Source organism: Mauremys reevesii, linkage group 24, assembly GCF_016161935.1.
Source record: "Mauremys reevesii isolate NIE-2019 linkage group 24, ASM1616193v1, whole genome shotgun sequence".
Lineage (NCBI taxonomy): Eukaryota > Metazoa > Chordata > Testudines > Geoemydidae > Mauremys > Mauremys reevesii.
This window is the reverse complement of record NC_052646.1, coordinates 2,709,921-2,842,528: the sequence shown is the minus strand read 5'-3', so window position 1 is coordinate 2,842,528 and position 132,608 is coordinate 2,709,921. Positions and strand designations below refer to the sequence as shown.

The window sequence follows — 132,608 nt, the reverse complement described above, 5'->3', positions numbered from 1 at the left end:
TTCTTCATAGTTCTCAATGAGGGGCAGTGCCAACTGATATCAATGGGGGGGATTCTCCATAGTACTCAATGGGGGCAATGGCCATTGTTCTCAATGGGGGGATTCTCCATTGTTCTCAATGTGGGGGATTTTTAGGTTCTCCCCTCCCCATTTTCATAGGAACTGCACACAGAAAGGTGTGGCTGATTGGTTTCTTTTTGGGGGGGGGGGCGGTAATGTAAACCTGAAAGCTGAACATTTTACTGTTCTCTAAAACAAACCAATTTCTTAACTGAAAACCTGAATCTTTGACCGATGGCATCTGGTGTGCCAGGCCCCCCCATCTTGGTGGCGGTCTCTTGGTGCCACTGTGCTACTTACCGCAATAATAAATCAATCAGTTATGCTACACCAGCTTACTCCCCACATCCTCCGTTGCGTAAGGGCACAGGAAAGCAGGAGGGATTACACTTGTTCTCTTTCTCACACCTTCCTCATGGCTGCTCTTGCACAGGCTGCACTGCCTGCAGCGAGTGCCAAGTGGGCACAAAACACCCCGGCGTTAGAGGGGCCGCCTTCCACAGCCACTTCGCACCAATATAAATGACTGTGCCAAAGCTCCAGCAGCGGAGGCCATTGATAACAGTTAGCGTGTATCATCGGTAGATCTCACAGCACTGTACAAAGCAGGGCCGTAGCGTTGTCTCCACTTTACAAGTGGGGAAACTGAGGCACTGGGGGAGGTGAAGTGACTTGCCCAAGGTCTCCAGTCAGCCAATGTCAATGCCAGGAAAGAAACCCAGCTCTCCTGGGCTGTGCCCTAACCACTAGGCCCCATCACTTCTTTATGCGTTTGTTGTTGTTGCTACCCAGGCTCCCGTGGTCAAGCCAAAAGGTGATGTGTGGGGTTGTTACATGCGGAAGATTCCCCCCCCCACACACACACACACTTCACGCATGTTCCATTATTTTTATAGAGACAAAAATTGTGCTTGGGCTGAGACCCCACTAACTCATACCACGTGGGCCGTCGGGTGACAAGCGACTGTGAGCCGTGCTAGGCTGAATGTAAAGCCCTTGCTAGAAGCTCCAAGTCCTGGTTACTTATCCCCTGAACCAGGCATACGCTCTCCTCCCTCCCCGCTCCCCGCGGGCCCCTGAACTGACAAATTGCAGCGAGTCCTAAGGAGATTAGCAGAAATGATGAAAGGTTGGAGAAATGAGTGCTCCAAGCAGGTGGCACGGGAGATCTAGAACGGGGGGAGGGGGCGGGAAGACACGTTTGCTGTCTATAAACTCATAACCAAATCTTAGGTGGTGGCTGTCCCTTGCAGTTATTTGCTTGAGAGGACAGCGGGGGGAATTAGGTTGCATCTCAAGGAAACTTTTATTTTAGAAAAAATCATGGCAAGAGTGCAAGGGAAGTTTGGAATAAATTCTCTGGGCTGAACCTAGGCACCAGCCTACCCCCACTGGGACGCAGGACATCAGTACATTGCTTGAGGGGAGCTGGTAATTACACCAGACCCAGACCCTACCTTCTCCCTGCAGGGGGCGCTGTAGTGTGCGGGATGTGAGCATTGGCTGTGGAGGGGAGCAACACCAGTCCTGGTCTCTTCCAGCAGGGGGCGCTGTGGGAGCAAGGCAGGCGCACAAGCTGTGTGTGGGGAGGGCTCCCAGACACTCTAGTTCCAGCCTCTCCCAGCAGGGGGTGCTATAGGGAGCAGGACAAGAACTTTGGATGGGGTGTGGGGGGGGATTCCCAGCTACCTGCTTCTCCCAGCAGGGGGTGCTGTGGGAAGCAGGGCAGTAGTGCGGGCTGTGGGGGGAACGCCCAGATACTCCAGTTCCAGCCTCTCCTGGCCGGGTGTTGAGCAAAGATGGAAAAGCTGAGGGCACCTGCTGCCGTTACGGGCCCTGCTAAATGCACGTTAGACATGGAGTTAATAGATGGAGGCCAGCATGGCAGGACTGAGACAGATAGATGTGTAGGTAACAGAGATGAACAGAGGGGTGTGTAAGTTAGAGAGATAGATAGATAGATAGATAGATAGATAGATAGATAGATAGATAGATAGATAGATAGATGGGGTGTGTGGGGACAGATAGATAGATGGGGTGTGTGGGGATAGATAGATAGATAGATAGATAGATAGATAGATAGAGGGGGTGTATGGGGATAGATAGATAGATAGATAGATAGATAGATAGATAGATAGATAGAGGGGGTGTATGGGGATAGATAGATAGATAGATAGATAGATAGATAGATAGATGGGGGGTGTGGGGACAGATAGATGATAGATAGATAGATAGATAGATAGATAGAGGGGGTGTATGGGGATGGATAGATAGATAGATAGATAGATAGATAGATAGATAGATAGATAGAGGAGGTGTATGGGGATAGATAGATAGATAGATAGATAGATAGATAGATAGATAATGCCAGCACCTGGATGGACAGAAGATACATGTGATATACGATGCACATGTCTATATGTCGATAGGCATAGGGAGAAAGCTGGAAATGACAGGCCCTAGCTAGGCAGCAGAGGGTCCTAGGGAAGGTGGGGGTATGGGTTAGCGGGGTAGATGGAGTGTTTACGTGACTGATAGGCCGACTGACGCAGCGGCGTGCCAGGCTCTGGATAGGTGGATACACACTGTGCCTGGGTGTCCTCACATGTACCCTACAGAGGTCCCCCTACTCCTCCCATCTCTCTCTCCCCAGCTGGGTATTAAAGGAGGTGGGGGTGGGGGAGATCGCAGGAATCAGCCGTGGGAAAAGCCCAGTCAATCATCCTGCTCTGGCCACGTGTCCCCGCCCCGTACCAGCCACCCCTCCAGCCCAGGCCATGGGGCCAGCTTCCCCGTCCCCAGCAGACCAGTTGCCCACCGGCACCAAGCCACACTCAGCCATTGTGTTCGTGGAGCCTCACCCCTCACATTTCACTTTGGTTACACAGACATTATAAATGTTTGGGGGGGGCCTGGGTACAATTGTCCCCCCCTTTCAGTCCTGCACACAGGGCCCGGAGGTGGCTGGCTGTTCGGAGCAGGGGACCAGCAGCACTGGGGCCCGGAGGTGGCTGGCTGTTCGGAGCAGGGGACCAGCAGCACTGGGGCCCGGGGAGGGGGCTGCCTAGAAAAGCCCCTTGGCCCCGCTTGGAGGATCAGTGGGGAGACCAGGCAGCACAAAGCCCCTGTCCAGCCCCTCACCCCATCCATCCGTCAGCCTCACTCACAAGCTACAACCTCCGCCTTCCGGCCACTTTTATTCAATGGGACAGGCCCGGGGGGGCGGAGCTCGTCTTCCCCCACCCCCACCGACCAATCCCCAAGCGAGCCTGGCTCGGCCCCACGCCATTGGTGGGATTTAAATGGATTGGTTTCTCTTAAAGGGGAGGAGGAGGAGATGTGGAGGGGAGGGATGGGGAAGAGGAAGGCGTGAGAGAGGGGGAGAAAAGATGGGGGGAGCTCAGGAAGGGTGGGGGCAGGGGAGAGCGAGGCAGACAGGTGGGGGGAGTGGGTGGAAAAGGCAGATTGTGTCAGCGTCCCAGCCCCCCTTATAAATGGAGCTGGGGGGGGGGGGGTTCTCAGCCTGGGCAGAGTCTGGGCCGATGGGGCTGGGCTCGCAGGGCAAATGAGGAGATGTCACAGGCTCCCCCACCCCACCCCAGCTGCGTCCTGTCCAACCCCGTCCATATCCGTTGCTCTGCGGCATTTGTATCAGACAGCCCTTGAGACAAAGAGCCCACAGTGTAACAGACGAGGCAGGGTCACTATCCCCAGCCAAGGGGAAACTGAGGCACCGAGAGACCGTGAGCGGGGAGCAGAGTCACAAGAAAGCTCAGTGCGCTGAGTGGGCATAGCGCCTTGGGGGATCGGGCCCTTGCTCCCCAACAGCCCTTTGGAGATTGTCTGGGGAGCCGGACGTGGCTTCCCACAATCCAGCTGCCCCGTCCCATCCACTCGCTCGGGAGGCCGAGGTGATTAATGGGCCTGTCAGGAGAACTCCCAGCCAGCTGGGATCCTCAGCAGCAGCTCTGCCATCTGGGGAGGGGCTCGTTGTTCCGCCCCGTGATTTTACACGGCTCCCCCCACCTCTCCCAGCGGCACGGCCCCCTCAGGGTCGGGGAGGGCTCCTGCAGGCAGCTGAGCCCAACTCCAGCCCCAGGGCATGAGCTCGCCCCTTCTCCTGAGCAGGGGTAAGGAGCAGGCAGCTGTGCAGGGACACGGGGAGGCCTCTAGGTCCTGTTCCTCCATCTCCCAGGGACAGAGCGCCAAGGACAAGCTCCTGCCTCTGCGTGTTCCTGGGCTCCTCAGCCTGGGCGCTGTCAGGGCCACCGCGCTCGTTTCCCCTCAAACTAGTGTTTTGACCCTGACATCTCCGGCTTTCCTCCTTCCCTTCCCCCTGCAGCTTCATCTCCTCGATACATCCAGGGAAACTGAGGCACGGAGCAGGGACGAGAGGTCACTCAGGGAACCTGCTGCAGAGCAGGGGAGAGAACCCAGGATCCTGCTCACGGTCCCCTGGCCTAACCCCTCCCTCTCACACCCAAGGTCGGAGCCCATGAATCCAGCTCTAAACCACTAGACCCCACAACTTCCCAGAGCTGGGCAGGAATCCCCCCACTCCCTGTTCCAGCCCCACGCCCCTCACAGAGCTGCAAATCTTTTCTCCGTTCACAGCTTCTCTCTCTTCTCCAATCAGTCATAAAAAACCAATGATCTTCAAAGCTGGTTTGGGGAGGAGGGAGGAAAAGGTGAAACTTACAAAGATCTCAGGGACAGATACTGAAAAACACTATGGAGAAATGACATCCAAAAATTGACAGTTTGGGGGGAGAAAATGTTTGATTTTGAGCAAAGGCCCTTTTAAAAAAAGATGTTGTACTGATAATGAGGCAGTAGAACCTCAGAGTTACGCGCAGCTTAGAACAGAGGTTGTTCCTAACTCTGAACAAAACGTTGTGGTGGTTTTTTTCAAAAGTTTACAGCCGAACATTGACTGAATAGAGCTTTGAAACTGTACTCGGCAGAAGAAAAATGCTGCTTTTAACCATCATAATTTAAATGAAACAAGCACAGAAACAGTTTCCTTCCCTTGTCAAGTCTTTTTTCTTTCCCTTTATTTTTCTAGTAGTTTAACACAGCGCCGTACAGTAGTTGCTGCTTCTCTTTTTGTCTCTGCTGCTGCCTGCTTGCGTCCTTCCGGTTCCAGACGAGGTGTGTGGCTCGGTCACTTCGTAACTCTGAGGTTCTACAGCTGCTTCCTTCAATCAGTTTCTAGCAGCTCCATCGAGTTGTCATCTTACATCGCCACCTCGGATTCAGCCCAGGTGGCTACACCCTGGCTCTTCGGTAGTTCTGTCCGTCCGTACAGCTCAGAGCGCTTTGCCGGGGAGAGTGAGTGTCTTTATCCCCGTTTTACAGATGGGGAAACTGAGGCACAAAGCAGTGACATGGCTTGTCCCGGGCGATTCAGCAGGCTGGGACTAGAACCTAGATCGCCTGAGCCCTTGGTCTATCCACTAGGCCACACGGCTTCCCAGAAACGATGTGGTGGCCTTTGCCACGTGAAACGGCTGGTGGCTCCCAGCCCGGCTCCTGCCTCTCAGCAGAGAAGGGGCAAGTCTTGACTGAGGCCTGGATCCTCCCCGGTATTTAGGCCCATGGAAATTAGGGGCCTGAGGAACTTTGAGGGTCTGAGTTACAAGGGGGGTGTCTCTCCAGGGCAAGGTGGGAGCACGGCCAGAGGCCTGTGCTGCCCTGGTTTTGCGGGTGGAGACCGGATTCCCGCTTCCAGCCTGGCCCATCCTCCCCCGGCACCATGGAAATATCCCACCGGCTCCCCAGCAGGGCAGCAGGGATCAGGGGGGGACAGCGGGGCAGGCCGGCCGTGCTGGGAATCCCTCTGGGAAGAGCGAGCTCAGGCCCATGGTCACAGCTCAGCTTAGAAACAGCAGCAAGGGCAGAGCCCTGCCCAGGTTACAAACCAGGCAGTGGAGGACCCATAGTGCTGGCGACCGGTTCCCTCTTGTGGCCGAGAAGGAGAATTGCTACTAGGGCAGGTATGGGAGCACCATGGTCAGGTTTATCCAGGCTGGCCAGAATCTGTCACTTCAGCCTGTCTAGGTGGGAGCGGCCCATTAGCATTGCTGCTCCGTTTCCCAGGAGGAAGGATGCAGGAGAAATGGAGTCAGTTCCTAGCTCTGCGACAGACTCCCCCTGGGAATCATTTAACGTCCCTTTGCTTCTCTTCCCAGCCCTGGGATCACGGTACCCCCTGTCTGTGTATCGAGAAAGCTTTCTGGGGCAGGGACTGTGTCTTATCATGCGTCTGTGCAGCACCCAGACAATAGGGCCCTGATCGGTACTGAGGGTCTGGGCACTGCCGTGCTATAAATAATCAGAATTTAAAATGATGGGTCAGGGCTCTGCCTGGAATCGGAACAGAGGGTCTGAGCCAGGAATTGAACTAGGAACCCCCCACCCCACCCCCCCGCAGCACTGAAATTCAATGGGATCAGGAACAGAATTTTTTGACAAACTGTTTTTTGGCTCCCCAGAATGTCGATTCAGCAACACCAAACTGTTTGCAAAACAGGGTCTGTTCTGATGAATCTCCTGCCTGGAAGTGTTTTTGGGGGAAATGTTTAGAAGGTGTTGAAAGGTCCCGGTTTGTCGTTCTGGGAACAAAAAGCTTTGTTTTTCTGAGCCAAACTGACTTTTTGTTTTGAAAGTTTAGTAAATTTAGACTTTAAAAAAAGGATGATCACTGAAACAAGATGTTTTGAAATGAGACGTTTCAATTGTCCAGACGGGAACAATTTTTGGTTTATCGGTTTGCGGAAATCTGAGATTTTGACTTTTTTTGTCCCAATTTGGGATGGGGAAAAATTCTGAAATCTCAAACCCTTTTCATGGGCTGGGAAACTGTTTTCTGCCCAGCCCAGGGAATCTGGCACCTCTAGCAGAGATGAGCTAAGTCCCATGTGCTTCGCTCTCCAAGCTATGGATCTAGTCTGACCCCGATGATTCCTGCCATGGAGGATTAATTCTTCCCTACTGTGTTTGTGACACTCTGGAGCCCAGGAGCTAGTGACTGAACTAATGTATTACTATTTAGACCAAGGGGTCTCCACTAGTGGTGGGGGGCAGGTTTCCGGGGGTCCTGATCACCCCGCGTAGCAGTGCTGAGTTTGTAAAGAAAGAAGGACTGGGGGGTTATTTTGCAGATCGTGCTCTCTGCCCCCATGACCTCACATGCATGGTGGACGCCATAACAGAAGAGGTGCCTTGAAAAGACATGCTGGGGCTAAGCTCCTGTGCTTAGATGGGACGGGGTCATGATAGCAACCCCCTGACCCTTTGGAAAGACATTTCGGCTCAATTTAGAGTCTCTATCGCGTCCCTTGGGGAGCTGATCCAATGGTTAATTACCCTCCCTGAAGCGGTACGTCTTGGGGTCCTTTTTTCCTTGTGCTCCCCATGTCGGCTGTAATCTTCTTGTAAGTTCCTTGAGGCAGAGCCAGTCTCTATATTTGTACAGCACCTGGCGCAGTGCTACAGAAGTCATCAGTGGGGCAAGGCCAGGGGGCTCAGGACTCCTGGGTTCTTTTCCTGGCTCTGTCGCCACCCTGGCCAAGTCTCTCTGCAGCTGTAAAAATGACGGTAGTCTGCCTGCCCCTGGGAAAATGCTTTGAGATCTACGACAGAGAGAGATGGTGAACAGTGTTGTTAAAAACAACGAGGAGTCCTTGTGGCACCTTAGAGACTAACACATTTATTAGGGCATAAGCTTTCGTGGGCTAAAACCCACTTCATCAGATGCATGGAGTGAAAAATACAGTCGAGAGCTATAAATACACAGCATATGGAAAGATGGGAGTTGCCTTATGCCCAAATAAATTGGTTAGTCTCTAAGGTGCCACAAGGACTCCTGGTTGTTTTTGCTGCTGCAGACTAACACGGCTCCCGCTCTGAAACCAGTGTTATTATAGTCACCAAAAGGCCTGGCACGGAACAGAGACCTAGAGAGAAGGTGTCTCGGCTGAGAGCCCAGCAGAGGGCACTGCAGACTCAGAGCAGAGAGTCGCCCACCCCAGGGAATACTAGCCACACCTGCTACCCAAGGACACTGGAGAGCCATAGCAGAGGGCTATAGGGATGCAGCCTAAGTGGCTGCTGAAACTCAAGCCAGGGATGTCAGACACAGGGGAGATGGGGAAACGTCTCTGGGCTAGACTGGAGGAGGGGTCCCCTTCCTCCCCCAAAAAGCAAGTAGACGAGATAAGGTCAGATCCTGCCAAAACTGACACCCCACTGGCCTCAATGGGGCGTGCAGGGGCGTGTGTCAGCACAGGCTCAGTGTGTGTGTGTAACTCCATGGAGATCAGACCTGGGTGTATGTGTCAGTTGCCATCTCCAGCTAATCCTCCCCCCCGGCCCCCAGTGGTGACGGAGGCAGGGAGATGTGCAGACAATGCCGCTTGCTTTTCACAGGGAATTCAACAAATAATGAAGGCATTTGGTTTTCACCCGAATTTCCCCATAAAATATATTTTCTTTAAAAAAGTATTTTTAAATTAAAAAAACCTGTTTTTAGTTAAAAAAAAAAGGCTTGTGGCAAAAACGTTCTGTTTCTGAAAATAAAAAAATAAGGTACGCAAATGTTCTCGTTTTCTCGTTTGTAGGAAAAAGAAAACCACCTCAAAACCCCTCTGCAAACTTGGGCAAATTGCATTTTTCTGCAGAACTTTTCTTTGGGGAGAAAAAGTCATTTTGCATAAAACTCACTTTCACTACAAAACTCTCAGCCGGCGCTAGACAGGAGGGGCCCGGCTCGGCTCGGCCCTCCCTCGTTACCCAGCTGCGTTCCTTGTCACAAGAGAGCCCGATCTCAGCTCAGCTCCTCCTGGGCCTGGGTGGGGTGTGGCAGCGGGAGAGGGGAATATACCAAGGAAGTCACTGATCGTGCTCCCCTCCCACCACCAAGATGGGAAGAGGCACTTTTGCTGCCCACTCTGGCTCTCCTGATTCAGCACAAAGACAAATCTGCTCCTTGCTGGCCCCAGATCCTGGACAGAGTCCCTGGTTGCAGGGAAACTGAGGCAGGGCTTTAGGGTGAAGAGCATGTCCTGGATGTTTAGTAAGACCCCCTCCCACTGTTGCCATGCAGCAGCCCACAGCCCATGCCAGGCGATAAGCGCTGGGGAGATCATATAACGGATGTTCTTGGAAGCAGCACACAAAATGTCAAACCTCCATCCTCAGGGCACAGCCCACTGCACCCAGAGCCCAGTGCGGGAGGATGGAGGAGACGGGGGTTCCTCTCTGAGCTCCCATCCCCTCTCCCCGGGCCTGTCTGTGCTGGGTGGGAGCCTGGTCAGCATGCACCTTTCATCCTTGGCTGGGGCATGGGGGGCCCAGATGCCGACGGCACTGGGACTCTGGCTGGGAGGATGAAGTATGCAAACAACCCTGTGAATGCACCGGCTTCTCCTGGGCAGGCTGCACATTGACACACTTGGGTGCTGAGCCCCCGCACGGGGGGCAAAGGCCTCTTATAGATGCAGCAGAGGGACACGGAGGGGGAGAAACCACAAGGCTGTCCCCTCGTCTCAGACTGAGACGTGCCAACCAGCAAGCCGGCACGCAGAGCAGATGCACCCGCTGTGGCAAACACACACGGATGCACAGTGGTGTATATGCAGCCCATCGTACAAGAGTGTACAAGTGCATGGATGCAAGATAGACCTGCAAGCACGAGCACACACACACACACACACACACACACACACACACACACACACACACACACACACTTCAGCATGCATATGGACTAGAGCTGAGCAGGAATTTTCCCCGCAAATTGCCAGCAAAGAACGCCGCTTTGCCAAACCTGAGACTGCTCCCAGAGAAGGGTCAGTTTGGTCTCTCGCTTCCTTAGGTCCAGGATGGAATTTCTGGTCAAAATGAGAATGAGAGAGCCCTTGCCCCTCCCCCACTGCTGCTCAGCGTAGGCTAGTCAAGAGGCTAGTGGTCAGGGCATGGTCCTGGGCTACCAGCAGGCTCAAGTCCCTGCTTTGGCTACCGGGACTCGCCTGTTGGAGGTCGTCCTACCGCCACCTACCTGGTCTGGCTGCAAACTAGCTGCTGTTGCCTCAGTTTCCCTTTCTTGGGCTTGCCAGTAACTTGGCCGTAGGCTTTCACTGGTTGTTGCAGCCCTGCTTGGACGCTGGGTTTATTAACCAAGCTCACGAGGAAACCCCAGAACTTCCCCCTAGCTGACAGCTGCACCCCCAGCCCTGCGCTTGGGGGAGTCTCTCTCGTGCACCCTCCCAGCTCCATTGAGCCTCTGCCCGCTCTGTGTCCAGCAGCAACTCCCAACACACCTTCCTCCGCTCTCCACAGGCCCCTGCGTTATCTTCACCCCAGAGGCCACGTGTCCGGCCTGCCCTGGGACTTTGCTCATTGTCTCCACCTGGGGAGGGGAGCTGAGTGGCTCACAGGTGGGGCCGGGCCCATCGCTCCCTAGAAGGCGAGTCCCCCTGTTCCCCTTCATGCAAACAATGAACTATTCAGGGGTCAGCGAACGAATGCCAGACTCCGTAGCCTGGCGATTCAGGCAGGCGGGGGGGAGACCCAGGTTTGAGCCTGGCTTGGAGCAGAGACTTGGGCCTGGGTTTCGACATCCCAGCCGACGGCACTACTCACAGCACTGCCAGCTACCCTGGGGTGCTCCTGTTTTCATGTTTTCCCCCAGAAAATGCCAAGAGGTCTCTGCTCTCTGCTCTGTTCTGCACCAACGTGAAAACAAACATCAAACTCGCAACGTTTGGCAGGAAGCGGAATTCTGGGTTTCCAGCCAGTCCTCAACTAGACACGGAAATATGCGTCCGTACACCCCCACCCCCAGACATCCACACGCCCAGAAGCACGTACATGCAAGTCCAGCCATGCTCTCACGGACCTACGGGCCACAGGACAAGAGTGTGTGGACTGCAGAGAAAATCCTGTGTGTGATCTCAAAAGGCGACAACATCTCCCCTCTCTAGCATCGTAGGATACAGCCTGGGGGACCCCTGTTAACTATTCTGCCCTGCGGTGTGCAAGCAGCGTGAGCTAATGGGTAGGGCAGGGGATTCGGCGTCAGTCCTGGGTTTTGCCAGTGACCTGCAGGGTGATTTTTGCATGTCATTTCCCCCTCCCAGCTCTGGTCCACCTTGTCTCTTTGGGGCAGGGGCTGTCTCTTGCTATGTGTACGTACAGCACCTAGCACGATGGGGACCTGAGCTCAGCGGAGGTCTTGGGGTGCTAATGTAATTTGGATAATAATAGCACAAGGCAATCCTGGTTTATGGACAGAATTACCAGCAGCTTTTCATCACATGTATGAACAGTGGAGCGCCCAGAACTGACCTGCCTTTTGGATGATGGAAAACCAAGAGGGGAGATGACTTTTGGAAGGAGTTGAATTTGTCCGGGGTGCTTTATATGCTATGAAATGAGCGGGCATCCGTCAGTTCTTAGGTACCACGGTGACGGGCCCTGGAGACAATCTATGATTACACACACACAGAAACTGTTGGTGGGAGGAGAGATACTACCCAGAGATAGTCAATCGATGGACCCTGCTTCTGAATGGCTGGATCCCCAAATCTTTTAATTTACTTATTAATTATTACTGTTGTTATTATTTTCTCTGGAGTCTGGGCACTGACTATACTTTGACCAAGAAATATGGACCTTGACAAAAAGTCATTGACTACCCCTGTGATAGACTGACATACTACAGAGGGGAAAGGGGAGAGAGCCTGTGGATGGACAGAGAGATAAAAACCAGATAGGTTATAACAGATAGATAATAACCTTACAGGTCAGATGGATACATACTTAGATAATCATTTTAAAGAGTAGATAGATGGACAGCCCCCTCATGATATTAGATAGATAGATAGATAGATAGATAGATAGATAGATAGATAGATAGACAGGGTGTATGGGGATAGATAGATAGATAGATAGATAGATAGATAGATAGATAGATAGATAGGGTGTATGGGGATGGATAGATAGATAGATAGATAGATAGATAGATAGATAGATAGATAGATAGATAGATAGATAGAAGGGGGTGGATGGGGAGAGAGATAATCCCCTTCTGATATTAGACAGACAGACAGACAATCCTCTTGTGGTGACAGATAGGTGGACAGATCCCCGTACGATAGTCGAGCAAGAGAAACTGATTTGAGGCCAGTGCAAAAGTTTCTAAGGAAAACACACTGAAAAGTGAACAAGCAGCAAAACAAAAGGACACTTAGGTGAGGGCCATTGCTCCAGTCTGTGGGAGGAGACATCACGGCCACAGCCAGTGTCTGAATTAGCATGAAGTGTTTCCATTGTGCGCTGCACAATACGGCCCATATGTCGGGGACTTGGCTGGCAGGGCGGGTAACAATGGGCACCGCAGCCGGCTGGGAAATAGCGACAGAATGTTCACACTTTGGTAACGTGATTAATCTGTTCTCACTTCGGGCTGCCCCTGGAAAGGACCCTGCTCTCTCTCGGGCTTGGGAACGAGACAGCATCCGCCACACTGCGCCCCAGTGAATTGAGGGCCCCTGGGACGGAGAGACAGAGTTTAAGTCCGGGGCAGCCGGCTCCCCGGGAAAGGCTGGAGGCAGATCGGAGAACCTACCTTGAGGCTGTGCCAGGCCGAGCACCAGGCACAGGGAGGCACCAGGTGAGGGAGGTCTGGAGTCAGAGCCAGCGCTGGAACACAGGCCCAGAAAGGGGAAGTGACGCACCCCAGGTCCCGTGGAGTCAGAGCTAGGAATAAAACTCTCATTAGACCCCACTCCCCTCCCAGACCTGATGACAGAGCCCAGGAGCCCTGACGCTAAGCCCCCTGCTCTAACCATTAGGCACCATCACCCCCAAACCAGGAAGGGAACCCAGGAGTCCTGACGCCAAGCTCCCTGCTCTAACTATTAGGCCCCACTCCCCCCCCAACCAGGAAGGGAACCCAGGAGTCCTGAATCCTGATGCGAAGCCCCCTGCTCTAACCATTAGGCACCACTCCTCCCCCAAACCAGGAATGAAACCCAGGAGTCTGACACCAAGCCCCCTGCTCTAACCATTAGGCCCCACTCCCCCCAACCAGGAAGGGAACCCGGGAGTCCTGATGCCAAGCCCCCTGCTCTAACCATTAGGCCCCACTCCCCCCCAACCAGGAAGGGAACCCGGGAGTCCTGACGCCAAGCCCCCTGCTCTAATCACAGACCCATGTGGGCTGGTGGTGACACGGATGAGGGATGTGGCAGTGCTACGCTGCAGCGGGCAGCGAGTCTCCGAGCCCGGGCGCACAGCCTGGTGGCAGCAGGGCTTGCGTGAGCGCACTAAGAAGAGCTCTGTGGACACTGCGGTACTGCCAGAGGCTTGGGCTTCTCGCTGAGTTCAAGCCCATCTTACCCCCTGCCTCCCTGTGCCGCCGCAGCCCCAGGGTTATTTTTAGCGTGCTGCCACAAGCCCCGCTAACCCAAGGCTGCCCCCCCCCCCGAGCTGGGCGTCAGCACAGAGCCCAGATCCGCTAGCTGCCTTTTTCTTTCCCTTCATTAATGGGTGGCCAAGCTTGGCCTGTGTCACATCTCTGCCCTTGGGGCCCTCGCTGTAACCCTTGGGCACTCGCAGGCTTATGGATGTCTAGGGGAGCTCTTGCAAGGGCAGAGCCGTCACCGTCTCTCCGTGTTTCCCTCCCCCCGCCATGCTTTTCATTTCCCCTTTAATGTGTCCCGCGGAGCCGAGGCCAATCGATTACGTAAAGAAATTTGGAGCAAGTCAACGAACAGCTGCAACTTGTCCCGCGGGGCCCCGTCCGTCAGAGGACAGGGACGAAGGGCGAGGAGCAGCACGCTCTCTTCCCTGCTTCGGCAAGAGGGGCCGGGAGGGACGGAGGTGGGCGTTTGCGAATCTGGAGCCCCTCGGTGCTAGCTGGCAGAGGCCATTGTAACGCCTCTCAGGCCTGACACGCTCATCACCCCCAATACACTGCTGCCATAACAGGTACCTACAAAGTGAATGTAAGGTGTCATATGTGACGTGCTGGTCCCGAAAACCATTGCATGATGTGTGTGCAGGTTGTGGACCAAGAGATAAAGCTGTCTGCTGGAAATGTGTTCTTAAGGGTGTATTTGAAGCAGTGCATAAACCCAGCCTGCCCTAGACAAAGGAACATGTATTTACCTGCCTGACCGGCTTGATTACAGGCAGAGGACAATGAAAGTACATTTATATATAAGGTAAACAAGCCATCAAGCTAACAAGTGAAGACAGTCACAACCGGGGGACGGAATCTGCACGGCAGGAAGATTTCCTGGCTCTTGAGGCAGAGACAATGGACTCTGGGTAATACAAGGGGATCAAAAAGGCATTTTCATGACAATCACTTGGGGGACAGAGGAGACAGCACCCTCGGAGCCGGGGAAAGTTGCATCCCCTAGTCTGGAGGGTTTCATGGGGCAGTTGCATGTGATTTGGGGGATCACTTTGGCTCAGATCCTCCCTCCCCCGTTGCTTCCATTCCTGCCGCTGTCACGGTGACCCAAACTGGGAGGGGAACTTTCATTGCTGCTGAGCAGGTCTGAGCCAGGAGTGGGGTGCGGAGGGGCTGATCCACAGGGCTCTCGGTCTCTTTGCTCTACATGCCTTTCCTCTTCTGCCTCCTGCTTCCCAAAGTAGCTGGTCCCTGCTCTGAGGGTGCAATGTGGAGCCTCCAAGGGGAAGCCCCGGGGCTGGGGGATATAAAGGGTCATGGGGGGGGGCCCACTTCATGCCTCCTCTCACTCCTCTGGAGGGGCGGGTTCCCCCTTCCCTCTCCCACTGGTTGGATCTTTCTCGTGTGCCTGTTTCAACAAGTTCGTTTAAAGGTTCGAGCTCACTGGGGTTGTCCGGGTTCAAAGGCCCCTGGGAGATTCTAGAGCGGCTGCAGTGCCAGACAGGGTGGGGGGCAGACGTGGAGGGAGACGGGGGTGCTGGGTTTTTGCGTGTCTGTCCCTGCCCTGCACTCCCCGCTCTGAGTTCAGAGTCTCCCTGATCCTGCTGAGCCGTCCCAGCCTTGCGAACCGAGGGCAAGGGAGAGCATGTGGGGCAGAGGGTGATAATGGGCTGGCCCCATGACCTGTCTACCTTGCCCCCACCAGTGCTTCAGGGCCTGGCGCTGACACGCCTCCCCTCTCCTTTGTCTCCCACTTTGAGGGAGGTGATTTTGCCATATAGGAACATAGGTTTGCTGCACCCGATCAGACCATCGGTCCAGCAGCTCACCCACCAATTGCAGAACTCAAGGCAGGAGAGAGGAAGGCAGGTCCCGTCCCGTGGTTAGGATGCTAGCCTTAGGCTTCGGAGACCTGGCGCCCGTTCCCAGCTCTGCTGCGCACTCCCTATGTGAGCTTGGGCCAATCACTTAGCTTCCTTCTCTGTGCCTCAGTTTCCCCATCTGTACAATGCCCAGGTGCTACAGTGATGGGAGACGGGCAGAGAAGTACCATAAACAGATGATGCTTCAGAGGGAGGCAAAAGCCCCACAATGACGGTAGAAATAGGCCTGCAACAGAACCCCAGAAACCCGCTGTGAGCCCTCCAGTTCAGATCCAGGTTCAAGGTGTGGGCCCATCTCGACTCATGATGCACCTGGGCCCTGTCTGAGCCGGCACCTTGCCACGTTGGATCAGCACCCTCCGCCGGTTGTGTGTGGCAGGAGGAAAATCCATGCCCCCTGCTGTGATCATTTCATGCGTCGGAGCATGAGATTCGATTACCCGCCAGTCTTAACAGGCGTAGCCGCAACCGGCCATTACCGCTCGAAAAATGACCCAGCTGCAACAAGAAAGAAAGAAAAAAGAAAGAAAGAAAAAAGAAAGAAAGAGGGAAGCGTCTTTTTTCCAAAGCCGAGACCTCTCTTTTTCTGTGGCAGTTTAATTCCGTTCCCCACCTCCCTGACTTTCTTATGCAATAATAAATAATAAATCCTCATACATTCTAAACAGCCACGATACACACACACACACACACAAGGGCATGTTATTTACAAGGGATAGTTTTTCCCTCCACAGTTGCTTTTCATTTCTTTTTAAAAAGTGCACAACCCCACAAATAAATAGCAACATTTATCAATAAATTAATTCAATAAATAGCCTTGTGGCACAGAGACGGGACTGATGAGTGAAGGAGGCGGCGGGTCGGCCCCACTCCCTCTGTCCATCGGCTTTCCTTACTGAACTGCGTGAGGGTGGGAAATCCATCCCTGTCTTCACTGTTCATAATGCCCTGCCATCCAGGGATCTCAAAGCACGTGGTGGACGTTTGCTGACGAGCTTGCATGAGGCCGAGGTAGGTAGCATTCTCCCTGTTTACACAGAGGGGGAAACTGAGGCAGAGAGGAGGGAAGTGGCGCACCCCAGTGAATCAGCGGCGGAGCTGGGAACAGAGCCCAAAAGGCCTGATGAGAACAGAGCGTTGGGAAAAAACCCTCTTTTCATCAGTTTTGTCCACTGAATTTCATCTGAACCCCCAAATGGAACTGGAAAGATTCAGCTGTGGTGGCTGCGGTGAAATGCCTAGAGAGACAGACAGACAGAAGATCATAGACAGATAGACACAGGGAGGGAGAGTGGATATGTAGCTAAAAGGATATGTATTGTGATAGATCGATATAGATGGGTGTGTATGGGGATAGATACACAGATATGTATGAGGACAGACAGACAGACAGATTAGATGGAGGAGTATGGGGCTAGATAGATAGAGGGGGTGTCTGGGGATGGATAGATAGATAGATAGATAGACAGATAGATAGATAGATGGATGGGGTGTGTGGGGATAGATAGATAGATAGATAGATGGATGGATGGGGTGTGTGGGGATAGATAGATAGATAGATAGATAGATAGATAGATAGATAGATAGATAGAGGGGGTGTGTGGGGATAGATAGATAGATAGATAGATAGATGGGGTGTCTGGGGATAGATAGATAGATAGATAGATGGATGGGGTGTCTGGGGATAGATAGATAGACAGATAGATAGATGGGGTGTCTGGGGATAGATAGATAGATAGATAGATGGATGGGGTGTGTGGGGATAGATAGATAGATAGATAGATAGATGGGGTGTGTGGGGATAGATAGATAGATGATGGGTATGTATGGGAATAGATAGATAGATAGATGGATGGGGTGTGTGGGGATAGATAGATAGATAGATAGATAGATAGATAGATGGATGGGGTGTGTGGGGATAGATAGATAGATAGATAGATAGATAGATAGATAGATAGATAGATAGATGGGGTGTCTGGGGATAGATGGATGGATAGATGGATGGATGGGGTGTGTGGGGATAGATAGATAGATAGATAGATAGATAGATAGATAGATAGATGGGGTGTCTGGGGATAGATGGATGGATGGATGGGGTGTGTGTGGATAGGTAGATAGATAGGTAGATAGATCGATAGATAGATAGATAGAGGGGGTGTGTGGGGATAGATAGATAGATAGATAGATAGATGGATGGGGTGTCTGGGGATAGATAGATAGATAGATAGATAGATAGATAGATAGATAGATGGATGGGGTGTCTGGGGATAGATAGATAGATAGATAGAGGGGGTGTGTGGGGATAGATAGATAGATAGATAGATAGATAGATAGATAGATAGATGGATGGGGTGTCTGGGGATAGATAGATAGATAGATAGATAGATGGGGTGTCTGGGGATAGATAGATAGACAGACAGATAGATGATGGGTGTGTATGAAGATGGAGAGATGTGTATGGGGATACATGATAAATAGATGTTCTGACCCTGTAGACCCTTAGCCACAGGAATGATCCCATTGAAGCCAATAGGTGGATTTATGCGGGCTCAGACCCATAAAGTTCATGCTTGTTTACTTATCTGCGCCAGCTCTTTTTCGATTGGCCGCAGGGCCTGTGTTTTGTTTACAGTTCGCTCATGCGGCGATCGGATTGGCCAAACACCGTTTATCTTTGGTTCTAATGTCTACCAATCAGATTCTCTTTCTCCGGCAATAAGCAGGGCTTGGCTTTGCCATTGGAAAGGGGGGACGGATTTGCTGAGCTGGGCAACGCCTGCCCCCCAGGGCTGGGGCCAGGACTCCCAGAAGGGGACTAGAGAGAGATCCTGCTCCTGCTCTGTGCAACAGATTCGCTGGGGGGTGGAATCCCGCACTGTCTGCGGATGCCTTCACTTGGGACTACAGCGCCTGCTTCTCTGCGCCTGATTTACGCCAGGGAGCATGAGAAGACACGCAGCCCCATAGGTCAACGGCCTGGGGGGGTTGCTCACCCAGTTCCCATTCATTTAGCCCCATGGCCGTCATTTGCACCAGTGCAAACTGGGTGCACAGATCCCTCTAAGGTGCAGCTGCCCCAGTGCAAACCCATCGCAGATCATAGTTTACAGCAGGGAGGCACCGGATAACCGGCACTGGTGAAAACTGTGCTCTGTTGGGGTAAATTGTGTCCCACTAAGGGGTTAAAACCAGTGACTGGAATCCCAGTGGAGGCAAGGCCTGACGCCTGCTTCGCATGGAGGTTAACGACAACACAAGGTGCATGGCAAAGGCGAGTCGAGGCCTGAAGCCCTAAGAAAGGTGTGAATTAACTACTCCCATTCATTGCAACAGGATGTTCACTCTGGAGGCTAATGATGGCAAGGTAGAGGTCAGCCTTACTTATTCACTGTGCACTGATCATTACAGCAGGCAAAGCCAGCCATCTGAGATTGTCGGTGTAGTTTGGGATTGTATCTGGAGCTTAAGTAGAAAGTCACCACATTTCCCCCAGTCTGACCCCTCTTACTAGGAGACATGAAACAGCCTTAGGGACCAGAGCCTGCTGCCATCAAACACACACTGGGCTTGACTGCCTGTTGTCCACCTTGTCCAGTCACTTATACCGGTGCAAAGCAGGTGCAAAACACTCCTGAGTCAGGACGGGCACCATTCACACACACTTTGCACCACTATAAACAAGAGCAGGACAATGGAGATTGGCGCCTATTAACTGCAACAGGAGCAAACTCTGACCTTTGGGATGCTGAACTGGGAACTGGTCGGGAGACCGAGATCCAGTCTTGGTGGCAGTTCTCACCCAGTGGGGCACTGAAATTCCCCCCAGGGACAGACTCAGAGCCAGTTTTCCCTAGCGCTTATTGGAAAAGGGATGGGGTCATGACAGAGGACAAGGTTTATACCTTCTGGAGTGGATCTGAGCAAGGAAACGCCCTCTTTCCCATCCATCTATGGGCACCTTCCACCTTTCATTAGGTTCTGGACCCTGCAGGAAAGCTGCTGCTTTCTCAGCTTCGTAGGGCCAGGGCTGGGGGCTGCCCCAGGTCTTCCATTTTTGCAGCATGTTTGGTATTTCTTTTCAGGGCAGGAAAAGCCGGGAGCCCTGCGGCTGTGCAAGGAATGCCGGAGCTCACAGGGGGTCAAGCTCCCTTCCTTGTCTGCCTAGATCTGGGGGTTGCCGGGGGCGTCAGGCTCAGATGGCCCCTCGAGACAGGGCCTTTTGGGAGCCCCGTGTATGGTGCTAGCAGGGAGAGATGCAGCCGACAGACAAAAGGCCTGAAATGTTCCTGCTGTTGGCACTTCAGCAATCCAGGCCATGGCTCAGGTAGAAGACAGAGCAGAGAGACACATGGGCTAGATCCCAGGACTGCTGGCGCGGCTGCGGCTCGGAGGTCCAGCTTGGGGTTCCGGTAAGAGATGGAGCAGACAGACGGATGGAGGGGTGGACAGACGTGGGCTCGGAGGCTCCAGATGTCCCGCATGTGGTTCAGGTAGCAGCTAGACAGACAGATGGATGTAGGCTTGGTGGCTCAGATGCCCAGTAGGAGATGTAGCAGAAACACAGACAGACGGACATAGGCTCGGTGGCTCAGACTCCAGGAAGTAGTCAGGTAGGATATATGGTAAACGCATGGACAGACAGACAGAGATGGGCTTGGTGGCTCAGACGTCCAGCACGTGGTTCAGGTAGGAAATGTAGCAGACAGACGGACAGACGGACAGGGGCTCGGAGGCACAGACGTCCAGCACGTGGTTCAGGTAGGAGATGCAGCAGACAGATGGGCTGACGTGGGCTCGGTGGCTCAGACGTCCAGCACGTGGTTCAGGTAGGAGATGTAGCAGACAGACGGACAGATGGACGTGGGCTCAGTGGCTCAGACGTCCAGCACGTGGTTCAGGTAGGAGATGTAGCAGACAGACAGACAGACGGACGTGGGCTCGGTGGCTCAGACGTCCAGCACGTGGTTCAGGTAGGAGATGTAGCAGACGGACAGACAGACGGACGTGGGCTCGGTGGCTCAGACGTCCAGCACGTGGTTCAGGTAGGAGATGTAGCAGACAGACGGACAGACGGACGTGGGCTCGGTGGCTCAGACGTCCAGCACGTGGTTCAGGTAGGAGATGTAGCAGACAGACGGACAGACGGACGTGGGCTCGGTGGCTCAGACGTCCAGCACGTGGTTCAGGTAGGAGATGTAGCAGATGGCCAACCTGAGGATCTCGATCTTGGAGAGCTTCTTGTCAGGGGGCAGGGTGGGCAGCAGTTTTCGCAGCTCGGCGAAGGCCATGTTGAAAGCCTCGACGCGGATGCGCTCCCGCGTGGCGTGGGCTGTCCGGTACTTAGCCGTGGCACGCCGCCGACGCCGACGCTCCTCTCGGCTCAAGTGCTGCAGGTCCTTTTTCAGAGCCTCACCCGGCTCAGCTAGCCGGGACTGGGCACACAAGCCGATGCTGCCGGCCTCCTCCACTCCGGCCCCACGGCCACCGCCCCCACCACAGTCGCTAAAAACTGACTCTGTCTCTGAGTGAGACGGGGGCATGTCGATTTCCGTCTGGTCTGAATTGAGCATCATCTTTTCAAAGGATGGATGGATAGATAGATAGATAGATAGATAGATAGATAGATAGATAGATAGATAGAGGGTGTGTAAGGGGATGGATGGATAGATAGATAGATAGATAGAGGGTGTGTAAGGGGATGGATAGATAGATAGATAGATAGATAGATAGATAGATAGATAGATAGATAGATAGAGGGTGTGTAAGGGAATGGATAAATAGATAGATAGATAGAGGGTGTGTAAGGGGATGGATAGATAGATAGATAGATAGATAGAATTAATTCCAAAATAAAATTGCTCTGCTTCTAATATTTTGTTCTCTGGTTCACATCATCATCATTAAAAAAAAAAAAATCCTTCCAAGGAAAATTCCTTTCTCCAGGGAATTAGTCACACATTCAACAATCTTCCAAATAAATAATTTAAATAAATTTCCAATAAATATATAAATTAAATAAATAAATCTCTCCTCTCTGTGCACATGTAGATTGCAGGGTCGGCCTTCGGCACGCTGTGCGGCGTGGTTTGCCTTCTTCAGATGTCAGTCTCTGCAATTGCCTCCAAAGTGCTCTAGAAAACAGAAACAAAGGAGTTCTCACTAACTTTCTGCTCCCACTTAACAAACAGAAAGAAAGAAAGAAAGAAAGAAAGAAAGAAAAAGTTTATTTCATCTGTCCCTTTAGGACAAGCAAACAGTTCCAGTTACAAGCCAGCAAAGCCCCCGGCCCCGTGCAGAGAACGGACGCAGCTCGACCCATGCCTGGCTGCCAGCAATGTGGGCAGCGGGCAGGGCCTTAGGGGTTGCAGCAGCCCGTGGCTGCAGGGAAAGGCCCAGAGGGGGGAGCCTGTGGGGAGGCTGGGGGACTAGATGGAAGTCATTTCTCCTGGCTCTCTGGAGAGATGACAGGTGGTGGATTGGAGCGAGGGGGGAAAAGACAGACTGCGGGGGTGGGGGGGCTTATTGTATATTAAATGAGCCCGTATGTCATGGATTCTGGCACCCCAGACATATGGAACCCAACACAGCTGCTTGGCTTGACGTCTCCAAATGGAAGTTGGCTCCCTGCTCCCCCCGGGACTCCGCATGCAGGCCAGGAACACTGGCTCTCCGCCTGCCCTCCCTCCGCTGCCTTCACAGCCCCGCTCTGCAGAGCCCAGCTCGCACACAGATGCTTCCAAAGCAGGGACTGTGGGTCTGGGGAAAGGACAGGCCGGGCCTGAGCCATCCCTCCCAACCAGGCTGGGACAGGACTGGGCAAGGGGCAGAGCCAGAGAGGAAAGGGAAACCAAGTTTGGAGTGAGTGGAATGAAGAGGGGTTAGAAAAAAAGATCTCAGCACTAGAGAGAGCTGTTACTGCTAGCGGAGACTGTAAACTGGGTAGCTAGACAGCTAGCTAGCTACAAGGGCTGGTTGGGGCTAGATAGATAGATCGGTAGATAGATAGATAGATAGATGTGTATAAAATATTATTCTTGTATAACATCTTTTGCACATGGCGAGATGCTGTTGAATTCTAACAAGCCATATGATTATAAGAAACAAGCAGAATGGCTGAATAAACAGAATGGATAAACAGAGGCAATGAAATGAAAGAAATATTCGGAGTCGGACTTTAAAAGACTGACGTGTACAGACACAGTCTCATGACTGTGTAGAAATGCACCCAGAGAAGGACGTGCAAACTCAGAGAGGGAAACTCACAGGCACATAGACTGAAATTTGTACACACAAAAATACACTCCAAAATTCACACACAGAGAAATTAACACACATAAAACCCACACACACATACACAGTAATTCACCCACATGCTCACATACACACAGAGTCACGCACATGAAAAACAGACACAGTATGCGAACAATACACACACAAATTCATACACACAAAACCACACACATATACACACACAGTAATTGACTCACACACGTGCACACACAGAGAAATAAATACACACAGCCAAACTCACACAAATGTACACACAGACGCACACAGAGACACGACCACTCACATTGCAATATGGGGAAACACCTGTCAAAAACATCCCCTAGAAATCTTGTACCAAATAAAATAAAAATCCAGAAAGCAAATTATTTCGCTCATATGGCACATTTTAATTAAAAACAAATTAAAAGTTTATTCTAGCGAAGGTCGAGGGTTCGGGGAGCAAAGATGGTGCCGTTTTCGGGTGGAACTGCTTTTCGGGCACTGCTTGTAGCTGGATCCAATGCCACCTTCTCCCTCAAAGATCTGAGCTTTGCACCCTGAAGTGGTGTCTGTGATGGGGGAGAAATTGGGGGGCCTTGGTCTGGGGGGAAGGGGAAATAGGGAGAACACAGAACCCCTGCAATGGTGGGGGATTGGGGAGAGTTGCTGGGACTCCCTAGAATAGAGGGGGACGGGAGGAGGACACCCAGAGAGCTTGTGGGGTTGGGTGGGAGGGAACCAGTGAGCCCCGGGGCTGTGCAATGAGCTACAAAGTGTGCGACCCATTAGTAACTCACCCTCCTTGTGGCAAGGTCCTGAGACACCAGTTCAGGTGTCGATCAAGAAGGCCCCGATCCAGCCGAGTGTTTAGGCATGTGTTTAAATTCTCTAAGTGCGTCCGTCCCCTGCCACCAGTGTGCGCTGTGTCTGTCTAATGGAACGTTTTCTCTTCCATTTCCCTCATCTCTCTCTCTCTCCGCTGCTCTCTCATTCCTGTTTTCTCAAGGATGTTCCCACCGAACTAGGATCCCCGATCTCCCACTTCTAAGCCTGAGAGGGGAGACCAGGCCCCCTCCCTCCCCGCTTGGCCTTGGGAGCAGCGTGCTGGGAGAGTGAACAATAGTGAGGGAAGGTCTGCCTGCAGCGGGGGCAGCCGGGAGCTGCTTTTCTTTCCCGAGTGCTTGGGCACACATGGAGCGAGACACGGTCCCTGCCCCAAAGAGTTCACAATCCTGGCTCCCAATTACTGTCCACGGAGAGCTGCTTCATGCTGCAGCATCACCAAGCCGTGGCAGCAGGTAGGGCTTACATCCCTGGACAGCGGTACCGTGCTGGCTCTTCACTCTTCTGCCTCAGCCAGGTTCCCTGCAGCCAGGTCTCTGCAGCCCTTGAGAGGGGCTGCCTGGCTTTGGTGGACTCACGCTAGATTTGCACCCATAACTCATGTCTGTCAAACCTACGGCTCTTTCTAATCATGCCCCACACTCCCCGGGACCGTGGACTTTGATGCCCGCCCCCGGGACTGCCCCACCGCTCGCTTAGGCCAGTTTGTCACCAGCATCACTGTGCTGAAGACAACGGGCGGGATTCTCTGTTGCCCTGTGCCTCGCACCATGTGCAAAGCCCAGCGCTCACTCAGTGCTGGTGCGAGTGACTGTGCAAGGTGAGGATGAAGTGACACCGGTGTCAAACTGGAGTGAGGCTGCAATCAAGCCTGGCTCTCTTGCTCCTACACTGGGGTGGATGGGTGAGGTCACAAATATGGACAAGAAGGTTCATTTGCTCTGGGGCAAGTGGGGCTTTTGCCCGCTCCCCAGACTTTCCATAGGTCTAGATGCTCCGCTGTCCCCCCCGCCCCCCGACTTTGCAGGATATAATATAACCACATACAACGTTCCATACGCTGACACAACTCCCTCCCCTTCCACAATTTTATTTTTGTGACGATGTCCCTGACGCAGGCACAATCGCTCTAAACACCCAGCCCCAACCCCCTGGGAGGTGATTAATGAAAAAGGAGTGGCCAATAGAATCTGGGGTGGGGGCAGGGTACGCCACCTCCCTGTCCCCACCCCAGAACAATCGCCAGTGACATTTGCAAGAGAACTGGCTGTGTCCTCACTTGCCAGCCGTTTGCATGGAACACGCTGGATGGCCGGGCCAGGTTCTGAGCGGGTGTAAATTGCCCTAGCGCAATCCAAGTCAGTGGAATTATGCCCAATTACACCAGCCAAAGGTCTGGCCCTTTGTTATTACAGGGCGATAACTAGCAAGACAGGCCTCTGGGTGTGAACGCCAGGCAGGGACGATGATTTATACCCGTGGGGCTCAACGCAGGAGCCTTAATCAAGTCCTGACTCACGGGACTCCCAGGCTCGCTCGCATGAGTACAGGTTGCAGAATTGGGTCTAAGCAGCTTCCTTTCCCAGCTGCCTGCTTGTCTGAGCTACTCCATCCTGCAAGTCCCTGATGACTGTCCCTCTTGGGAGATTTTCACTTCTCCCCCCTGCAATAAATGCAAACTGAGTGTTCCGTCAATTTGGCTGTGGCAGAAGCCTGGGTTGAGAGCCCCTCGCACTGCGAAGCTGGGCAGGATCCAGCAGTCACATTCAACGGCCACTAAAATCTAAAACAAAATTCTGAGCCAAAGGCCCTTTTTCCCCTTTCCAAAATCTCCCTCTGTGGCCGTTTCCCTGCCTCCAAGTGCGGTGTCACCAAATGCAGCACGTGACTGCTGGTGAGAGGCACCACGACCCTGGACAGCCAAAGCCGCGTATCTGGACTCAGGGCACTCCTCCACCCCCAGCCCAGGCGTATGGGGTGTTTGGATCTGAGGTTTCTTTTTCAGAGCCATCACAACACCCCAAAAAACCCTCTCAACTTGACTTCTCCAAAGTTAAGTGAGTGTGCATATCCCAAAAGTTATATCAAAAGGCTAACAGAGGGTGGGTGGGTGAAATTCTCTGTCTTGAATATTGATCTACTTCTAAATGTATATGGGTCTATCTATCGCCATACACCACATCTATCTATCTAGCTACATACACCACATCTAATCTAATCTATCTGTCTATCTATCCCCATACACCACATCTATCTATCTATCTATCTATCAATCACCGTAGTATGTCACCACATGGTACCGCAGCAATGGGTCTGATTGCAATCTATCAGTGCATCTATAATGCCCACCTCACCCCGTCCCAAGCAATTGCCTTACCCCTAACCGGACGACATCCTCAATTTCTGAAGTTCCTCTGGCTTTACTCTGCTTGCAGGACGAAGCCCGAATAATCCCAGCCCTGAGGATCCGGTTGGCTCGTTCGTTCATTGATGGGGAAGAAAGTTTCCCCCTGTGCGCTCAGACTCCTGCACTGATGGACGGGTCTGGGGAGGGGAGCGATCCTGTCATTGGGACCCAGACATGCGGAGGGGCAAACGGGCTGCTACACATTTATATGGACACACCTTGAAGCATGCGGCCCATACACTATATATACACGCACCCAAGCTAGCATGCTGCCTCCCACCCCAGGCTTCCTATTGGCCACTCCAGTGCTCCCCCTCATAAATATTAAAAGCAGCAGAGGGGATCCCATTGGCTGGGAGGGAAGTTAAAGCCCCCCTGGGAGGGGAGGGAAGGGGAGGTGGGGTTGGATGTGGTCCTGTAGGGGGGAAGGAGGTAGTGGGGTGGGAGGGAGAAGGAGACATCTGTTCACCATGCATATTTCATAAAAGAGAAATAGAGAGACTGGGGAGTGGGGGGAGGAGAAACAAACAGAGACCTCTCCTCTGCGTGGGGGTGGGACAGAGGGGACAGTGCTTGGAACAGAAACTGAATGGATAATGCTGTGTTCACAGAGACTGGCCACCCTGCAGAACCTGGGCTGAGGATTCACTCTGACCGCTGGTGCAAAGCACAGAGCAGGCCTTTGTGTGCATGTGTGTTTGTGCACATCCTTGTGTGTGTGTGCCTGAGTTTGTGTGTGCGCGCATGAGTTTGTACATGGTTGTGGTTTTTGTGCGTGGGTGTGCATGCTTGTGTGTGCGTGTGTGTGTGAGAGAGGCAGGCAAGCACAGGATGTTGCTGTGCCTCACACACAACTCAAGGGACCCAGGAAGGCTCCCATTAGCATCAGTGGAACCTTCCCTTCTACGGATTGATTTGAAAGTGCCTGTATAGATTTTAAAAGTTTGATGGGATAAGAAAGCAAGGCAGCCAGCCGGCCCTAACATCCAAATATCCATATGACGTGTCCACAAGCACTTTAACAACAAGCTAGAATATTTTTGGTGGTTAGATTAAGCTGGGTCCTCCCTGCCAGGCGGCCCATCCCCTCCTCTTTCAAATCCCTCCCTTAAAATCTCATTTTAAATCCTTCCTACTTTGCTCCCAATACCAATAATCTCTCCACAAACTCCCTTCCCTGGACTATCTACCTAGCTAGTCCCATATCATCCATCTAATCTAATATCTATTAATCTAATATCTATCTATCTATCCCCATACACACACATCATCTAATCTAATCTATCCCCATACACCTCCTCTATCTATCTATCTATCTACTCCCGGTTTGCTGACTGGGAACATCCCTCCTTTCCCCATCCCATTTCTTATTTCCCCTTCTCCCCGATTAGTGTCTGGGGTTTCCTTTCCCTTATCCCGTCCCCCTTTCCAGTCCCCACTCAGTGCACCCAGGAGCTGGTTTCTCCTTGCCGCAGCGGCAGGAGGTGCCCAGGTGATGGGCACACACACCTGGGCAAGCTCCAGCCTGGGGCCCCGTCTTAGCAGATGGTCTCGGAGTTTGCAGGGAGAGGAGGGGAGGGCGGGGGAGGGATCAGGTGGCGGCGAGGCGCTTGCATCACCATTGCTATGGCACTGATTAAAAAACAATATCTGCCTAATGAGCTCGTGGCAATAGCAGCATCCACCCTGAAATTAACCCACACATAGATACATGTGTGCACATCTCACACAACCCCCCCCATGCCCAGCGCTCTCTCTCACACACACATGCACTTACACAAACGCATCATCCCCCTGTAACCATCACACACACACACACACATCACACACATACACATCACAGACACACACAAACACCACAGATGCTCAACACCACCACACACTACACCCACAACACACCCAGTGCTTAAGCTGGGCCAGGGTTTGCCAGAGCTGAGCCCCTGCACCTCTAGGCTTGGCAGTTCAGAGCCCCGGCACCGCTGGGTTTGCTGCATCTGTTATGAATGTAAAAAAATTGCCTGAGCCCGGCACCTCTTTCATTACAAATTAAGCCCTGCCATCACCCCCGCAGGTCCATCACACCCACCCACACTCTCTGCCTGCTGCCGCCCGCAATCCCCTCTCCCCATGGGGTGACTGATGGGCCACATACATATTTATTTATTTCTCTCGCTGCACAATCCCTGCCCCTCCTGTTTGTGTCTCTCTTCCACTCCCAGGGGCCAGCGCCTCTCCCCCTGCCAGGATGCCAGCCGGGCCCTACCTATCTCTGCAGCTGATGGTGGGATGGTCTCTGGGCATCTTGCCCGGGCCCTGGGAGGAGAGGACGCAGGCAGCTAGCCCGGGATCTCATGCCTGCTCTGTTCTCGGCTTCCTGATAGCCCCAGCTCAGTGCCTGGGTCTCTCTGCTTTGTGTTCTCTTTGGTGACTGCTTCCTCCAGGCCTTAGACAAACGTCCTGTGTAGCCGAGACCCAGTGCCCGCCGAAATCTCACCCCCCAGAGCAAGGTCCCTGGGCTACCTAGCCACACTGCACTGCGCTGTCAGCCCTGCAGCCCTTTGCTTCTCTCCGAACTTCCACCCAGGGCTGGAAATCCCAGGGGAGGGTGTCAGATAATGGGGGTGGGGGGAGTGTCAGCTGATAATTATTTAATGACAGTGGCTGCTGAGATCTATAACTGTTAAAAGACAAATTATCAACATCACATCTCAAAAGATACAAAGGCAGCCGCCTCAGAGGAGACCCAGTGTTTTTCTTACTTTACCTCACTGTAAATCTCGACCATTATCGAGGGAAATATTTTCCCGTCGGTTCGGGCACGCAGCGAAATCGACGTTCACTGACGTTCTCCGATCAAAATCGGAGCCTTCCACGCCTGCTCATACACCACTCTGCCCCAGGGCAGGGCCAGATCTCCGCTCCCGGGGGCTGCCGGCTCATTCAGTGCCATGGTCCTGGTACCAGGGAGCTGGGTGAGTTTGGTGCTGGGGTTTGTCTCAGGGCAGCGGGCCCCTGTGAGTAGAACTGGGCCCATCCCATCTGGAGCAGAACCGGTGAATCCAATGCAGCCAGTTAAAGGGCTGCTAGTGGCCAGGGAGGGGGAACTGATTGGGACAGGCTGTTCCTGGGGGGTGTGGGGTGGGAAGCCCCAGTGGTGGGATCTCCTGGAGCAAGCGGCCAGGTGCCCAGGAGCATAGCCCAGAGAGCTGGTCAGAACTGGGAAGCGGCCAGAAGCCCTTCAGAGGTCTGGAGCTGAAAGCAAAAAGTTAGGACTGGGTTGAAAAACTGTGCTGCTGTTTGTTGACTTGCTTCTTTAAGAAAATAAAGCTCCTTGTATTTTGGAGCTGGACGGGGTTTAAGCCGTGGTCCGGGATGCCAGAGAGCTGTGTTCAGTCCTTAGCTCTGCCCCAGACTGACTCCCTGTGTGATGCTGAGCAAGCCACGTCCTCCTCCTGTGCCTCAGTTTCCCCATCGGAAGAACGGGGATAAGAACCCTTCCTATGTTTGCCTTGCCTATAGATTGTAAGCGCTTCAGACCGTTTCTCCAGCTGTGCCGCGCCTGGCGCAATGGGGGTAGGGCCGGTAAGCGCTACTATAATACAATGAGCAATCGTTTTCCAAGCTTAAGATACCCTCCTTGGTTCAAGAGGAACTCGGCTTAGAGTGTCAGGGCTGAGTGCTACAAACCCACCAGCCTGCGAGGCAGGGGCTTCCCCAGGGTCAGGCCCTAGCTGTGACGGGGGAATGAGACGGGGTCGCTAAGGGGGCACAGGGAAGGTGCCTGAAGGAGAAGGCTGGGGCTTGTTTCTAGGATGGGTAAGGACTGGAGTCAGCTCCAAGGGAGGCCGTGGGGTCCCCGGCACCGGAGGTTTTTAAGAACAGGCAGGACAGACTCTGGCCTCGGGCCTGCCTTAGGGGGATGACCTGCCTGACATTGCTGGGACAGTGCCCAGCTCACGAGGAACGGTTTAGGCTGCCCCATGCGCGGGTGCTCACGCCGGCTTCAAAACGAAGAACAACCGGGAAGGGAAAGAGAAGGCCCCCAACCCTCTATCGACACTCAGATGAGGCTGGGCGTGGGCCCCGGGCAGCTGAAGATCTACTGGGCCCCCTGCTCCTAACACTGACTTTGCTTCACTGGCAACGTTTCCAAGAGGGTGAAACCCTCCGGGACACTCGGAGATCTGCCCACCTCGACTGGCGGACGTGGGGGCCGGGGATCAGCTGCAAAGAAGGAGCTGCTGAGGTCGACTCTGGGACCACAAGCTGAGCGTGCTACCCTGGCCACCCCTGGGGCTGTGTGTGGGAGGGGGGCACAGGGAGGCAGGAAAGAGACTAGAGGAGGCAGCATTTGGCAGGAGATGAGGCGACATATTGTACAAACCCACTGGGGACCCAAACTGGCTCGTGCTTGTCAGGGAGAGCAGACGGCTTTAACCCTTCAGGTGCTGGAGTGGATGCAAGCCTGACTTTCGGAGCTTTTTACGCTGAGCCGCTGGAAACCTAAATCATTGCCTAGAGGCCTCAACAGAGATCAGGGCCCCCATTGGGCCGGGCGCCGCACAGAGACAGAGTAAGAGACAGTCCCTGCCACAAAGGGCTCACACACTATACAAGCAAGAAAGACAGACAGACGGTGGGGGATAGGCAGGATTATTATCCCCGTTTTACACAAGGGGAAACTGAGGCACAGAGCGATGCAGACACTTGCCCAAGGTTCCCCAGTGGCACAGCTCCCAAGTCCTGCTCTGGTGCTTTAAACGCTATCCCACCCTCCCTCTCTGGGGGCCTTTGCTTTTGTTTGCAGGTGTTTATGTGCCGGCCCATGTAGGGGTGAGGACCCCTTGTCTTGTAGCACCATGGGCACTGGATGACAAGGGGGCGATGGTACCTGGTTAGCCCAGAGAGGACCGCACGGCAGGAATGCAGTGCTTGGCTCTCACGTTTCCTTACGCCAGGCGAGGCCTCTCCTGCCTGGTGACTCTGACACACACCCCTTCTCAGGTGCCTTCCAGGCACCGGTGCATTGTGGTTTTCCTGGAGCACCTATCCCATAGTGCTTAGTGCAACTGGGACGGCTGCTATGGCTGGTGCAAGGGGCTGTACAGACCTTGCTAGCAATGCTGCGGTGACCTGCCTGCGCCTTGGACACGAGGGCTGCTAGGCCCAACCTTAGCTCCTAGGGGGAGAGAGAATCAGGCCCTGAAGCACACAACCACCCAAGCTACAGGCAACGGAAAAGCAACAGGCCTGCCTGTGAATTCACAGCCTTGGGGCTGGATTCACATCCATGACGCTGCTCTGAGATCCATGCAGTTACAGCAGGGGTGGGTTTGCTCTGCCCCTTCCCAGCTCCTCTCCCCCATCACCTTCTTCATCCTACCAGCCTGGTGTCGAATTGATGCTTTCTCCTTCTCCCTTTCACCTCAAAGCTAGTCTGCGGGGCGTGACTGGGTGGTAAAAGCCCAAGGGCCTAGGGTGAGAACCTCTTTCTCTTTGCCTGGCCCTAGATCCTGCAGAGCTGCGTGTGTGTTAACCTCGGTGCGTGCTTACGAGAGTCTGTGTGTGTGTGTGTGTGTCTCCAGGTGTGTCAGTCTCTGTGTGTTTGCAGATGCATGTGTTTGTGCACTGGTGGTTTTGGGAGTTGTGCAATTGCATGCGTGTGTGTGTACGTACATGTATGACACTAATATTTGTGGGGAGCAGTGTGTAGGGGTGTGTGCGTGCACACAGGTTTAGGGTGTGTATGTGCGCAGGTTCGGGGGTGTTTACCCGCGTGTGTGCCCAGCTCCTGACAGAAGGTCTCTGCTCTGCACGGCTCTCTCCATGCCCTGGGCACGCTCGGCTGGCTGGTGACAGAAGGTCTCGGCTCCTGTCACCCCTCTCCCCTCCTCGCCTTTGTCTCCCTGGCTTTTATGGAGTGCAGGTTTTGTGAGCGGCCGGTGACAGACGGCCCCGGTACTTGATAACCAGACAATCTGTCACTGCCGCCGCTGACAGCTTTCCCAAGAAGAAGTCTCCTTTCATCCGCCCCGGCTCCCCTTGTCCCCACTTGTCCCCTTCCCCATGTGCTCCCTGGCTTTGTTCCCCCCCCCGCTTCAAAAAGCCAAATAGCGACAGAAGCTCCTGATCATAATATCGCTCTAATCGAGTCTGTCATAATCGGATCCAATCTAATTACGTTCAGATCCCTCTCTTCTCCTGACTCTCGCTAGTGCCCGTCCATCTGTCCCTCTCTCCCATTCCAGTCTTTGTGTCCATGCATCTGTTATCTGCAGGCCTTTCTCCCTCCCCACCGTGTCCTCGCGCCCCAGCCCCCGGCGCAGCGTGGCTGCCCCGGCCCCTTCCTCCAGCGGGTCCCTCTCCAATCCATCTCTCTTAGAGGCCTCTCCATCAATCCATTTAGCAGCAGCTCCCTGCTTCGCTGTGCCCATCTGCTTCTCACTTTCTGCCGGCTCTGGATGTGGCACTGCTGTTTTGTTTGCAAGTCTATCTTGATTAGCCCCAGCAACCTTGCTGTTTAAAGCTGCGCTGGCAGGGATGGGGAGAGATCACCTGCATGGCACAGAGCCCTGTGCCATGAGCAGCATCCTTCCTCGGGGCTGCACAGCCTACGTCCCTCTGCTGCCCTGCACCTCACCTCCTCATTAACACCGGTGCGCAGTGGGCGTGAAATGCCACCGCTGGGATCGGGCAGTGTCTTGTACCCACTTTGTGCAGGTGTGAATGACGGCACGAGGCCGGGCTCAGTGGAAAATCGGGCTGCAGGGGGTACGCCCCTGGAGGTGGGGTGGGAGGGATCCAATTTGAAATGTCCAGAAGTATCAATGTCTCCCTTCTTCCTCAACCCAGATGGGGAAAATACTCCATTGTTTTAGAGCCCTGATACTATGTTTAGATAGATAGAAGGGTGAGCATCGGAATAGACAGAAAGGAGGGTCTGGGGATAAACAGACAGAAAGGGTTGTAGGGCGATAGATAAAAGGGGGTGTATGAGGACAGATAGCTGTGTATGGGGACAGAGAGAGTGCAAAGTGACACGCACCATCATGAGCTGGATTTTGTTGCATTTTCCACCCACTTTGCATAGCTGTGGCCGATGACACAAGGTGTGGGGGCGCTGGAAAACTGGGCCCTTCGTTTTCAGACACTCCAAGGTTCGGGGGGAAGGGAGGGGGAGAGGCAGGTCAGAGCTAGGGTTTGGTTTGGATGTTGGGACAATTTGTGGGGTTCTGACACCTTCCTGTGAAGCAGCTGGTGCTGGCCACTGTCAGAGACAGGCTGCTGGGCTAGACGGAGCAGAGACCTGATCCAGTCTGGCAGTGCCTAGGTTCCTATCTGTAATGTTCAGAGCCGGATTTCAAACACATGGTGGGAGTTAGATGCAGGCTGGGTGCCAGCCAATGTACTTTGAATCCTGCGATATTCACCCTTTAGCTCCACTGCGTCACCTCGCTCCGTTCAATCGCACTAGCTACTTGACGGAGAGCACAGAGGATCAGAGCATGGGAGTAGGGCCCAGATTTCTAAAGATATTTAGGTAACGCTGTGCTCAGCGTCGCAACGCCTAACTAATTTAGGAGCCTACATTTCATTTTCAAAAGGGATTTAGGCACTTCGTAGTTCAAATCCTATTGGCAGCTGATGGGATTAGACTCCTAAATGGCTAGATCAGTTTTGAAAATGAGCTCAGCTAGATGTTGTGACACTGAGCACAGCGACGGAAATACCTTTAAAATGTGGCCTGAGTGTGCCAGGAATGAATGGGGTCTAGTGGTTAGAACAGGGGACCTAGGAGTCAGGACTCCTGGGTTCTGTGTCCAGCTCTCCCAGGGACTCATTGCAGGATTTGGACTGGCCAGTTAGTCTCTCTGTGCCTCAGTTTCCCTCAGGTGTAAAAAGGGGATGATACCACTTACCTACCTCTCTCAGTATCTGAGCATCACAGGGGGGCTGGGGCAGGGCAGGTGGCTGTGAAATGCAGTCGGTCCGTCTGTGAAGCGCTTTGAGCGCCTCACTCGAAAGGCACACGGGATGTGCAAACTTCTGATCAATACAGTTAAAGTAAAGAGCAAACCGGGTCAGGTTTGTATTTTTTTCCAGCTGTTTCTTTTCTCTTGATTTCTGCGCATCTCCCTGTCCCAGGTTTATTTCCTGTATCTGAGCAGGTCTCTACCCGTCACTAACACTTATTTTCCAGAGCATGGCTGCACATACACAATAGGGGACAATCCCTGCCCCACAGACCTTACCATCTACAGAGACACAGGCAGGATGATTATCCCCTTGTACAGAGAGGGAATCAAGACTTAGGGAGACTAAAGGCCCAGATTCTCAAAGGTATTTAGGTGTTTAAGTGACTTGCCAGGGTCACACAGGAAGTCAGTAGCAGAGCTCAGAGTTGAACCCCAATCCCCAGGCCAGTGCTTTAGCCACCAGACCAGCCTTCCTCATCAGAAGGAAGCCTAGGGATGTGTGACAGTCCCAAGTCCATCTGTGGGGGATCAAACGCAGGCTACCTGCCAAATGGCAGACACTGGATTCCAGCATTAGAACTACGGGGCAGCAGTGTCCCTGCAGATCCATACGACAGGGAGGAAGCTTGGGCGCAATCCATGCTGTTGGCAGGGTGCATGTGGGACACTGAGCAGGAGAAATGGGAACACCTGGGAGGGGAACATTGCCAAATCCTGCCATGAGGCAATGGTCTAACATGCACCAGGCTCCAGCCCTGGCTTGACTAACACCCTGGTAGCTGGTAAAATGTGTCACCCATTTCTCATGCTAGCAAATTTCCCAGTCCTCTGTCAAGGGGGTGTGAGAATCATTAGTGGGACGGCCAGCCAGTGAAGTCATTTCATGCCTGTGAAGTGCTTGTAAATGCCTGATGTTCTTGTCATCACTTGCTAAGCTCATGGCCTGGGCTGGGGGAATCAAATAAGTTGCACTGACTCAAGTACACACAGGCAGCATGGGCTGTGTTCGGCCCTGCTGCTAGGGTACAATCGCGCCATAACAAAGCCATGGTGCTGAACAGCTGCAGCGTTCCACCCCAGAGGAGGCTGCGTTAACCAGGGAAGATGCTCTGAACAAAGCTGGGGACTTGGAAAGATTGCTGCTGTTTTTACAAAAATCCGAGGGGACAGATCCTCAGCTGGTTTCAATGAAGCTTACACCAACTGTGTGTCCCTCCCAAAGGTGGGAAAAGACCTAGAGGCCTTCAGAGATGGCAGTGGGTTAGTTCTTGTCTGGTCCAGGAAGGATGGGTTGGCGGTTAGAGCGCCTGCCTGGGAGCTGGGTTTAATTCCTTGCTCTCCCACAGACTTCCTGGGGGACTCTGGGCAAATCACACACACTCACCTCCTGAAAGGTGGGTAACTAGTTTCTGCGCCTCAGTTTCCCCACCTGTAAAGCAGGGCTGGTAGCAGTGCCCTGCCTTGCTGGGATGCTAACCCCATTAAAGCTTGGGGTGCTATGGGTAACAGGGGACAGAGCCGTTCCTTAGAGAGATGCAGGCAACAGCCTTGCACTGATACATCCTCGAGCCTTTCTCCTAACATCTGAGTAGCATTAAACCCCTGCCCCAGTCCCTGGCATTGCTCATCTCATTGCAAATCCAGCTCCAAATTCCACAGCTCGGCCTCGTCTTCATTTTAGCTGGTTTTAAAATTTAATAAGCTAATGACTTAGAGGCACCAATTTTGATTCCCCCCCCACCCCCCCAAATCTGCCTAAAGTGCTTCCTTATCCGAGCAGCCAAAACAGGCCTGGCTTTGTTCTGGGCATTCGTTAACTTCCCCGCCTCTTCATATTCCCGGAGCCACAAGTTCCAGGGCTGGGAGGCCCGGGCGGCTGGGAAGATGCACATTTCCTATTTGATTCCTCTCTCCTCTTGTCTCTCTCCTCCCCCGCCCCCTACACTCCGCCTCCGGGCACCAAGGCAGCTGCAAACCCTCCTCTCCGGGCTCAGCCTCCAGGGATGTAGCTGAGGTCAGAGGTCGAGACAGTCAGTGGCATCTTTTTGTGCGGAAGCCCCTCGCAGAGTCAGAAGGGAAAAGGAAATGAACACGTACGGGGGGGGGGGAGGGGGGGGGAGCCGGGCAGAACCAGGGGTTCCTCCTGGGGCGTCGCACACGGCTAGAGGCCGACAATGCTCCACGGTTGGGCCTGCAAACGCCAGCTGTCCCCTGAGCTGTCTTTCTCCCGGCCCCCCAGCCCAATGCTCACAAACCGGGCTGCCTGCCTGGCTTTGGTGGGGGGAGGAGTGGCCTCTGGAGCGCCACCCCCCCTTTGCAGCGGGGGTCGCCCAAGCAGAGGGCACCCTCGGAGGAGGGAGGGCAGGCAGGGGAGGGAGGTGAGGTGGGGCTCTGAGAGGTCCTAGGGCAGCCTTTGGGCAGGGTGGCGATGCAACCTGAACTCCCTCTGGCTCCTGTGGCGGAGGCGTGAGGAGAAGGCAGGGGCAGACGGGCACACTAGGAGTGGGGGGAACTTGCCCCGGGGCAGCAGGATGAGGCGTGAGCAAGCAGCTAAAGCACAGAGGGTGGGGATTGGGGACTCAGGACGCCTGGGTTCTACCCCCAGCATGGCCAGTGGTGAACTTGCCAAGGGAGGGAGATGGTGCTTTATAGCCGGTGAGAGGGATGTACGGTACCTGGAGGGGGCAGCCACTGAATTACTGCCCTCTCTGGGCACGAGGAGAGCTCGGTCCACAGTCTACGCTACGCTTGTCCCAGAGGGGATAGCGGTTCTCAAACCTTTGTACTGGTGACCCCTTTCCCACAGCAAGCCTCTGAGTGCGACCCCCATCATAAATCAAAAACACTTTTAAATGTATTTAACACCATTATACATGCAGGAGGCAAAGTGGGATTTGGGCGGGGGGAGGCTGATGCTCATGACCCTCCATGTAATAACCTTGCGACCCCGAGGGGTTCTGACCCCCAGTTTGAGAACCCCTGTCATTTGGGGTATCATCAAACAACCACAACCCATACTCAATGGGGAGCCCCATCCTGAAATCAGCCCCTCTTCTGGCCTTCAAGCCCCCCAACCTCACCAAGCTCATCATCAGAAGCAAACTCCCCACAGACCAGGACACACCAACCCAACGCAGCCCCAGCCCCAGCCCCTGCTAGAACAGATGCAAAACCTGCAGGCATATCTCCCCTGCTGCAATGATCCACACACCTTCCAAGATCCACGGTCCGACACATGCCTATCAGAACAGGTGGGGTACCTCAGCCAGTGCACTAAATGCCCCGATAGCCATATGGGGCTGACATCAGACAGACAATCACCCTGCTCTCCAATGAACTCACACAGGAAAATGATACAAGACAAACACACGCTTCACAAATGATCACTCTGAGTCTGACCTCTCAGTCCTCATCCTCGGAGGAAACCTGGACAAGCCAGGGAGCTTAAATTCATAACTCTGGTAGACACTAAAAATCATGGACTGAACAGACACACTGGATTTATGGCTTATTACAACAATCTGTAACCCACTAACCCCGCTTCTTGTCCAATGATTGCAGAGGTGGTAACCGGCCACACTACGCTGACAGTCCCTTACCATGTGTGCCAACTATTTATGCTAAACACCTTGCATTCAGCAGTGACGCTGGGAGTACCTTTGCCAGCCCTGTAGAAGAGTCATGCGTGGCTCAAAAGCTTGTCTGTCTCCCCACCACAAGTTGGTCCAATAAAAGATATGACTTCCCCCACGTCCTCTCTCTAGTATCCTGGGACTGACTCGTCTACACCTACCCTGTCGGGTCAGCCCTGAGACCCACCCACTCATCATAGGGCGGGGGTAATGGACACATGGGGGGCACGCATGGAAGGAACAATCGAGCTACTAGTAAAGGGCAGGGAGGGGAACGCACCTCGCACCCGACCCCTTCAACCAAGTTCTCAGCAGAGGCAATGCAGCTTGAACGGCCCTCCCTTTCCTCCGGGGCAGGGCAGAGGCTGGGAGCCTGCCCTCCCCCAGCCCTGCCTATCCCCTCTCCCAGGCCCTCAGGCCAGCATCTAAAGCACTGGGCATGAAGCAGCAGGGCCGCCCCAGAAGAGGCACATTGCTCAGCAAACAGCAGCCCTGTGCAGACACAACCTCCCACCCCTGGGAGCAGCTGCCCAAAGCCCTCAGGCGCCAGTAGCCTGTTTATTTTAAACAGCATCTCAGCAACACTTGCCGTAAGTTGCATCATTTCTATTGCCCCCGGCAAAGGGCAGTAAGGGTGGTTCGAAATCAAATCCAGAGCCTGGCATTCCTCTGCTCCCTTCGTTTTGCCACCTTTGCACATCATATAGGCATATTTGCACTGGAGCGTGATGTGAAATTCCAAAGGTTTTACAAAACCCACTTTGAAAGCTGTATGTTTTAAAATGATCAACAGAAATACTTTTGCATGCAGCGGAAAGTTAGCCTGTGTCACCTAGTGACAACACCAAGAGCTTAGGTAGACTTCAAAAGAGGATTGGACCTTAGTACTGATTGATTGCAAGAACACGCAGAGTTAAAGCAGACTTTGTTTTGCTAAGAGTTGTGGGAAGGAGAGAAACCCTCAAGCTTCTGGGCATGAACCAACTTCTAACTAATGGGCAGTAATGGGATCAGGACAGATCATTGCCTGGGAACAGGTTATCTCATCACTGCGGGGTTCTGGCACCTTCTTCTGAAGCAGCTGGCACTGGCCACTATCAGAAACAGGGTCCTGGACTAAGTGGACCCACTGGTCTGAACCAGTCTGGCACTTCCTCTGCTCCTGTTTTTGAGAGCAAGCATCAGCCAGTGGTTAGGGTGAAAGCTTGGGGTTCAGGAGACCTCACTTCAATTCCCTCTCTGCCACAGACTCTGTGCGACCTTGGGCAAGTCACTTGATCTCTCTGTGCCTCAATTTCCCCAGCTGTACAATGGGGATAAAAGCCCTGCCCTGCCTCCCAGGAGGTTGTGAGCATAAATACATTAAAGATTGTGAAATGCACAGACACTCCAGTGATGGGATCTGTGTAAGTACTAGATTGGGAGATGTTCTTAGGGACAGCTGAGCATTCCTGGCCCAAACCCCCATGCAGACAACATAGTCAAAGCTCCACTTTGTGCCTCACTCAGCTACACAGTCACAGCTGGGGAACTAAACTGTGACCAGACAGAACACTCAGCCGCTTCAGATGAGGCAAGGCATTGCCACGGAGCCCACTGCAGAGAAGTTATTTACTTTCCATGTGCTTTGCATAATTTCCCTTGCCACCTTTCCTAATTATCAAAGCAAACTGGCTTGGAACAAGGGAATTCTCCAGCACGCCTCATCTTCCTGCAGAGATGGCAAGGCTGAATCCGTGGTGCCAGCTAATGTGAACGCAGCCAGCTGTAGCATAAGATCAAGCAGAAATAGAAGCTGGACCAGGTCCTGAAAAGATCAACACAAAACAGGGGCAGGGAACAGTAGGAAGTGGTGTGGCCCCACAGTTAAAGCAAAGGCCTGGTATTCAGGACTCCTGGGTTCCAGGGCCAGCTCTGCCACTGGTGCACCTGGGCAAGTCTTTTCACTGCTCTGTGCCTCAGTTTACCCAAACTGGAAATTTGGCGGTGTGCTGCACCCACCTGATGCACTTGGATTGTAAACTCTCTGAGGGAGGGACTGCCTTTGTGTTGTGCACATACACCCACAACATCCGGCACATCAAGGACCGTGCTACCACACTACACATATTAAACAATCCATAGTCATTCATATTTCTAGCTACTCATATGGCCCTCATTATTGTAAACTCCAATAATCTCATTCATTAATGGACTTTATCCTGCCAACATCTTTCCCCGGGGTCAGACCCAGTCAGTAGCAGAACCATCTGAACCATCCTTTGCACCCCTGATGCTTATCTCCTTTGTAAAGAGCTTTGAAGTCTACTGCTGATAAGTAGGTATTATCATCTAGGCACTGGGACATCAGTAAATGAAAGACTCTGTAGAAGTGCATGAGAAACAGAAGTGCTGACTCGTTTTTCTTTGGGATTTCTGCATTATTTTCTCCAGCATGAGGCACAAGAAGATTTTTACCTCTTACTACAAATGAATCACCTCTAACGTCAATGCTTTTACGTTTACTGCAAAGGCTAAGAGGAAATCAAAGTCAATGGCAAAAAAAAATCAAATTATTTTCTACATCCATGTACAGAATAAGCATGGCGGTCAGGTACCGGGAAGGCATTTATTCACCACTGCTTATTAGCATTAGGAACGCTCTAATTAATGTGTATAATCGCCGGAATGATGGAGAAAGTGTATCAGGGGAGTTATAAACTTTTCCATCCCTGCAGCTGAGGACTGCTGCAGCTAAAGCAGGATGGGCAGTGGAAGCTGGCGACAGAAGCCAGAGCCCCAACCAAGCTGCAGGCCTGACAACAGAGCAGCTACTGTGATTGATAAAAGCAGCTAGCACATCAGCCAGGGGAACGAAGGGGGACTGAGCTGGGCAGTTTCAAAGTGAGGACTCGGCCTCCTCTGGAGACATCTGAAATCTAAATGAATGCAGGAAGGGGATGGCTTGGGAATAGGAGAATGAGCTTTTCCATTGCTAGGTCACGGCTATGAATCCACACTGAGCACATAACAGCTGAAAGCCATTGGGTAGCTGCATGATAGCAGTTCCGTCTGTTCCCAGTAAGATGAGTCTTTGTATCCCAAAATCCACAACTGGCATGGAGCCCTGGGTTTGCATGTCAGGGGTGAGGCCAAAGGTCTGGATAAGCCATGGAAACTTCACCCCCCTTTCCACACCATGACTGTGACTGGGGAGGGTTTGCTCTGTGTTGGTCATGGGTAAAAATAGGATTGCATCGGTCACAACTGGCAAGCCAGCACCTTTTACCAGTGCTAGCTACATTTTAATCACAAATACGTTGCCTTCTTTCGTACAGTTCCTGCCAGGATCTCAAAGCAGTTTATAAATGGAAATGAATCAAGCCTCACTATGCTCCTATGCAACAGGACAACATCCTTCCTGCTTGCAGATCAGGAAACTGAGGCACAGGGGAAGTGATTCACCCAGGGAACAGAAACCTGGGGCTGCTGCCTCATGTCCTATCACACATTAGATCTCACTCCCCTTCCAGAAGTCCTGACTCCTCAATCCTGTTTCTCTTAAAAAGAAGAGGCACAAGGGTGAACTGAGTGATTCGCTGACTACAGCAGGACAGGGAAACATTCAGAGGACTACTTCCTTGCTTTCACCCTTTTGATTAGGCGAGGCTGCTGGCAACCAGGGCTTTTGAGAGACTAAAAAATCCCAAACCCAGAGCAAATTTTGGGCTGTCAGTCAAGTGACTTTTGGTGTTTTCCAGCACTGGCAGCAGCGTGGAAAATTTGTCTTTGCTGCTCTGCTTTCCAGCCTGGCCCCTTGCTTCTCCTTTCCCTTTGTCAGCCCGTGATAGGAGGGTTGCTTATTGCACTGTCCACAGGGAGACTTATTGGCCGTCTATGGAGTGGCGTAGGCACAGACAACAGAGGCAGCTGTTTGTTAGCCTCGCCAGCGATCGGCTTCAGAACAAAAAGCTTGGAGTGGAGAACAGGGAGAAGGTTTATTTCTCTCTTCATAGAGGAATAAATACCGAGGGGGGAGGGAGAGGAAAAAAAAAAATCAGTCAAGCAGCCTTCTGAAAACAGCATGAGCATTAAATCTGCATGTAGAAGAAAAAACCCAACAATTTAAAAATATGGCTGAAGCCCTGATGATAGCAACATGATTTTTGATTGAATGTAACAATAATTCTATCCTGGCCTTAAGTAGAACCATTCATCCATAAACCTTACAGCATTTTATAGAGGAGAGCAAGCATCATATACTGAACAATGTAATCCCCTCTTTTAGGAAACTGTTTGTGAGCTCATATCTTTGAGTTCCCCTATCACCTAACAGCTTCATTTGCAGAAATACTCTATCGATGGCAATTCCAGGCAGATTGGTTTAGTTCTGACAGAGTTGGGGTGGGTTAGAAGTTAGGTAGGTGAAGGGTGTCAAAATCAGTTACCATGCAAGGGTAGTTTTTCAGCCTAAACTGAGACGTGAAGCTTTTCTCCATCATTACTAGGAGCAATGAGAAGAAAGTGAGCAAAGAAACAGTCCATCTTGGAGTCTCAGGAACGGTGTCCTGATAGCAAGACGTATTAGTGAGTGGAGCAGTTTCCTCAAGGGAAGCAGTGGAAATCCAAGACTCAACTGGAGAACAGATGGAATAACTAACCCTTCAGGAGGCTGAAGATGATGTTTGGGTTGGAACTGACCAGCTCCACTTTCTTTGATTTGTTCCTTTACACAAATCTGAGCTGTTCACTTGGGATATCAACATCCTTAAATCAAGGATACTGAAGGAGGGGAGGAATTTCTGATGCAAAAAGTTAATCCAGGGCCATTGGAGAGGCTGGTTCTCCTACCCAATCAGCCTTAATTGCTATCAATAAACGTTGCAATCAATCCTGCAAAGTGCTGAGGTCAGTGCTAGTTATTAATCATGTTTTATTTTGTGATAGTGCCTAGGGGCTAATCAAGATTGGGGCCCATTGTGTTAGGTGCCGTATAAACAGAGTAGCAGACAATCCCAGCCCCCGAAAGGCTGACATTCTAGAGAGACAAGGGTAACAACTCCCAGCCCAATCTCCGGACATAGCTCTCTCCTCCTTCGGCCTATTATAAAAGGAGAGAAAAGCTTTGTTGTGAGGAAAGTAAATATCTGACAAGTTCCATTTCTCCCAAGAGCAACAGACATGGCAACATCCAGTGGACTACATTCCCCAGAGTTCCTTGGTCCTATAAGAAGCAGCACCGGAGAAAGGCAGTGGGAGCAAAGGATTAGTTTTTAAGTAGTGATTTTTTTTTTTTTAATTAAGCCAAGCTATTTATATATGTACAACCCGGCTGCCTCCCAAATATTGCACTATTTAAAAAAGGAGGAGATCTAACATCTAATTATTTGTTCAACACACCTTCCCTTGTCCGCACTGTAATTTACATAGATTCACAGCAGCTGTCGGACAATTCTTCAGCTAATCCAGATACAAGTGGTACAACTAGGGAGAGCAAAGAAATCTGCCATCCATGTATGTCCCAGAGAGGCCTCTCCTTCATGTGCTTCACACCCACCCCCAGTCTGGAAACATATCCATGGTAGTTGGGTGCTGGTAGCATCCAGTACTGACCCTCTTCAGAGTTGTCCAAAAGGGAGGAGAAAGATTCGAGGCCCTTGGAAACTTTAAAGCAACATGATCTCTTTAGGACTTGGTCAACACAGTTTTTTGGGGGAGTTTCTTCTGTTTCTGGGTTCAGTTTCTTGGGCTCACCCTTGGAAATCATGGCGTGATCCACCTGTGTCCCTATCAAGGCAGAGACATTCCAGTGTCAACCAAGCAGTTTTAGTCAGAACAGTTGTAATCCAAGTGCTGGGTACTTGAACCCGCGGGAAGCACTCAATAAGCCACGGCCCCACCGTCCCCGGGGCTGCTGAAAAGCACATGCGCTTTGGCATTGATGAAGTAGGTTGCGAGGAGAGAGAGGATCAGAATGGCGATGCCCACGACCAGTGTGATTATCTACAGGAAAGGAAACATGTAATGGTGCGGTTACAAAGACAGGATGACGGACTCACTTTGTAAAGGCTCCTGGATGCTGAAGCATCTCAGCAGAGACTCAGTATTGTATTGTGGTGACACCTAGGGGCCTCAATCAAGGATCCGGACTCCACTGGGCTAGGTGGTAAAGACTGGGTCTCCACCCAAGGAGCTCAGTGTCTAAAACCAGAGAACCAAAGGAATTGCGAGACTGGACCAGATCCATGTTCCATCCAGCTTTTTCTACCCTGACACTGACAGTGGCCAGCATTATGCTTCAGCGAAAGGGAGAACAGACCTTGCATTAGGTAGATGGAGGATAAACTGCTCCCCACATTAACTATTAGGAATTAGAAGAAAAGCTAGAGATTGGTTTAAGCTCCAAGCATGAGGTTTTAATAGCTCTTCCAAAATGTGTATTTGCATTAACTATTTTATCCTCAGACACGTCCAATCCCCCTTTGAATCTTGGCCTCAACTACATCCAGTGGCAGAGAGTTCCACAGGTTAAGTGTTGTGTGGGGGGAAAAAAAATCATTTACTGATTCTGAATCTGATGTATTTTCATTGTATTGAATGTCCCTTTATTCTTGTACCATCAGACAGGAAAAGCAGAAGCTCCCTGTCCACCTTATCTTTACTATTTGTTATTTATACACTTTTATCATCTCCTTTCTTATTTGATGCCTTTTTAAGAAAGCAGAGAAATTAACTGCTCAGTTTATTAGTTCTTTATTTCAACGGCTAAATACACACAACTGAGCATGAATCCTTTGCCCTTGCAGAGCTCCTTATCCATTCCTAAGGTCCCATAATGGGCTGCTCTTCCTATACAAACACCTACCAGTGGCAAAGCCAGAGTCACTGCGCCTGATTCTCCTTTAAACGGAGGCACCTTTATACTGTCACAGGGTCATAAAAGAGCCTTCGTGTAACTGAGAACCCAGCTCGCTAGCGACGCACTAGCTCTGCATGGCTTGTGCTGGATATTTAAGGGCTGAGACAGGGCAGGCAGGGAGTTACACTTGCCTGGGGTGGAGTTAAGAGGCACAACACAGACCAAGTAACCACCCGCTGAGTGAGTAACAACCCAAGCAGCCCAGCAACTGCCCTGACATGCATGCCCAGCCCCTGGGTGACACACACGACAATGAGAGTCATGTACATTCACAGGGTTTAGAGACAGGGGTATGACATCACTAACAGCCAACCAGAGAGCTCCAAAGCAGGCCCACAGTTCAAAAGCCCCCTCAAAATTAACCCTTATTTGGCTGGTAGCTAAACATCAATGTAGCCATTGGAAGGGTGCTGAAAGAATTTTGTTGACCTTACTAAAAACCTGGATCAATCCTGTAAAAGAAACAGACAAGTTGTGCTTCTCTGCTTTTAAATGAACCATCTGATAATGTATTGATTTGTATTTGATCCCTGGATTTTCTTATAAAGGCACCTGAGCCATGGCTGGCTATCGTACTGCGCAAAATCAAAATATCGTCCATTTCAGAAATCCACCAAACACATTAAGGTTGCAAAATCAAGCAATCGAAAGACAGGCTGAATTCTGGCGCTTCCTTCTTTTTGCTCACGCATGATACAACCGTTAGTTATATGATCACATGTAATTAAGGTGGAGTTAATGGTGACATTTAAATTGTTACTATTAGGATTCAAAGTTAACATCCCACTAGGATGTCTCAGCTCCCCCCCGCCAGTCCCCCAAGGCTAGCTACAGATCCAAGCGAGGGCACTTCATTCACACTTGCTTCATATTTGGAAGGCTTTCCTTCACCATAAGGGCTAGAACGTTTGTTTCTAAAAGGAAGACATGCTCATGCAGCACAATTCCACAAGGGCAAAACCTCTGAGCAATCAGAGCCCTGATTATACACGTTTTGGCAAGACAATGGTTAATGTACAGAATATTCTTAAATTTATACAGGGCCCTGTCAGCCCAGAGGATCCCAAAGCATTTTACATGCATAATCCAACACACAGAATATAGGACACACCTTCAGTTTGAGTTGGGAGGGAGCTCAGAGCACTTTAAGAGCATGAAGCATCATTATGCAGCTGTTTAGGGGAGAAACTGAAGACTAACACAGTGCCTAGCTAAACTACAAAGGGGAACTTTGGGGAACTGAATGGAATTATCCTTGCTGGAATTTCGCCAGAAGACTACAGTTAAAGCCTTCAATCTTGCAAAGTGTCCCAAGTTCTTTAGTCACCAAAAATGGTCAAAACCCCTCTCACCATATTAGGCTATTGGTTCAGAAATGACTTGGGGGGGAAAGCATCTATTGCATCACTGATGCCACTTTCTGCAACACCCAGGATTTCTGTAGAGGGTCTCCTAAGAGTTCACCAAGCCCAATCCTGTTTAGCTGGTGAGATCTGATAGGATAGCACAAGGTGTCATAAAACCTGGTCACAGCATGTGTTTCAAAGCTTGCTGGGAGACATTAAAATCTGTTCTCAACATCTTCTTTGAGTGTTTAGAAATACACCCCAACTCACCTCTAGCTCCTTGCTGGCTACGAGAAATATGCGGGCGCGGATATCCTTCCAGCGGCTCTCTGTCCACGTGGAGTATTCTGTGGAGCCCCACTGCTTCAGCTCGAAAGCAGGAGAGGCAGCCTTGGTTAGATGGACAGTTGACTGGACGCAGAAGGGAACTCGCGATGTTGAGTTTGGGTCCCTGGAACCCTGTGCCCACGTATAAACGTACATCTGCAAAGAGAATGCTGGGGAGTGAGACCCAACAGGGCACTAGCAAAGAACCATCAGAACCTTTTTTCCTGGAACCTCACTGGCTCTCCAGGATCATAATAGGCTTTACTGATTGTACTGACTGTATGAGGTTCACTTCACCCATTGCTGAAAAGCATCTCTCTCTGGGGTGGAGCGTGTGTTCTGTTTAACTACACATAACAGTGTACAACAGCTGAGGACTGCGAGTGATAGTCCTGTGTCCAGCTGAAACTGCAGGGGAATTTATGTCGGCAGAACGTAATTCACAAGCTGGAGTTTATCCAGGATCTCAGGGCTAACACCCCATCTCTTGTCAAAGGCATCATGGGATCTTTGATACCCAGGAGTGGCCAAGGCTCATTTTTATGAGTCTCTGTAGAAGCTAGAGAGATTAACTGGCCAAAGAATGAAGGACCCCGACACCAGGACTGGGTAGAGGCCCATTGGTGGTGGATGCTTGCACTGCCAATGCCTGTGCTGTATGTGCTGCCGGTGTTGGGATCAAACTCAATTCCAGGGTATGTCAGAATGGCATCATTCACGGGCAGGACATTGGACACTCAAAGCGCTGATGCATCTGTGACCCAAGTTGCCATCCCAGCTGTACTCACTTTAAAAGAGCACTCCCTTCTGAAGCGTCTCCTGCCTCGGGCACTAGGATGCAGCTGGGATGCCTCTATGATGGAGGAGGACTTTCCTCATCTCTCCCATGTCTTGTTCAGGACAGAAGGAAATTTTTCCATCCAGCTTTCTTCTCAGAGGCGAAAGTGAGACCAATTCATCGCAGGGACTTCAGTGGAGTTCACTAGCCCAGCGTTTCTGTTCCTATCCCCCACCCTCATTCTACTCAGATGGCAACTTACTTCCTTCTCGGGGTTGGGTGTTTTTTCAGGGTTCAGGCACTCCTCCTTGGTGAAATTGACAACTGTGCCTGTGAGATTGGCCAGAACGTACTGCACTAGCTGGGTGGTATTCACCAGTGTGGTAACCGCAATGTAGTGCTGGGGAAGTTCATCGCCTGGGAGAGTCAGAGAAAACAGGATTGGCAGGGAGAAAGCCAGATGCCAAAGAGGCTACCACAGAACTTTAGAAAGTTCCCAGGTGACATATCAAGGTAGCTCTGAATTCTTCCCCAGACCATGCTTACCCAAGAGTCCTTTCAGGTCCTGCTTAATGATGGACTGGAACCAGGAGTTGTTAGTTTTAATCAGAAACCCGTAGAGCATTCTGGAGACCTGAAAGTGAGATGGAAATGGGTTCATCCACATTCAACTTTACAAGACGAACCAGGAAGTACATCTGCCTAAGGCTTCAGCTGGAGTACTGTCCCCCATTCTGGGCACCACACTTTGGAAAAGATGTGGACAAATTAGAGGAAGTCCAGAGGAAAACAACAAAAATGATAAAAGGTCTAGAAAACATCACCTATGAAGGAAGGCTGAAAACACGGTTTGTTTAGTTTGGAGAAGAGAAAACTGAGGGGGGGACTGAGGGGGATTGGTCCTGCTTGGAGCAGGGGGTGGGACTAGATGACTCCTGAGGTCCCTTCCAACCCTGATATTCTATGAAAACCGTGTTCGAGTACGTAAAAGGTTGTTATAAAAAGGAGAGCAATAAATTGTTCTCCTTAACCACTGAGGACAGGACAAGAAACAATGGGCTTAAATTGCAGCAAGGTAGATTCAGCTTCGACATTAAGAAAACTTCTTAACTGTCAAGGTAGTTAAGCACTGGAACAAATTACCTAGGGAGGCTGTGGAATCTCTGTCACTGGGTTTTTTTTTTTAAGAACAGGTTAGACGAACACTTGTCAGGGACAGTCTAGATAATACTCGGTTGTGGGAACGTGATCTAATGGCTGAAGCACAAGGCTGGGAGTCAGGATACTTGGGTTCCATTTGCAGTTCTGGGAGGGAGGATGATCTAGTACCTAAAGTGAAGGGCTGGGAGTTGAAAGTCCGGGGTTCCGTCCCCAGTTTTGCCACCTCCTGCTTGCATGACCCATCTGTGCATCAGTTCCCCCCATTCGACCCACCCCCAATGCTACAAAACAAGAATAAATATTGCTCTGTTTTGTTGGGGGCTTGTGTAGCTTAATATCTAAGACACTGGGATCTGATGGGAGGCACAAGAGAAGGGTAAAGTGTTAGTCATTCAGCTATGGTGGAGAAAGGGAGAGGGAGGCAGGCACCCAGGGAGACAGACAGGCCAGCATGCTGTGTAAACACACATAAACAGAGACAGAAGGGAAATACGTGAGAGCTCAGCATGGATGCCAGGGACTGGATCCCATCTGCTCGTACCGTTCTTGGATCCGCTTGAATAGCAGAGGTGTTGCCGGTTCCCCCTGCAAGCTGGTAGAGAGCACGGGCGACCACTGTGGCTACTTCTGCCAGGGACTGCAAGGAAAGAGGGCTCTGTGTTAATCAAGACAGGCAGGCCCAGTTCAACAGGGAAGGAGAGCCAGCCAGTCCCCACACATCCATCAAAGCATTTATAGCACGTTCATATCTAAGCGCCTAATGCCACCAGCCCAGTCGAAAGCACCCCGGTAATGGGAAGAGACCCCATCACCCAGCACTCAGATTCTCCCTGCCGCAAGCAATGGACAGAGACAATGTTTTGCAGAAACCTTAGCTGTGTCAGTGACATAGTCCAGGGTCTCCTCGGGGCTAAGCCCCTCAGGATATTTCATCAGGATGTTCTCTGCTGTGTCATACATGCTCTGGTAATATCTGAAAGAGGAAGAGAAACAGGATTGGGGAAAGGGGCGGAAAGAAATCACAGGGCATGGAATTCAATTCAGTCCATGCCTGAAGCAGACATTGGGAGTGGTCCCCAGGGAGTGAAGTCGCAGCTTTGCCAGAGCGCTGGCCTCCCACAACACTCCTTAAACCATTTAATGAGGCTTTATAATTATCTCTGGGCCTTGCACCACTTCTCCCATCTGAGGATCTCAACACAACTGACGAGCAGTGATTAAACCTTAGTTGGGTAGGCGTTACCCCAGCCGTTACGTGGATGGAGAAACTGAGGCACAGAGCAGGGAAATAATACACGAGGCCACAAGTCAGCGGTGAAGGTGGGAACAGAACCTAGAAGTGTCGATTCCTAGTTCCATTCTCCAACCGGCCCTATTGACTCTCCGGCACTAAAAGGTCCAAGAGATTCCAAGTTAACTTTGTGACAGTGTCGCATCAAGACATCTGCAGCAGCAGCGCACAGTTGAATCGAGGCCTGGGCGAAAAGCCCAGCACAATGGTCTGTGCTTCCAGGTTGGATGGGAACACTGAAAGCAATTTCCCAAGAGTGAAGAGGAGTTGGAAGGACGAGAAGCACTACCCTCCTCTCCAAAATTCTCCAGCGCTCCCAGAGCTGTGCTGCTGCGGCGTTTGGAAGGCGGCTGCTCTCCCTGGCTGTCTGCAGAGACGGCGTGACAGATCAGAGAAGGGGGTGGGTATGAGGGGAGAGAGGCAACCTGGAGTTACGGGATGGACAAGAGCCACAAGCAATTCCCTCCCCACTGCCATCCCTCCATTCTCCAATGCCCCTGGGAGAGGATGCTCATGGAACATGCCACGAGGGGGTCAGGTGGGGTAAATGGAAGAGCCTCTTCCACTGCCTGGGGCCCCTGCCACCGCAAATAGAAAGATATATTAAAAAAACAGCAGCTTCTGGAAGAGCAGATGAGGCTCAGGCATGCTCAGCTGCCATTTGCTCACCTCTGGCTTCCAGCCAGCTGCGGGGAACGTTTTCTGTACAAAACTGGATTTTTTTCGCTTGTCAGGATAATTATGTTGCGCCTGTTCAATTACATGGCACATGGCTGGCTGCTCCCCCCACTCCCCTCTGTCCTCCGTCCACCACACTGCTTGGATGATAGGCAGCGCACCCCCAAGGTGGGATGTTCTGGGAGGCTGAGCTGCCCTCTGCTGGCTACCACTGGAAATGGAGTTTATGTCCCCTTCCGAGCTGGGCACCTCCTGGAAACAGTTTTGCAGGCGTTTGCTAAGCTTTGATAGCGCCCACAACCCCACACACTGGAGACAGAGGCTCCAGCCACATGGGGGCAGATGCTGGCTGAGGTGAGAGTGCACACACCTGGGTTCTTTACCATGGACTGCAGAGGGTGTCAGGTGCTTGGGTTTCTATTAGAAAATGCAATGCATCCCGGGAATCCTTACATTACAAAGGAGTGTGCCAGGCTGCATCCACTGGACTGTGCTAGGAATCCTGGCTCTGCCATTCTGGGTAAGTCACTTTGGCTACCATCATAAGACCTGGTGCCCAAGGGTTCTGAAAGTCAAACCACGTTGTCTACAATTCTCTGGTTTCTAGTCACTGGAGAATTTCTGCCCTAATCTGTGTCTCAAACTGCCCCTCCTCTAGCTCACCATGTCAGGTTCAGCACTGTCTTGGGACCCAAAGTCCCAGCTGTTTGGGGCCACTTTGAACTGAGGGAAGGAGAGGAAGAGACCAAGTCCAGTTCCTAGCAAACAGGCGTCCTCATCACAGCGACCCCCTTCTGGTCAGTTTCAGCACAGAGGCTAAAGAGCAAACCGGCCTGAGGTTTCCCCTTGTACCTGGTCCAGGTTTTGGCACATGGGTGCTGTGATGTGGGGGTAGCTGCTGGGGCTAGCAGCCTGCCCGGCTGTTAAGCAACACAGAGGTTTTATTTTGCTACTAGAGTTTAAACACCAGACAGGAAGACAGTCACATTCCAGGTGAAACCACCTGCTCTCCACACCCCCCCACTTAGAGACAGTGGAGATCGCATTGCTCCCCATACCTGTTCTGGAAGGAAGTGCGATGGTCAGCCAGGACCACCCCAGGGATGCTCTTGGCCCTCAGAAAGCGCTGGAAGGAAGAAGGCGGGAGAGGCTGAGACTGATCGACCTCCTGTAGAGTCACATTCGCACCCATGCTGCTGTTGATCAGAGCTTCCACCAGGGTTTTAACCTGAAAAGGGAGAGAGAGGAGTTAGGAAGCTCTACTGCTTCCATCACGCTCAGTGTTTGGTCACACGAATGGCCTGGAGCTGAACCGCTTCGGGCTGGGATCATGTCAGATCTCATGCTAAGCAGGGTCAGGGCAGGGTAGTACTTGGAGGGGAGACCATCATGCACCCAAGTGCTGCAGAAGCAGCAGTACTTCAGCAGAGGGTTCTTCTTGCTGAGTCAGTGATGCTGGGGAGCACAGAGGTACACGAGGATGAGTCTAAGTAGAGAGATGGAGCGAGGTCCTGACCTCTTGGGATTGTTAAAGCTCTCATGGCACTTTCTGCTAGTCAAGGCAATGGCCCTATGATTTGACCACATTGTGAAATTTCATTGTTTCCTTAAATTCCCTCATGGTATCAGTTGGACACAGAATTTTTCACTATGCCATGAGCTACTGTGTAGCTTTGTTGTGCTGCTCATTCCACACCAGAGATGGTTGCATATCGGGGTCAGAAAAGTTAGCAAGGCCAAGTGGGTTCCTCTGGGATGAAAGCTGCTGTTAAACATCTAGGACATTAAAGAGGCTATGGAGAGTGACTCAGAACTAAGAGACCCCATCCCCCTCCACCCCCCCCCCACACCTCTGACACTAGCAACAGGTCATTAGGTGGTCAGCAAAATCAATGGGAGGAGTCAGACATGCCTATGCCAGTGCCATGCCCTCCTCAAACCACAGTGGGTCGAGGATCTGGCCCTTTGCCCAGCAATGGGGCCCCGCTGTCAGTGGAGAGATGCAACTGCAGAGAAGCCTCTCTGTGCTGATGGAGCTGTACTCTGGGATTTTCCCCTGCAGGGTGTAAGCGGCTTTCCCTTTCCCTTGCTTGTACACCACATCTAGGCATCTCCATGCAGCTGGAAACACAGAGCAGGCACAGGGACTCAGATTGTCCTCTGTGCAGAAGGGAGTTTCATTACCTGTGGTTGAATAGATTCATTCCTCCGAGAGACAGGGTCTGTGTGCACCCATAGAACAGAGGAGTTCCGTAAAGCCACCTGCAAGAGAACAAGCCACTTGTCAACACACGCTGCTGACCCATCTGGATTTTAAAACGCTTGGTGCAGAGGGAAATCGCCAAAAACTCCCTCCAGAGAGACAAGACTGACCGTGGGAGCTAGAGTGACCACCACATGGGTGGTCACAAAGTGATCAAAGGGGAGAAACAAGGGCTGGCTGGGGAAAGCCCAACTGTCACCAAAAGACAGGCACAAAACTTGTCCCGCACCTGACTCAGCTCCAGGAAGGAATGAATGTTGTCCAGCCGGATGGGAAACTTGTCCATTTTCATGTCATATACCATTCGCGAGCTGCCAATGTAATCAAAGGTCTCCTGTGATGGAACAAGTTCATGCATGAACCATAGGCATTTGGATAGTTAATGAGCTCAATCCTAAGCAGCGTTTGAGAGGGGGACGTGGAGAAGAAGAGAGAATCTGGAATTTACTCCTCCCCCATGTCTTTCTGAAAATTCTGCCATTTGGCGGCATTCTAAACCTCCCTCCTCCAAATAAAAAGGCTCTTTGCTGTCTCTTTATGAGTCAGGGATACAGGCCCTGATGGCGGGGATGGGCCTATAGCAATCTCCAGAGATCGGCTAATGAATTCCACCAAACCCGAGGAAATCTCCATCCCCATCCCTGTTTCTAGGTGAGGACTGCAGGACACTGTGATCCAGCAGCGGCAGAAAGCAGCACAAACTCCGCCTCTGTAATGTGTGAGAACAGGCTCTATGGGCCCAGAGTGACACGGGTATTTAGGCACCTCAAGATGCAGGCAGGTTTCTTGAGCCCACAGAGAGCCATGGGAGCTGGCTGCCGAACTGGCTTAGCCACTTACGCAAATTCCACCAGTCTCCTTTCTGCACCTTTTGGTGCCTAAAAGCCTTTGAAAAGGCTTCTCCACCCACGGAGTTACTGCTGATGGAGTAGCCCAGATTCACTCCCCGTGCGGGCGCTCTTACTCCAAAAGCAGGGCCCAACGTGCCTCATGCTCCATTACAGTTAATGGGAAAGACATGGACACAAAGCCCCGATGGCCTCTGCACATCACTGTAGTATCTGAATGCCACCTCCCACATGGAGCCGACAGGCCTGCAATGGCTAGGGACAAACCAATGAGTTAGAGGTCCTTATTTTCCACTGTTTTGCTCTTCTGAATCCCAGTGTTAACACTAGTTATTAACCCCAGTGACTAGATCGTACCATCTCCCGTGAGACTCTGAATACAAGAGCACGGGCAGAAATCAGGTTAGGGGATTCCAACTTCTTTCCACCCCTCTGGGATGGGGAGGGGGCTGTAACGGGAAAGCAGGGTATCCTGCCATCTAATAAGGGGAGTGTGCAAGACAGAGGTGAGCACCCACTGTCAGAGGCAGGAGGTGTCCTGGGGGTGTCTCCTACCATCTCCTCAGGGAATGGCAGGCAGAAGTCAGGCTGCCACTATTCGACCCTACCCCAAAGCTCCTGTACACTGGAACCTGACAACTCTCCCCACCTCCTCTACATGGTACACACAGACTGCCCAAGCCACCGCTCCAAACGCAACTCTTAGGGAAGGACTGACTACAGATCCCCAAGCTGGGAGTGTCACATGGCCACTCCACAGGACCGTGGGCGCTAGCTTTGCAGAGCTACACAAAGATGCCTGGAGGGGAACATCAGCTGCTAACCATCACTTTCCTTCCCTCCCCACAAGAGCTTACCCTGGCTTAACACAGCTGCCACTGCTGCACTCTAGGAAATTAGCTACGCTGCAGACAGCACATCGATTTTTAATCTTGTCTCACCTGGTTTCATTTGAAGATTTACACTGGCAAAGCTGTGACTTACCCTGATGGCAGGGTACAGGTCTAAAGAAGCCTGGAAGGTGCGGGTGAGACATTAGGGATGCAAGAGACCCGTTCATTCATTGGGTCCATCACCACGTCAGGATAGGCTACAAGTGCCTTGGGAAGAGGTTGCATCAGCTTAAGGGAATAGGAATACGAAGAACTCAGGCACCCAGGCTCTAGGTTTCCAAAGAAACTATTTTGCACCAGGATGAAGAGAGAGAGAGACTCTTTTGCTCCCTCAACTAATTGCAGCAGTTTAGAGGTGATGCCCCTAGAAAGTAAAAGCCCCCCTTGTTAGTGGCTTTTGTGCAGTTCCTTCAACAGGAACTCCATAGGCTCTGTGCTCTTTGTGGGACAGGGCTTGGTGTTGGAAGAGGGATCTCTTGGCTTGGCACAAGGCAGGTGCAGATGCACAGAGGTTTATCAGCATCTGTGGAAGATGCTGTCGAAAGGGCAGAGTGGATGGGGAGCTGATTGCTAGCCCAAGACAAGCTAGGAGGGGATGAAGATCTTACCCCTTGGAAGAAGGTGAACATGATGTTCCTTGGTAGCATCTGAACATCTGGCACTTTATGAAGGGCTTCAGCAGCCGCCAGGTGGGTCACGAAGGAGGCGACGGCGCTCTCTGCCCCTGGGGCTACGTTCCAGAAGAATGAATGGCTGTCAATCTGTGAGCACAAGAGGGAGGAGTGAACAACTTATGCACACATGGAGAGAAACTAATACAGGGTCACTGGTGAACTGTGGACTGAAGAACGGGCAAACCCGACTGGATAAAACACAGTCGGGACCTTCACCCCCAAACTGAATCCATCCTGGAAGCACAAAAGCAACTTGCTCTGCCAATGAATCTTAACATACTGCTCCCACAGCTATACCAGTCCTGGAGCCTCACGCGTAGCTGTGCCAATGCAGCTCAGTCCTAGCCTGCAGCACATACTTGTATTCCAGGCCTGGATCTCTTGTAAGCTGTACACACCAACTGTGATGTGCTATTAATGGTGCAACCGATGGTCACTATAGGCTAGACCAGTGGTCTCCAAACTTTTTTGATTGCGTGCCCAATCAGTAAAAAATTTTTGAGCATGCACCCCCTCCTCCCGGCTGAACTGTTAAAGCAAAAAAACTCAGACTCCCGGCTAAACTGCCAAGGGAGGGGGGAAAAAGCAAAAAAGCCACTCTGACTCCCCAGCCCAGAAAAATTAGGCATCACCACCTACTCGAGTAGCAACAATGATGACTTCATCCACAGGGTCTATTTTGCTGGAGGTATTGATGGGTTTCAGCGTGCTCCACACATTATAATCGGACAGAGCGTCGCAGACTTCTTCTAGGAAGCAGAAATAATATGGTTCAAGAGCAGGAACTCTGGCAGTAATAAAGAACAAGGAACTGAAGCTATTCTTTGGCCAGTTTGGGAGGTTCAGAGCTCACCAACTGATCCAACAGCACCAGGCCCCCTTCTAGTGATCAGGGGTGAAATCCTGACCCCACTGAAATCAATGACAAAATTCCCATGGATTTCATTTTGACCCCCATGTCACCCTGTGCATTCACTGCTCCTCTACCATTTTGTCTATTCACCCCATTATCCCCAAAATAAGTCAATCCAAATAATATACTTAGCAGCATTAGGTCCCTTCTCACCCCTTATCTCCCTTTCTCGGGATGGGATGTCCTGTGCTGTAGACTATTGACCTCTGGACCCCAGGGTGTCTTATTGCTTTAACTGTAAACTATTTACATTACAGTGAGGAAACTGGTATCACAAAAGTATCTGATTAAGGAAATTAACTGCACATTGTTCTTGTGTTTTGCATATTTAAGTCTCAGTAGTCTGGCAGGTTCTTGGGCTGTGCACTGGGATGGAGGCCGGTGCCATCACTCCAAACCCATAGCCAAGAAGGAATTTGAGAGACCTTAATTCAACAGAACCACTTTCCCCAACCAAGGGCCAAACGGGCTGTTTGCTAGGACCACATGTCCTGTAAATAAAGACAGACTGCAGCAACAGTCACCTTTAGCACAGAGGCGCAGTCTGTGGTGACTACAGGTCCCAGAAGGCTTTACTTTCGCTTGAACGCTGCCTTCATTACAGAACCTACTGTGACCACAGACCACTCCACCATGTTAAAGGTCAGAGTGGTGCCAGGCTGTATTGTATAAAGCTATGGGTTGTGTTTCCTCTTTCTAATGCACACACCATGTCCCACTTGAATTCCCACCACCAGTCCCCACCCCACCCTGCTAGGAGTGCACTCACCTGGGTTGAGGCTGAAGGCGGTCTGGAGGGAGCTCCGTCTCATGCAGGTAACCGTGTTGGTGACAGCATGCATGTGGGCGAAAAGCTGCATGGCACACAAAGGGTACTCTGGGACAGAGCCATTCTGCGGGAGGTTATGGTCTTGGTAGCACTGAGACAGAAATATGAATCAGTACCTTGCTCTGATACAGCAGAGTGGTCTAGCCGATAGGACACAGGACTGGGATTCAGGAGACCTGGGTTTTACTCCCAGTTCTGTAACTGACTAGCTGTGAGAGCTTGGGCAAGTCGTTTCACTTCCCCTCCCACCCTTTGTCTATCTTGTCTATTTAGAGTGTAAGCTCCTTGGGGCAGGGACTGCCTCGTACTGTATGTACAATGCCTAGCACAGTGGGGCGCTGGTCTCAGGTAGGGTGCACTGCCACAATATAAATAATACAAGCAGAGGAAGAAGTCTTTCCCCTTAGACAGCATCTTTTACTTGAAGATCTCAAAGCACTTTACACAGGTGGCTAAGTATCAGACCCCTACTCTCCCCTTTACAGATGGGCACACAAGCACAGAATAGATATTAAACCAAGACTCCCCTATCTGATGAAGACTCTTAACTGGTTCCAGATTTTAACATTACATACAAACGGCCTGTTTCCCCCAACCCACCTGCAAAAATTTACTGATTTAGGAAGTTGGCAACTCAGATGAGCAAAAGTTAGTGTGGAAGAAAGTATCTCCCTACCGAAGTGGCACAGCTAGACTTCCCTCTGTAGGTGTTAAGGCAGGGGTGGGCAAACTATGGCCCAGGGGGTCATATCTGGCCCTTCAGACGTTTTAATCCTGCCCTTGAGCTCCCGACGAGGAGCAGGGTCCAGGGCTTGCCCCACTCCGCGTGGCTCCCCGAAACAGCAGCGTGTTCCCCTTCTGGCTCCTACACAGTCCCTGCCCCAAGCACCGCCCCCACAGCCCAGCCAATGGGAGCTGTAGGAGCGGCGCCTGCGGACAGGACAGCGCATAGAGCTGTCTGGCCGCACAGGAGCTGGAGTGGGGACATGCCGTTGCTTTCAGGAGCTGCTTGAGGTAATTGCCACCTGGAGTCTGCACCCTTGATCCCCTCCCCTAGCCCCGATCCCCCTCCTGCCCTCGGTCCAGCCCAGAGTACCCTCCTGCACTCCCAACCCCTCATCCCCAGCCCCACCCAAGAGCCGTCACCCCCTCCCGCACCCCAATCACCAATTTGGTGAGCATTCATGGCCCCGCCATACAATTTCCAAACCCAGATGTGGCCCTCAGGCCAAAAAGTTTGCCCACCCCTGTGTTAAGGTACAGTACCTGCTTAATAACTTGAGTCTCGTTGGCATCTTCAAGTAGAAAGATGGGGAAATTGAAATCCTCGTAAGCAAGCCCATTCCCGAGAGGATTCCACACAGTCCAGTTGCAGTGAGCATACTGAGGGCCGTAATCATTGGAATAGACACCTGCGGGCATGGAGAAACGGGCAGGTCAAATCATTGAGGGAACAGCGCAGACCGTTGGAAAGGCAGGGCCTGCTGCGCAAATTGCAGCAGGAACAGAGAGACCACCACCACAGGCTAAGAAACCAGCCGTGAAACCAACAGAGATGGATTCAGTTGCCGCATGTGGGGAAAACAGGAGACAGAGCACTGCCATGTGAAGAGAATGAGAGATAGGCACATGCAAAGCCATCATGTGCCAAGAGGTTGGCAGCAGCACATAATGAGCATTTATCACATGCTGAGAGAGTGGAAGATGCATACAGAGAAACATTGTACTGTGAAAGAGAGAGACACACACCATTTTCTGAGATCCATCATGTGCTGGAAGCACCTCAAAGCATTTACAAAGTGCCAGTCACTGTAACACCTACGTGCTGTGTGAACAGCATGAAGGTGATGGGATGACAAATGCCAACATACCAAACTCACCTACAGCACCTTTCATTGCAAAGCATCCCAAAGCGCTGTACAATCTATACATAGTATAGCAATCACTTCACCCACCACCAACCTGCAGCCACCTCTGAGGTGGAACACAGCAGTGGGTTAGCAGCCCACAGCAGAGGGTTAGGGCAGACAGTGAATAACCATTGAAGTGAATACCCAAATGAGCCTGCAGGGGGAACATAGGGAGGTAGAATGGAATTCAGAGGGCTGGAATTTGGCCAGGACACTGGGATTAAAAGTGCAGTACTACAAAGAGAGCCATAAGACCTTTTAATGCCCATAGGTGGTCAGAATGAGTTTCATCCCTCATCTGAAAGAGGAACCGCAGAGAGACCAGGTCAGTCTGCGTGACATAAGGAAGAAACCCCTTAGTGAATCACTAGCATAACTTTCTAGAGCACCTCAGATGTTCCTTGGAAGGTCTCCTATTTGCATACTGACCTCAACCCAACCCTTGCGAAATCTGACAAGATTCCAGCACAAACTGGTTACACCTACAGAATGTTAACAAGCCTAAATTATAAAGCAATAATTCACACACAATCCCACAGCAAGTGTAAAGCCACAGGTTTTCAGTTTTTTGCAAAACACTTCCTCCTACTCTGATCACCCCCTCCTGAGCCAAACTAAGAATTTAACGTTTCCTTACCAAACCCATCATTTGGGCATTTTAAGCCAGGGGAGAATCCTTGTGCGGGGCTGGGTTTGGAGATGGCCACAGCCAGCCCAGAAATTCGGGAGGATCCCTTCAGCTGCAGCATCAGCTCCCTGGAACAAAGCGAGAATGTGGATGAAACAGCCCCCCAAATTCCCTGGCAATCTTACCACAAGGAAAGATTTAGGCCAGGGGTTCTCAAACTGTATTGCACTGTGACCCCCTTCTGACAAAAAAAATTACTACATGATCCCAGGACGGGGGACCGAAACCTGAGCCTGCCCAAGCCCCAGAACCCCAAGGGCTTCAGCCCCAGGTGAGGGGCCTGTAACCTGAGTCCCAGCACCCAGAGCTGACACCCTCAGACTTCAGCTTTGGCCCCAGGCAGTGGGGCTCGGGTTTTGGCTTCAACTCCAGGTCCCAGCAAGTCTAATGCCAACCCTGGTGACCCCATTAAAATGGCATCATGACCCACTTTGGGGTCCCAACCCACAGTTTGTGAACCACTGATTTAGGCCAAGCAGCAGTAAAAGTATCACAAGCCAAAAACCATTCCATAAGCTGTACCACACCCTTGTGAGATAAGTATTTGCATTTTACAGCTGGGGAAACAGAGTCATTAGCAGAGCCAGGAGAGAACCCAGGAATCCTGCTCCAACTACTGAGCCGTCTATTGAGACACTGGCCGGTACAGGTACCAGTGTACAGGAAGAACACTCCTTCTAGTTTTCCAATTTACTTTTCTAAAAGTAGGCACAAGGGTCTGGTTTTCAGTGGTGTTCAGCACGCACAGCCTATAAAGGGTGCTTCAGAGGCACAGCACTGCCAAAAACCAGGGCTTTGGGGACCAATTCCCAAGCACCCATCTCAAGTGAATTCAGAATTCCAGATCTGGCTGCTCAAACACACACAGGCGCTTGTCCCGAGGGCCCAAATGGCAAGTGTGGCGACTGGATTTAGGGCCCTTGTGTCTGCAATTTGGGCTCAGGCTGCTTTGGCAGAGAAGAGGCGATTAAGAATTGTTAAAATTCACCATAGCTCCTTACCTGGTGAAAAGCTCCCCCTCTAGCAGTACCATGTATGGGGGATGAGGTCCATCAGTAAGCACCCATTTCAGGTCCTGGTCCTTCTCCACCACATGGATTACTCCTGTGTCTCCATTCATGGAGGCTGCAGAGAGAAAGACAGAATGCTCCATGGTTCACCAAAATCCATTTCCCTCAAAGCTGTACACTTCCTGGGCACTTCAGTGAAAGGAAGATCAACATATGGGATTAGAGGGAAGAAGCGACTGACTTGCACAGTTCAGTTAAGAGATGACCAACAACAAAAAAAAACCACAGCGGGGTAGCCATGTTAGTCTGGATCTGTAAAAGCAGCAAGTGGGTATTCACCCACGAAACCTCATGCTCCAATATGTCTGTTAGCCTATAAGGTGCCACAAGGACTCTTTGCTGCTTTTACAAAAAAAACCCACAGCCATCCTTTAGATGAATCAGGCTGAAAGAGTTGTTTAAGAGATAATCATACTAATCATCTGCCCTTTTAAAGCAGATTTTATCTAAAGATTTTGAAGTACTTTAGGTACATCAATGAATTAAACATCACCTGCCTCTTGGGGGAAGAGGGAGGATGTTGAGTATGAACCTTACTTTATACAGGGGAAATGAGGCACAGAGATGGGAAGTGCAAAGAGGAAACAGGAGAAGTCAGCCACCAGCAAGTGGGGAATGTCCAGGAAAGAAGGGAACATATCAGCTGAGAGTACATCTGGGGAAGCATGTGCAGTGAGACAGGAGGTGTCCTAGCAGCAGAGAAGCCATGTACAGGACTCAAATCACAATCAAAAGAAAACAGGGTGCTTAACGTTTTCCAAAAGCACTTACTGCATCAGAGACAGCTAAAGATACACAGATGGGATCACGTTTCCCGGTCCATAATTGCTGTAGTTGTCATGGGAGTATTATGGGATTGGGAAAGGAGGTGCCCGTAAAACAATCTGTATGAAGAGGTGGCTCCCAGCACTATATGAGACAGCCGCAGCACCAGCTAGGGGAGAAGGCCATGTGCAGTTGGTTGTTCTGCCCCTTAACTGCTGCTAACATGGCCCATGTTGGAGAGTGGTTCACTCTGAGGACACATGATGAGACTCAAACACAAATTAACAGAATGCTGAGGCACAGGAAACCCTTTCTGCACAGCACCAGTAGCAGCGGAGGGACTCTGTCAGATCCGTGCTCCTTCTCTGTCATCCCAGCAACCCACAAACCTCAGCAGGACAACCAACCCACACAATTAAAAACAAACTAAAAACACAGCCCAGGGAGAGTTTTAAAATAATACTCTAGACAGAGGAAAGCACGTGAAGGGGAGGATGCCCCACTGATTACACACACCCTGGAATCAATTTGACAGGAACAAAAGACACGTGACTGACCAGCAGCATGTTAGGCATGTCGTCTTACCGAAGTAACTACACATGCTGCGGTTTAGCAGTAACTGTACAAAAGACAAGGAAACTGACACAAAACTACATTATAGAAAACAATACAAAGAAATTTCACAATGAGAGGCCTGTGTTATAGAGGGACAGGTCAGTGCACAGGGCTCCTGGGTTTTGGGAGGATATTAAGGAAACTTTTGAGCCCTGGTGAAATCTAACTATTTAAATAAGAGGAAATCTCCTACTATCATCTCATGGATATTAAGCTAATTACATATGAATGTGATAGGACTTGGCACCAAGAGAGTGTTGCCAACTCTCACCATTTTATTGTAAGCCTGGATTTCATGATTTTAAACCAATCTCAGGATTTCTGAAGTGCCTTGGGTTGGGAATACCGGGAAGCAGTGAAGCGACAGCACCTCTCATATGGCACTAGTGCGATCACACCTGGAGCATACAGCTTTCATTTTTTGGCACTACATTACCAGAAAGACATTGACAAACTAAAAGTAGTTCAGGAAGAAGCTACAAAAATGATGAGTGTTCTCTCAGTAAGTGAAAGAGAGGTGATTGCCTCCTTCCACTTAAAGTAAAATAACCATTCACAACACTTACACTGACAGCCTATTTGATGAGTAGCATTCAAAAGACGAACACACGGGGCAGTCTTGTTTAAGGGGATATAGATTTTCCTCTCTACAGAATTGCCCCAACAGAAACCTGAAGAGAAAGAAACAAAATTCAGGATAAATAAGAGGTCACACCCACTTGGTTCTGTAACAAGAACGAATTCAATTTCATTTAGGTCTTGTTGCCTTCTGGGTGAAAATTAAAGGCACCTGACTCAAGTAATTCCTATACTCTCTGCTAAACGCCAACTGAATAATTCACTTCCCCGTAAATTCCCTTGCAGTTTTAACTGAAGTATTCTTCACTTCCTATCACTCCCACTGCTGTATACTGTTGATATGTGCTGTTTAAAAGCTATCACATACCTAACCTGAAGAGGCTGCTTTTCAGCCATGGGTGGAGCTCTGTGAAGTCTGGATGAAAGATGCTATATGCAACATGAACCAATTTAGAAATGCAGCAGAATAAATATGTCAATTCTCAGTTCTGTTGTCTGACAATCATTACAAAGGCACACCAGAATACCCACATCCCCGAACCAACAGTTAAAATGACGGTGGATTGATTTTAGTGATCCATACACAGGATCTGGAGCCAGGAATGTGAGGGTTCTAATCCCAGCTCTGACACACACTCAATAAGAGACCCCGTGCAAGGCCACATCACTTCTGTGTGCCTCGGTCTCCCTATCTGAAAAACATGTGTAATAGTAACCTTTCTGACAGGGGTGCTGGGAGGATCAACGTTTGCATAATATTTTCGAAGATACTAAGTGCTAAGTAGGGACTGTGATTTTTATTAGAGCAACAACAATCCTTAGCTCTTATATAGCACTTTTCAAAGGTCAGTATCGTTATCTCCATTTTCCTGATAGGGAAACTGAGGTGAGAGGGGCTGAGTGACCTGCTCCAGGCCACCCATAGGCAAAGACAGACCTGGAAATAGAATCCGGTCTCCTGAGTCCCAGTCCAGTAAGGTCATAAAGCATTTCAACACATCTCTGTGGCTTTGCTAGTTACTCAATCTTTTACCTGGGTATTCCTAATTCTGGGTAAGTGACAGAACTGATGATCAGCATCTCTTTTAGTGGATACATAAATGGTGTATTGTCTTCGCAAATTGCACAAACATTATAGATTTTGTAATAATACCACACAAGTATAAGATACCCTATTTCATTATTTTCTATTTACTGCAGTATTTCAGAATGAAATTTAACATGTAACACGCTATAAAAAACAACAACGTAGCCCCCAATTAAACAATATGCAAATTAGGATTATTTACACAACACTGGAATCTAGCATCTCAAAATAAAAATCGATCGACTTTAACGTGCACACTAAGCGAATGCAGTGAGGCAGAAGGCAGCGTGTGGAACAAAGGATGATATCTGATGGAAGCTCCCACAGTTGCTGTTTGTTTTATCCAAATGAAAAGTCAGCCACAGAACACTAGTGTGGGTTCAGCATCATAGTCCCAGCAAATAGCTCAGTAATGCCCGTCACTGCACACTGGGTGCCTACCCCGCACCTTTTAGCACCATGCCTTGGGGAGCTCTCAGCAAGTGGGAAGAAATCCCAGCACAACTAAGCTGTGCAGCAACGAATTCCCAGCCTGCCAGGAGCCTAGGACAGGAGCATCACCAGCCTGCTGCTGACTTTACCTTCCCCCATCAAGAGAGAAACTTGTTTATCCGGAGTCCTTCTACAGACGCTGTCTGCAACTTCCCCCCCACAGGCCAAGCCCTGCCACCCCTAGACAGACCCAGCTCCAACAAAGGCTGTATCAACCCTCCACTCCTCTGCCCGCCCCCCCAACCCCCGGGGGAGGAGCCCCACCATCCGACTCGCCGCTGCCCCCCAAAGCCCAGGGGGCAGGGACCAGCTGCCCCCCACAGTCCCCTGGGTAAAGGGGGTCCCGCCCGTCCAACCTGCCGCTGCCGCCTCCCAAACCCCAGGGGGCAGGGACCAACCTGCCGCCCCCCCCGCAGCCCCAGGGGAGGGGCCCGCCTGCCACCGCCCCCCATAGTCCCGAGAGAAAGGGGGTTCCCCCCCACCCGACCTGCCGTCGCCCCCCAAACCCCAGGGGGCAGGGACCAGTCTGCCACCCGCTCACAGACACAGGGGGAGGGGCCCCCCGCAGCCCCGGGGGAGGGACCCGCCTGCCACCGCCCCCCATAGCCCCGGGGGGAGGGGCCCCCACCGCCGCCCCGCAGCCCCGGGAGGAGGGACCCGGCAGCCCCGGGGGGAGGGGCCCCCATAGCCCCGGGGAGAGGGACCCGCCTGCCACCGCCCCCCATAGCCCCGGGGGGAGGGGCCCCTCCGCCCCGCCTCCTGCCCTCACGGGGGAGCGAGTCTCACCGCAGCCCAGCACGCAGAAGAGGAGCGCACGGAACAGGGTCTCCGCTCCCCGGCTCCCCCGGCCCCCTCGCTCCCCGGCTCCCATTCTCCAGCCGGCCCCGGCCGCCATCTTCTCCGCGGCTTCCGCTTCCTCCCCGGGCCCCGGTCCCTCTGCGCGTGCGCGCGCGCAGCCGGAAGCGCCCCTCTGGCCTGAGGCCGCCTCCCGCTCTATGGTCCCGGGCGGAAGCGGAAGTGGGTGCGTGGCGGTTCCGGGGCCGACGTGGAGGCTCGGGGCTGAGGGGCGAGTCCGGGCGGCGGGTCGGAGCCGGGGTCAGGATGCTGACTAAGTTCGAGACCAAGTCGGCCCGGGTGAAAGGTACCGTGACCCCCCCCTCCCCCAGATCCGCCTTCACCGCCCCTCCCCCATCTGCCCCCCCCGTCCAGGCTTGAGCCCCCCCGCCGCCCCCAGATCCTCTTTCACCGCCCCTCCCCATCTGCCCCCGGTCCAGGCGTGACCCCCGCCTCCCCAGATCCGCTTTCACCGCCCCTCCCCATCTGCCCCCGTCCAGGCTTGAGCCCCCCCGCCGCCCCAGATCCGCCTTCACCGCCCCTCCCCATCTGCCCCCGTCAAGGCTTGAGCCCCCCCCCCGCCCCCAGATCCTCTTTCACCGCCCCTCCCCCATCTGCCCCCCCCGGTCCAGGCTTGACCCCCCCCCTCCCTCAGATCCGCTTTCACCGCCCCTCCCCATCTGCCCCCGTCCAGGCTTGAACCCCCCCTCCCCAGATCCGCCTTCACCGCCCCTCCCCATCTGCCCCCGGTCCAGGCTTGACCCACCTTCCCCCAGATCCGCCTTCACCGCCCCTCCCCATCTGCCCCCGGTCCAGGCGTGAGCCAGCCCCCAACCTCCATTCCTGCCCCAGGCCGCAGCCTTTGTCCCCCTAAACCCCTCAACTGCCCTCCCGCCCCATGCCCCAGGCACCTCCCGACCCAGTGTCTAAACCGGGGCTACGGGGCTGTAGACACTGGGCCCCCAAGTAAATAAATCCCCCCCCCGCGCCCGTTTTGCGCTGGGAAGAGCCCTCCTTTAAACGCCGGCCTAGTTATTCCTCGTGTTTGCTAGAGCTGCGCCTATTGCAGTCCCTGGGTTTGTGGCTGTTGCCATCAAGTGTTAGTTATATTCACCCACCCCCACCCCACCCTCGCAGCAGACAGTCAAATAAAAAAAGTTGTCATGCTGTTGTCAGTTTATTAACCCATGTTTAGACACTATCAAATATTTGTTTTTAAAGCCGTTAATTGTGTCTGAGTGTAAAGCAGCGTGCACTGCCCTTGGGGACTTTGGCTAAGGTTTTTGAAACTGGCTAGTAGTTTTGTGCCTTGCATGGTGCCAAGTGTCAGGGGGTCGCTGTGTTAGTCTGTATCCACAAAAACAACGAGGAGTCCGCTGGCACCTTAAAGACTTCAGATGCAACTGAAGAAGTGGGCTTTTTACCCGTGCAAGCTTGTGCCTAAATAAATCTGTTAGTCTTTAAGGTGCCACCGGACAACTCCTAGTAGTTTTGGGTATCCAACTTGTGGCACCTTAAAAAGGTGTTCTTTTTGGAAAATGCTGACCCCGTTCACTTCCTCCATGTAGTCAGAGATTGAATTTAACTGAAAACTTGACCACTTTGCTTCTCTGCGTCTCTGTCCTTAGGGCTCAGCTTTCACCCGAAGCGGCCCTGGATCCTAACGAGTTTGCACAATGGAGTGATCCAGCTGTGGGATTACCGGATGTGCACCCTTATTGACAAATTTGATGAGCATGATGGTAAGTAAGTTTGGAGTCTGAAAGAGTTGAATGCAGAGGGTTTGTTGCAGAAAATGGCATGTCCTTGAGAGGAGGAAGGGATGGACTTTTGGTTGAAGCACTGGATTGAGCCGCAGGAGGTCTGGCTTCAGGTCCTAACTGTGCCACAGACTCCATGTGTCATGATAAGCAAACTGCTTACTTCTTGAACATGCTTTTCTAGCTGTAAAATAGGGGAAAGGCTTCACAGCGCTATGACGATAACTTCATTATTGTGTAAGAGGTGTCAGATGTTACGGTGCCGTAGCTCTATAATCACACAGAAGAGAACTTCTTTTGCATTGGTCTGGGGGGGAATGTTGTCTCAGAAAGTTGTATTTGACCTTGGAGTGTCAGTTTGAGACAATTTAGCAGATTAAAATGGAGTATGACGTGATAGAATTGTTCTTCTGTAATGGAACGGCCTGCTCTGGCTGTCAGTTTGGCTTCATATACAGCTATTAGCTGTCTCCCTGTGTTTCACCTGCCTCTTCCCCCTGCAGGACCAGTCCGAGGTATTGATTTCCACAAACAGCAGCCACTCTTTGTCTCTGGAGGTGATGACTACAAAATAAAGGTAGATCAACTCTTCCTTCCACCGCCACCAAAAAGTGTTGGTGGGCAAAGGAAGATGGGGAATTTGACAAAGTTGTGTAAGGAATGTGTGTTAATTTTAGTTTTCTGTGGAGCGTAAAGAAACGGTGAGTGGATATAGATGAGAAAGAGAAGTGTAGAATTCAGGATTTTGCTCTTTCTGAGGGCGGTAGGAGTAATTAAATGCAGCCTGACAATTTCTGATGAGATCTGTTGCTGGCTTCACCCAGAACTGTAATGTAAAATGGGAGAGACCAGTTTGGGGATGAGTAAAAACCTCATGTGTTAAATGAGATGCCAGAAGAGAGCTGGGCAGAGTTTGGCAGGTCCCTCTCACTGGCCTTCTGTCTCATGCAGGTTTGGAATTACAAGCTGCGCCGCTGTCTTTTCACGCTGCTCGGGCACCTGGATTACATTCGCACCACCTTCTTCCACCATGTGAGTCTCCCCGCTGTGTAACTTCATTGACATGCACCTCACTGCATTACTTTATAGGAATCTCTGTGGCTTCCCTGAGTAGGGCTCTTTCCTGCAGACATACAGTGCACAAAATGGGCTGGGTGCTATACAAACATAGGAACGCCTGATTTCTGCCCCAAAGATCTTACAATATGAAATCATTCATGGGGACAGTTGGTACCTCCAACTGCAGAGCTCACTGGAAGCTTCTGTCCCTCCATTGGCATTTGGAGCACAGATGGGGATATGCACCTTGTTCTTTGTGTTGGCTAACTTCTCGCTCTTGCTGTCTGAAATCGTATAAATGATACTTACCCAGAACAATTACAATAAGTTTTTCAGTGGAAGAGCAGCAGCAGCCTGCACAAACACACATCAGTCCTCTGGTGAGGCAGATGCTAGTACGCATCTTGACACCCTCAAGAAAACAGGCTTTGAAGGCAGTTTAGTCCATCAGTTTTTTCCTCTGAGAGTGATGGGTTACAATCTTGTCCCTAGTAATCCTCTCTGTTGCCTAACTATGCTGAAGCTCTGTATGTGTGCAAAGCAAGGTGTGGCAGAGCCCTGCAGGACACTTGTAGAAGTAATCAGTGCTGTATTGAGTGCTCTATATAGGATCAATTATACCATCACTTTCTCTACTCTCCTTTTTCTTATGTGGGAAATGATTCTACAGTAGAGCTGTAATTCTTGCCTGGTACAGCTGACCCAATGAACTAGAAATCCTATGGTTATCTCAGCTGTGTGGCAAACCATTTGGAGGGAAACGTGCGGGTGGAGACTGTTTCAGATATTAATTATTAATTTTTTTTTTAGGAATATCCCTGGATCCTGAGTGCTTCTGATGATCAGACGATCCGGGTTTGGAACTGGCAGTCCAGAACCTGTGTTTGGTAAAACAACTAGTGCTATGGAAATAATAACTGGGGAGACACGAGTCTTCTTGAACCTTAGAAATGAACAGAGGGTCAAAATATTCTGAACTCTGTGTCTTTCAATAAAACATTTTGTTGAAATTTCAAAGAAAAAAATTTAAAATCTTTTTCCCAACAATTTTAGAAAAAAAATTATTCTTTTTTATTAAACTGGCTCTAGAAATGAGGTAGGAGTAACTTCTGAAGTCCCATCTAGTTCATTCTTCTTGCCAGTGCAGAGTTATGTCCTCCACTGTAGTTGTCAATTGTGAAATAACCCTAGCAATAGAGTTTTCCTCCATTCCTTCCTTAGAGAGATCTCTAGGTAATCTCTAGCAATTGGTGTTTAGAGTGCCTTTTAAAAAAAGCTTAGGTTTCTCTGTTCCCTCTTTATTTCCCTCATTTCGGGAGCTGGGGTATTTTTAAGGAGCATTCCCATGTAAACAAAAGTTAGTTTAGAGTTAAAAGTGCTAGATTGTGGAGCCACACATGCAAAATCTCAGATAAACCGTTAAGTCCTTCAGTATCCCATGAAAACTCCACTCAAGAGTTTCTCTTAAGAGACGCCTCCTTTTCACTACCCTCGTCTCGAACAACCAACAGGCACCTTTGTCCTTTGGTTGTGTTTACTGCTTATGTGTTCCAAGAATTAATGTAGGGTTGGGGTGGCTTTCATCAATTGCACTGTACCTGGTTTTGTGTCGGAGGTATGTGGGCTGTGTGTAGGGGAAGGGATGAGTTTGACAAGAAGAATTTGAGGAGGGTTTTGGAGGGTTTTTTAAATGGCTTCTTTGCTCATTTTCTTCCTTTTGTTGGTTCACTTTGGTGGGCTGTGCAATCTGGCAAACTAAACCATCTTCAAAAGATTTTTGTGTGGGAATTTCCCCGTTTTTTTAGTAACTGTGTATCTGTGTTGATAGTTATTCATGTGGATAGCTAGTCACGTCAATATATATTAGCCCTTGTATTCCCCCCTATGAAGTAATGTTTCTTATTTATTCCTCCCTCTCTGCCCTGCTGAGTTGTCTTCCTTCTCCATACTCCCCAGTATGCTCCTCTCATGGCTTTGCTCCCTACCAGCCTCCCCAACTTCCTTATTAGATTCAGCTTTGAAATGTTGGTACAGATTAGACTGTGCGTTGCTGCCTTGTTGATTTAAATGGTGTCTTCTGTCCTCTTTCTTGCAGCGTGCTGACAGGACACAACCACTATGTGATGTGCTCCCAGTTCCATCCCTCTGAGGACCTGGTGGTGTCGGCCAGCTTGGATCAGACTGTGCGCGTTTGGGATATTTCTGGTGAGCTGCCCAAGTCGAGGGGGTATCCAGCAACAAAGCCCAGTTCAAAACTGCAGTCGTTGAAAGCAAAGTGGGGAAAGAACTAGCCAGTTCAGATCCAGGGAGGAAAAAAGGCAGCTGTTGAGTCTGAACCACCCACAAAGAAAAGCCATCAGAGCATGACAGTTGTCTCCACTGATGGTGGTTTATATCCCTCAGTCTCCCTTGGATGTCCCAGTCGGAGTCTTTAGGCCGTGCAGGAGATGAGTTCCGCTACTGAGGAAGGGACACAGCACTGTCACTAGATCGACTTTGCCTTTGTCATCAGGAAAGAGAATCTGCAGGCTCAGTTACAGGGTTCCATGGGACACCTTCATCCCTTGGGAAACATTGTTCCCAGAGTCAGCAATGTCCCGGAGATAAAGTGATGAATCAGACGTCCCTGAAATGGCTTCTGTGCTGACTAAGGAGCAGAGCTGAATTTTTGATGCCCCTGCTGTTGTTAAACAGCAAATGGAAGAAGAGATCATTAAGGACAGTGGCTGCTAGTCCACCGATGTCCCTTTCACAAAGATGGAGTGTGGTCTAGAGGCAAGAGTAGGGAACTGGAAATCAAGACTCCTGGTTGCTATCCAGGGCTCTGCTGCTGACTCACCGTGGTCTGCACCTACAGTTCTACCTGTCCTGCAGGGGGTATTGAGAGGGTTAATTGATGACAGTTGGTAAAACACTTTAAGGTCCCCTAAGGGAAGGCTACACTCCATACAGAAGTTGAAGCGAATGCTAGAGATGCAGATAAGTGACGAAAGGAGGGAAGGGAGGGTCTGGTCCAGGAACAGCGCCAGCAGTGTTACTGCGTTGTAGGACGTTCGAGAACTCGAGTTGTGGCCCTTTACCCCACCTGCCACTTTCACCATTGCAGTTTTGACTGGGTGAGTTGCTCTGTTTGTAGTACACGCTCAGACATGACCAGCTGTGTCAACAATAGGAGCTGGGGACAGGCTCTTAGAATATTTAAAACCTGCCCCTCCTCTCTATTGCTAGCACGGGGAGCTTAACATCCATTCTGCCTGTAACCTCACTGCTGCATTCAACCCACACGCGCTCTCAGCAGAGTTCCTATAGCCAAATGGATTTGGAGAGGGTACAGTTTTTTCCAGCTGATCTGTGATGAGGGGGTTTTAGAGACTCTGCTATAGATGCTGAATTATTGATTCAGTTGCCACTACATTTAAACATCACTGGGCTAAAATGCTAGTGGGAGAACAAACTGAGGGTGGGTGGGATTTTTGCAAGATCGCCCCTAATCTGAGTTCTGTCCTTGGTAGCTTGGCTCTAGCACAAAAGGTCTATTGGGAACAGCCTTTGTTGCATTCAGGCTGCTGTGGAGATGCACATGCATCTTACAAATTAAGGGTCCAGCCTGGGTTGATGATGATTTAAAAACCAATCCTGAGTGGTGCTGAGTACCTGCAACCCCAGTTGACTTTGGGAGTTACGGATTCTCAGCACCTCTAGGGATTAGGGATGTTCGTTGTTTGATGATTTAAGTGAAATGAGTTGCCTTGGTCTTGTTTCCTGTCCTAGTGGCAAATTGTCCAGAGACCTAATCACCGCACAGTTTTCACCCTTCTTAGCAGTCTCAGGAAAGAGGCCATGGAGACTGCGGGGGAAGCATTGCTTCTTGTTGCCCGTGATGTATTTATTGTGTGGATAGAGGCCTTCTGTCTCCACGGCTGTCAATTTAGCATCTTTCTCCAACACAGATTCACAAGTTAAAAATTGAAGGCTCCTTGTTCTGCTGATCTCCTGAGAGCGAGTGTCAATGTAGCCAGCGTGAGCTGGCTTCTAGTTGCTGTATCAAAAAGCATGAAAAGCTGTGACATAACAACGCAATTGCCATGTGCTGTGGGGTGATGTCTCTTGCTTGTGACACTAATGTTGACCCCAGAGTTTACAAAATAACCTCCTGTCTGTTATGCCTCCTTGTTACCAGCCCTCCCTGTTACCATTAACCCTGATGGAAGATTCTTCTCATTAGCTTGCACTGGAGGATGCTTTTTTTTGTCCTGTAAAATAAAACAGCTTCCCTTTAACCTGCCTTTCCCATCTCAAGAGCTAATGTCTGTCACTTCCCTGGATTCTTCTTGTGCTTTCAGGGCTTTGTGGACTAGAGCTGGGTGATTTGTTTCCGAGCAGAAAAAGTCAGCCTGAGGGGTTTGGCTGGTAATCCAGCATCCTGCTATTGAGGAGATCTGGAATACAGGTTGTTAGGGGCTGGGAACATCAGAGGTGATGCTAAGAGTCCCAGAAGGGGGCGCTGTGGGGCAGACTACATTACTGCAAGGCCCCCTAGTGAGAGTGTAGCGACAGCTGACAGACACCGTCCCATCACCCCCAGTACTGCACTATCTCAACCACAGGGCTAATGCTGTGAGTGCTGATGGATTATAAGGGGAGGAAGGCTCATGAGACCAGAATGAAGAGGTTGGTCAAACCCCAGAACCCTTCCTTGGTTTCTCCCTTGGGTAGGTGGCAGCCCCTTGATGTGCAGCTTTGATTGGGAGAGTGGAGGAGATCGTCGCCTAGATGCCCCGGGCCCTTGCAGCTAACACGGTCCATAGTTTGAGCTTCCAACTGGCTACAGTGTCTGTGTGGCTCTGGCCATTGCGTTCTGGAAAGGGGATCCTAGAAACCTCCTGATGCTGCCGGAACTTTCTCTTCCATCCCCCTTCTCCCACAAGCTGTCAGGTTGTAGTCAGGATCTGGTCCTTTTTACTAGACCTCTTTCCTGAGCTGTCAGTGACCCCTCTTAACATCTGCTCTTTTATTTGAATGCTTTGGGGCATGCTGAGCACAGACTCCTTTCCCGCGCTCTGTCGTAACAGCTGTCCTCGGAATGTCTAATATCTGTCACGCTGCTCCCAGCCTCTCTTCTCTCCTTTTCCACCTCCCCGGAGCAGCACAGGAAGCTGGTACATTCTGCAAGTGTCCTGCCTTCCCTCTGGATTTGTGCAGTCAGCCCAGAAATTTTTCACCTGTCGTTTCAGTCCATTCCACTGGCCTGTCGAAGGCTCAAGTATCTGTTCTTCTAAGATTCCTCTGTTTCCACTTTCCACAGTTTCTCTGAATTCTGCATCTATCACCCCCTTTCTCTGGGTCTGGCTCCCCGTTGTCATTTGGACGATCTGAGATTCAATGTCTGTAACATTCATACCTGCTTGTGATTCACTGTTTAACATGTCACTCTTGTTAGACAAACCTTACAGATCTTGTCAAAGGGGCAATGGTAAGATCCCCTTACCTTAAATCTTCCCTGTGTTACTAACACCTGAGAAGATCAAAAGTGAGAATTTAAAAAAAAAAAAAGTGTCAAACCCAATGTTGTCTGATCCTCTCTTGCACTTCACCCACCTTGGCCAATGACGCTGCCAACTCGGTCAGTTTCACTTTGTTCCTAGTCAGTTTCAAGTCCCGTCTCCCACAGTCAAGTATTTTTTGTTTAAAAGTCTGTTATAAAGTTTTGTTTGTAACTCCTTTGTTTAAAAGTCTCAAGCCTTTTTTCTCCTAAGTTTAGGCTTTCATTTCGCAAAGCACATTCCAATTTCTCCCTAGGGCGGGTATTTCAATTTCTGGTGAAGGAGCAGCTAATGTGGTTCTGTTTTATTTGGCATACTGTATAAATGGAAAGTGGTAATGTCCCCTGTGATGGTGATGCCACTGCATAACACAAAGTACCGTGAGTTTTAGATATACAGGTGGTTGTTTCTAAGGCGCCAGTCCCTATAATTGTCACTGCAAAGATTTAGAAATACTGATTCCTTTAAGGAACTGGAGGAAAGTTATACACCCCATTCCCAACCCTCAGATTAAGGCCAATTACAAGAATCAGTCTAAACTCCACTCTGTTTCCTAGAGTGTACTGCTGGGGCCATGTCTGTTTGGTTCTTCGACAAAAACTTACCAGAAGAGTTCAGCTTTGAGTCATGCCCTTAAAGTGTCTGAGCCTGATCTCTGGCAGAAACAAATTCCGCAGTGTAGCCCCTTCCTGGACAGTGTCTACCTGCAACTCCCCCCTCCCCCCCCGCCCTCAAGTTGAAGGTTCTATCAGCCTGGGTTTAGCATGTCATGGTGGGTTATTTTAAAGCTATCTAGAATCTAGGGGATATTCCCTCATGTAACCATTTTAAGGTGGGGTTGATCGAATATTGGGACTGAATTTATTGGAGTATGTTTAGTAACAGCACTCGGAGAAAGCATTCTGGCCTGACATTTGGAAATACTGAACTTCCACTGAAGACTTGTTAGAGTTGTGGGTTGTCACCACTTCCTAAAAAAATTCAGCTATCCCTCTTTCCCTGTGTCCTCCAGACGAGCTGTATTTCTCCCCAATCCCTGGTGCCTTGGAGAATTTGCAGATCCCCATGTCACTTTAAAGACCACTCAGGAGGCCATAGTTTCCATATATCAGTTGAAACTGACTCAGGTGTCCACACAAATGGCCCAAGTCCACAATCAAAAGCTGACAGCGAGAGCACCTATCAAACTGGCATAGAGGAAAGCCCCTAAAGGTGCAAGCTCAAACTGGGAATTAAATCCTGTATTAAGAGAGAAAGGGATCAGTGTGACAGTGTCCCTCCAATGCAGCAGCTCTGCTTATCGGTCCCAGGGAGCTGAGAAATGGCTGCTTGTTGGGAGCATTTTATTGCCAAGTTTGATCTTTGTGCACCTGGTCTGAGTTTGTGCTTTTGGGGAAAGAGGAAGGGAATCCTTGATATTTCTCTCACTTTTCCTCTTTTTTCAAAATTCCTCCTTCTCTCCACCTGTGAACGGCACAGGAGGGCGCTGACTTACATGTCTCTGAGTTAGTACACTGTCTGGTAACCTCGTGTTTGCTTCCTCCACTCCTGCTGCTTCCCTCTCGAAGGCCTAAGGAAGAAGAATCTGTCTCCTGGAGCTGTGGAGTCGGATGTCAGGGGAATTACTGGGGTGGATTTGTTCGGGACGACAGATGCGGTGGTGAAACATGTTCTTGAGGTACTGTGTGTGTGTGTGTGTGCACGCGCACGCAGCATAGCTCATTCAGCCCTATTTAAGATAGCCCCTGTTGTACAAATGATCCTATAACAGGTTTGAGAAACAGAGGGAGAAGGAAGCCTAGAGACTAGATGCGGCTCTATGAATTCATGTGTTCCTTTGGGGATAAGGAATGCCGTATTCTAAAGAGCTTAAAATCTAACAGGTAGAGTCCTCCGTGACTGAGGACCCCTGACTCCTCTACGGTACAAAAGGCAATGATATTATCAGATTCAGTCCGGGTTTTTACCAAGGAGAGCAATTCTGAATGGAATAGGAAGCCAGTCGAGTTGCGTGAAGATGGGATAATGAGATTCCATTGTTGCTACTGGGCCACATCTGTCCTAGCAGATGTTGCCATAACTGATCACCTTTGCAGCCCCACTGAGGGACGTGATAGGAGGAGTGGTGGTGTGCTTGGAGCTTGTCTCTCTCTTCCTCTGTGTTATCTAACTACCCCTCAAGGATAGATTACACACTGGCGCTAGCTGCAGACCCTCACGAGTCATTCTGAAGTCTGCAGCTTGTATCCTATTTGCTGGAGCAGGTTTTCTGGCTGCTCCGTCTCTGTGTGCTGACCCTTGGAGCCCCGGGCTTGGTGTGAGACCCCTTTCTCCCATCCCACAGGGACACGATCGTGGGGTGAACTGGGCTGCCTTCCACCCCACCATGCCTCTCATCGTGTCTGGGGCTGATGATCGGCAGGTGAAGATCTGGAGGATGAATGGTAAGCAGCAGCCCCCAAAGGAACCTCTTTGGGAGAGGAGAGAGGGAACAGGCTGGGGAGAGTGGGGCAGGAGCTGGGTTTATTTATAAACGGGCCTGTGACGTGAACCTGAGTGTGAATGTGTGTGCTTGGAACGGGCTTGAAACAGGCAACATTAAGGTATAAATCCTCTGCTGCCCCCAGGCTTAAACTGAGCACTGGCCTCTGCACAGGAGGAACAACCTGGGGAAAGCCCAGCTCTCCAGCCAACCCTTCCAAGGCTCCCCTTGTAGCTCGGAGATGAGCCTAGCTTTGTGCTCTGAGGTCTGTCAAACTCAGGCTGAGAGACCAACAAAAGAATCTCATTCCATTGCCCAAGGTCCTTCTTCAAGAAGGAAGCACTCGCATGTCCACATCTAGGGAATGTCAGCAGCGTTGCCTCAGCTGATCTTTCCTATCTGAGAGGTTCAGATGTAACTAAAGTTTAGCAACTTTCGTGTGTTTTAATTTGTGTATCAGTCAGTTGTGCTGCTTCAGTTGCAGTGTGGGTCAGAAGCTGCGGTAGAGAGATTGGGCTGGAGAAAAGGCGCAAGTCAGAGAAGGATTTGGAACTCAGCAGCCTGGTGTCCATTTGATATCGCTGCTCATAGCTCAGTGACAGCAAGAGCTTTTAAATCTGACCCTGTCTCATTTTCTTCCACTCCTGGTTAGAATCAAAGGCCTGGGAGGTGGACACCTGCCGTGGACACTACAACAATGTCTCCTGTGCTGTCTTTCACCCACGGCAGGAGCTGATCCTCAGCAATTCAGAAGATAAGAGCATCCGTGTCTGGGATATGTCTAAACGGTGAGTGTTCTTCCACTGGCTAGGCTTCTGATGGGCCTGTTATTTCTGTTAAATGTCCTCATTTTATAGTAACCCCCCCCCCCCCCAAATCAAATGCAGTCTTCAAACATCAGTTGCTGGGTTTACGAAGAACTTTTCCCTGTGAGACCACTGTTAAATATAAGGAGGAAAACTAGGGTTGTAACTGTTTGGAAACAATTGTGAGAGGAGCCAGCTAGTTTAGCGACCTCTCTGACGGAAATGATTTGAATGTATGCAATATATTTATTGGTTTCATGTTTGGATGAGTGTCACTCTCTTGAGAGAGAGACTGAGTGGGCCAAAGCTGCGGTTTATATGTACAATGGGCACACTTAAAAAGTTAATTCTGGTTTTAGAGCTGTTACCAAGGAAGCGGTATTCCTTGGGTTTAAAATAAGGAATGCTTTTGGAAGCAGAAGTACCTCTAAAACCGGAGTGGACTTCTTGGGGTGCTCCAGCTGTGGTCAGTGCATCTTGATAATCACTTGGACAAAAGTCAGTCCTTGACTCGGCTCGTTTACCCTGAAACCTTGATGCTCTGACAGCCTAAAGGGGCTTTAGTGTAAATGAGAATCAGGCCCCATGTTTGCTGTGTCTCAGTGAGTCAGTGGTAGAGCTGAGAATGGAACCTGCGAGTCCTGGTTCTCCACTCCCTGGTATAATCCCTAGAATTCCTCCCTTCCTGAGCGAGGCGTAGAACTCAGAATTCACAACACTCAGTCCCCTGCTCTAACTACTGGACACTACTGCCTCCCTGTAACACTGCTGGGAACACCCAGAGCTGAGCGCCATTGTTCCCTCCTGCTGAGGCAGACAGGTAGCTTTGCTAGAGATTAGACTGCGTCAGGTCCCTGCCATACCAGTCTGTCTTCCTCACCAGCAAACTCAAGGCTCTCCCTGCCCAAACCTTGCCTAGCAGATAACAATCAGTGAATTCCAGCGTCCGAGCTCTTCAGAGATGTTTCTCTGCAATTCACGGCACCTATCACTGAATAATCCCAGAAGAGATTAAGTTTGCTGCTCTGTTAAAGAGTGAGTACATTACAGCTTAACTGAACTGGATGAAATACACCTTTTCCTTCAGACACTGCACTGAGTTGGCTTGTAGTGAAAGTAAAACAAGTTCATTAACAGAAGAACATGGATTAAGTGATGCCAAGTGAAAGGGATAAAGGCAGAGATGCTTACAACCAAGTAAAAGTGAAAACATTATTCTAAAAGACTAAAACTTTAATGTAGCAAGATACAGTCTTTGTATAAGATGGTTTCTCTCATCTCCAGTTGTTTTTTCAGCTTTTTACTGGCTGACTTGACCAGAACTCATCAGAGATCCAGTCGCTTGGTTTGTTTGTCTCTTAGGGTGAAGGATAAAGATGGAGGATTTTTTTCTGTTCCTTTACCCCCAAGGGATGTCTTTGCCTTGCAAGTCAGGAAGGCGTCCTGGGGATTGTCCCCTGTGTCTCTGGGATTCAGGAGCAATGTTAATTCTCTGTCTCTCAAGTTCAGGATCAGGGTAACCCCTGTTGGTTTAGCTCGATGGCTTTGTTTATTGCTAATATGTAAAGTGAGGTAAACCCACATTGCTTTATCTAGGACAGTCCTGTTTACCACTTTTCCCGAGGCTAGCCTCTCGGTCTTAAACATGTTCTAGTAACATCATCCAGAGTACTTCCCATGTACCGTTAACACATGCATTTTGCAATGATATTAATGACTAGCGTATTATTAAGTTTCAGATGCTACCTCCCAAGGCATTGTTTGTACAGATATTACTGCTGTAGTGTACAGGGTGTGAATACAGGGCTGCCTAGGGTCACGCTCCCCCAGGGAGTGCCACGTACATTCTGGACGTTTAGGCTCCAAGTCTTCATTTTACTCCAAGGCTTCTGCTTCATTTTGTTTCTCGTTTCCCCCACCCAGCACGGGTGTCCAGACCTTCCGCCGAGATCACGATCGCTTTTGGGTGTTGGCTGCTCACCCCAACCTCAACCTCTTTGCTGCAGGTAAAAGGAATCCTTCCAGGTTCTGGCAGGTGGTGATGAGGGGAAGGGGTTATGGGGTCCGTTGGCACGTCAGAGCCCTTTTCATGGGCTAGATGCTCTTTTCTATGGTCTGGTTTACCCTAGAGAGAACAGGAGGGGCTAAAATGCTTCTGATTGATATTCCCATAGTGCAGTGGTTCTCAGCCTGTGGCCCAATCAGCACACAGCTGCAGAGCATGTGACATCCTCAGGGCCATACAGGTAGTGTATCTATTGTGTGAATGCAGCTCACACAACACAGAGAGAGCTGCCTATGCATCCCACCGCGAGAACCACTGCCATAGTGTGTAGGTACCCCAGTCATGGAGCAAGACCCCAGGGTGCTAGGTGCTGTGCACAGAGCAAAGACAGGCCCTGCCCCAAAGAGCTTCCAGTGTAAGACAGGAGACGACAAGTGGGTGCAGACAGATGGGGGAGAACATGGGAATAGTATTGGTCGGCACGACAGACAGTGGTCTCAGAAACCAGCGGACTAACCACTGTTTTTAATAGGTGTCCGGTAAAGGAGAGTTTGAAGCGGGGGTTTGAAGGTGTGTAATGAGGGAGTTGTGCAGGTGTTCACAGTGAGCTCCTCTCAGGCGTGAGGGCGGACACGAGAGAGAGAGTACGAAGGTGCTTGTTTGAAAACTTAACAAGTGGGTGATGGAGGCTGGCAGCATGAGCTGATCATAGAATCTCAGGGCTGGAAGGGACCTCAGGAGGTATCTAGTCCAACCCCCTGATCGGCGGCCGGAGTCAGCATTTCAAGGAGAGATGGTCGGATTGGGGATAGGCCATGAAGGGCCTCCAGAGCAAAGACATGTAGCTTGTGTTCGCAGTAGAGAAGGGGGAGCCAGCAGAGGGCTGTGGAGAAAGGGGTGACGGGGTCAAAGCGAGGGGCTGAGGAAATGATCTGTGCAGCGACATTCTGAATGGATGTAAGCGGGGATACGATTCTAGTCAGAAGCCAAGTTCTGAGCTCCTCAGGGTGGAGCTTGTCTCTTGCTCTGAGTGTGGTTAGCCCTTAGAGGAATGGCGCCCTGATCCCTTCCTGAGCCCTCTAGGGACAACTGTAATACAAATAAAATCCACCAGTCTTACCACGCCCCGACCCTTATAGCCACAGGAGATGGAGTCACCTAAACCCCTCTGTTGGGATCCTGTGTTGGAGGCATGCTCTGTGCTGAATAGTCCACAGGGAGGAGGTTAGGGGCCTGGCTTGACTGGTTAATGGAAAGGAAGGAAGAGGGGGCTGACCCTCTCTTCAAATAGGGGAGCTGCTAATGGGGTAGGAAAAGGAATTCACCCTTTCAGCCAAGGTGAGTGACTGCTGAATGCTGTCTGTCAGCCAGTCGTGCAGTGTGTGCGTTCACCCCTCTGAATTCCCCGGGGGAATACTCTTCCCTATCCAGAGGATCCCCTCTGTTATGGAGACAGAAGGGAAAGGCAGCTTGCCCCTGCCCCATCTGGCGATGATTCCTGTCTTTCCTTTCCCAGGCCACGACGGCGGCATGATCGTGTTCAAGCTGGAGCGTGAGCGGCCTGCCTATGCGGTGCACGGGAACATGCTGTATTATGTGAAGGACCGTTTCCTGCGCCAGCTCGATTTCAACAGCTCCAAAGACGTTGCTGTCATGCAGCTGAGAAGGTGAGGGGCCCGTGTGCCGGGAGAGTCCTGGCACTCGATAAACGCCGCTGCCCTGAGCTCCCAGTTAATCCTCCTTCCCCTCAGGTTGATTTCAAACTGATTGTTCAGTCAAATGCAAACGTGACCTTTGATACAGAGCTTGGGGAGTAGATAATGGGCTATAGAGCCTCGGACTTCTAGGCTGTTCCAAAATGGTAGTGGCCGTTCGGTGACCTCTGTGACGAGAGTGATGGGTCTCGGTCCAGTTCCTTGTGGGGCGAGGTGTCCTTCACGTAAATCACTGTCACCATTAATGCTAATTGTCCCTGTTGTCTGCAGAGGCCAAGGACTGAGAACTGTGCCATGTTTGGGGGGCTGGGAAATGGGCAGGAAGTGACTTGTCTTGGGCCCTTCAGGCATCTGTGCTATCCCAGGAAGATGCATTCTGGGACATCAGCAGCAAACCAAGCACCATCCCCCAGGGGCATGAGCCGTTGTTCACTTTCTCTTCTCTTTGTGTCTCTTCTTCAGTGGTTCCAAGTTCCCAGTGTTCAACATGTCGTACAACCCAGCTGAGAATGCTGTCCTGCTCTGCACGGTAAGCCAGCCCCGAAAGGGAACCTGCCCCACGTTGCTCTGCGCTGTGTTAGAGAAGCATCTCTGGGCAAGCCGGGGCTGGGAATGACGTCTTCAGGGTTTGGTTCGAACTAACGCTGGTTAGCCTCCATCTTACAGAGCAGTCCCATCACTGGGAACACGGGCAGGGTGTGCTGCCAGACTGGAGACTGGTTTGTGTGGAGTTTTCCAGCCAAGGCTCTCCTCACCATCTCCCATAAACACAGAAGGGTGCCCATCACCTTGGTATCCAGGTGTCCTGTGCAGCATTCAAGGGAGATGACGTCTTCCCACTATTCTTTGCAACTAAATTCTCTCTGTAGAGGGAAGAGGGAACAGATGGCACGCCTGTGTGTATATGTGCATATATGTGTGTGTGTATTTTCCCCTCTATAGAGAGCTAGTAACCTGGAGAACAGCACCTATGACCTGTACGCTATCCCCAAGGACGCAGACTCCCAGAACCCCGATGGTAGGCATTTATTGTGTTGCATTTTTCTTTGTTAGCCTCCCTTTCTTCAGTCCTGCCCCCATCTCCTCTATCCCATTGTAAAAAAAAAAGCCTCTGTTCTCCAAGTCTTTGTTGCACTCTCTCCCTGCGTTTCCTGTAGCCCATGCAGTGTGCATCATTTGGCAGGCCTTCCTGCTTACTAGATCACGTGGTACATTGACTTGAAAAATTCATGTTCATCCCAAACTTTACAGCTGCAAATATATATTTTATAATTCAATTATTAGGATCTTTCCATTTTCCCTTTCGACACAGCAGGCAGCTTCCCTCCCTTGTCAGTGGAGATGGATTTCACCCAGATACGTTGTATTCAAAGTGGGTTTATACTCTGAAAAGCGGCTGTAAAAGTGACACTGCTGGGGCCCAATATTCATATTCTCTCTCTGCAAATTCCAGATCAGATTTGCTCAATTTACAAGTCAAAACATGATTCATTTTTTTTCTTCCTCTTGGGATCTGAAACTCCAGCTGGATTCTTCCTGCCTCTGTCGTCACGGCAGTAAAGATTCTAGGATGTGTACATAGCTGGCAGTGTTGGGGGTGATGTATGAGGCAGACTAGAATCCAGCTCACTCATTAGTAACTTTACTGGTTTATGCAGGTCTAATGGAGAGAACAGTCTCTGGCACGAAAGTCAGCTGGTATATCTCAGAGATGGGAAGCAAAGAGGGGCCTTTTTTAGTCCCTTAATATAGATTAACTATATTGAACAGTACAGATGGTACTTCACATATTTCGGTTGAAAGTGACTAGTGGGTTTGGGCATGTGACGTTGAGACCTCTTTAAAGAGCTTGATTTTTCAGAGGGCAAATGCTCAGTGCTTTCTGAAAACAAAGCCCTTTTAAAGGTGTCTCCAGTTGGGCACCCAAAATCTCCCTCGTCGCTTTTGAAAAGCTTGGCCTTTGACTTTAAAAAAACCCAAAGCACTTATACACAATGTAACATTCCATCCTGGGGTAAATATCCTTCATACCATACTGCTTTTGTCTCCTGGAACCCCTGCCCAGCGATACCGCCGCACGGCACCGTCAGTATTGATCTTAGCACCCTCAGCTTGCTCCCCTGGGAAATCCCCGGAGAAAGGCCAAGTCAATAAATCTGGGCTTTTGGGCCAAGGAAAAAAAAAGAATAGTCACAGAGCAGATCATTATATAACCTTCTGTTGTAAAGAAAATATGTAGGGTAATAGGAATGTTTCAAGCACCTTCTATCTGAGCATCTATATACGATGAACATTAATGAGGAAAGTTCCTCGGGTGTGAGCCAATCAGAGAGGCCAGTAATAATCTGGCTTTAAAGATGCGTAAACTCAGAGAAAGCCATATGGCCATCGTTTACACAGGAAAGACCCTGTCTGAGCCGGATATAGAATCCAGGTCTCCAGCCTTGTGTGCTTAACTACAAGAACTTACAGTGTGGAGTACATGAGACTTGATTCCCTTTTCCCCTCATTGGGGCACTGACGTGTCCCAAGCATGATCAGTAAGGTCTCATTGACACCGGTGACTGTCTGGATCTCCGATATCCTTAGCGCATCTCCCTTAACACACAACTGTCATGAGTAGTGGTGGTGGTAACGAGGAAAGAGTCTGGGGGCTAAAGAGTGGGACAATCACTTCATTTTACTGTAACTGCAGCAGGGTCTCTCCCGGGCTTATCTATTCCCCCACCCCTTAGCACACATCACCTGTATTACTGATGCCGAAGCCTTTGCCACATCTGCGACGGGTCCTGCGGTACAGTTCTCTCCATCCCTGTGTGACACGCAGCACTGTGTTCATATTAGCATTTTAAAACCGAGGGAGCAGCTGCACGCTAGGGAAAGTGCATTCGTTCTCCTCCAGCTGGTTACGCTGGGTAGCCCCGGCAGGGGGGCTTGCATTGAAGCCGGGACCCTTGCTGCTCTCAGTTCGTTTGGCCAGTGAGGCTCTGCTCGTTAGTTTGATCGAATGCGCTGTCACCCAGGATGGCCTGCTTCTCCGCCAGACTGTGGCGTTGGCTGTGCCGGCAGCCACGTGTCTTGCGCCTTGGCTAGAGAGAAGGGCTGGCGCTGGTCATGCTGAGATCTGAAAGGGTGGTGGGGGAGGAAATGAATCGCGTGAATAGCCTCAGGTTAAATTTGAGTTAGTAGGAAGCAGCTGATCCAACGCAGGCAAGATGGAATCAAACAAGACTGACTAATGTGTTGCCATATGAGCCTGCCAGAGGTTTTATTCGCTGCCTGTGTTTTGCTCTTCCCAGCCCCGGAAGGGAAGCGTTCCTCTGGGCTGACAGCTGTGTGGGTAGCTCGCAACCGCTTTGCAGTCCTGGATCGCATGCATTCGGTAAGGGCCACACTCATCAGGGTCGTCTCTTTAACTGTGTTTTGTCATTTGAAAGTCTGTACGCACGGAGGGGGAGAGACAGAAACGGCTAATCAGATTGTTGTCGGTTCAAGTGTATTGGTGGGGTGCTGTCGGGAAGATCTGGCTCTGAAGTTAGATAAAAAGGAAGCTTAATGTAAAAATGAAATTTAAACTAATGAAAACAGTTTTTGTCCTTTCTTTTTTCTAATGTTCACCAACACCAACTAGCCACGGTGAAAAATACTATGCTGCCATGCACACCTCTTGCGGTTTAAATAAAATAGTTGTATACTATTTAGTTGTATCATCGTCAGGCTATTTTTGGTGAGCAGACATTGAAAGCTTGCTACATCTTAGTTTTGTTCTTCCTTCCTTCCTAGCTTCGTTCTCTGATTTCTTTCCTTGGATTGGCCTCTTCAGTGTCTACTGCTTCCTCTCTTCCTCCAACCCTTTATTTCTGTTTGTTTCCCTACACCGAGCTCTCTGCTTTTTCTCCACTGTATCTTCTCCACCCATACACCTGCTCACGCACAGTGCTTGGAAATCTTACCAGAAGGTTGAACTTCATTAGCCAAAGAGATATGGAGGTTGTGATGTTTTCTCCCTCCTTTCAGTCAGAACAGAAAAAACAGCTCCTCTCCACCCCGTCAGAGCGGAGGCTGGGTAGGATCCCTACCAGCATATGGACCATTAATCATGCTTTGTGGGCTCCATTTTTCATTGGGCCTCTAGCTACTAAGTGTTGATGCATTTGAACACCTCCTTTCCCCATTCAACAAACAAACCCCTTTGCTGTTGTAAGGAAGAAGGATCTCCCTTTTTCCCCCTGCTCCCACTCCAGACCCTCCTGGCTTCTACTAGGGGAAGAGAAATCTCCCCCGGCCCTCTTCCAGACTTCTGCTGTAAGTGCTTGACAGCTCTTCCCCAAGTATTCTCTTTTAACACAGTGAAGAGGGCAATTTGGTGTTTAGACTTGATTTTCATTGTGGAAGGGAAATCTTTTGGTTCTTCCTATCTAACTCTCTTGATTTCCCCCTCCCCGCACGACAGATCCTAATCAAGAACCTGAAGAATGAGATTACCAAGAAAGTGCAGGTCCCGAACTGTGATGAGATTTTCTACGCTGGCACTGGGAACCTTTTACTCAGGGATGCAGACTCGATCACCCTCTTTGATGTGCAACAGAAGCGGTAAGGTCCCACCTGCTGGGAGAGATTTCATGTTGTAATCCTGCCAACGTGTGCCTTTTGGAGACAGGCCATGGCTATTCATACGCTCCAAAACCTAGCGTCAGCTGCGAGCTGTGTCAAATGGATCCAAATCCCAGCTACTAGCTGTTACGAGGAGCGAAGTGTAAACGTTCTGCAGGCATTGTCACCTTTCGCAGGGGAAAATGGGCGCGGTCCCCCATGTCCATCACGACAACTACAGAACCCTAGAGACTGGCAAAGGAAAAGACTCATTGGTGTAGGTCAGGGACCCGACTCTCTGTTGCCTTGTGCCTTGTGACATCATTTACACAAGTTCAACGTGAGTGTGAAATGCTGCCACCTCAGAATGTGATAGCGCTTTGCACTGATCATGCATCTGGCCAAACCCCTAATCCAGTGCAGGATTGAGCACTATAGTATGTATGTCAGTGCTGCTGCGTCTAGTTCAGCTTTTAAAGGGCCCTGCTGACATGCAAACTATGCCTTTTAAACAGCCTTGTATGCTACCGGGGACTTTAGAATCCCAGATTAATAACACTGAAGCATTTACAAATAGATTTACTTTGCATTTCACTCAGTGTTGTGCCTTGAAACTAGCCTGGTTTGTTTCACTTCCCGGTTCTCGTGCACTGTCCCAAGACCGGTGCCCTTGGATTTCTAGCACCGCGAGAAGGCTTGCATCAAGTTGTATTGAAACAAAAGTTGCATGGGAAACTCTTTCCTGTGTTCTGTAAAATCTGTCTCTGAAAATAAAACCTGAATTTTGGGCTTAACGTAAGTTGTCACTTTACATATCTCAGCCTGTGTTGCTTTTGGGGGACTTCTCCTGGCTGGGATAGACTCCAGAGGAGCCAATTCCCCGATATGCTGTGGCCCCTTCACACTAGTGTGGCCGTGTACATTTCATTGAGCTCACTTTAATGCCACTTTACAGTGCCAGAATGGTGTAAGGGGGCCTTAGGGGAACTGAGAATCAAGCCCCGGAGTTCTTGGGGGTGGGAGTCCCTAGAGATAACAAAACTCTTGTAGTTGGTGAGGAATATTGTGACAGTCTCCCTGAAAGAGGCCCTCATGGTAATCCTGTCTCCCCCTGCAGAACCCAGGCTTCTGTGAAGATCTCCAAGGTGAAGTATGTCATCTGGTCAGCTGACATGTCCCATGTGGCTCTGCTGGCTAAGCACGGTAAGGACCTTTTAGGGGTTTCAGCAGCTCTGCCTGCTCTCAGCTGGGTGCTGTTTAGAACACCAAGCCGCACTTCGGGGACCTCGTGTGCTGTAGCAGTGCCCATGCGGGAGGTTATGGCGTGGCCAGCTGGTGCGCTGTAGATTCACACCCTGCTTTGCCGCGCAGTAATTTGCTGTGTAGACAAGCCCTCTGTAAGCCTTACGGTTTTCTGGACTTTCTCCTCCTCCTCTCCAGCCATCATGATCTGCAACAGGAAGCTGGAGTCCCTGTGTAACATCCATGAGAATATCCGCGTCAAGAGCGGCGCCTGGGATGAGAGCGGTGTCTTCATCTACACCACCAGCAACCACATCAAATACGCCGTCACCACAGGGTGAGTCTGCCGCTTGCAGGGCTCAGGAGTCAAGGGGGTGTCTCTCTGAAGGACCTGTCCTCCCCTCGCCAAATGTGGCTGGGCTTGGTTGGATATTGGGCTGCGCCTCAGCTGCTGGGTTTGGGTATGTGAGCCTTCTCCTCTGCACCTCCTGCTGTCAGGAACAACGCCCTAGGGACCCTCCCTCTGTAGCAACAGCCTCCTCTCTGTTCTTCCAGGGTGGGTGCATCTCCCTCTCTCAAAACCACGGCTAAAAGCCTCTCCTCACTCCTCCCCTCTTGTGTTTTCATGGGGGTGGAGTTTATTGAAGCCACTGTGTAAAATTAAGTTGCCTTGATCATATCAGCTCACATCCTAGCAGGTGGAACTATCAAATAAAGGCTAGCTCACTGCTAGCTTAGGGGAGCCGAAATAGCTTGTCAGGCGGAACAGGAATTTGCTCTGTATTTTCTCTTCCCAACACTGGATTCAAAGTCAGTTCTGTGATCCGTAGAGTGAGGCAGTCCTGCAGCCTAGCCTTTGGGTGCAGCTGTACCTTTTCATTTCTTTCTTGTTGACACCGGCCTTGTGGCGGCCTGTTCCCTAGACTGGGGTTGCTGTTATAACCCATGCTAGTGGTGAGGCCATATACAGGGGTATGTGGGTCTGTAGCTTCTCCCAAGCTAATGGACCTGGCCGGAGAGGCGCATGACGTTAGAATGGGTCACGCTATGTAACATACAACATACATATGTTGTCTCCTGGTTTAGGGATCACGGAATCATCCGTACTCTGGACCTGCCTATTTATGTCACCCGCGTGAAGGGGAACAACGTGTACTGTCTAGACAGGGAATGCCGACCCAGAGTCCTCACCATCGACCCCACGGAGTTCAAGTTCAAGCTGGCGCTGATCAACAGGAAGTATGATGAGGTGAGAGGCCAGGGCATGGCATCTTTCCACGACCTGGTGCCATAGGATAATGCCTGCCTTGTGGCATTCTCAATTCCTCTGCCTGGCTGCCTCCCTCCTAGGTGTTGCACATGGTGAGGAACGCCAAGCTGGTGGGCCAGTCCATCATCGCCTACCTGCAGAAGAAGGGCTACCCCGAGGTGGCGCTGCATTTCGTAAAGGACGAGAAGACCCGGTTCAGCCTGGCACTGGAGTGCGGCAATATCGAGGTGAGAGGCCAGTCTGCGCTGGGGCAGGGAAGGGGCTATCTGCACGGGTACTACTCTCTGAATTGCTGCCTGTGCAGGTGGCAGACTGTATGGTGTGGTCTCGGGGAAAGGCTCGTCTGCATTCTGGATAACGTGTGCTGGTCCAGGCACAGCCTCTGAAATTCTGCAGTGAGGCCTCTGCTGGCCCTCATCATTAAGACTTGGATTTCACCCCCAGGGACTACAGCTCCCTGCGAGCAATGGCCCATCTCAATCTGAACAGAAGCTTGCTTGGAGCAGTGCATGATGGGGCCTGTCGTTTCCCCAGGCTGCACCTCTGTACTAAACAGGAATGTTAAAAATCCATTTAATGTGAACTAACTGGAGGTCTTGGGCACAAGGTTTGGTGGGCCTGTGGATCCACAGTGAACTTAGCTAGACCAGGGTGTGATTGGAGGCACAGACCATATGGCGATCCCGAAGAGGGACCAAAATCAGACTGCAGCTTGTTTGGAGCTGCGGTTGAAAGTGATGGTAAAGTCCACGTGTGGGGAGTGGGCCAGGGCAGAGATGTGTCTGCTTTATTTCCTTATTATGCAGCTGGATCAGAGCTGTAGAGAGCAACTGTCTGTCACAGGTATCTGAGAGTCTCACAGAGCCTATCTTTAATGTATCCTCATAACACCCTTGTGAGGCTGTTATCCCCATTGTGCAGATGGGAACTGAGGCACAGAGAGACTTGCCCAAGGTTACACGGAACATCTTAGGTGGAGCAGAGAGCTGAGCCCAGGTCTCCAGAGTCCCAGGCCAGCTCACATCCTAGCTGGACCATCCTTCCATCCCTGCTCTCACATCTGTGCCCATGTCTGCCGCATTCTGTTAGATCGCCCTGGAGGCAGCCAAGGCTCTGGACGACAAGAATTGCTGGGAGAAGCTGGGGGAGGTGGCCTTGCTGCAGGGAAACCATCAGATCGTGGAGATGTGCTACCAGCGCACCAAGAACTTCGACAGGCTCTCCTTCCTGTACCTCATCACAGGCAACCTGGAGAAGCTCCGCAAGATGATGAAGATAGGTGAGTCCCGGGGCGGGGGTTAGAACGTCAGCCCTCGAGCCAGTGGCAGTCTCTTTGTGTTCGTACAGCACTTAGCACAGTGGGATCCTGTCTGTGACTGGGGGGTTCCTAGATGTTGTTGCAATACAAATAAAAAATAATAACAACAATTAATAATGGAGCCAAGCAGGGCCGGCTCCAGACCCCAGCGCGCCAAGCGTGCGCATGGGGTGGCATTTTGCCGGCAGGGCGGCAGGCGGCTCCGGCAGACCTTCCGCAGTCATGCCTGCGGGAGGTCCACCGGAGCCCCGCGACCAGCGGACCTCCCGCAGGCATGTCTGCAAGAGGTCCCCCGGAGCCGCGGGACCGGCGACTGGCAGCGTGCCCCCTGCAGTGTGCCGCCCTGCTTGGGGCGGCCAAAATCCTAGAGCCGCCCCTGGAGCCAAGTGACACCCTGAGAGGGGGAAGAAGGAACAGCTCATAGAGGAGGCTGAGAACTGCAGAGGGATGGTGACTGTTTCTATCTCGTCCTCTGGTTTAGCTGAGATCCGTAAAGACATGAGTGGCCACTATCAGAACGCCCTGTACCTCGGGGATGTGGCAGAGAGGGTGAGGATCCTGAAGAACTGCGGGCAGAGTGAGTATCGCAGCGCCAGCTGCCCTGTGGGTTGGGGGACAGTGGGAAAGATCCAGTAAACGTCAATTCCTGCATCTCCCGCTTAAGTGTCCAGAACCGCAGCTAAAGGGGGGCCAGGAAGAGCTTTAGCTGCTGCATTGCGGCTGGGTGTGACCCCACTGTATGGCTGTTCGTTTGGGAGCCGTGGATCCCAACACTTTCCCCATCTGCTTCTCAGCCAAGTGTCTCGAAGCGTTTCCCAAATGTTAACCCTCGCAGTGCCCCCTGGAGGCAGCTCAGCATTATCGCTCTCACTTTTCAGACACAAACTGAGTGAGGCACAGAGACAGGATGTGCATTGTCTAAAGTCACAACAATTAGTGACAGAACTGCCAATAGTCCTGGGACTCCTGATCACCTGCTTTGACCACTAGAAAACAGTCCATCTTTCTTCTGTGACCCACAACCCCCTCCTGTGATGCCTGTGGGAGCTGATGGGCCCCTGTATATGCTGCCAATCTTACTTTCATCTCAGCAAGGCCTAGAGACCTGGTATAGGAAATCCCCTGTCCTTCCAAAAGTTCATGTGTATGGTATATGGGGAGTCGACACATTGTAGGTATCTTGTGTGACTCATGATTCATATGCCCCCAAACCGTCATCTTTTAAAGATGTTTTACTTGAAATTGACTAAACTTGCTTGTAAAATTCATTCTGTGCAAACTCCCTGAAATTCAATACTTTACATTTACGCTGTCATGACATTTCTTTTAAAAAAAATAAATAAATGATGATTTACGCAGGGCCCTACATCTGCCATATGTGTTATGTGCCTTTTCAGAGTCCTTGGCCTATCTCACAGCTGCAACCCATGGCTTGGATGAAGAAGCCGAGAGTCTGAAGGAGACGTTTGATCCAGAAAAGGAAACGGTTAGTGGATCAGCTGTTGCTTCCTGCCTGGTGCCAGGCTCCACCCGGAAGAGGAGAGGATAGCAGTGGGAGTTAGCACTGGGGCCGATGAGGTCGAGGTTTTAGTTGACACCTCCCTGAAGGAAGGAGCCCCCTCTCCAGCCAGGGCTGAGACCGGCACCTGGCATTACCTGGAGGGGAGGCTAAGCCGAGGGTTTTCTTTCCATGCTCTGTAGTTCTGGATCTCTCTCTTTTCAGATTCCAGACATTGACCCCAATGCAAAGCTGCTCCAGCCCCCTGCTGCCATCATGCCTCTGGACACTAACTGGCCATTGCTCACTGTCTCCAAGGGATTCTTTGAAGGAACAATTGCTAGCAAAGGTAGCATTGCGGACTTGGGAACTGTTGTATTAATATAGATGGAATGGGCCCAAATAGTCACAGGCGTGAACAGGACACACTGTCCAATATTAAATGGGGTTAAACAAGGTCTGGGGTTTGTTATATGGACGTCAGCCTGCTTAGTGCTATGGCAGACACGTTATTAAAAATTCTTGCAACTTCGTATTAAAGATTCGGAAAAGCGTTAAAGCCTTGGAAACGAACAGAATTAAGTGAGGCTTTCGTTTGAACATTCCTTGTTCCCTTTCCCCTTAGCTGGAGAGAGGTTTTAGAAAGAAACCCCATTTGACAGTCTCTGAGATGGTGTTAAAGGTGGTAATAACTGTCCTTTTGGGGAAGAGAGAAGTTAGTTGAGATGGGCTGGAGTTGTCGTTATTGCGGCTGTTGAAGTCCGATCCTGGTTCCTAAAAGACGAGACAAAAATGCACGAGGGGAGAGACGAGAACAGCAAAGCTAGAAAATGCAGCATTTGTCTCTAGTATTGACTTGGACTTGCAACCTCACTGCTGGAAAAACACAGGAACAGCACATGGTCTTGTGTCACTCTGAGATCTAGCAAACTTGTGTCAGCATGGGGCTGGTTAGGCATTGCTTTTAGCTGCCTCTCTTTTTCACAAGCTTACAGCAGTGCTGCAAAATATGCAGTCTTGGCCAGCTAAGCCAGATTCTTATCGGAGAGAGATGGGAAAGAGAAGAAATAAGGTGGGGAAGGGTAGGGAAAGGATGTATTTGTGGAGGGGAAGAGAGAGCTTCCCATCCCAGGTGGTCTTTGGGCTTTAGAGGGTGGCAGTGTCATCGGGCTCTCTCTCTCTGGCCTGGTCTGGTCAGGGCGTCTCAGGATTAGCACAGAGAAGGTCTGAGTCCCTCCTTCCCCTTCTCTCACCTTTCAGCCAGCCAGCACTGTGGTAGCAGCTCTCCTCCCAGAGTCTTCTTTTGTCAGGCCCCCAAAAGGGAGCAGGAGTGGAATAGCCCATCCCTTCATATTTTGTCCACCCTTTAGGCCTCGTTTCCGATGCACCAGTTTGGTTCATTGATTACCGGTCTCTCGCTGTTCTTGTTTACCAGGCAGGATCTTCACACAGTCCAGGAATTATATCGGGGGCCTTTTTAGTTTGGCCTGCTTCAGTCTGTCTGTCTGTCTGTTCCACCGTTTTCCATCAACATTTGCTGTGATAGGTTATTGTGACGTCTTACGAATTCTCACTCACTTTCATCATCGGGGTAAACTTGCAGGCCCAGTTAATCGCAGCAGAACCGACTCTAATTGCGCTGGGCTAGGCAAGCTTTAATTCCCTCTCGTGACTCCAGCAGCCCAGCTGGTAAACCTCCGGCTTCTCCCGGGCCTCTGGTGCAGGCTGGTAGCCCATTGAAGATGACATTTAAACCATTCCCAGGAAATCCCCTGGATGCAATTCACCTAGGCTTCAAATGTCTTTGGCCTCTAATGCAGCACAGCTCTGTGACAATAGGAGCTGGGCTGTGGTGGGCCAGCCTAATATCTGAGCCTGTTGGAGGGGGGTGAATGAGTGATGCTGTCCCTTTCCCCAGGCAAAGGAGGGGCATTGGCTGCTGATATCGACATCGACACGGTTGGCACGGAAGGCTGGGGAGAGGATGCTGAGTTGCAGCTGGATGAAGGTGAGAACACATGCGCCGGGGAGTGTGTGTGTGTGGGGGGGGGGGGGGTCTCTCCTCTCCAGCCCCGGTCTGACTCTGGCTCTGTTGCACGCGCAGATGGCTTTGTGGACGCCGGGGAAGGCTTTGGAGACGAAGCCCTTGGGAAGGGACAGGAGGAAGGAGGCGGATGGGAAGTTGAAGAGGATTTGGACCTCCCCCCTGAACTGGTAGGGAGCTGGGGGGCGGGGGGGGTGCTCTTGGGAGGAACCGGGAGCCGTAAGGAGCCGAGCTGCAGTGGGATGGGCGCTGGGAAAGCCAGGAGAAGAATTGGAGGCCACACAAACCCGATCTGGGTGGGATGTTTCTGCTGAAGTGATCAGCAGTGAAAGGGTTAATGTCAAGGGTTAAGTTGTTGTCATTGGCTCCGGAACCCAATGCCCCATTGTGATGTAGGGGGCAGTTCACACTCTTGAGCTGCTGCATCAGGCTGCCTGTAGGGTCACCACATGGCTTCACACTTTGTTCACACTGACGTCCCCTAGAAATCCATCTGTTCGAGGTGAAAGCCGAGATTTGGTGGCACTGGGCTCTGGTGATTGCGTCCTGATGGCTGTTTGGCCTATGAAATGTGTGGAGGGGTGTCAGACTAGCCCGTGCCCCAGCTGTCCCCTTGGCAATTTCAGCCGAGGCCAAAGATTGAATGGGCCCCTCTCTAACCTCCCCTCTCCCCGTTTAGAAGTGATTCTTGAGGGTACGGCTGAAGCACATTAGCAGGGCAGCCCAGGGGTGAGCTTTCACTGTGCGGTGCCAGGCTGCAGAGCTGTCAGTCACTAACATGGCATTGACTAGCTAATCAGTGCCCCGTTTGCTCCCCTAGGATGTCCCTGCTGGCCCGGCAGGAGGAGCCGAGGATGGATTCTTTGTGCCACCCACCAAAGGCACCAGCCCAGCTCAGGTAACAGGACAAACCCGCCGTGCCTCGCTCTGAAACCTTCTCCCTCGGGCACCTGCCTTTCCTGGTCTGGTCCCTCCTGCTCACCTTCCTGCGCTGGTTAATTATCAGCATCAGGAACTGGTGGTGCCTTGTTGGGAGAAGTGGCTGGAGCCCTGCTGCTGGTGTTCAATGGGATGTGAGTGTGTTGGGTAGCATTGGGCAGGCGTGAACCCCCCCGCCCCCAAACAGCCCCTCTTGTAATGCATTTCTTCCTCTCCCTTAGGTCTGGTGTAACAATTCCCAGCTGCCTGTTGATCACATCCTGGGTGGTTCCTTCGAGACAGCCATGCGGGTAAGTTATGCCAGAGAGTCCCAGAGATCCCCTCTCCCCTTCCTGTTTGTGACCCCTTCCGGCAAGGGGTAGTCGGGCAGAGGGGTGTCAGCTGATATGGGGTGCTCAGGGCAGATTATGCAGTAGTTTCATGCCCCATGCTGTTCAGTTTGAAGAACGGTTAGAGGTCCCTTCTCGGGGTGAGATGTTAATGGGGAGATGTGGCCAAATCCCTCCCCAGCGCTCTGGGAGCTCCACCCCGCTGCCTTCCTGTGACTGCCTGGCAATACCGGATTAACCTCCCTAAGGAAGAGGAGAGTTTCTCGGCTAAAGCTCAGGACGCCTGGGTTCTCTTTCAGTCTCTGGCGCAGACTCACTGTGTCTGCTCGGATAAGTCACTTCTCCCCCCTGTGCTTCAGGCTCCCCAGGTACAAAGGAGAAGTTCTAATAGGCTGGGGGGCTAATGTCTGCACAGGATGAGATCCCCGTCTAGGCTGTGGGTGGGGTTGGAGCTGCTCCTACGCAGTGACCAGCCAATAAGTGTGGTGCTTCCCCTCTTTCTCTCCAGCTCCTCCACGACCAGGTGGGAGTGACTAATTTTGGCCCCTACAAGCAGCTGTTCCTGCAGACCTATGCCCGGGGCCGCACCACCTACCAAGCACTTCCCTGCCTGCCCGCCATGTATGGATATCCACACCGCAACTGGTGAGCAGCGAGGCGGAATCCAGCCTCTCCTTCAGGCCTCTCTGCCATTTCCTCTGACTCTTCCCTGGCTGCTGCTGGCGGTTATAGTTACCTGCCGGTTAGCTCCCAGTGTGCCAGTCATGTTCAAACACAAAACAGGCCCCACCCACTCCCTGCCTGGTGTCACCTTCCCTTTCCCCTGACGTAAACAAGCACATTTTGAATAGTTTTTTAAACGGCTCAGTGTTCATCAATGGATCTGGGACCGGCCCCTCTGTTGATAGCACAAGTTCTAGGGGGAATTCCATCCCGGGGCCATTTTCTGATGACGGGAAGGACTTTGTCACCCGGCTCCCCTTGTTAGAGCTTAAACAAGGTGAGGCAGGTGGGGTTAGCGCTCCCTTGCCACCTGCTGCTAGTTTCTTTTGGCCGAGCTAGCCTGGAACTTTGGGTATCTGCAGGGGTAGCTGAGGCAGTATGGGATAGCGACCCAGATTTTCCCAGCATGCACCAGTCAGGCAGCAGGGGAGGCTTGGAGACCCCCTCCGTGGTTGCCACACAGCTGTGATGGACCTAGTTCAGCCAGGCCAATGTGTCACTGACTGGTTGTAGTGCAGAATGCCTCCCCCGCCCCCCCCCGCAATCCCCTCCGGGGGTCCAGCTGGCCTCCCGGTTCACAGTTTCTCACTGAAGCTCCCGCACCTCCAGGAAGGACGCCGGGTTGAAGAATGCCCTCCCGGTCGTCGGCCTGAAGCTCAACGACCTGATCCAGCGCCTGCAAGTCTGCTACCAGCTCACCACGGCTGGCAAGTTCGAGGAGGCGGTGGAGAAGTTCCGCGCCATCCTGCTGAGCGTGCCGCTGCTGGTGGTGGATAACAAGCAGGAGATCGCTGAGGTGAGGGGCACATCTCTCCCGGCTCCCATTCCACTCCCTCTCAGGAGCCGCGGGCGAATGGTGCCTGACTCTCTCTCTCTCCTTGTCACAGGCCCAGCAGCTGATCGCCATCTGCCGAGAGTACATCGTGGGGCTGTCAATGGAGATCGAGAGGAAGAAGCTCCCCAAAGAGACCCTGGAGCAGCAGAAACGCACCTGCGAGGTACGGACGCTGCACTGCACTCCAGTTATCATGGCCAGGACTCCTAGGCTCTGTTCTTGGCTCTAGGAGGGAATGGGCTAGTGGTGATAGGAGACTGGGAATCCTGAATTCAATGCCCAGTTCCTCTTGCGGATTCCCCAGGTGGCCTGGGGCAAGTCACCGGGCCTCAGTTTCCCTATCTGTGAAGCAGGCCTTATACTAACCCGCCTCCCATACCATCAGCAGCACTGATTGTCGGCCTGAGGCTGCCTTGTCCCTCTGCAGCTCCACCCCACTGGGTTTGTCCTGCTCCCTCTAGCAGCCAGACTGCATTGTGCTAGGGTGGGGTCGCCTCCCAAGATGCAACTCTCTCTTTGCTCCAAGAGGTAGTTGGCAAACGCTGTCCCCTAGTGATGGTGTTTTCCCCCAACGCAGATGGCTGCCTACTTCACCCACTCCAACCTGCAGCCCGTCCACATGATCCTGGTGCTGCGCACTGCCCTCAATCTCTTCTTTAAGCTCAAAAACTTCAAGACAGCTGCCACCTTCGCTCGCCGGCTCCTGGAGCTGGGCCCCAAGCCCGAAGTGTCGCAGCAGGTAAGTGTGCAGGGCACAGTGAGGGGGGACTGGGTCCTGGTGTGCTCGGGTCCCTTCACTCCTCATGGGACCAGGCTGAGCAGGGCAAAGGCGGGCGGAGGCCATGCAGTAGGAAGCAATGAGCCTGGACTTGGGGCAGGTGTCTCAGCTGGGGCGGTGGGGATGTATGTCTCAGGCTGTGCTGGGAGGGAAGGATGTTTCCCGGCCCTAATTTCCTGGTGTGTAAAGCAGAGAGATGTGGTCAGGTTGGAGCCGTTCCGTGTTCCCTGCGTACTCCGCTGCTGGCTCTCCATTCTCCACTAATGCTTCCCCTTCCCTCCCTAGACACGCAAGATCCTGTCCGCCTGCGAGAAGAACCCCACCGACACCTACCAGCTCAACTACGACATGCACAACCCCTTCGACATCTGCGCCGCCTCCTACCGGCCCATCTACCGCGGCAAGCCGGTGGAGAAGTGCCCGCTCAGCGGCGCCTGCTACTGCCCCGAGTTCCGGGGACAGATCTGCCGAGTCACCACGGTAAGGGCACCGCTTGTGGTGGCAGCTCCTCCTCCCCCACCTCTGGTCCTTGGCTCCTCCTGACGAATTCTCCCTGCCTAATGCTCTCTGTAAATGTTTCCCTTGAGTCTCGGCAGGAGGGAACATCAGTGGTTCAGGCCTCGGGGTTGAAATATCAAGAATCCCTGGAACCCCAGGTTCTTATCCTAGCAGGTTCAACTCAGCCCTTCATCCTTCCCAGGGCGGGTGGATCTGAGCTGAGTCGGGGCTTGGTGAGACCTTCATCATCCAGCTCCCATTTGCTCTGCGAGGGTTGTAATGACTGTCTGGCACTTGAAGAGCCGGTGTCTGTCCCAAACACTCCGTCCCCCTTGTTCTCCATGCCGCCGGCCCCCTCCCCGTTGGAGTGGTGCAGTGTGTATAAAGTTGGGGAAGTGCTGACAGCTCCTTGGGGATGAGGACTGTGCAGGGTGGCCGGTGCTGCAGTGAAATCCCCTTGCTAACAGGCCGCCTGGGTTACCCTGAGCTGAGTGGGTGTGTCCCTTGATTAGGAGGCAAAGCCCTGCAGTGTGTCCCTGCCGCTCACAGTCTGCGGCTCCTTCAGATCAGGGACAGACACCGGATGGGCTGGGCTTGGTCTAGGGGCACCATCGGAGCGTGTGAACACAAGTGCCTGGAGCTGCTGGAGGGAGAGTGCCCGTTTGTCTCCGGGCAGTGACTTGAGCAGCCCAGGGTGTGCTTGCGCCTGCCTCAGCTACCAGCTGGGCAGTTCATCTTTCTTTTCATTGAGAGACCTTTCAGAATAGCAGCGGCGGCAGCATGTCCTACAAATCAAAGCACAACTGGGTCTGGCCTTCCTCGAGCCCTGCGGGTCGCTCTGGACTGAGCCTCCTGCTCAGTACTTCATTTAAAACGCTGGTGGTTCTTCTGTCACAGCCATGGTCCGGGGCAGGCCAGGAGAACTGCGCTTGTAATGCACCCAGGGCTGGATCCTGGTCCCGTTGATGCCATTTGGACTAGGATTCTGGGCTATAGGAGGAGGCTGGGTGGCACAAAGCTGCATGTGGTTGAGATGAGGTTCTCAAGCTGTCTCCGTCCACCCCAGCACAGTCAGTCCCTGCAGCGTGGACTGGTAGACGCCATCTGTCCGGGAACCCCAAGCTTGTGTTGCTGTTAACCATTAACTGCCTCCCTTTTGTTTTCCAGGTGACAGAGATCGGCAAAGACGTCATTGGGCTGCGAATCAGCCCACTCCAGTTCCGCTAAGGCCCTGCCCCAGGCTGGGGAGATGGGAACTTCCGGCTTCCCTCTGGCTAGACCCTCAGTCCTGCGACCCTGAAACCTGCATCTTGCTTCTGGTTCTCCCTTCCCTCGTTCCAGCTCCTAATCGAACCACTGCCCCTGGATCCTTCGCACCATTGCTGTGAAGTGCGCAGTCGGTGAGAGCTGCTCCTCCCTCCCACGCCACAGTTGGCAAGCCCTGGTGAAACCCCCTCCCCTGAGCCCAACAAGTAATAACATGGGATCCTGTCACAAGGTGCAGTTCATGTGACGTTCACCCCGTTAACTGGAACGTTCCCTCTGCCCAAGAGCCTTTGTTGTGACCAGAGCCAGACGCGCCATATGGAAACGCGCACACGCACCCCCCCCCTTCTCCAGTCACAGATTCCATCCCTCCTGGACAGGGATGCAGAACCGGGGCTCTGGGAACCCAGCTTGGCTTGGGGAGCAGGAGAAGCAGCCTGGTTCGAGTTCAGCGTGGCCCTGGGTAGAACCGAGAGTTTGTCCTATGGGCAGTCGAGTCCTGATCCAAGGAGGCTCACGGGCTTCGTGTCCCTTCCCTGACAGGAGCAGGAAAGTGGCTTGGAATCCCAGCACTTGGGTTGATTTGTGTCCTTAGCAGCTTTTCCCAACGTTGGCTCCTTTTCATGTTAATAAAGTGAATTAACCGACCGGCCTCCCCCTTTCACTGGTTCAGCCCTTCTGACAGAGCCTACAATGGGCTGGTTGTTCCAGCTTACTGTGTGGAGTGATGTAAGCAGGTGGAGCTGCACTTCTCTTTACTCCTGTGGGCTTTAAAGGGGCAGTCACGCTCATAAAGGCTTTGCTTCGAGAGAGCAAAACTCCTGATTCACTGGGAAATACGGAAGATTTCCCCATAAGAAATGGCCCCTTCCCCAGGCCTAGTTGCTTCTGGTGTTTGCCCTGAACAGGGTCTAATGACCTGGAGGGACAGGGTAGGGAATACGGCTCAGTGACGGCCTTGCAGCTTGAAGGTCAAGAGGGGAAAGCAGGGCCGAGCTGGGTTTATTTAATGTGTGGGGAATGAGGCATGGAAAACTTGAGAGCTTCTAGGTCAGACAGAAGCTCTGGGCTTGACCCACTGGGTGAAGTTCTCTGTGCTGTGCAGGAGCTCCCATGGTCAGAATGGTGCCTTTCCCATTTTGTTTTTAATATCGATTTTAGGTGTGAAAATTAATCCAGACTAAAGGAGGGTGAATTCAAAGCAATTATTCCTGATGAACTCCAGGTGTGGGTGCTCTTGTTCCAGAACGTATCAGGATTAGCTATTTTGGAATAACTCCCTTTAAGGCCAGAAAGGGAGTGTTATGATAATCTAATGTGACCTCTTCCCAACCTGCCCTGAGAGGCTGCTAACCATACTTACATCTCTTCAGAGACAGCAGCTGCTCCCTACCCCAGCCACTGGTGCCCTTGAGAGAGGACGGGCAAAGCCCTGCATGGCATATCCTCCCTCACCTGCTCTAAATCTGTGTGTGCTAGTTACAGACTCAAGGAGCTCAATCGACTTAGAGTAACAAAGAGAAGGTGAAGGAGTGACATGATCACAATCTAGAAATACCCTCGGGCAGCAAATATTTAATAAACGGGCTCTTCAGTCTAGAGAGAAAGGTCTAACATGAGCCAATGGCTGGAAGGGGAAGCTAGACAAAATCAGACTGGAAATAAGGCGTAAATTATGAAGTGTGAGTAATTAACCAGTGGAACATTACCTAGGGTGATGGCGGAGTCACTATTACTGACCATTTTAAAATCAGGGTTGGATGGTTTTCTAAAAGATCTGCCCTAGGAATTATTTTGGGGGAAGTTCTCTGGCCTGTGGTCACACTTAGGCCATCACAGTGGTCGCCTCCGGCCTCAATATCTGATGTCAGCGTGGCCTTGTTCCCAAAACCAAGCTGCGAAATGGGCCAGCCCACGCATGTGGAGCGGGTTGAGTTTCCAGATTCTGAGCTGTTGTAACCTCTATTCAGGACCGGTTGAATTGCTAATGTCGCTCAAGAGTCAAGCCTGGAACACTTCTACCAGTGAGGGGAGAGTTTCACCCAGGACAATCCCACCTGATGCCCTAGCACATTTCCATGAGCTCGAGGACACCCGACCCCGAGTTTGTGACTTCCAGCTAGCAGCTGAATGGGGAGATCTCCATGCTGTGGTGGGACTTTCTCTACTCACAGGCATTTCCCTCGCCTGAGAAGGCCCCGCATTGTTCAGACCCTCACCCTCACTTTTCAGCTTCTCCTTTTAGGGTCCCTGCTCTGTTCACCGCCCTGTTCTCCCATCTGGAGCCAGCCCAGGTCTCAGTGTTGCTGATCTGATTTACAGCACCACCAGGGGAGCTTCACTGATCCAATCTCAAGAGTTTAGCAACTATCCCTTATGAGAGGCGAGTTATGTCCCCAACTCCTTTGCAACCCTCAATGTTAGTTTCCTGACCCCGTAGCTCCTGCGTTTTGCACCGATCTATCTTACCCTTTAACATTACACATTTGCCCTCCCCATTCCTTTGTTTAAAGAAGTCTGACGCAATGATCATAAAATCCCTAAAAAGTCTCAGAATTTGGATTTTTATGGTGCTCGTTCATCTATAGAGCTCGCAGCACTGGGCAAAAGGTGGATAATTAGCATCATCCCCCTGCTTTACAGGTGGGGAAACTGAGGCAGAGAGGGGCGACATCACATCCCAAAGAGCAGGGATGAGACCCAGGAGTCCTGGCTCCCAGTTTGGTGCTCAAACTACTGGAGCTATGCTGGTCCCTTGCCGCCTTTCCCCACATCCCTCCAACTTTTTGAGATAAAAGAAAACTACTGAGTAGGAATTTTTATACCATTCTTTTACTCATACAAAAGCAATGGGAGCCCCCCCATCCACACGCACACGCTGGGGGCAGGTCTGCAGCTGACCGTTGGTCTTGCACAGGGTGCATTGGGAATGTTTGCTGGGCTGTAGGGCTGGGTTGGGAGGGGTCACAGTTTCTTGGTCTGGGGGTGACCGTGGGGGGCCTGAGTGCACAGTGCAACGTGGCAAGCCTGCGCGATGCCCCCAATGAGGTTCAGGAACTCCTGGAAGTCCAGCTGCCCGTCGCAATTCAAGTCGAGCTTCTTCATCATCCGGTCCAGGACTCCTGGGTCCTTCTGGTTCTGCGGAAGGCCAAGGAAGGTTTTTACCAGTATCCCTGCTTGCAGTTACAAGGAGACCCATATTGTCATATCTGGGCACCGTTCGTGGAATTGTGGATTGAGAGCCTACAACAAAATAGAGGGGGTGGACTCCCCAGCCCCCTACAGCCAGTGATGCTGGTCCCCTGCACAGGTCAGTACCAGGGAGGTTAATTGCCAGAGGGAGTCCGAGCCTAGACAGAGATGCATTTTGTATCTTGATCCGGTGGCAGTGAGTTCCAAAGGCCATGGCTCTTTCCTCCGCTCCCGGCTGTGCATGGGCGAGTGACAGCTGGAGACGTGCTGTAATGGGGAAAGGAAGCTGCACTTGGGGAAGGCACCAAAGGACAGCTGGTTTCCAAGCCACGTCCGCAGGCAAGAACCCCTTTTCCCGCCCACCTGTGTCCTCGCCAGCGACTCAGCAGAGCTGCTGGGTTGTAACTGGCCGTAGCTGGAAACCCTCCCCCCAGGCTGGGTGTCCCACCAGAGGGGGCAGCTCACCTTTGTGAAGGAAGCCAGCTCAGCGTTCATGAAACTGAGGAACTCTCTCTTGGAGAGCATGCAGTTGTTGCCTTCGCGCCCGGCGTAGCGCTGGAAGACGGCCAGCAGTGACTCAATGCAGCGCTCCGTTTCTGTCGGGGACACGGGGATCTTCGACTGCAGCGACGAAAACGCATCACTGATGAGACCCCCCCACACACACACACACTCCCGGCGGCAAATGCCTGGTGCTACCGGCGAGTCACCCTACCCTGCATAACCCCTCCTGGCTCTGGCGCTTGCTTTGAATGCAGCCTTTAAAGGGAGCATGGAAATGGGACGGGAGTCCAGCTAAGGTTAGTCAAGGACAGAGCCAGGATGCCCGAGTTCTCATCCCACTTCTGGCTTCTTTCCCGCGCTCTGGGCAGGGACTATGGTCTAGGAGTTAGAACAGGGGAGTGGCCATCTGGACTCCTGGCTTTTATTCCCTGGGCCCCGAGGGATTGCGGGGTCTGAGGTTAGCACTGAGGCTCTACTGGCTGCAGCGTTGTTATTTCCCCAGGCAATCTGGTGCAATCCCTTCCACGCCAGTCAGTTCCTAGGCACTTCCAGCTCCCTCGGACACAGATGGTGCAAGAGAGACCACAGAGGAGATGCAGCTGCCAGCCCAGTCCGGCGACTAACTGCCCATTGGACACGAGCGAACTGCTGCAAGTGTCTCCCTGCCGGGGGCTGGACCCTCCCGGCAGTGGCAGAAAGAGCCCAGTGCAGGGAAGGGGGTGAATCGTGGGTAGGGTGACCAGATGTCCCAATTTTATAGGGACAGTCCCGATTTTGGGGTCTTTTTCTTATACAGGCTCCTATTACCCCCCACCCCCTGTCCTGTGTTTTCACATTTGCTGTCTGGTCACCCTAATTGTGGGTGGGTTCTGGGTACAGGCCCAGCGAGTCAGCCCCCTGCAAGCTACAGTACGGCTGCCACCTGGGAGCTGCTGTGTTGCCTTGCAGAGCTGGGTGTGTCTGCGCTGAGGTTGTGCAAGAGAGATTCTTTGGAATAGACAGTGTCTGGTTTTTTCACTGCCCTCGTTAATACTAACTGGCTTTGGCTACCAATCACAGGGGAAGGTAAGGGAGACAAAAATGCATTCCCCTCCCCCCCAACCCTTGTTTGTCGTGGGAGAAATTCTGAGGGAAGAGAGAAACGGAGCTAGGGCAGGATCCTGCAGTGATCTCCTCCTTGCTCTGCACAATGCGGCCAGGGGATACCTGTGAGACAGGACCGTGAGAGCGTGAAAGGCAGGACTGGCTGGCTGGAGGGGGAAAGGGGGTGAGTGGGTGATGGGGCCTCTCCCCTCAAGGGGGCTCTGCTTCCTACCTCGTCCCGGGGCAGCGGGCAGGACGGCTGGGGCAGGGGATCCGCGAAAGGCACCTGCAGCCCTTCCTCCGTAAGAGATGCTGCTCCAGCCCGGCCCCAGAGCAGGGCCTGGGCTAGGGAATGGGATATGGGGGTTCATCTCTGGGGGCCTCACTTCCACCCCAGCCCCAGGGCAGGGGGCCAGGCTGGCTCATGTGCATCAGAGAACACCAGCTGGGGCCTCTTTCCACTACGGTACCAGTTCCAGGCGGACGGTGGTGGGACACGGGACCGGGGCTCCGAGGAGAGGATGCTCCTGCCTCTAGGGAATGACCGGGCCATGAGCCTGGCTGGGGGCCGTCCAGAGCAGGGCCGGCCCCCCTCGAAGGAGGCTGCATCCGCGGGAAGGGGCAGCGCTGCACCAGCACCGATCCTGTACTGGGGCAAAGGGGGGGAGCTGCGCTGCCTGCCCCCTTCCGGCCTCGCCCACTGCCAGCCCCTCTCTGCTGGTGAGCAGGAGCCCCCGGCAAGCCGCCACCAGGGAGCTAAGGCGAGGGAGGGAAGAGGAAAAGGCAGCTGGGTGACTCAGGGACAGGAAAGCGCTGAGCAGGGCCTGAGCTATGTGGGAGGATCCAAGGGGAGGGGGGTGTCTCCCCCCCCCGCCCCACAGTTTCCCCTGGGGAAATCACTCGCCCTATCCTCCCTGCTGCTGAATTTAGCCTTTTTTGGTGGTGTGGGATAGGAAACAAGTCCCGCCCCTGCTTCCTTAACCCCAAACCCGGCTGCGCAATATCCTCCAGTGTGGAGCCAGCTCTGCCCAGAGGCCCCGGGGAGCTGGGTCCGGAGGGCAGGGGCTGGCCCCCGTGCTGCGGGGACGGGAGCAGCTGAAACACCCTGTGCGTGGACTGGAGAGCGGAGGAGGGGAGGAGAAAGAGCTGGGTAGAGGGGTGCGTCTGGGGAGCGAGAGAGGCAGGCAGGAGGGGAAGAGAGTGAGATCATAGCCACGGATCTGCTCCTCCTCCCAACGGGGCCGCCCAGAGCAGGCTGGAGCCCTGATCCATCATGTTAGCTGGGGCCCCACCCAGAGGTGCTGGACGAGGGGTGCTGCACCCTCCGGCTTGACGTGGTTTCCATCACATACAGGCTTTACCGTTTGGTTCCATGGCTCCCAGCACCCCCCCACACACACACATTGTCCCTGCCCCCTGCCCCCCCTTTCACCCCTTCCAGGCCTTTGGGGGGGGTCTGAGCTCAGCACCCCTCCCCTCTCCACTTTCACCCCTTCCAGGACTTTTGGGGGGGAGCTCAGCCCCCCTCCCCTCTCCACTTTCACCCCTTCCAGGCCTTGGGGGGTCTGAGCTCAGCACCCCACCCCCTCTCCACTTTCACCCCTTCCAGGACTTTTTGGGGGGGAGCTCAGCCCCCCTGTCCCCCTCCCCTTTCACCCTTTTCAGGCCTTTGGGGGGGTCTCAGCTCAGCACCCTGTCCCCCTCTCCCCCCTTCCAGGCCTTGGGGGATCTGAGCTCAGCACTCTGCCCCCCTCTCCCCCCTTCCAGGCCTTTGCGGGGGGCTGACCTCAGCCCCCCCATTGCCAGGCCTGTGTGCATCTGACATGCTAAAAACTCCAGGGGCGCTTCTGCCCCGGGCTCCCCCGGGGCCGGGCCCGGGCCCGGCGCCCCCCAGCTCTTCCCAGGGAGAGTTTATAACTCGGCCGGGGGCTGCTCGCTCCCCCCGCCTGGGCGGAAAACTCCGCCGTTGTTTTCCCCACCAAGTCCCCGTGCTGGGGGGGGGGGTCCGAGCCGAGCCCCCCACCCCGGGGGGCGCCCCCCACTCACCATGGCTGCAGCAGAGGCGCGGACCGCGGAGCGCTGCGAGGATCAGACTCTGGGGCGCGCTCTGAGCCTGGCCCGGCCCCGGCCACCGCCCTTGGCAGCCCGGCCCGGCCCCTCCCGCCGGGGTGGGCGAAGGCTCCGCCCGGCGAACGGCGGATCCGGACTTGCCAGGTTTGCTTGGTGCGGCAGAGCCAACACCCCGCCTCGGCCTGCGGGCGGGGGGGCGCCCAGGAACGTGCCTCGGGCTGAACCTTTCCTCTGCCCCCCCCCTTTAGTCCTTTTCCCTCCGAGTTTTCCCTTCTCCGCTGCAGAGACGCGGGGGGGGGGGGACCCCTTTGCTAAGCTGCTGAACGGGTGGGAGCCTCTGTTTTTCCCACACGCCTGTGGCAACTGTAAACAAGCCCTTAGCCCCTGGGGCCCAGAGCCTCAAAGGTGTTTAGGCTCCTAACTCCCATGAATTTCAATCCACAAAGATATTTAGGCTCCTAACTCCCATGAATTGCAGTGGGAGTTGGGAGCCTAAATACCGCTGTGGATCTGGGCCTTAGTCTCCATGCTGCACGGCCAGGGCACTTGGACATTCAGGGCATCAGCCAGGCTAGAATCCAGACCCTCCAGCTCCAAAAGCCCAGGCCTTTGCAATGTTAGCTGCGGGGGACTCCCCCCTCAGCTGTCGGCAGTGTAAGGCTTCTGACACACAGACGAGCAATAGTGCTGCTGAGCAGCAGAAGGCAGTGACTGCACGTGCCCCAGTTCATTACACTACTTACCTGAGTCTCAGAAGAGATAATGACTCAGTGCAATATAATCTTTGCTGAAGCCGACCTGGGCTTCTGCAAGGGGAACGGGAAGGAAGTTCTCTAGTGCAGCCGGAGCTGTTCCCTGTAGTAGAGCTGGATCTGACTGAAGACACCCTGGGACCGCGGCAGAAACAAATGCATCGCCTGTAACTTCAGTGGGGGGTGGCCTGGGTGTAACTGCTGTCAGGACATGGTCTGACCTGTAGGATTTAGTATAACTGTAGCACCCACAAGCCACGGCTGAAAACAGACCCCCGTTGGGCTGGGCACTGCACAGACAGCCCAGGCCACAAAGAGCTTCCAGCCTAAAGAGACCTAGGGTGGGAGGGGAAACTGAGGCACACAGCTGGAAGCGACTTGGCCCCAGGTCACACAGCAGGTCAGTGGCAGAATGGGGATTACAGCCCAGCTCTCCTGAATTCTAATCCACTACCTGAGCTGCTCCACCATGGTACGAGCCCTGCTGACCCCATTTCTAGCCAGGGTGGGGTGCAGAGCTGAACATAAGAGCATGAGAACCATACTGGGTCAGACCAATGGTCTATATAGCCCTGATTCAGGTAGTGACAGTGGCCAATGCCAGGTGATTCAAAGGGAATGAACAGAACAGGCAATTATCAAGTGATCCATCCCCTGGCAGTCAGAGGCTTAGGGACACTCAGAGCATGGGGTTGCATCCCTGACCCTCTTGGCTAATAGCCATTGATGGATCTATCCACCAGGAACTTATCTAGTTCTTTTTTTTTGAACCCAGTTATACTTTTAGCCTTCACAACATCCTCCTGCAATGAGTTCCACAGGTCGACTGCGTGTTGTGTGAAGAAGCATTTCCTGTTGTTTATTTTAAATCTGCGTGGGCAGAGTTGTCACCAGTGCTGGTGCTGTGGTGCTCAGTCTTCTCTCTCGCTGGATTCCAGAAATGGCCTCGCTGCCCTGACTTGGATTATGGGATTTATACCTGCTCCGCAAGCAGCCTGTGCCCGTGCCAGCTCTCCAGCCGCTCCCTGTCCTTGGCACGGAGCTGCTGGCTCATCTCGCTGACTCCACGTGGCAGCGTCTCACCTGCCAACTTCTCTTTCCCCTGTTTATCTCACTCAGGGGAAAATTAATTCACCCCTGTGCAGGGGACCCAGCACGAGGCCCATACACCATTTATCGCCCTCACAGCAGGGCGTAGGAGAGATCTGGTCTCTCTGCACAAGGGTGAATTGCTGCCTGAACGAGATCCACTTCTCCCAGCCCTGCAGAAGCTTTAAACAGGTTTTCTGTATCACTTGCTCAAGGGTTCTTGCAAGAATGTACCCTGGCCGTGCCACCGCTTTTCAGGGATTGCCCAAACTACTGCCACCTGCGGTGGAGTCTGTCTCTGTAGCTTCCTAGCAATCAGACAATCTGCCCCACCGGATGTTTCTCAGCTGGTATCAAACCAAGCTGAGAGCAGGCAGATCAGGGAATTTCTGCTCGTGATACACACAGTGGGCCTGATTCTCCACTCTTTTATCCCAGCGTCAATCAGCTGTAATTCCCCTGAAGTCAGTGGGGCCACACACTTCTCTGCTGCTGTAAATTGGCTCAATGGAACCATGCCGGGTTACATCAGCAGCGGATCTGTCCCAGTGGAGTTTCCATTCGTGTAAATGAGAGGAGAATCTGGCCCATTGACTTGGCTGCAGTGAAAACTACCCCAGCCTGTGTGAGTTTAGTTTTTTGGTTCACTGAGCAAACCACAAGAGAAACTCAGATCACTGCGGACAGCTAAGCAATTCTAGCCCGAGCGGAAGTCTGTCCGAAAATGGTAAGCGCTGTTATCCAAGTCACTGGTTAAAATGCCGCGATGCTAAATCTGATTTCCCGGCCTGTGATCGGTAAATGTCAGAGCAAGAATCTTTATAAGAAACACATTTTATTTGCATCCAGGTAGCTTCTGCACAGTGCGGCAGCTTGTACGTCTGCATTCCTCCACCACAGAAATCAACGTGGAGGTTTTGATTTCTTTAAACACAGCGTCTAGATAATCAGAGCCAGGTTTTCCAGATTTCTCAGCTCCCAGTTAGGCAGCAGAACAAAGGAGCCAGCTTTTGAAAAGTATTTGGCACTCACTGAGAACAAGGTGGGTGTGTGGGTGGAAGGGAGGGTCAGCCGTTGTTTGCAATGAGAGCTGTTAGCTGCATATTTCTCTGAAAAATCTGGCCCTAAAACTAGGCCCAAAGCAGAGCTGGATGAAAATTTTGCATGAATTTTTTTTGTGATGCAAAATAGCTTTTTAACTAAATGGAAATTTCCATGGGCAGGGAGTAGGGTGACCAGACAGCAAGTGTGAAAAATCGAGCTGGGGGTGGGAGGTAATAGGAGCCCATATGAAAAAAAGCCCCAAATATCGGGACTGTCCCTATAAAATCGGGACATTTGGTCACCCTAGCGGGGAGAAGGGAATTTGTTTTAATCAAATATTGGGGAATTTTTCCCTTTCCCAAAGTATCTGGGGGGAAATTTCTCTCCCAGAATCTCTTTTTTCCCATCAAATTTTGCCAAAAAAATGGAACCTGAAAAATGTCAGCGTATATGAAAACTGAGTGGAAAGCCATGTTCTCTGGGGGAGGTTTTCAAAACCACTCGCCCTTGGGCTCCCAACTCACTTAGACAGTTTTGAAAATTCCAGTTTTTGTGTCCCACCTAAAGGCAAAACCAAAGCTAGCTGGGTTTGGACATTTCTTTTTTGTTTGCTACAAGACCAAATCCCAAGGCAGGAGAGATTTAGGTCAAGTCTTATCTGAAATACCAGATATTTAAGGGGATGCTTTACAAATGGTTCTGTGTTTGGTCAGTGTACTGTGTATGAGGCCGTTTCCGGACAGGCCATCTGTGTGGACATATGTTTATCATCAAGATACACAACCGTCATATCATATGTAACAACATCATCACTTCGTGCATCCCACAGCATGTCAGTATCAGGCAAGAACCTGATAACCCAAGGTTTGTCCCGCTGCATCAGAACACTGCTCCACCCACATCCCGTACCTGCCTCTGGCAGGACCAGTACCTGCTACTTTAGAGGAATCAGAGAATCATAGAACTGGAAGGGACCTCGAGAGGTGTCTAGTCCAGTCCCCTGTGCTCAAGGCAGGACTAAGTATTATCTAGACCATCCCTGACAGGGGTTTGTCTAACCTGCTCTTAAAAATCCCCAATGCTGGAGATTCCACAACCTCCCTGGGCAATTTAGTCCGGTGTTTAACCACCCTGGCAGTTAGGGAGTTTTTCCTAAAGTCCAACCTAAACCTCCCTTGCTGCAATTTAAGCCCATTGCTTCTTGTCCTGTCCTCACAGGTTAAGAAGAACAATTTTTCTCCCTCTTCTTTGTAACAACCTTTTATGTACTTGAAAACTGTTATCATGGCCCCTCTCAGTCTTCTCTTCTCCACACTAAACAAACCCAATTTTTTCAATCTTTCCTCATAGCTCATGTTTTCTAGACCTTTCATCATTTTTATTGCTCTTTTCTGGACTTGCTCCAATTTGTCCACATCTTTCCTGAAATGTGGTGCCCAGAACTGGACACAATACTCCAGTTGAGGCCAATTCAATGCAGAGTAGAGGGGAAGAATCACTTCTCGTGTCTTGCTTACAACACTCCTGCTAATACAGCCCAGAATGATGTTTGCTTTTTTTGCAATAGCATCGACTCATATTTAGCTTGTGATCCACTATGACCCCCAGATCCCTTTTCGCAGTGCTCCTTCCTAGGCAGTCATTGCCCAGGTTGTATGTGTGCAACTGATTGTTCCTTCCTAAGTGGAGCACTTTGCACTTGTCCCTATTGAATTTCATCCTATTTACTTCAGACCATTTCTCCAGTTTGTCCAGATCATTTTGAATTTTAATCCTATCCTCCAAAGCACTTGCACCCCCTCTCACCCTTGATGGGTGGGTGCCCGTACGATACATGGATGGGCGAGCTAGGAGTCCTGCATGCCAGGTGTGGTAGCCAAGTCACACCCTGAAGTGTGAGATTTGATCATTCCAGATCCATTGTTCCTACTGTGATTTTTCCTGAATGCATGGGGGTGGGGCGGGAGGCGGAAAGCAGGTTCTGACTTGAAAACCGAGATCAAGTTTCAGACAAACTCACAAAGGCAAGATATGGTGATCCGTCCTTGCCTCCTCTGTCACAGCCCCATCTGCTGGCTGAACGGATCATTTCCATCGAAAGTTCACACACACACACACACACACACACACACACACACACACACACACACACACACACACACTATTGTGGTGGCACCTAGGGACTGCACCCTTGGTTGGGTGGGGAGGTTTGTGTGTTCCAATGACCCTGAGACCTATACCGGTGGGAGCTTTAACTCCTCATAGGACCACCCAAGGTGGACAGGTCAAAGGGCAGGGACCAAAGGACAAGCAGTCCAGTGGCTCTCCAGGTTGGGGATTGAGTGACAGGCCAGTAACCTATCCTCATACAAAAGTTAAGCTATAGATACACAAGGTAGCTGGCGTCTCTCCGGGGAGCAGTACTTAGAGAGGGAAAACTTACGGGACTTAACAACTGAGAGACACACCAAGAGCAGCCCAGGATAGACAACGCCTGGTTTGTGCCCTAAATGATGTTAGCCAGAGGGATTTGGATTCCAGCCAACGCTGGGGGCTGCACAGTCCTAGCCATTTCTATAGCAATCGTCCGAGACTGTAGTTCTAGTCCCGTAGCTCTAAGTGCGAGGTGGCCCCCTGCTCTTCGTTTATAACCCGAAGGTGTTAACACCAGGCGATGTGTGGGCTCAAGGAGGTGTCAGGGTGGGAAGAGAAGGGGCTCAAGGAGGGGCAGGATGGGGAAGGGGGTCACCCCCTTGATGCCCTGAACTGCTCAACCCTTCTTCTCCTTGATCCTTTGTCCTCCCAGCCAGTCCTTCCTTGAGCCCTGCCCCCCAGACGGCCCCTCATCTTGTTTCCCCTTGAGTCAGCCTGTCTCCCCCTCCCCTTGAACTCCCATCACCCCAACCCTTTCCCTCCTGGAGCTTCCTTTCTCCCTTGAGCCCCTGTTCTCAGGGGCGAAGGGGCTCCAGGGGGACTCACAGGTCGGTCCCACTCTCCATTTGGCTCAGCTTTGTTCTCTGGAGTCGGCTTCCCCGTCTGACTGCAAGGTGCGGCTGATATAACCATACACCATTTCACACTCGAATGTATCTTGAACAGCTGATCCCTATGAATGTCAGCTCAAGCACAGGGGAGGAGGGGCAGGGCTGGGGGCATGATGGTAAAGGGCTTGAGAACCCCGCCATGGGGTACCTGGCTGGCCCATCACTCTGCTGCTTTGTTCTCCCACTCTCAAAAACCTGCGGGGGGAGGAGCTGCCTGCTTCCCCCTACAGGCCCCCTCCCCATGCACTAATTGCAATGCCCTCTTTCTGCTCTTGCTGCAGTGTCATTGTGCTGACAAACGTGGCCCAGTTTCTCTCATTGGTCGTAGGTTCCTAAGTCACTTAGGGGCAGGTTTTCAAAGGAACGTAGTTGCCTGAAGAGACAGATGGGCACCAAGTGGGATTTTCAAAAGCATCTGGGTGCCTAACTCCCATTGGTTTCAACGGGAGTTAGGAGCTTTTGAAACTTACCCTAGGCACCTGTCTGTATCTTTCATCTTCCGGTACCTGCACATCTTAGAAAATCTAGCCCTTAGGTGCCTTTGAAAATTGTAACCCAAGTCTCAGTAAAAGAGTAGACTTCATTGGGAGGTATGCGTGTGTGTGTGTGTGTGTGGGTGTCCACTGGCTTATATTATTGGCTGTTCTTTGGGAGAGCTCATTTAAAATTAAAGGGGGGCTGGTCTTAAATGATACGTGTGAGCTTCGATGTGGTGACAAAACCTTCTGCCGTGCATTGTCCTTTGGGGCAACAAGAAACAAGATCCAAAGACAAAACCAGTGAACGGAGTTGTCATTTATTGTGACTTTTCATGCAATACAACCACGTGAAAAAGAGACCCCTCTAGATACCCCAGTGCTACTCATCTGCCTCAAGGCTTGCGGGAGAGTGAAGCTGAGGTCTCGCTCGGCCAGTGGTTGGGCAGGGCTGTCACTAAATGCTCCCAGAATGGTGGTCTTCCAAGACCTGCATTTCAACTTGCATTTTCCCAACTGAAATGGTCTCCAATCTCCTACAGGACCCAGCAAGTTAGATGGAAAGATACATACAGGTTTTTGGCAGCAGTTAACAAACAGGCTAGTCAAACACAGGACCACAGCGATGAGTGCAGCATAAGCACACTGACAGATAGACACAAAGACCCAATAGATCCAATAAATACTTAGACCACAGAGGGAGGTAGACACAATTGACGAATGTATGGATAGATAGACAGATGGTGGGAGTGTTTGTAGAGAGAGATACATATGGTGGACACCTAGTTAGGTAGATATGCTAGAGTAGATACAGTAGAAAGGTGGCTAGATACAATAGTAAGACAGAACCTGGACTACTCTTTATTCTAGCCATTGAGGCGTCAAGCTCACTCACTTTTGTTCCTCAGCCTGTGAAGCCCAAAACCTATGCGAAACCAAGCGGGGATTTTACCCAAGGGCAAAGCACCCGCTACACCCATGTGTTGGACACATCTGTGCCAGTACTTGCTAACATGCTCACATGCACCTGAGTCTAGAAGGAATCCTGAAAAGACTAGAAGAAAGATGTAGGGACGAGGTGTTGGAAGGAAAGGAAAGGCTGGATGGACAGAAGCCTTTCACAGGAAAGGCTGATGGACAGAAGCCCACACGTTCCACCGGAGAAAGTGGGCACTGCCTCATTTTCCACTCTATGGCTGTTCCTGGTGCGGTGGTGCTAGGTAAAGCTGCTTCTCCACCGTCTGCTCCAGCAGATAGACATAGAGTGGATAGCAAGGCAGCGAGGCTTTGACTTCATCCGGATCTGTCTCACCCGGCTCCTCCTCTGCGTTTGCAGGCTCAGGATGGCTCTGGCTCCATTCACCTTCTTCGGGTTCCTCTCCCAGCCACGGCAGAGGCTCCCTGGCCTGATGGCTGCTCCTCTTACGCTCTTCTTGAGGCTCCCTTGGCCGATGGTGGCTCCCGTCACCCTGTTGAGGTTCAATGCCTGATTGGAGGTGGCTCGCTTCTCCCCCTTGTGGCAGCTCATGGTGGCTCCCTTCCATTCGTGGTTCCGTGCCCCGTGGCTGTTCTGGTGTCTGCCTGAGGACCCCATCGCCCTCCTTGTGTTCTGGTTCACAGAGCTGAGGCTGGCTACCATCATCCTCCCTAGGTTCAGGATCACCTGTCTTCTGGGGGTTGCCCTCATCCCCTGGTGCTGCACTCTCCCTGGGCTGAAGCTGGCTTCCCTCATCTCCGGTGGGTGGAGGCTCCTGTGTTGCAGGGCATCTCCTGTAATCATCTGTTGATTCAGGATCATGCGGCTCACACAGGGTCCCCACATTCTCCCATCCTTCAGGCTCACTAGACGGAGGCAAATTCCCCTCCTCATGTGGTGGCTCAGGTGTCTGTGGCTGGATGTTGCACCTCTCACCTTCTCTAGGTTCAGGTCCATGTGGCTGACGGTGGCTCCTCTCTTCCTCTCTAGGTTCAGGCTCATGTGACTGATGGTGACTCTCCTCACCCTCTCTTGGTTCAGGTCCATGTGGCTGATGGCGGCTCCTCTCTTCCTCTCTAGGTTCAGGCTCACGTGGCTGACAGCTGTGCCTCTCTTCCTCTCTTCTTTCAGGCTCACGTGGCTGACGGCAGCTTCTCTGCTCCTCTCTTGGTTCAGGGTCACATGGCCCACAGTGGCTCCTCTCTTCTTCGCTAGATTCAGTCTCACGTGGCTGTCGGCGATTCCACCCATCCTCTCTTAGTTCAGGCTCATGTGGCTGGCGGTGGCTCCCCTCATCCTCTCTTGGTTCAGGCTCCCGTGGCTGTCGGCAGCTCCCCCCATCCTCTCTAGCTTCAGGCTCACGTGGCTCACGGCGGCTCCTCTCTTCTTCTCCAGGTTCAGTCTCACGTGGCTGTCGGCGACTCCACCCATCCTCTCTTTGTCCACGCTCATGTGGCTGACGGCAGCTTCTCTCTTCCTCTCGTGGTTCAGGCTCATGTGGCTGATGGTGGCTCCTCTCATCCTCTCTAGGTTCAGGCTCACGTGACTGATGGTGGCTTCTCTGCTCCTCTCTTGTTTCAGGGTCACATGGCTCACGGTGGCTCCCCTCATCCTCTCTAGGTTCAGGCTCATGTTGCTGATGGCGGATCCTCTCACCTTCTCTTGGTTCAGGCTCACGTGGCTGTTGGTGGCTCCTCTCATCCTCTCTAGGTTCAGGCTCACCTGGTTGACGGTGGCTTCTCTGCTCCTCTCTTGTTTCAGGGTCACATGGCTCACGGCGGCTCCTCTCCTCTTCTCCATATTCAGTCCCATGTGGCTGTCGGCAACTCCACCCATCCTCTCTTGGTTCAGGCTCACGTGGCTGTTGGCGGCTCCTCTCATCCTCTTGAGGTTCAGGCTCCCGTGGCTGTTGGCGGCTCCTCTCATCCTTTCTTGGTTCAGGTTCACGTGGCTGATGGCGGCTCCCCTCATACTCTCTAGGTTCAGGCTCATGTGGCTGATGACGGATCCTCTCACCCTCTCTTGGTTCAGACTCCCGTGGCTGACGGTGGCTTCTCTCATCCTCTCTTGGTTCAGGCTCACGTGGCTGACGGTGACTTCTCTGCTCCTCTCTTGGTTCAGGCTCATGTGGCTGTCGGCGGCTCCTCTCTTCTTCTCTGGGTTTAGTTTCTCGTGACTGATGGCGACTCCACCCATCCTCTCTAGGTTCAGGCTCATGTGGCTGATGGCGGCTCCCCTCATCCTCTCGTAGTTCAGGCTCATGTGGCTGTCGGCGGCTCCTCTCATCCTCTCTTGGTTCAGACTCAAGTGGCTGACGGCAGCTTCCCTCATACCCTCTAAGTTCAGGCTCATGTGGCTGATGGCGGATCCTCTCACCCTCTCTTGGTTCAGACTCCCGTGGCTGACAGTGGCTTATCTGCTCCTCTATTGCTTCAGGCTCACGTGGCTGTCGGCGACTCCACCCATCCTCTCTTAGTTCAGGCTCACGTGGCTGACGGCGGCTCCTCTCATCCTCTCTAGGTTCAGGCTCACATGGCTGATGGCGACTCCTCTCTTCCTCTTTTCTTTCAGGCTCACATGGCTGACGGCAGCTTCTCTGCTCCTCTCTTGGTTCAGGGTCACATGGCCCACAGTGGCTCCTCTCTTCTTCTCTAGATTCAGTCTCACGTGGCTGTCGGCGATTCCACCCATCCTCTCTAGGTTCGGACTCATGTGGCTGACGGTGGCTCCTCTCTTCTTTTCTTCTGTCAGGCTCATGTGGCTGTTGGCGGCTCCCCTCATCCTGTCTAGGTTCAGACTTACGTGGCTGATGGCGACTCCTCTCATCTTCTCTTGGTGCAGGCTCTTGTGGCTGTTGGTGGCTCCTCTCATCCTGTCTAGGTTCAGGCTGACGTGGCTGATGGCGACTCCTCTCATCCTCTCTTGGTTCAGTCTTATGTGGCTGTTGGCGACTCCACCCATCTTCTCTTAGTTCAGGCTCACGTGACTGATGGCGACTCCTCTCTTCCTCCCTAGGTTCAGGCTTACGTGGTGGATGACGGCTCCTCTCATCCTCTCTTGGTTCAGTCTTATGTGGCTGTTGGCGACTCCACCCATCTTCTCTTAGTTCAGGCTCACGTGACTGACGTTGACTCCTCTCATCCTCTCTTGGTTCAGGCTCTTGTGGCTGTTGGTGGCTCCTCTCATCCTGTCTAGGTTCAGGCTCACGTGACTGATGGCGACTTCTCTCATCCTCTCGAGGTTCAGGCTCACGTGGCTGTCGGCGGCTCTTCTCATCCTCTCTAGGTTCAGGCTCCAGTGGCTGTCGGCGGCTCCTCTCATCCTCTCTAGGTTCAGGCTTCCGTCGCTGTCGGCGGCTCCTCTCATCCTCTCTAGGTTCAGGCTCCAGTGGCTGTCGGCGGCTCCTCTCATCCTTTCTAGGTTCAGGTTCCCGTAGCTGTCGGCGGCTCCTCTCATCCTCTCTAGGTTCAGGCTCCAGTGGCTGTCGGCGGCTCCTCTCATCCTCTCTGGGTTCAGGCTCCCGTGGCTGTCGGCGGCTCCTCTCATCCTCTCTAGGTTCAGGCTTCCGTGGCTGTTGGCGGCTCCTCTCATCCTCTCTTTGTTCACGCTCACGTGGCTGACGGTGGCTCCTCTCTTCTTCTCTTGGTGCAGGCTCTTGTGGCTGTTGGTGGCTCCTCTCTTCTTTTCTTCTGTTCAGGCTGATGTGGCTGATGGCGGCTCCTCATCCTCTCTAGGTTCAGTCTTACATGGCTGATGGCGACTCCTCTCATCTTCTCTTGGTGCAGGCTCTTGTGGCTGTTGGTGGCTCCTCTCATCCTGTCTAGGTTCAGGCTCACGTGACTGATGGCGACTTCTCTCATCCTCTCGAGGTTCAGGCTCACGTGGCTGTCGGCGGCTCTTCTCATCCTCTCTAGGTTCAGGCTCCAGTGGCTGTCGGCGGCTCCCCTCATCCTGTCTAGGTTCAGACTTACATGGCTGATGGCGACTCCTCTCATCTTCTCTTGGTGCAGGCTCTTGTGGCTGTTGGTGGCTCCTCTCATCCTGTCTAGGTTCAGGCTGACGTGGCTGATGGCGACTCCTCTCATCCTCTCTTGGTTCAGTCTTACGTGGCTGTTGGCGACTCCACCCATCTTCTCTTAGTTCAGGCTCAGGTGACTGACGGCGACTCCTCTCTTCCTCTCTAGGTTCAGGCTTACGTGGTGGAGGACGGCTCCTCTCATCCTCTCTTGGTCCACGCTCACGTGGCTGACGTCGACTCCTCTCATCCTCTCTTGGTTCAGGTTCTTGTGGCTGTTGGTGGCTCCTCTCATCCTGTCTAGGTTCAGGCTCACGTGGCTGACGGCGGCTTCTCTGCTCCTTTCTTGGTTCAGGGTCACATGGCTGTCGGCGGCTCCTCTCATCCTTTCTAGGTTCAGGCTCCAGTGGCTGTCGGCGGCTCCTCTCATCCTCTCTAGGTTCAGGCTCCCGTGGCTGTCGGCGGCTCCTCTCATCCTCTCTAGGTTCAGGCTCCAGTGGCTGTCGGCGGCTCCTCTCATCCTCTCTAGGTTCAGGCTCCAGTGGCTGTCGGCGGCTCCTCTCATCCTCTCTAGGTTCAGGCTCCAATGGCTGTCGGCGGCTCCTCTCATCCTCTCTAGGTTCAGGCTCCAGTGGCTGTCGACGGCTCTTCTCATCCTCTCTGGGTTCAGGCTCCCGTGGCTGATGGTGGCGTCTCTGCTCCTCTCTTGGTTCAGATTCACATGGCTCACGGCGGCTCCTCTCTTCTTCTCCAGGTTCAGTCTCACATGGCTGTTGGCGACTCCACCCAGCCTCTCTTTGTCCACGCTCACGTGGCTGATGGCGACTCCTCTCTTCCTCTCGAGGTTCAGGCTCACATGGCTGATGGCGGCTCCTCTCTTCTTTTCTTCTGTCAGGCTCACGTGGCTGTCGGTGGCTCCTCTCATCCTCTCTAGGTTCAGGCTCTAGTGGCTGTTGGAGGCTCCTCTCATCCACTCTAGGTTCAGACTCCCGTGGCTGTCGGCGGCTCCTCTCATCCTCTCTAGGTTCAGGCTCCCGTGGCTGTTGGCGGCTCCTCTCTTCTTCTCTAGGTTCAGTCTCACGTGGCTGATGGCGGCTCCTCTCTTCTTTTCTTCTGTCAGGCTCACGTGGCTGTCGGTGGCTCCTCTCATCCTCTCTAGGTTCAGGCTCCAGTGGCTGTTGGAGGCTCCTCTCATCCTCTCTAGGTTCAGACTCCCGTGGCTGTCGGCGGCTCCTCTCATCCTCTCTAGGTTCAGGCTCCCGTGGCTGTCGGCAGCTCCTGTCATCCTCTCTAGGTTCAGGCTCCCATGGCTGTCGGCGGCTCCTCTCTTCTTCTCTAGGTTCAGTCTCACGTGGCTGTCGGCGACTCCACCCATCCTGTCTTTGTCCATGCTCACGTGGCTGATGGCGGCTCCTCTCTTCCTTTCTTCTGTCAGGCTCACATGGCTGTCGGTGGCTCCTCTCATCCTCTCTTGGTCCACGCTCACGTGGCTGATGTTGACTCCTCTCTTCCTCTCTTCTTTCAGGCTCATGTGACTGATGGTAGCTGCTATCATCCTCTCTTAGTTCAGGCTTACGTGGCTGACGGCGGCTCCTCTCACCCTCTCTAGGTTCAGGCTCACGTGGCTGATGGCGGCTCCTCTCACCCTCTCTTGGTGCAGGCTCTTGTGGCTGTTGGTGGCTCCTCTCATCCTGTCTAGGTTCAGGCTGACGTGGCTGATGGCGACTCCTCTCATCCTCTCTTGGTTCAGTCTTACGTGGCTGTTGGCGACTCCACCCATCTTCTCTTAGTTCAGGCTCAGGTGACTGACGGCGACTCCTCTCTTCCTCTCTAGGTTCAGGCTTACGTGGTGGATGACGGCTCCTCTCATCCTCTCTTGGTCCACGCTCACGTGGCTGACGTCGACTCCTCTCATCCTCTCTTGGTTCAGGTTCTTGTGGCTGTTGGTGGCTCCTCTCATCCTGTCTAGGTTCAGGCTCACGTGGCTGACGGCGGCTTCTCTGCTCCTCTCTTGGTTCAGGGTCACATGGCTGACGGTAGCTCCTCTCTTCTTCTCCAGGTTCAGGCTCACGTGACTGATGGCGACTTCTCTCATCCTCTCGAGGTTCAGGCTCACGTGGCTGTCGGCGGCTCTTCTCATCCTCTCTAGGTTCAGGCTCCAGTGGCTGTCGGCGGCTCCTCTCATCCTCTCTAGGTTCAGGCTCCAATGGCTGTCGGCGGCTCCTCTCATCCTCTCTAGGTTCAGGCTCCAGTGGCTGTCGGCGGCTCTTCTCATCCTCTCTGGGTTCAGGCTCCCGTGGCTGATGGTGGCGTCTCTGCTCCTCTCTTGGTTCAGATTCACATGGCTCACGGCGGCTCCTCTCTTCTTCTCCAGGTTCAGTCTCACGTGGCTGATGGCGGCTCCTCTCTTCTTTTCTTCTGTCAGGCTCACGTGGCTGTCGGTGGCTCCTCTCATCCTCTCTAGGTTCAGGCTCCCGTGGCTGTCGGCGGCTCCTCTCTTCTTCTCTAGGTTCAGTCTCACGTGGCTGTCGGCGACTCCACCCATCCTGTCTTTGTCCATGCTCACGTGGCTGATGGCGGCTCCTCTCTTCCTTTCTTCTGTCAGGCTCACATGGCTGTCGGTGGCTCCTCTCATCCTCTCTTGGTCCACGCTCACGTGGCTGATGTTGACTCCTCTCTTCCTCTCTTCTTTCAGGCTCATGTGACTGATGGTGGCTGCTATCATCCTCTCTTAGTTCAGGCTTACGTGGCTGACGGCGGCTCCTCTCACCCTCTCTAGGTTCAGGCTCACGTGGCTGATGGCGGCTCCTCTCACCCTCTCTTGGTTCAGGCTCATGTGGCTTTCGGCGGCTCCTCTCTTCCTCTCTGGGTTCATGCTCAGGTTGCTGACCGCTGCTCCTCTCTTCCTCTCTTCTTTCAGGCTCACGTGACTGATGGTGGCTCCTATAATCCTCTCTTGGTTTAGTCCCATGTGGCTGACGGCAGCTCCCGTTATATCCTCGTGGTTCAGGCTCACATGGCTGATGGTGGCTCCCCTCATCCTCTCTTTTTTCAGGCTCACGTGGCTGATGGCGGCTCCTTTCAGCCTCTCTAGGTTCAGTCTCATGTGACTGATGGCGACTCCACCCATCCTCTCTAGGTTCAAGCTCATGTGGCTGATGACGGCTTCTCTTTTCCTCTCTACGTTGAGGCTCACGTGGCTGATGGTGGCTCCTTGCATTCTCTCGAGGTTCAGACTGACGTGACTGATGGCGACTCCACCCATCCTCTTGTAGTTCAGGTTCACGTGGCTGCTGGTGGTTCCTCTCTTCGTCCTCGTGTTCAGGCTCATGTGAGTGATGTCGGCTCCTCTCTTCCTCGCTTGAATCAGGGTCATGTATTTCATAGTGGCTCCTCTCATCCCCTTTGGTCTGAGATTCATGTGGGAGATAGCGGCTCCTCTCATCCCTTCGTGGTTCAGGCTCATGTGACTGACGACGGCTCCTCTCTTCCTCCCTGGCTTCTGGCTCACATGTTTCATAGCGACTCCTCTCAGATTTTCTGGGCCAATAGCGACTTTTCTCATCCTGTAGTGTTTCATGGTCAAGGCATCTCCTCTCATGACTTTGTGGCTCAGGGTCATATGGCTGATGGGAACTCCTCTCATCCTCTCGTCGTTCAGGCTCATGCGGGTGACGTTGGCTCCTGTCTACCTCCCTTGTCTCAAGGTCACGTCTCTCATAGCGGTTCCTCTCATCCCCTTGTGGTTCAGGTTCATGTAACCAATGGCAGCTTCTCTCATTCTCTCTACGTTCAGATCTTTGTGTTCCGTAGCAACTCCTCTCATCCCGTCGTGGTTCAGGCCCACGTGGCTGACGGCGTCGTCTCTCTTCCTCTCTTTTTTCAGGCTCATATGTTTCATAGTGGGCCCTCTCATCCCCTCGTGGCTCAGGTTCCCGTGACTGCTCAAATGGCTCAGGTCCATATTCAAATGGCTCACGGTGACTCCTCTCATTCTCTCGTGGTTCAGGCTCACGTGGCTGAGGGTGGCGTCTCTCTTCCTCCCGAGGTTCAGGCTCACGTGTTTCATAGCGCCTGCTTTCATCCTCTCGTGGTTCAGGTTCGCCTAGTTGATGGCGGCGTCTGTCACTCTCTCTAGGTTTAGGCTCACGTATTTCGTAGCGACCCCCCTGATCCCCACGTGGTTCAGGCTCACGTGGCTGACGGCGACTTCGTTCAGTCTCTCTAGTTTCAGGCTCCCGTGTTTCGTAATATCCTTTCTCCGTCCCTGAGGGTTTAGGCTGATCGCGACTCCCCTCAGCCCTTCCTGCTTCAGGCTCCTGGCGCCGCTCCCCACTCAGTCCCGTCTCTGTTCTTTGCGGAAGACATCGTTTTGGCTGCAGGTGCCAGTAACAAACCTTCACCACTCTAAATATCAGAAGCAGGAATTCATTGAAATCTATAAACCCATCGCCATCATGATCCAGAAGTTGCAGTACTGCCTCTATGGTGTGCGCGTCGTAGGGGTTCTGTAGGAAAACCAAACCCAGGGGAAACTGTATTAATCTTACTGGCCCTTCCCAGTTACACATGCAAAGGCAGACGTGGTTCAGTCTCCCCTGTGTCCACCTCCCTGTGGCTTTTCCCTTCTGTTCAGCAGCTCCCTTATGCCAGTCCTCTGTGCTCCATCCTGCTGGTCGTTCTCTGGAGGGCAGCTCATCAGCTGGCTGGTTCCCTTCCCTTTGAGAGGCACCACATCCTCTCCTGGAGCTTATTGTCCTCCACGTGTCCCTGGTGAAGAATCTCACCTCAACCCCCACTTCTTTCCTCTGCTTGTGTCCTTCACTCCTTCCCATCCCTGGAACATTCCTTCCCATAGTCCATCCCCCAGCCATAGACACTGACTCTGTGGGTGCTCCGGGGCTGGAGCACCCACAGGGAAAAAATGATGGGTGCTGAGCACCCACCGGCAGCCTCCCATCAGAACCTCTCTCCCTGCAGTGACTCCCACCTGCCGCAGTCAGCTGTTTCGTGGTGTGCAGGAGGCTTGTGCAGGGAGGGAGAGGAGTGAGGATGCGGCGTGCTCGGGGGAGGGAGCAGAATGGGGCAGGAAGAGGCAGGCAGGACTGGCTTTAGGGCGATTCCCCCGATTCCCAGGAATCGGACCCCACACCTAAGAGGGCCCCGCAGCGTCCAGAAGAGGGACCCCGCACCCTCCGCTGAAGTGCCGCCGGAAACAGCGGCAACTGATTGAGCTGCCGCCGAATTGCCGCCGCTATCTTCGGAGGCAGCTCAATCGCTACTGCTGTCTTCGGCAGCATTTCGGCGGCAGCTCTTTCGAATGGGGCCCCGCACGTGCTGCAATCAAACCTCCAACTGCAGTGTAGACATATCCAAGTGTAGTCCCCTAGGTGGAGTGGGGGTAGGAAGAGGCAGGGCAGGGTGGAGGCACTTTGGAGAGTTGGCACCTGTGCCTCCGACCTCCTTCAGTATTTGTGTTCAGTATTCATCCAGCCCTGGATAGCCCCTATGAATCTGCAGCATGTGGATTCATTTCTCCCTTCCAGGCTGAATCTCTCATGGACTAAGAATTGCAGGATACATTTTTCACTGGGTGGGGGCTTGAGCCAGCTTTGTGTTGTATTGTTGAAAAGGAACCCCTAGATTCTGAACCTGGCTCTTGTAGCTGCCAACTCCGACTGGCAGAAGGGTCACAGACATCTATGCCGTTTGAGATTGAAATTGATAATCCAATTGCTATGACTACCTGTCTTACAAAGCTGCGTGGGGAAGGTCTGCATGGTCTATGTTCAAGGCCAGTCATGCCACTTAGCTTAGCAGTAAAGCTGGTGGGTAAATTTTCAACAATTTTTTGGGGGGTTGGAAAAATGCATATATGTCAAAACCGAAACAGTTCACAGAAACGCACCAGTTTTGGTGACATTTTTACTGGAGGGTTTCTTGGGCCCAGGGTGGAATTTCTGTTCAAAACCTGAAAGAGTGACCCACCCTGGAATAGCCAACGAGTCCAACATTAGAGCTCATTCCTGGGACCACGAAGACCCAAGTCCCTGATCTGAGTCTGGCAGAATAGGGATTTGAACCTGAGTGTCCTATGGCTGTTATGGCAGATGGTTTCTCTCACTTATTCTTTCACCTTTTTTTTGGACAGGTCTTCATTTTGTGCCGCGCGGGAATGGAAACAGATGTTGAAACATCAGCATTTTTCAAGAAACAGAAATTTTGTTTTCCGGTCACACAAGGATCAAAGTGTGACGCAGGCGGGAAGTGAAAAAGGTCAATCTTCAAAACAGCTTTTGTGGGTTCAACTTGCACCTGCCGAATGGTCTCTCGGTGCTTGTTCCCCCTTTGCCCCTTGTTTGTACCTGCCTTTATGTAATTACGGGTGCAAGTTGCTAGATTTGCCCCCTCAAATCAGTTGCAGGAGCAAACAAATGCAGATGCATATTTTTACATGTACATTTTTCCTTGCAAAAGGGAGCTGCCCCCCTTTGAAAAGATGACCCAGAGAATTTAATTGTACTCGGCATTGCTGAGCCTCCATCATAACCCCCGTACTACCCCCCGGACAAGAGCCGTCCCGTTCTGCTGCCATGCCGCTTGCCACGATCGGTACCGAAGCAGAAAGAACCATCTGCAGCTGCCGACCCCTGTTTCTGAAGCAACAAGTTCTATACTCAACCCACATCCAGGCTCCCCTTTCTGGCCTTACTCACCACTGTGATGTCAGCAAACTCTCTCTGGATGAACCTTTTCACCTCTCTCTTGCTGATGGTGGAGCAGTCCTCGTCTTTCTTCCCATGTTTGTAGAAGACGCTGATGATGGTGGAGATGCTGTCCAGGAGCTGAGGCATCTTCCTGTAGATTCAAGCAAGCCTGAAAGGAAAGATCAGTGCAGTTAAGGGGCACTGTTCTCCCAGCGTAACCTGTGGGATATGACCAGATCCCCTTGACTTCAGTGGCACCTGGTTTGTAATACAAAACGCAGGCATTTAAACACCAACAGTTGCTAGCAGGGACAGGAGGAGACATCTGAAAGCGTCAGTCTCTTCTGATCGCTGACATATTGGTCACAATTTAACCCAGCAAGGGTGCATTTGTGGAGAGTTTACAGAGCATTAATAAATGATTAAGTATTACAAGACTTGAGCAGTAGACGTTACAGGGTGTTAGAGATGCTTATAAGCCATGGTTGTAGTCAATCTACTAACCTGTTGGAGTTTATAATAGTCTACAGCAATCAATTGACCATTTATGGAAACATCTAGTCATCCTGTAGTCACCGATTCGTAGATTTTAAGGCCAGAAGGAACCATTAGCTCATCTGGTCTGATTTTCATCCAGTTGCGCCTGCATTGAACCCAATCACTTGTGTTTCATCCCTTTGTAAACTCTGTCTGTACATGGACCCTTCCCGTAATGTGTGACGAGCATGTTTCTAGTGCAGATGAACCTATCGGGGGGTTGGTTCCCGTGAAATGGGACAGGATCCTGAGGGTACGTCGTCACTGCAATTAAACACCTGCAGCTGCCTGGCTGTGGGGCGGAAGCCCCGTAGCATTCAGGCTTGGGTTGGGGCCGAGCCCCGGGACCTCATGAGGGGGAAGAGTCCCAGAGCTGGGGCTCAAGCCCAAACCTGAAAGTCTGCAATTTTTCAGTCCCGCAAGCTCCAGTCAGCGGACCCAGGCCAGCTGCAGGTGTTCCGTTGCAGTGTAGACATGCCTGTAGTTACTGAACGGGAACAGCAAGGAGCGTGAGAACTGTGCTTTGCTAGCACCCTTCCTCCGAGGATCCCAACACGCTGCACTTCGCCAGGAGGAAGCAAAGTTTTATCAGGGTGGTGGGAGACTCAGCGCTTTCCATTTGCAGGGCTGCTGGGGGCAGAAGACTTCTCCACCCTGGTGGGGTTTCTGCTGCTGCTGCTGCAGCTCGGAGCCATCCAGAAAACGCCACCCAAAATGACTGTGCCGGGTTAGTTTTCCCCCAAATTTGGCTCGGGCTTGGATTTGTAAGAAAACCTGGCTCCTAACCATTCACTGCTAAAGCCGAACACAGCTCTGAAGAGTATCCCCATTGTCAGGATGGGGAAACTGAGGGACCGAGCAGGGAAGACTTGCCCAAGGACTCACACCAAGTCAATAGCACAGCTGGGAATAGAACCAAAGAGCCCTGGCATACAGCTCCTGGATATAACTGCCTGCTTGGACTTCCTCGCGGCAAAGCCTAGCTTTCTGGTAAGCGTGTGCATAGTCTGCCTCGGTATCTAATTGAAATCTTCATCTCTTTTGCTTGGAGCTCTTTGCATGGAATTGACTGGCTGCTCTGTTTATTTTAAATTTTCTGACGTGGAGAGAGAGACAGAGAACGCTGGAGGAGGGGTGGGAGGAGGGCATGGGAAAGGGACGTCTGGAGAGGAGAATGCCAAGGTTGCTATTGAACTAGCAAGACTGTAGAATATTTTTTGTTGATTCTTTGGGCCTGATCCAAAGCCCATTGAAATCAACAGACTTCCTCTGACTTCAGTGGGTGTTGGGTCAGGCCCTGGGAATGCTACTTTTAAAATAAAAAGAGAAACATACGTCCTGGCACCGCAGCTAAAGGGCACCCTGACTGCATAGGTGAGAGCCACGGTGATGGGGTGGGGAACAGAGTGAAGACAGAAGTAGCTTCAGCTAGGGCAAGAAATCCAGCTCTTCCCAGGAAGAGCCGACACACCATGTCTCTGGGCAAACTCATTTTGATACGTGTTGAGGCAGAGAGATTTGGTTACTCTGCCAGACTGGGTCTGGATGGTTCTATGGGGCAGAAAGGTCTTTTCCCACCGCACCGTTCAGACCTTACTGCACAGTAACAACAATAAGAACAGGAGTCCTTGTGGCACCTTAGAGACTAACACATTTATTGTAGCATAAGCTTTCGTGGGCAGCTCACTTCATTGGCTGTAGCCCACGAAAGCTTATGCTACAATAAATTTGTTAGTCTCTAAGGTGCCACAAGGACTCCTGTTCTTTTTGCGGATACAGACTAACAGGGCTACCACTCTGAAACCAGTAACAACAATGATATTCTGTGCTTAGACAGCCCTTTGCATCAGAGAACCTGCAAGCATGTTACAGAGGTGGAGCAATACAATTATCCCTGTTTTACAGACGGGAAAGGGAAGGCACAGAGAAGGGAAGTGACTTTCTCCCGGAGTGTGAGCCCATAGCAGAGCTGGGGCTAGAATGCAGGAGTCCCAAGTCCAACCACTGGTTCATACTCTGCTCCGTGCTGATCACTAGAAATGTCACCTTAGAGACACACTCTCTCTCTCTCTCTCTCTCTCTCTCTCTCCCATCCAAATTCTGCTCTATGTGACACCTGCATAAATCTGGAGTCACTTAGTTGTGAATGAGAGCAGAAGCTGCCCCGAAAAGATGCACAAAAATCTGCACACCTCCCTCAGAGGATAGTATCTTCGAAATGCTGCTGTTATCGCAGCTTGCACGTTGATTAGCAATCACAGAAATGTAAGATCAGAAAGGACTTCAAGAGATCAACTAGTCCAGCTCCTTGCACCGAGGCAGGGCCAAATAAACCTAGACCGTCCCTGACAGGAGTTTGTCTAACTTGTTCTTAAAAACTTCCACAACCTCCCAAGGAACTTGTTCCAGTGCTTAATTATCCTTATAGTTCAAAAGCTTTCCCCTAACATCTCACATAGATCTCTCTTGCAGATTAAGCCCATTACTTCTTGCCCTGTCTTCAGTGGACATGGAGAACAAATGATCCCCGTCCTCTTTGGAACTAACATTTTACGTATTTGAAAACTCTTATCAGGTCTCCCCCTCAGTCTTCTCTTCTCTGGATTAAACATGCCCAGTTCTTTCAACCTCTCCTTGCAGGTCATGTTTTCTTAACTTCTTACCATCATTGCTGCTCTCCTCTGGTGTCTCTCCAATCTGTCCACATTTTTCTTAAAGAGTGGTGCCCATAATGGACACAAGACTCCAGCTGAGACCTCAACCAGTGCCGAGTAGAGAGGGACAATGGTCTCCTGTGTCTTACCTACAACACTCCTGCTAACACATCCCGGAATTGATGGATGGTCTAGATAATTCTTAGACCTGAGTGCACAAGGCTGGACTAGATGACCTCTTGAGGTCCCTTCCAGTCCTATGATTCTATGAGTCTGTGACATTCACCTCTTTTGCAACAGCATTGTGTTGTTGACTCATGTTCAATTTGTGATCTGTTAGAACCCCCAGGGCCTTTTCTGCAGTGCCCGAAAAATCTGCAAATCTCTGCCAAACAAATCAGCCAGCCTTTCACTAGAGCTTAGTGCTAAAGGCTCCCAGACAACATGCTGCAAATTATCCCGCAAGACCGACAGTATCCCCCAGACATAATCCCACCCCCATAACATTCGCTGTCTGTGCAAGTAATGAGAAGGTTGTAAATCCCAACTTACCCAACTCGCTAACGGGAACACTTGAGGTTCAGTGAAGCCGTTGGGAGAACACTGAGGAGCTGAGTTCTTTTATAGGGTTCCTAATTGTGCTAGAGAAAGGAGGTGCCTTCTCTGTAGAGAGCACTGATTCATCTTTAGCCAAGCCCTGCTACACCTGTATGTCCTCAGATAGGTTGTTTGACTCATTATCCCCTTCACCTATCATTTTAGCCCAGAAATAGCAGCTGCTGTGTGACAATTCTAGTGCTGGTGGGTCCCACCTAATCTGAATTGCAAGGTCATTGTACAAGAGGGCTGTATTTTACATTTTTTAATAATGAAGAATGCATTTCAAGCAGCCAGACTTGGTAGGCGAGGATCGGTGGAACAAAGGGATTTTCTGTATAATGTTACCGAGGCAGAAAAGGCAGCCGTTCCTAACACAGGATGAAATTCTGCAAGGGTGGGGGGGGTTGAAATAAGGATTGACGTTGATGGAGTTAATTGAGATCAGAACTGGGACTGTAATAGAATTGTTTGTCTACGGCGTGGGCCCGATATTGCAAAAATGGCAGAGATTGGTGCTTACTCACATGGGGCTGGCGCCACTGCAGTCAGAGGTGTGACGGCCCCACGCTAGCTTTCATCTAGCTAGTGCGGTAGCAGGGAAGCACCGTCGCTTGGGTTTCAGTGTGGGCTCAGGACCCGGGGGACTTACTCTGGCAGCTCACCCGTGCTGACGCTCGTGCTGGCATGGCTTGAGTGCTGTTGGTGCCCTCGCTTGCATGTCAGTCTGCACGTGCTGCAATCAAACCTCCAACTGCAGTGTAGACATATCCAGGTGTAGTCCCCTAGCACGAGGTGCTGGAGTCAATGGACGTTGGATTTGGCCTTCCGATACTAAGCGATGAGCACACAAAACAGCAAGTACCATTCTTGGTAGTAAGCGTTTGCAGAATGAGGTCCTAATTCATTAGCCATTCCGGGCTAAATTCTCTGCCGGTATAAACTGACACGGCTCAATGGATCTGTGCGAGTTTACGCCGCTAGAGATGTTGGCCCAAGTACTTGAACTCAGAAGGTCATTTCCTGCCCTAGCTCTCACCTGAACAGTCCCATTGAAACCCAAAGGGTGTAACTGAGAAATTTCAGCCCTGAGTTTATTTTTTAGAAGTGTCGAACCCATGTAATGTAATGAGGCTTCTCTCCCTTACCCTAGTGCAAACTAGGAACAACTCTACCAAAGTCACCGATGTTTCAGCAGGCTGAATCCAGGAGACATGAGATCAGAAACAGGGCCAGTTCAGACTGGGTGAATAGCAGATTTCTCAGTTCACTGGCCATTCTGGAAAAAAAAAAATTTGGGGTTGAACCAAAAACAGGGTTTTTTTTTTGAAAATGTTTAGTGAACCGAAAAGTAAAAAAAAAAAACAGCCCATAGTTCTGGGTCACACAAAACAGTTCAAAATGAAATGTTTAAATGTTTGAATGAAATGAAATGTTTAAATAACAAAAGCCTGAAAGAAATTTGGAAAGGAAAAGTTGTTTTGAATAAAATCCCTGAAAAATCCCTGAAACATTCAGATTTGTTCTGCTGTTTTTTTTCCTACCAGAACACTATGTTGAAAGTGCCAAGAATTTGCAAAATATTTCAGTGTTGCCAATTCTACATTTTTTGCCAAAAAAAGTTTTGGACAAAATTTTTTGCCTGGCTTTAGGGCCTGTGTGTCATCCTTCTTTATTCTTGTTTCTAGTCAAGCACCATATTTTCTCAATTGTTTACTAGTGGCAGCACCCTCTTCTTAGAAGTTGTCTGGCTGCAATCGATTTAAGATGATCATCTTTTGCTTTTGCTTCTGAGTCTGTAACATAGTACAAGGCATTTGGGTGTATGGGGATCATTGAAGTATTTAGAAAACCAGTAATGATCCTAAAACTCTGGCTGACGTTTACAACAATGGGATCAGATGTATGATTGCGTTAATTTCTTTGGGCCCAGAGTTTGAAGACTGGTGCTTTAGAAATCGTAACAAACAATTTTGATCCTAATGTCTCTTCCTCTATCTGCAATATCTAGCTATATATAGCAGCCCATCACCTTGGTATATAACCACCTTCTGTGGAGTAGGATGTGGCAGCAAAGGGTACTGAAGGTTTAGCAATGTTGCCAATTTGCATGATACATGGTGTTTTTTCTTAAATCTCCAGTTTCTGGAGTCATGTGATTATGTGAGAATCTCAGCTTTCACTGAAAAATAAAAGGTAATTTCTAGCCCCGATGGTTGCAGAGAAAAAGCTTGAAAGCATGAGTTCTTAAGGCTCCAGTGCCAGAAGACAGAAAAAGACCCAAAATACAATTTTTTTTAAATTAAAAAAACAACAACCTTGTGATATTTTTTAAACCAATGTCATGATTTTGGGGGGGGGCAGTCTCATAATTGGTAAATGCTTGGGGTTGTAATTTAACATGTGCAAAGTACTTTTAAAGGTATCAAACCCTTAGTTGGGGATTGGTCCTGCTTTGAGCAGGGGGTTGGACTAGATACCTCCTGAGGTCCCTTCCAACCCTGATCTTCTATGATTCTATATACAGTACTAGTGATCAAAGGGCATGAGCTCTGTGTAGCTCAAAAGCTTGTCTCTTTCACCAGCAGAAGTTGGTCCTATAAAAGATATTACCTCACCTACCTTGTCTGTCTTATGTAAGAAGTGACAGATTTAAAAATGGGAAGAAATAAAATCAATCAGTTCCACATATCAATTAACAGGTACCATTACCTGTGTTAGATTTTCATTAGTAGAGAGGGAAAAAGTAGAATTAAATTAATAGCATCAGAAAATACCTTTCTAATATTGGGGAACGGATGATTGAATCTAGGGCTAAGATGAACTTCAAAATCCATGAGAAGAGTTTTAAAAACTTATTATGGAAGCAATAAAATAGAGGGAAATCTTCACTAAAGATTCCACCTCCCGCAACCTACCATTTGTATTAAGTAACCACTTTAATGTGTCCTTATTAAAGCTAGTATTTTGGGCAAAAAGTTCAAAGGAAATGAAAGTATTGGTATTTTTCATACAACTTTTCAGGCTTTTGTTGAAAAAAGAAAAAAATCCCAAACAAGAACCACAAAAACAAAATTGTTTTGGTTGTTGAAAACCAATTCCCCTCCCCCACCCATCTGACAAAAATAAAATTTTGTAAGAAAATGTCCATTTAGTCCATTTTTTCCAATTTAACTTTCATCCATATGCTACTTTCAGTTTAATTTTGTTTGATCTTTAATTTAACAAAAAGTACACCTCAGCAAGGTGAGTGATTTCTGCTTGATCCTCAGCTGCTAGTTTAAGGCAGATTTTTCTGTGATTTTTTTTGGAGTCTTTTGAATTTTTTACATTAGAACAACAAGACTAGACCAGACTAGAATAGGGCCCAAATCTGTGTCTTTGCTCACCCCTGAACTCCTTTGGAAGTCAGTGAGAATTTGGCATTCGCTAGCCATGCTGTCTTCAATATTGTCATCACGAGGATCTCTGCTTTGAGAGGAAGTGTAGGGTCTAGGAGCCAGGACTCCATAGTTCCATTTCTAGCTCTGTCACTAATTTGATTTGTGACCTGGGCGAGTCCTGGAGTTGGCTCCCGTCTGAGATAATACGGAGTTAACTGGGTGTTCTGAGGCTTAAGAAATTAGTGTTTGTAAAGCCCTTGGAAGGGTTATTACTTATGATTCTTCATTTTTAACCTGTCTTTTAAGATAAAATTATACAGGTGCAAATTATACCCCGCCCGTGGGGTAATGATACCCCTGAAGAACAGTAATTTTATGGTAGATTGGTGGTGTTATTAAAATGAGAATATGATAGAGGAGTCAGAGCAGGTAGATTCAGTCTTGCATAACAAAGTTTGAAATCCCACCTATGGGAGGGCTCAAGAATACAGACAACCAAGTCCTGTTAGGGTGACCTGTCCCCCCTTGCATTGCAACCCACTGAAAGATGTGATTTGTTTAATGCACAGTGAAATAATCTTCCTTTCTTACAGATTTCAGGGCAGTCACCATGGTTTACGCTGTGTAGTTACAGTGTACAGAACGTTACCTTTTCAAGACTGTGCTATATAATTTAGCTAATTAGCCCTCACAAACGCCTTTTGAACAGCAGCATCGTTATCCATCATTTGCAGATGGGGAATTAAGGGACGGAGCGGTTCGGGTGGACGTTTTCAGAAGCGGCCACCGATTTTGGCTGGCCTCAGTTTTGGAGTGCTCGACTCGAGATGCAAGAGACTAGATTTTCAGGAGAGCACACTACCATGGGTGAAAATCTGACTCAAGCTGGGCACCCAACATCCAAAATTAGAGGCGACATTTGGAAGTCTGGTTGCAAGTGTCTTGCCTCTGAGAGTCAGTGTTTAGTTTAGTCGAGGTTAGAGTTCAGAACCTCCTGGATAAATAGGCTACATTGCTTCTCTGTTACAGCACAGCGGCCTGTTGCTGTCAACTCTGATGAGCTCTGGAAGAACTCACTGGATTAGCAAATAGTCAACAGATTTAAAAGATGTACCCTTCTGTGCTCTTCACGCTCAGCAGGTCGCTCACAGCATGATCTCTCAGGAGCTGAAAGCACCTTGGGTGAAATTTTTAAAAGCAGCAAAATGACTAAGGAGCCTGCATCCCATTTTCAAAAGTGACTTAGGGACAGATTTTCAAAGCTATTTGGGTGCCTGAAGATGCAGATAGGCACTGAAGAGTATTTTCAGAAGTGCCTAAGCAGGTTAGGCACCTAATCCCCACTGAAATCACACACCTTTGAAAATACCTCTCGGGACCTAAAGCCCAGATTCTCAAAGGTATTTTGGTGCTTCAGAATACTTCTAAGTCATGTCAGTGCCTTTGGAAATGTTACCCCTTGCTGTGCTGGAATGGCCACCTGCCTTTATCTAAAGATGCTTCTGCCTCTTTTGAGGGATCTGGTATTGGGGATCTGACAGGGGCTACAGAAAAGAAGAGGGAGAATTTTCATCAGATGGACGTTTGATATTTAAGGGTGAGATTGTTTCTGGTTTTATCCTGGTGCAAAGGACCAAAGAATCCCTCAGGTAGGTTGCAGAGCTGCCAAAGGCCAGATATGATCTTGACTCTTTTGCTTCTAGTCTGCAAGGAGCAGGGCTATCTAGCTCTGACAACAGCTCTGGATATCCCAGACTGGATAGCAGCACCCTCCACCCCCCACCCCCGAATTCTGCACAGGTCAGTGAACCAGGGCCAGTTGGGTGAATACACACTACTGCACTTCAAAGGGTATCACATCTGCCTCTCTGCCGTGCAGCCCATCATGGCTGCTGGTGCCTCTACAGCTGAGTCAGTCAGCATTCCTCCGGTGACTGCTTCTGGGGAGGAGCACTCCGTGTGGCTCCAGTTGTACAAGCTGCCGTGGAACACTTACATTTGTTTTGCAAGGATTTATGACACTGTCGAAACAGCTGGATGGGATCAGGGACACCAGAGATGAAGGATCATTTGTCATTCATTATAGGGCACAATAAAAAGGCAGGTTATTTCACAGTGTGCTAAATCAGGGGAAATCCAGGCCCTTCACTGGGTGTTTCTCTTTCCGCTATGTCCAGGCTCACATGATTTTATGTAAGCTGTATCACTGCAGCGGTGTCATGCAGGTTGCACTATAATGTTCTCATTTTAAAAATATGACCCACATGTAACACTTCGGATGGCTAAGACGTCATTATTAGGAGTAAGGGCTGTCATTAGTAAAGATGAGGGAAGAGGCTAATTCAGCTGTATACAGGGCATTCTTACTCCACTGACTTCTACTTAAATTCTTTGCTCACAGCATAGAAAACCCAGAATATTTTTCTGTCCGACTCAGGGTTTATTTACAACTTTTCTGCATTTTCACATGCAACAACCCTGGCAAAGAATGATGGGTGTCTGAACCGCAGGCTAATTTTGTTTTTATTTTGTTCTGATGGCATGATGTGCAATATAAGTTCATGTTCCGACCTTTCCCATGTTAACCGCTATGGTCATTTCACAGCTTGTCCTCTGTCATTAAATCCAATCACCACTGGGTGGCACATGTGTATTGTGCAATTTTGTGATCATTGCTAGATCACTAGGACCAAATCATACAGGAGATTGTTTCATTCAAATCCACCTGACCAATAAAAAGCTTGCCAGGGAGGAAAGGTATTTGTAAAGTTTATTTTTGTGAAACCTACTTAAGGGATCACCCAAGATACTGACAAAGATCCGTTCCTTGGAGGAGGTGGAATAGACTTGTATCTGATACACCTGGCAATGCTTTGGACTGGCCCCTTAACATAGGAGGTATCTAGCAAGGAGAGGTGGTTTGCGCAAAAGACACCGTCTTTGTTATTTCGGTATAACAGTAGGAGTGCAGAGTGGTTCAAAGACATAGAAGTCAAGATCCTTGCCAAAAATCTGTATTGCTGTCAGGCAAAAAACATGATAAACAATGAAAACAGATGGGGAGGGGGCAGGGGGTGAAAAGACAATAGAAAACAATAGGAGATGGCGTCTGCTCATGGGGGAGTGTTCTTTTTGTTATGTTAGATTCTTAAAAGGCCTCTACATGCTAAAGAAGAATTTCAGCCAGGGAGCTTAAATTCATAACTTTGCTAGACACTAAAATTCATGGAGTTAATAAAAACACTGGACTTGTGGCTTATTGCAACAATCTGCAACCCACTAACCTCCCTTTTGTGTCCTATGACTACAGAGGTGTTAACGAGCACTTCACCTTCGACCTTGAAGCT

The 132,608-nt window shown here is 51.4% G+C and overlaps 4 protein-coding genes across 5 annotated transcripts; 1 reads left to right on the top strand and 3 right to left on the bottom strand.

Moving 5' to 3' along the window:
* Positions 1-20,245: 20,245 nt before the first annotated feature.
* On the bottom strand, positions 20,246-20,942 carry NHLH1 (nescient helix-loop-helix 1). Its single transcript, XM_039513320.1, has one exon. It carries the CDS (start codon positions 20,940-20,942, stop codon positions 20,532-20,534), a length of 411 nt encoding a protein of 136 aa, XP_039369254.1. The 3' UTR covers positions 20,246-20,531.
* Positions 20,943-41,454: 20,512 nt separating this feature from the next.
* Positions 41,455-64,511, bottom strand: NCSTN (nicastrin). 2 transcript variants are annotated; one of them, XM_039513479.1, is made up of 17 exons: positions 64,388-64,511; positions 62,010-62,114; positions 59,995-60,118; positions 58,943-59,061; positions 57,662-57,807; positions 56,336-56,486; positions 55,293-55,402; positions 54,588-54,740; positions 52,468-52,572; positions 52,160-52,237; positions 51,034-51,203; positions 48,877-48,979; positions 48,548-48,643; positions 47,392-47,479; positions 47,108-47,262; positions 46,011-46,223; positions 41,455-43,478 (listed from the first exon to the last, which is right to left on the bottom strand). In XM_039513479.1, the coding sequence occupies exons 1-17, from the start codon at positions 64,494-64,496 to the stop codon at positions 43,356-43,358; spliced, it is 2,148 nt and encodes a 715-aa protein (XP_039369413.1). In that variant the 5' UTR covers positions 64,497-64,511; the 3' UTR covers positions 41,455-43,355. The 2 variants fall into 2 exon arrangements, with proteins under 2 accessions (XP_039369413.1, XP_039369414.1); XM_039513480.1 differs by having other exon boundaries at positions 55,293-55,399.
* Positions 64,512-64,592: 81 nt separating this feature from the next.
* Positions 64,593-97,785, top strand: COPA (COPI coat complex subunit alpha). Its single transcript, XM_039513477.1, has 33 exons — positions 64,593-64,742; positions 66,064-66,177; positions 66,699-66,772; positions 67,147-67,227; positions 68,065-68,141; positions 69,350-69,459; positions 74,366-74,475; positions 75,142-75,241; positions 75,932-76,067; positions 78,009-78,091; positions 79,607-79,757; positions 80,268-80,334; positions 80,748-80,823; positions 83,105-83,187; positions 84,259-84,398; positions 85,516-85,601; positions 85,839-85,977; positions 86,727-86,889; positions 86,991-87,137; positions 88,000-88,189; positions 88,710-88,805; positions 89,626-89,714; positions 89,952-90,075; positions 91,645-91,734; positions 91,831-91,940; positions 92,591-92,668; positions 92,931-92,999; positions 93,547-93,683; positions 94,371-94,557; positions 94,649-94,759; positions 95,174-95,335; positions 95,660-95,854; positions 97,040-97,785. The coding sequence occupies exons 1-33, from the start codon at positions 64,703-64,705 to the stop codon at positions 97,097-97,099; spliced, it is 3,675 nt and encodes a 1,224-aa protein (XP_039369411.1). The 5' UTR covers positions 64,593-64,702; the 3' UTR covers positions 97,100-97,785.
* Positions 97,786-99,950: 2,165 nt separating this feature from the next.
* S100A11 (S100 calcium binding protein A11) lies at positions 99,951-104,121 on the bottom strand. Its single transcript, XM_039513481.1, has 3 exons — positions 103,964-104,121; positions 100,796-100,951; positions 99,951-100,276 (listed from the first exon to the last, which is right to left on the bottom strand). The coding sequence occupies exons 1-3, from the start codon at positions 103,964-103,966 to the stop codon at positions 100,103-100,105; spliced, it is 333 nt and encodes a 110-aa protein (XP_039369415.1). The 5' UTR covers positions 103,967-104,121; the 3' UTR covers positions 99,951-100,102.
* Positions 104,122-132,608: the final 28,487 nt, after the last annotated feature.

Bases quoted from the DNA above. Each gene is read 5' to 3' on its own strand.
- NHLH1 (XM_039513320.1), bottom strand. From the start codon at position 20,942: ATGATGCTCAATTCAGACCAGACGGAAATCGACATGCCCCCGTCTCAC.
- NCSTN (XM_039513479.1), bottom strand. From the start codon at position 64,496: ATGGCGGCCGGGGCCGGCTGGAGAATGGGAGCCGGGGAGCGAGGGGGC. The intron at 59,062-59,994 runs GTAAGGAGCTAT...GCTTTGTTCCAG, and splicing joins GAGGGGGAGCTTTTCACCAG to GGAGCTGATGCTGCAGCTGA. The intron at 51,204-52,159 runs GTAATGAAACTC...CTCCCTTTTCAG, and splicing joins ATGAATCTATTCAACCACAG to GTTAAAACCCTGGTGGAAGC.
- COPA (XM_039513477.1), top strand. From the start codon at position 64,703: ATGCTGACTAAGTTCGAGACCAAGTCGGCCCGGGTGAAAG. The intron at 87,138-87,999 runs GTGAGAGGCCAG...GCATTCTGTTAG, and splicing joins TGGAGTGCGGCAATATCGAG to ATCGCCCTGGAGGCAGCCAA. The intron at 90,076-91,644 runs GTAGCATTGCGG...CCCTTTCCCCAG, and splicing joins AGGAACAATTGCTAGCAAAG to GCAAAGGAGGGGCATTGGCT.
- S100A11 (XM_039513481.1), bottom strand. The intron at 100,277-100,795 runs GTGAGCTGCCCC...GGCCTTCCGCAG, and splicing joins AGCTGGCTTCCTTCACAAAG to AACCAGAAGGACCCAGGAGT.